The 144,179-nt window shown below is 38.0% G+C and overlaps 1 protein-coding gene across 6 annotated transcripts; it reads left to right on the top strand.

Moving 5' to 3' along the window:
* Window positions 1-81,264: 81,264 nt before the first annotated feature.
* On the top strand, window positions 81,265-138,775 carry FOXN2 (forkhead box N2). 6 transcript variants are annotated; one of them, XM_057558500.1, is made up of 7 exons: window positions 81,265-81,295; window positions 113,095-113,645; window positions 124,821-124,945; window positions 127,209-127,273; window positions 132,702-132,770; window positions 134,285-137,844; window positions 137,931-138,775. In XM_057558500.1, exons 2-6 carry the CDS (start codon window positions 113,109-113,111, stop codon window positions 134,806-134,808), a joined length of 1,320 nt encoding a protein of 439 aa, XP_057414483.1. In that variant the 5' UTR covers window positions 81,265-81,295; window positions 113,095-113,108; the 3' UTR covers window positions 134,809-137,844; window positions 137,931-138,775. The 6 variants fall into 6 exon arrangements, with proteins under 6 accessions (XP_057414483.1, XP_057414481.1, XP_057414486.1 ...); XM_057558498.1 differs by lacking the exon at window positions 81,265-81,295 and adding an exon at window positions 81,444-81,620; XM_057558502.1 differs by lacking the exon at window positions 81,265-81,295 and adding an exon at window positions 82,376-82,413.
* Window positions 138,776-144,179: the final 5,404 nt, after the last annotated feature.

Here is a 144,179-nt window from a genome sequence, read left to right as displayed (position 1 = left end):
GCTTGGCAACAAGAGAAGCCATGGCAATGAGAAACCCGCGTACTGCAACAAAGAGTAGCCCCCACTCGCTGCGACTAGAGAAAGCCCGCGTGCAGCAACTAAGACCCAACGCATGGGCTTCCCTGGCGGCACAGTGGTTAAGAATCCGCCTGCCAATGCAAGGGACACGGGTTTAAGCCCTGGTCCGGGAAGATCTCACATGCCGTGGAGCAACTAAGCCCGTGCGCCACAACTACTGATCCTGTGCTCTAAAGCCTGCGAGCCACAACTACTGAGCCCACATGCCACAACTACTGAAGCCCACGTGCCTAGAGCCCGTGCTCCGCAACAAGAGAAGCCACTGCAATGAGAAGCCCGTGTACCGCAAGGAAGACCCAACACAGCCAAAAAATGAATAAATTAAATAAATTTTTAAAAAAACACCAAAGACCCAGTGCAGCCAAAAATAAATAAATAAATAAATGAATAATAAATTTATTTTTAAAAAAACTTACTGGGCAATACAAATTATGACAAATTAGGGTTCAAGCTAGCCAGAGAGCAAATGTAAATCCCCAACCCAGAATCTGTGTTTACTAAATACCAACAGAACTGAATCGATAGACCGGAGTAGATGACTGAACCTTGAAGATAGAAAAGAGTTCCCACTTGATCCAATAGGCCAGTGGTTCTCAACCCTTAGCAGGAGTCAGAATCACCTGCGGGGCTTGTTAAGCCACAGATTGTGGGGCCCACCTTCAGAGTTTCTGATTCAGTATGCCTGAGGTTGGAACAAAGAATTTGCATTTCTAAGAAGTTCCCAGGTGATGTTGTTGCTGCTGTTTCAGGGGCCACACTCTGAAAACCACTGCAATAGGCAAGAGTTTCTGTTGTTTCCTGTTGGGAGGCAGTGACATGTGAATAGCCCTCCCAGACAACTCATAATGCATGAGAGAAAGAGTAAGGCTGAAGGGCACCAACTTGGAGCAACTGTGAGGCTCTTGCTGAGATAATAAGGTGCTGGTATTGGGGAGCAAGGAGCTTCACAGCCAAGGGAAATTAAAAAGGAAATATCGAAAGTGCTTGCTGACTTCAGTTCTCCTCCAAATACTGCAGTTTAATCAGTCACTGTAGCTACAGAGGGAGAAAATCATATTGCTGTCATTACTAATGAAAGTCACACAACCAGGTTCACCTGGCTTCCCATGAGAGCCATGAAGTACCATTCAGCGTGGCTCCTACGAATCAGGTGCTCTGAACTCTATTTACTGCTATAATTAACTCTACTCATTCTATTTACCTGATAGAACTGTCTTTGGGCTTCCAGATGGCCCTAGCTTCCTCTAGGGTCATCAGCTGGAGACCCTGAAAGCCATTCAAACCCTTCAGATTTGTGCCTTATCTGATTTACTCAGTTTCAGAACACAGGGTGCAATTTTCCCTATTGGCATCCGTCGTCTCTATTTCCAAGTTGAATACGATTCAAACAGCCAAAAGAGCACATGGTTGTATTTATTCATGGGCTGTTTTTGAAATGCATTTATTTCACTGATATTCTAGAGATAGTGGTGTTACCAGAGTGTTTTCCAAAACACACAGCCCATGGGGGTGCCAGTTTCCAGGTCTGTGGCATCTGTTAGCGGATATCATAAGCAGTGGTGGTGGGGTGGCAAAGAGGGCCTTCTTTGCATCTGTACCTTGGCACGTGCCCCTAAACACTTAGTTACCTTGCATTTTTTTATAATTCCTTGCAAAGGGTTCAAGAGTTATAGAGTGATGAGAATAATGTCTAAGTGACGATTTCAGATGCTGTCTTATTTTTGCTCTTTGGGAAATTGTCTACCTTCCAGCAATTTCTAATACCAAACAATGTCTCCAAAACTGGCAGCATCAAACACTGTCCAAAGATATCCATGGTTGATTTACAAGGAAAGGAAAAAGCAAAGCTTCTTGAGGGTTGAGACGGTGGAAATTTATCCCCAAGGAGCTTCCAGTCTAGCAAGCCAGCTGGTATAAATAAAATATCAGGGCCAAAATAAAGCATCTCAAATGGAAAAATCACACATTTTAAATATTTTTAAAATGCAATGAACAGAATTAATTTCCAGTATTATCAATAGGCGTTTCCAAACAGAAATGAGTAGAGGTCCCTGGACCTGAAAAGTGAGCAAAAACTGAAGGAATTCTTTTCTGCCTCCCCTTTCCATGATTTGTTTATTAAACTTATTTCTTGAGTAAACTTTTTAACAAGGAAGTGCCCTGGTTTCCCTCAGTCTCTTCTCTGCCCCACCTCCTTGGCACAGGGCTTGGCGCTAAACTTACATGCACATGTACTATGAGCAAAGCATCCACATAGATACATACAGCAATTACAATTGTTTTTGTTTTGTTTTGTTTTGATTTCACCTCTTTTAATAAAACCTCTATTTAAAGGTGCTAACTTTTAAGTTGAACTAAAGAAAATTCCTTTTTTTTTTTTTAATTGCAGTGATATCTCTTAGACCAAGATAACAGGGAATATTTACTGGCGGAATCACAGTACAGTAAAACAGGGTTCCCATCTCACTATGCAGGTAGGCTAATATTAATGTGTCTCCATTCTAATGGCAAGTTTCAGACTGAACCTTCTCTGTATTCAGTTTCTCTGAGGCCAACCTTCCCTGCAAGGTTTAAAGATTACAAAACGACCAGCCCCTTTCACAAGCATGGATTTCTCTGGTCTTTTAAATTCTTAAACTGTCCAATTGCTCACATTCATCAGACATTCACCTCATGGCAACCCAAACCCACAAGTACACTTACTCCTATCGGGTTGTTGACATCGCTTGGAAGGTCTTTTCAGTTAACCTTTTTCCTGACCACCCCACAATTTCCTCTGGTTTGTTATTTGACAGACCACCCAAACACTTTTACCTAAGTCATTTGCTTCCTTCCTACTGAAAGCTTTTTACTGCTGCCACCAGCCCCTTTCTTCCTGAGCAAAGATCATGTTTTCTTCAGTCCAGGCTCTGTGGCACACAGTCCCATTTCACAACTTTGAGTAAAATTCCACTTTTTGAACTGCTTGTTGGGGGACAGGGGCAGGTATGAATTATAAACTCAGTCACAGAGGTGTAACATAATTAATTGTGAGTGCCTAGAGTAACTACATTTAAAACTCATAAAACATTCCAAGGGAAGGGCCTTCTAGGTCCTTCCTATAATTAATTAACAGGTAAACAGCATTCGTTTTAATTAGTATATCAATTTTTTCTGCATGAAAAGAGTTCATTCTCTAACATGGTTTCATTATTTCCCTCTGAAAACTTTTCTTTCTAGTTAGTTGTTTAATAAATCTTATTCTCATAGACAGCACAAAGGCCGAGTCAAAAGAGCAAGAACTCTAAATTAGTGGTACTAAATCTCAGGGCTGGAGGCATCCTCTGACTTACTGGAGGCAGAGGTTGGTGTGTGCATATTTTAGCTCTCCTGAGAAGTACCAAAGGCTTCCCCCATCTCCTTCTCCTAAAGCAAACCTTAAGTAATCCTTTTACACTTTACCACTCCCTTCTCTGGGCCCTGGAGTCTAAGACATTACTTAATATTTGCCTGTTTCTCCCCTGGAAAATCCCCAATTTAACGCAGGCTACTTCATACCTAAAATACACTGGTTTCTCCACTCGACCTTGCTGAAGAGTTTCCCAGTGTAAAAACAGCACCAAGAAGTGTTTTTAGATTGCCAGATAAGTGGGACCTGGAAACATTACAATTGGTTCCCAAGCTAATGCTCCTAGTGACCAGGTATGAATTTGGAAGATGGCTGGATAGTCTGAGCTATAACCTGTGTTGACAAACTAGAGCTCTATGGTCTAAACATCCAAGCTAATCACTACACACATACTCTGAGCTTGAAAATAATAAAACTATAAATTAATAAAGCCACTTTTGAGCTCAATGACAATAGGGTTGGAATGCGGGCTAGATATCAGGAGACATGAATATAACCCTGTCCTCAGCACTAATTATAAGCTATATTACAGATCAATTCAGTGAAATGGTTTTATAGGCTAGTGGAACCTTCTGCTCAAAATCAGGTGGGAGTAGCACAGATTAATCCCATCATCTGTTATTCTATCAGTAAGGTTCTACTCTTTAATTTCTAAACTTTTTGATTTTGATGAATACTCTATTGAAATGCAAATATCTTTTGAAGGGGTCATACCAATCTTTTATCAGAGGACTTATTATAAACAGTTAATATTTTAGCAGAGCTTGGGACAAATGCAACACAGGCCAGGGAGAGAAGAAAAAGCTGAGGCTAATGAGGGAGGAAGGAGGGCACCAAAACAAATTTTATTACCCTCCAAAACTGCTCTTTGGGGACTACCTTAATTCTCCCCTGCTGACCATCTCTTCATTGAGGCTGGTGGTCTCCCTGAACACAAGGTCAGGCTTCACAATTGGATGATGAACAATGGCAACCTTGATACTTGCTAGCCTTCAATCTAAGTCATGTCCATCTTCCTTCTGTTGGTAAATGAATCCATTTTTCCTTAACTTTCTAAAACTAATCAGCTGTCAAACCGAGACTCTTATCTACACAGAAAGTGCAACACATGACCCTTGTTTGCTTTTCTCTTTTCATAGGAATCAATAATATCAAACTATCCCTGCAATGCCAGAAGGCTGAAGATTTGCATTTTGAAAATAACAAACAATAAGGGAGGACCCATCTAAAATTTTCTTGTTGGCAGTCCAAAATATCTAGCCCTGCCACCAATGGAATTAACAGACAAAATGAACCCAAATAACTGAACTGCTGGTAGAAGGGAAGGAGATTATAAATACCAAATGTGGCTTCGTGACCAGTTTCAGAAACAAGGACTGTAGCAACCTCCCCTATTTTCTTTCTAACAAATTATATTAATAGATAATAACTGGTACCCCTTCTTCCTTACTATTTCATATAGGTATGTTGGTGGTGGTTAATAACTTAGTTCTTAGGTGACAGATTGTTCCTAAACTAGAAGAATAAACATTACCCAGAGAGAGGTCCAAGGAAGGGGATTTAAAAATTTCCCCTTCAGAGAGATACTAAGCATGTTTTCATTTGCACAAAGGATCATAGCATTTTGTTAGGTGAAAACATGTCCAGATTGTTACTGTTGTTTAGAAATTAAAGCACAGGAAGAAGGGTATGTATAGATGTTGAAAGGTCAAAGGGTGAACCCTCACAGCTTTGGTGAGTCACTTTCAGCATCTATTCCAAACTCCTTATAGGGAGCCTTCCTCTACTGAAGAAGCTGGAGAATTAAAAAGCACATTTCTGATTTCCTGACTCCTGAGTTAAGATAGTTGATTGAATATACACATCTAACTTTGCTTCCTCTTGAAACCCTACAAAATGTACAAAAAAGAGATTTACTTTTTTAAAAAAAGACATAAACCCTCTGGAGCTGGGGAAAACAAGAGGCAAGAACAGTAATATTTTGGAAGCTGGATTGTGGCAGTGAGGAAGCAGAGAAACAAACCAATTTATACTGTAGGATTCTCAAAAGGTTCAAGAACTCATGGTACTGGGTAATACAGGAGCTGGGGTGAACAGGCATCATGCTGAAATAAGGAGGATTGGGTAAAAATGTCTGAGTAGCAGTTAGATCCTTAGAAACCCTTCCCTGTACCACAGTGCTAGGTAAGTGCCCTCCTTTATCCTAGCAGATCCCGGGGGGTTATTACCTTTGGAGGTAAAAGAGGGTGTTAGGACTGGGGTGGGGAATGCTAGGCTTCTCTGAGGGCTGGATCCTGTACCCACAAATGGTCCACCCAGATGTCCCAAAGGTAAACCTCTAGCTTGGCAAGTCCTATCCATTTGCTCAGAGCTTCCAGTGTTTTCATTCCTCACTTGGTTTTAGTTTTTTTTTTTAAATAGGAATTTTTGGGGGGAGGTATAATTTATACATAGTATTGAAATGCACAGATCTTAAATGTACTTGAGCAGTTTTGGTAAATGCACACATCTGTGTAACTCACACCCTTAACACAATATGGAACATTTCCAACTTCCCAGAAAATGAGTCCCTCACTTTAAATCATGAACAGACAACTAAGGATTACCAGACATCTGAGGAAAAACCCCAAAATGGAAGATAAAGACCAAAGCAAACAAATAGAGAAAAAGGAACTTAAGAGGAAAAAGCCCTTTTAGGAAAAATAAAACATTAAAAAAAATACTATATTAATATCCTTAGGGAGATGAGAAGAGTCTGCACACTGCATGCTATGAAAAAAATTCAAAGAACAAAAATAGAGCTCTTAGAAATTGAAAGCATGATAACAGTAATGAAAAAAAAAAAACCTCAGAAAAACTCAGTAGAAATTTTGGAAGATAAAGTTGGGAAAATTTCCCAGAAAATAGAGCAAAAAGACCAAAAGAAGGAAAATCAGAGAGAAATGATAAGAAAAGTGGAACCCAGTCAGGATATCCAACATCTAAATAACCGGGGAAGAAAGTAGCAATGAATAATTCAAGAGAATACCTAGGGTTTTCAGACTGAATGGGCCTACTGGATGCCCAAGAGAATGGATGGAAATTAGACTCACACAGAGGCATGTCATTATGAAATTTCACTGGAAACAAAGAAAGAATACTATTTAAAAAATTGGCCAGGAATCAGAAGAGCTTCAGATTTTTCAACAGCAGCACGTAAAACTAGAAGTCAACAGAGCAAAGCCTTCAAAACTGAAGAAAAAAAGATTCCTAATCTAGAATTCTATATCCAGTCACTTTATCAATCAAGCAGAAAGATAGAATAAAAACATTTTCAGACATCCAAGATCTCAAAAATATTTACCATCCACATACCCTTTTTCAGAAAACTGCTGGAAAATATGCTCCATTAAATGAAGGGAATAAAGTAAGAAAGAATATATGGACCACATGAAACAGGAGATTCACAGGGGGGAGGCAAAGGGAATCTGTCAGATGATGGAGATGATGGACCCCACATGCCTGCACTATACAAAGCACAGAAGATCTTCTTAGAAAATCTGAGGCCAAGGACTGTGGAGAGCCCAGATGCATAGCTGTCCTTGCCTCCAGAGTAACTACACAGGCATAGTGAAGCCCATGTGTGGACAGTAAAGATGAAGAGACAGTAATGAAGGATGTTTCTAACACAATGGTACACCGAAGCCTGGGGTCTCTCTATGTCTTGGTAAAACTCTCCTGACCCCCATAGACTATAATGCAGAAAATAATAAAAACCTGCCCAGAGAAATTCTGCATATTAATTGAAACTTTCAGGGACTTCCCTGGTGGTACAGTGGTTAAGAATCCGCCTGCCAATGCAGGGCACACGGGTTCGATCCCTGGTCCGGGAAGATCCCACATGCTGTGGAGCAACTAAGGCCATGTGTCACAACTACTGAAGCCCACGCACCTAGAGCCTGTGCTCTGCAACAGAGAAGCCACCGCAATGAGAAGCCCACGCACCGCAACGAAGAGTAGCCCCCTCTCACCACAACTAGAGAAAGCCCGTGCACAGCAACGAAGACCCAACACAGCCAAAAATAAATAAATAAATAAATGTTCATATGTTGGGTGTGGGTGTATATGTATATCTATGTGCTTGTATATACATAGACTATCTCTGGATGGATTGTGAAGGAAATTTACTTTCCACTACCTACATTTTTGCTCCTTTTTAATTTATCTTTTTACCCTGTGCATGTATTAACTATTCATAAAATGAACTAATGAATAAAACAAAATTTTCTTTTAAAAATTACAAGCAACATGTCCATTGACTGAGTAATTCTACACTTAGGAATTCTGTGAATACACTTGTCCACATGTGAAGTTACATAAATACAAGGCCGTTTACTGCAGCATTATTTGTGATAGTAAAGGACTGGATATTGCCTACATGTCCATTGAGAGGGGAATGGTAAGATAAATTACATACACCTATGTTGTAGAATGTTTTGCATTCATGAAAAAAGAATGTAAAAGCTCATTATGTATTGATATAGAATAATATCCAGGATATTCTATTAAATGAAAAGGCAAGGTATAGAAGAAAGTGTATAATTTGTTATAAAAATACAGCAGAAAAATGTCTCTGACCCCCACAACTTAAGTCAGATCACTCTGTTATATGTTATCATTATATTCTGTGCTTTGCCTTTGTGATACTTCTTTTTTTTGAGCCTTTATTTTATTTGTTTAATGTAAATTTAGTTATTTATTTATCTATGTTTGACTGCGTTGGGTCTTCGTTGCTGCATGCGGGCTTTCTCTAGTTGCGGCGAGCGGGGGCTACTCTTCGTTGCGGTGTGCGGGCTTCTCATTGCGGTGGCTTCTCTTGTTGCAGAGCATGGGCTCTAGGCGCGTGGGCTTCAGTAGTTGTGGCACGCAGGCTTCAGTAGTTGTGGCTCGCGGGCTCTAGGGTGTAGGCTCAGTAGTTGTGGTGCATGGGCTTAGTTGCTCCGCGGCATGTGGGATCTTCCTGGACCAGGGATCAAACCAGTGTCCCCTGCACTGGCAGGTGGATTCTTAACCACTGCACCACCAAGGATGTCCACCTTTGTGATACTTATGACAATAATAATTAATGATTATTTGTGCTAACAAAAAATCTCACACTCCTCCTACTCCTTGCAGCTGGTTCTGGGTGTGAAATTGATTGCATCAATTCAGTGCATTAAGCAATATTTGGAAAACAGAAAGGGCAGGCACTACCTTCTCATGTTCTTAGCTGTTGCTGCTGACAGTCATGGTCATTGCAACAGCATCCTAGTGTTCAGAGATTAGCTTCACAGATGTGAAGAGGCAATTGCAGTGGCAGCTTTCTGATCGCTAGGATCACAGTCTCGGTGGTGTGTTCTGTTCTTCAACTCAACACTTCCAGAGGGAGCTCCTGAATCCCCACCTTCCAACTGTGGTATTCCTCTGGCAGGACAGTTCAGTGGTGATGTTCTGGGGGTCACTGGAAAGGACCTAGCTTATTCCACTCTTATCAGCCTCCCCAACAATTCTGTAGGCACCCGATTCCCTGTATTAAATGCTCTTGTGGCAGTGGTTTGCTCCCTGCAGCTAAACTTTACTGATATAATTGATAATATGGACTTTTAACATAGAGAAACTGCAAATCTTATTTTAGAATCATAAAAGTAATTTTATTTACTTTATTTGATCTATCCTATATACTGTGTGCTACCAAAGTAAGTGTTAAAGGGTTTAAAAATTGAGGATCCTCTATGAGCTTCTCTTCCACATGTGCTAACAACTATTGGCACGTCAAAACATACACAGCAAACCAGGGGCAGCATGTTTAACTTTGTTTTTAAAGTTTATCCAGAACATAGAATGAGTGAATGAATAGGTATTGGGGATTATTTTCAATAACTAATATTGTTTTTTAACTGATGAAAGTGAACGTGCCTGGCAGGTGGGTGGTGGCTTATTCTACTCTCTAAGAAATGCCTGGTGACATCAATTACAAGATCTGACAGAAACAACTGGGAGATTCCATGTTTCACTCTCCTCAACTCAGTAACCTGAAATGATTCTCAACAGGCTGGGAAACCCATTAAAACATCTCCTGGCACATAACAATAACAGGATCATTACCTTTCAATCATGGTGATACTGTGGGAGATGACTATTCTGGCTTTTGTCTCTTTTTACATTGTTTGAAATGTGAATTTGACAGTGAGTGAGTGAAAGGGAACACCACACAAGCAATTATAGCCTTTGAGTACCACTGAGCACACACTTGATATAATATGTTTGTTTCTGAGGCAGCATTTTATATTTATTTAATCCAGTGACATTTTTGTGTGTGCTTTTAGAAAAGAAACATTTGGAGGCGGTGGTGGATAAGAGGGCAAATGACTGAGAAGTCACAGCTCTCTGCAAACACAGACACACAAATTTACAATTACATGGCAGACAACAAACAGCAACAAACATCTAATTCTGAGTTTTCAGAGATTTACTCAATATTAATGGGGTTGCCATTGAAGGCAGAATAAGGCAGAATTGCTTTGACTCTCAGGTCTATTAAAAACTGGTTGGAGCCTTCCAGTTCTTGACCATATGTGAATTATCCACTTGGTAGATTATTGTTTCCTTGAAATTCAGCCAGCATAGCCCCAAGTGACCTATTCTGCCTAAGTTATATTTAGGAAACACTAACTTATTTAAACATAGACTATGCAAAACCTTTACAGGGTGAATATACCCAAGATAAAATATATATATATATATATATATATATATATATATATATATATATATATATATATATATATATATATCTGTGTGTGTATAACATTTTTAAAACTAAAGGAAATGTTTATTGGATCATCAGAAGTTTTGGAATTAAAATTTTTTTGAGCTGCCAGGGCCCTTAAAGACTTCTTGTCCAAAAATTTCATTTCATAGCTGAGAAAACAGGCGTAGTGAGGTTTACTGACTTGCCCAGTGTAACAGTTAATTGTGAAATTAAAATGTTTAAATCATATCTTCCCTTCCATTAGCCTGCACATAAGTTTTTGGAAATATTTTTAGAATTCTCTGCAATATGGGGGAAATGATCCACACAGAAGCTCCCTAAGAACAGAGCTGGACTCCAGGGGTGATGGGTTAATGGAGTGTGTGGCTGGGGGAAAGGGCCCGCCACGTGTTCCTTCACTCAGCTTTGTTGCCAGTACGACAACAAGTCTTCAGAATCTGTCCTCACTCTCTTATTCTACAGATAGCTCAGATTGTTATTACTTTTGTGCTATCTCTTTCCTGCAAGTAACCCTTGTATAGCTCCCCTCAGTTGCCTTTTGTGAACTATGGAATCTTGGGAGACGCTGGACCTACAAGGAGTCTAGAGAGACAATGGCAGGCTAGCAGAGAGAATGCACTGCAGCTCCAGAAGGGGAGAGTAGAGTAAGGTTTGCAGTGTATATTTAATGCTGCTGAGCAGCTGGGTGCCAGGGATTGTGAGAATTTACACCACTAAAGCTGCTCAACAGTGGTTGGTTGGGCTCTCCTAGGAGTGAGCAGATGGAGAGAGAGGAATAACTGTCTATGCAGCTGGTGAATGAATTCCAGAAGCTCACCTCAGTACTGCTGGCTGCCTTTCAGACTAAAGACCCACAACTGGGGGCTTCAATGTATTTGCAGATGTACTTAGATTTTAAAAGGAAGTCTGCAGCACCTCACATCCAGTAGGATGACTACTATCCAAAAAAAGAAAAACAGAAAAAGAGAAAGGAAGGAAGAAAGAGAGAGAGAAAGAAAATAATAAGTGTGTTGGCGAGGATGTGGAGAACCTATAGCCCTTGTGCACAGCTGTGGGAGTATAAAATGACACATCCACATTGAAAACAGTGTGGTAGTTTCCCCAAAATTTTAAAATAAAATTAACACATGAGCCAGCAATTCCATTTCTGGGTGTATACCCAAAAGAAGTGAAAGCAAGGACTTGAACCTATGTTCATAGCAACATTACTCACAATAGCTAAAATGTGGAAACAATCCAAGTGTCCATCGACAGATGAATTGACAAACAAATGTGGTATATACATACAATGGAATATTATCCAGCCTTAAGAAGGAATTAAATTCTGACACATGCTATAACATGGATGAACCTTGAGGACATTAGGATAAGTAAAATACACCAGTCATAAAAGGACAAATACTGTGTGATTCCACTTATATGAGGTACCTAGAATACTCAAATCTTTAGAGACAGAAAGTAGAATGGTGATGGCCAAAAGGGCTAGGGTAAAGGGGAAATAGGGTGTTAGTGTTTAATAGGTACAGAGATTCAGTTTTACAATATGAAAACAGTTCTGAAGATGGTTGCACAAAAATGTGAATGTACTTAATGCCACTGAACTGTTAAGATGGTAAGTTTTTTGGTGCTATGTATTTTACAACAATTTTTTTAAAAAGGAAGTCTGCAGTATTCCTGCGTTGTGTAAACTGAATTTGTAAATAATTTTTTTTAATTAGAAATGAAAATTGCAGCTTATCTGTCATTCATTCTCTTCTTTATTCCTCCCTTCTTTCCCTTCTTTTTGATGTCTCCTTCCTTCCTTCCTGCAAACATCTGTAGGCTACTTAACATGTGCCAAACATTGTTTGAGGCCCTGGGGGGCTCAGACAAAAGATACCATGCCCTGATCACAGTGCAGCAGTGGGGAGGGGCCCCAGGTAAACAGACATTATCATGTGACCAAGGCTCGGATAGAGACATGCTCAGATTGCCATGGGAGCTCAGAGAAGGGACACCTAACACATCCTTGGAGATGAAGAGAAAGCTTGCTGGAATTTGGAATTCCTAAGTAGCATCTTGAAGGGTAAATAGAAGTAGCCAGCTAAAGAAGGAAAAATCTGATCTATCATGACAATATTAGTGATAGCATATGCTACAGTAAAAAAGCTACAATTCATGTATTATTAATCCAATTGGTGTTTATTAAATACTAGGTGCCAGGCACAGTTCTATGTGCTGGAAATATGGAGGTGAACAAGATTAAAGCCCTCTGTCACGAAGCTTAGGGGAGATAGTCAATGAATATATAGACAAGTAAATACATAGTATATCAGAGTATGGTAAATGTTCTGGAGAACAATAGGGCAGGGGAAAAAGAAAGGGAGGTTTGGGATGAGGGAAAGAATGTCACTAATTTTTATATGGTGGCTAGAGAAGCCGTCAGTAATAGATTGGCATTTGATCAGAGGACTAAAAGCAAGGGGGGAAGGAGCCCTGTGGGAAGATGTGGAGGCCAAGGGAATAGCAAGTGCTAAGTTCTTGAGGTGAGAACACGCCACATGTGTTAGGAGGACAGTGTGGCTGAAGTAGGAGGAGGGAGGGGAAGAGTACTGGGAGAGGAAAGGATGGGGGTTGGGAGGAGGACAGTGTTTCCATTATATAGGGCATTTGAAGCCATGATAAGGCTGTTGGCATGTACAGTATGTAAGATGGAATCCATTAGAGGGCTCTGAATAGAGGAATGACATGACCTTACTCAGGTCTTAAAGTGGTCATTTTGTCTGCTCTGTTGAGAAGACTGGAAGAGGCAAGGGTGGAAATGGTGTCACCAATTAGAAGACTATGGCAATAACCCAGGAGAAATTGACTGGCTTAGACTGGATAGCAGCAGGTGCAACTGTCATATTCTAGATATATTTTCTATATATATATATATCTTGAAATGGCCATATTCTAGATATATTCTATTCTAGATAGATTGGATATCAGGTGTGAAAGAAAGCAAAATAGTCATGAGTGACCCCCAAGTTGTTGGCCTGAACAACTAGAAGCATAGAGTTGCTATTTACTAAGGTTGGAAAACTGCTGGAGGAGCAGGTTTGGGGTGGGAGTAGGTGAGGAATCAGACATTTGGTTTTGGACACATCAAGTTCAAGTTTCTTGTTAGACATATGTGGAAATATCAACTACCTGTTACATATAAAGATCCAGAGTTCAGGGGAGAAATACAGCTAAAGATGTAAATTGGAACTTCTTGGCTTGTATTGGTTCAAAGCCATGATGCAGGATGACATTCCCCAGGGAGTTAGTGTAGATGTAGAAGATGCCTAATAACTGAGCTATGGGGTACTTAGGGGTATTCCAATAGTCAAAGATCAGGGAAATGAGGCAGAACCAGCAGAGAAGACTGAAAGAAACAGGCACAGAGATAAAAGGAGAACTGAGATACTCTTCGAAGTCTAGTGAAAAGATTTGTTTTGAGGAGGAGGGAGTGAGCAATTGTGTCATGCTGATGACAGGTCAAGATTGATGAGGGCTGAGATTGGATCATTGGACTTAGCAGCATGGAGGTCAGTAGTGACCTTTCCAAGAGCTGCTTTGGTGTAATGGTGGGGGTGAGTGCTTGGTTGGAGTGCAGCTGAGAGAAAACAGCTTTTAACTACTTGAATTTTCTATGCCTTGATTTCTTTATCTATAAAAAGTGTGTGTTAGTACTTTCCATATGGAGTTGTAAAAATTAAAGGAAATAACATATCTGAAGTACCTAGTAAAGGTCTAGCATATATAAGTACTTAATAAGTACAGTTGCCCCTTGGTTCCAGGACCCTCTGCAGCTTCCAAACTCCATGAATGTTGAAGTCCCTTATGTAAAATGGTGTAGTATTCACATATAATCTAGGCATATCCTCCCATATACTTTAAGTAATCTCTAGATTACTTATAATACCTAATACAATGTAAATGCTATGTAAATGGTTGCCAGCATGCAGCAAATTCAAGTTTTGTTTTTTTGGAACTTTCTGGAATTAAAAAAAAATTTTTTTTTCACCTATGGTTGGTTGAATCTGCAGATGCAGAACACGCAGATATGGAGGGGTGACTATATTAGCTATTTTTATTATTTGTATTATTATTTGTATTTATTTGATTTAATTTTTTAAAGATTTTTTGATATGGACTATATTTTTTTAAGAATTTATTGAGGGCTTCCCTGGTGGCGCAGTGGTTGAGAATCTGCCTGCCAATGCAGGGGACACAGGTTCGAGCCCTGGTCTGGGAAGATCCCACATGCTGCAGAGCAACTGGGCCCGTGAGCCACAACTACTGAGCCTGCGCGTCTGGAGCCTGTGCTCCGCAACAAGAGAGGCCGCGACAGTGAGAGGCCTGCGCACCGCGATGAAGAGTGGCCCCCGCTCGCCGCAACTAGAGAAAGCCCTCGCACAGAAACGAAGACCCAACACAGCCAAAAATAAATAAATAAAATAAATTAATTAATTTAAAAAAAAAAAAAAAGAATTTATTGAATTTGTTACACTATTGCTTCTGTTTTCTGTTTTGGTTTTTTGGCTACAAGGCATGTGGGATCTTAGTTCCCCGACCAGGGATCAAACCCGCACCCCCTGCATTGGAAGGCGAAGTCTCAACCACTGGACCACCAGGGAAGTCCCTATATTATTATTTTTAGATTTCAGCTATTCCAGGGGAAAAATAGACATTTACTTATCATCATGTTAAGTTAATCACCTTTTTAAAAAAACTTAGATAAGAATTGACATAGTTAACTGACCATTTTTCTCTTTTTCATATTTCTTTTCTTTAAATACAGAGATAAAATGAGGGTATATAGGCAAATTCAAGAAAAGGGTGGAGGAGAAGGAGAGGAATTGCAGAAAGATACAAATAAAGGAGAGAGAAACATCTAAATGTTAATGGTGGGGTTTTTTGTTTTAGATTGTTTTTTAAGATGAGAGAAATAACTATGCATGGCAGAGTAAATTATCCAGTCGAGAGGGAAAAATTAATGATACAAGAAGGGGAGGGGATGTCTTTCAGAGGATAAGAGGAATGGGATCTGGCGCCCAAGTACAGAACTTGGCCTTAGGAATGTAGCCAATTGATCCATAATCAAAGGAGAGGCAGGGTCTACAGGTATAGATGAAGGTGACTGAATAGATGTAGACAGTGGGAGTATGTGGAATTTTTCTTCTTATGGCTTCTTTCTGCTTTTCTAGTAAGACATGAAGCAAGATCCTCAGCTGAGAGTGAGGAGGGGCAAAGGTACTGGAAGTTTGGGAAGAAATGTGAAATGTAAGATAGTCATCTAAGAGATGAAGAAAATGAATATAATAAGGAAGGGTTAAGAGGGGTTAACTGGCAGTACTGAGGGTCTAATTAAGGTTGATGGTGAAAAATTTAAAGTGAAACCAGTCAGCATATTTCCCTGTTGTGTTTATGTGTGGATGGTGGTTCAGAGAAGGTGGGAAGTTGACATTATCAGGGTTAGGGTTTTGTCAGGTGAATCTAACAGAAGGAGAGAGGAGTAAGAGACTAGATGGATATGCAAAGGGTGATTGTAGGGTGGAACCATGTAACAAGGATGGGAGAGCAGGGAAGTGAGGCCATGAGGAGGTGAGGGATCAGGAAATGGTGGTAGAATCCTGACAGAGTACTAGAGGGAGGGCATGGGAAAGTTGGCAGGTGGGCTCAGAGAGTAGGTTTCTTGAAATAGAGATGATAGAGAGGTTGTGGTTATTGGTAGCAACAAGGCATGCTCGTGGAGGGGATGACTCAGGAAGTGTGGAGGACTAGACCACTGGAGGAAAAGAGAAGCAGAGATAAAAGGTTTGGAGAGGATCACCTGCATGTCTTTGAAATTACCCAGAATTAAGACAGGATTATCTTTGGAGAAAGTGTCAGTAAGACAGGAGATAAACTTTTTTATTTTTAACATCTTTATTGGAGTATAATTGCTTTACAATGGTGTGTTAGTTACTGCTGTATAACAAAGTGAATCAGCTATACATATACATATATCCCCATATCTCTTCCCTCTTGCGTCTCCCTCCCACCCTCCCTATCCCACCCCTCTAGGTGGTCACAAAGCACTGAGCTGATCTCCCTGTGCTATGTGGCTGCTTCTCACTAGCTAGCTATTTTACATTTGGTAGTGTATATATGTCCATGCCACTCTCTCACTTCATCCCAGCTTACCCTTCCCACTCCCGTGTCCTCAAGTCCATTCTCTACGTCTGCATCTTTATTCCTGTCCTGCCCCTAGGTTCTTCAGAACCAATTTTTTTTTTTTTAGATTCCATATATATGTGTTAGCATACGGTATTTGTTTTTCTCTTTCTGACTTACTTCACTCTGTATGACAGACTCGAGGTCCATCCACCTCACTACAAATAACTCAATTTCGTTTCCTTTTATGGCTGAGTAATATTCCATTGTACACAAGTGCCACATCTTCTTTATCCATTCATCTGTCGATGGACACTTAGGTTGCTTCCATGTCCTGGCTATTGTAAATAGTGCTGCAATGAACATCGTGGTACATGACTCTTTTTGAATGATGGTTTTCTCAGGGCATATGCCCAGTAGTGGGATTGCTGGGTCGTATGGTAGTTCTATTTTTAGTTTTTTAAGGAACCTCCATACTGTTCTGACAGGAGCTAAAATTTTTGAAGAATTAGGGTGAGCGACCTGTAAAGAGATGCAAACTTTGGGAGGGGGAGGGTTTAGGAAGGGGGAGAGTTTAGGAAGCGGGAGGAACAATGGTCTTAAATCAACAATAAAGAGCTTGAAGATTGCTGATCCTACCTCTAGGCCCAGCAGAACACTGGGATGTGGCAAAAAAAAGCAGCCGTCTGGGAACAAACTAGTTTTCATTCAGGCCAAGAAGGTGAAGGGAATATAAAGAATTTTGCTGATGATGGACCAGGAGTTCCAGGGGACACAGTGAAAGTTTTCTTGTGTTGTAGAGGGGGAGCAGACAGGATCATATTTTAAAATATACAGAGTAGTATGGGCATGCAAGCTGGAAGATACAGTTCTGTCCTGTGGCAATCTGGATAAAGATGAGATTTGTGCTGATGGCCTTCCAGGTAGACTGTGGTAGTGAGGCTCTGACTCTGGTGTGGGAAGAGGAGATTATGGTCTTGACAGGAGCACAAAGGCTCTGAGCTCTGTTGTGGATGGTGAGGAAGAGGATGGGGGAGGTGTAGTGCTACCAGAAGCATGGGGCTATTACAGGAACCCAGACAAGGGATGATCATGGCTTGGGTTGTGGTAGTGGTTTTGGTAGTAAGAAGTAGCTAAAAAGAAATGTATTTTTGAGACAGAGTTCAGGGGAGTAGCTAATGGATTGGATTGATGGGGTAGGGGTGGGGGAGGAGACTGAGAGAAAGAGAAACAAGGATGGTTCCTATGTTTTGATCTGAAAGAGGTGGTATCATCTACTAAAATGTGGAAGACTTGGAAGAAGGAATGACATTAGGTGAATAAAGAAATCACTTTTCGATATGTTAAGTTTGAGTTGCCTATTTGACATTCAGATAGAGATGGTGAGTAAGCTATTGGATATATGTCTGAAGATGTGGGCAGTGGAGCTGGGTGACCTTGAACAAGTTATTTAATTTCTCTAAGCCTGTTTCTCAACTGGAAAAGAGAAGTATCTATTATTATTATCTATGTGATGTGAGGGTTAAATATGGTAATACCATAAAGTGCTTAGGCTAGAGTTCAGCATTCGCAGCAATGCTCAGGAAATGTTTGATTATCCCCATTGAGAGAAAATGGAGGTCCTCTGAACGTAAAGTAAATTTTCCAAAGCTGCTGAGTAGTGAGCCTTAGAGCTTGGACTTGAGTACCAGTCCACGCTCTTCCTATTCCACCAGTGACTCAATTAGATGTAATACTCGTTGTCAAGCCTCTGCAGCCAGGGGTTAGAAGAATTTAGCATAGTATTGAGGCAGGAGATAGATGGGCCCCAGGCTGAACAGTTTCTCCCCTGTGGACAGAAACTCCAAAATAGCAGAAATGCCATAAAAGCAGGATGATGGAGGAGGCTGGGCCCTGCCCAGATCAGAGATAAAAGACCACATATTCCTCATTCTTGAAGTCAAGGAGACCTTCCCAACTACACATGTGCAGAAAGCCTCCTTGGAGGTCAAAAAGGGAGGGGGCGCCCCCTCATAGTAAGTGATGTCAACTACCCATAGCCCTCTTCACTAGAATCCATCTTGGCTAAGAGATGCGCATGCATGCAGGGGAGGACCCTGAGATAAACCAAATACAGACTCAGAACCAGGCAAAGCAACATGATTGGTCAAAGGAAACCTGAAAGAAATGCCCCATAAAAGTGATTCAAACTACCACAAGGGCACGACTCTACCATTCTTACACTGCTTTCATATAAGGTGTCCCACTTTTTTCTCCATAGAGTTATGATATAGGGAGGGGAAAGCACAGACTGTGGAATCAGACAGACCTGGTTCAATCTCACATTATAAAATCAACTATACTCCAATAATTACAAAAAAAATCTCACATTAGAATTTTGCTCTTAGATTATTCAACACGACGGCAGATTTGGGGGGGGGTTCATTTTTTTAAAAAAGAGGAAAATTATTAAGTGTTTATTCCTTAGCTTTCAGTAGCACCAAATTCCATCTGCATCAGTACATGCAGATGTGTAAGTATAAACTACTCTTTTTTAAAATGTTCTTAAGTAACTTAAGTATCTACTTTTCCAGTTAGATAATTACCTCCCTGGTAATTACCATTTTCTAATACTAGTTCTAGACTATTCGCCTTTATATGTCAACTTTAGACATCCTAGAGTCTTGATAATTTTCTCTACCAAAGAGGAGAAGGAAAACAATCCTCTCAATGAGATTCACCACCACTACTCAACCAACCATCAGAGAGAATCTGCCTCATTTTCCTGTGAAATAAGGCTTAGATCTCGGAAGATGACAGAGTTTACTCAGAACAGGAAATGAGCTCTTAGAGACCTTTGGGAATACTAATTGCAATGGATGAATAATTTACCTCTAACAGTCTTCAACAAATATTCATTGAGGGAAATCTTATCAAAATACTATAAATTCTTGCTTCTGGTTAATCCTGCCTACAGCTTGTTTAATAAATGGATTCAGCTTTAATAACTTCAGGAAAAGGAAGCTTATTTATTTAACCACTATCTCTTGACTCTAGGATGCAAAGATGCAGGGATCTTGCTCTCAAGGCATACTCTGTCTAGTGGGGGATACAGCCAAGAAAACAAAAAGATACAGTAGAGACTGATACATGGCATAACAGATGCTTAAGATGGAATAGGGGCAAGGCACAGAAGTGGGACCAGCCTCTGTGGGGATGAGGTTGCTGTCAGGGATCAATGAAGGCTTTCGGAGAATGGCATACCTATGTTGTAAAGGAAAGGCCTTAAAAACCTAACCTGACAAAACTTCCATTTTTAAACTCTTTTATTTAATAGAAATGTCTTTTTATAACTTTATTCACTACTCAACATTTACTGGGGACCTACTCTGTGCCAGGCAGTGGCCTAGGTCCTGAGAATACAGCAGTGAACTGGGCAGAACTTTGCTCAGTCTGGCAGAGACTGACACTAAGGAAATAACTGTAAGTGTGAAGAATGTTGTGAGAGAGAAAGAGCAAGATCTGTGGCAGAGCGGACCTGCCCCAACCCGGGTGAGAGACATGAGTACACAGCTGAGCACCTGGGTGTTTGCCTAGCTGGTGTGAGTCCTGTCTTCTCTTCAAAAGTAGAGTCATTCTCATGGTTTTTCTGAATCCCCTGCAGGACCTAGCCCAGGGCCAGGGGGTTGTAGTTAGCAGCTCAAAACCCACTGCCTGACTAATTGGGTCTTTTTTATTCTTGGGAAGGCACTTCTGGATCTTCACCATTCTGAAAATAATCTATAGTTTTGTATTTAAGTGCCAGAGAGAGTTCTGATTAAATTCTACCAAATAGTTTTTACTAAGTGTTTATTAAAGTCTTGTCTGGTTAAGAAGAACATGAGACTATAGGTCCTGAGATGACTTAATTTCACATTGAGAAAAGTTCTGTGTTTGAAACTCTAACTCTAGCCAGCAGTCTTACAAATACCCATCACTGGTCAGGACACAATAATTATTCAGTGGAATTTTTAAGGAAGGTGGGTAAGAGGTGCCATCACCAGATGTCAAGGATGGTATTGATATATTACAGAAGCTCTCCAACTTACCAACTTCCACCTTACAAATCAGACAGATAATAATCAAAGCCTGAGCCAGAGTATAAGCTGGTTAACTCTGCCCCTAGAAGAGATGGCATTAATAGTAGCTAATATACGGTGGGCCTTTCAGGGCCTGCTACAGTTGTACACTTAGTAAGTGTTTGTGAAATTCATTGAAAACAAAGTTAGCTTTCCAAACCCCAGAAACAAAGATATAACATCAGAGCTGGAAGAGATCTCAAAGGTCATCTCGTGCAGGCTTTGCCAACCAGTAGATCATAAAGCTTTGTCTGGTATCTTTAACCAAGATATTACCAAGATGAACTTTCACACTTTGTCAATGTCTCTGATTTTCCTGGAACCTCCATCAAGGAGGGTAGCTGTGTTGATGGCCCCACACCCACATCCCACTCTTACTCATCCCTACACTCATGATATGGCTTCATTGTCGGCCCCCCAGTCCCTTCGGGACTTTAGGGTTACAAAGACACTAAAAAGTGGCAGAATAATGAGGGAACATTCTGGGGTGATGATAATGTTCTATACACTGAAAAGAGAGTGGGTTTTACATTTGCATATGTAAAGGCGTATGGTTTTGTCAAAACTCTGGAATGGTACACTATAGATTTGTGAATTCCATTGTATGCAGATTTTATCCAAAAGAACTGTAAAAAAAAAAAAAAACTCTAGTAAATGATATACATGCTGCTGAAGTGTTTCGAGATGAAGTATATGGATGTCTGTCAGTTTATCAAAAATATCAGATGGATTGATGGATGGACAGAGGGATAGGTAGACAGATAATTATGCAAGGAGGCAAATACAGTAAAAATGTTAATTGTAGAATCTAGGTAGTTACATGGATGGTCAATGTATAATTTGATTTTTCTGAAAATTTTTCATAGTAAATTTAAATAATTTATAATTATTTAATGATATGTAATAAATACTGATAAAATAAATAAAAAATTTAAATTACTAACTAATAAAACATTTGAAATTTTTCCTACTAAAATGTTGAGGGAGGAAAAAGTGGCAGAATAGTTCATCCTAGGCCAACCCAGTCTAGGAAACTAATGCTCAGAGAGTATGTCTGATCTATTATTCCATTATTTAAGATCCCCAAGGGCTCTCCATTCCCTGTACAATAAAATTGGAGCTCTTTGGCTTTGCACACAAGGCATTTCATAACCTGTCCGCTGACCAGCTCTCTGACCACATTTTCAAGCCTCCAAGCATAAGAGCAGAGCTGTAATGACACATGTAGGCAACTGAGCCAGCTAATAATTTGGTGCTCCTTCAGTATGATATTTTTAAGCTAATTTTTACTTATCAAAGCAATATAAGTGCTTAATTTAAAAGGTCAAGTAGCACCAAAACACTTATTAAAAAAAACAACACAGCAGTATTTTCAAACAGCTCTGTCCCTCCCCACCATCCTATTATTCAGAGACAATTTTTTTCCAGCTTTTATATTGTTTCTATTTGCCTCCAAGTTTCTGGGTATGTGATTCTCTCTATTAATCAAGTTAGAGATTATCTATCGATTTCCTTTTTTCTTTCCACGTAATTTTTTTTCTTTTTTCTTTTTCTTTTTTTAATATTTATTTACTTGTCTGTGCCAGGTCTTAGTTGTGGCATGCAGGATCTAGTTCCCTGACCAGGGATCGAACCCAGGTCCCCTGCATCGGGAGTGCGGAGTCTTAACCGCTGGACCACAAGGGAAGTCCCTTGATTTCCTTTCACTGTGCGATTAGCACTCTTACTCTTCCCCTACCCCTTCCTCCATCCTCCCAACACAATTGTATCATACTTTTTGGTTAAACTCATATTCGGTGTTAATTAATATGACTGTAAGTATTGTTTTCTAATGAGTCAAGAAGTGTATGATGATTGAATTTTCTTTCTTGTGTATCTTTCAGTTTCTCTTGAAGTTGATAACTGCCTCTGTTTTTTCATTTGCCTAGATTTCATTTGGTGGAACATATCATCCAGTAATTTCTTGAGAAAGGATATGTGAAAGGAACATCTTTTTGAGATTTCGCATGTATGAAAATGCATATATATTATCCTCGCACATAATCAATGGTTTGCTTGGGTGGCTGGATGTAGAATTCTAGGTTTGAAAATAACTTTTATTCAGACTTTTAATGGTATTACTCCATTAGCTTCTAGCTGTCAATGTTGTTGTTGAGAAGTCCAGTGTTATTCTTTTCCCCAATCCTTTGGAATGATTTTTTTTTCTCTCTCTCTGAAAAGATTTTTCCCCTCTATTATTGTTCTGGTTTCTAACTTCCATATTGGAGGTTCTCCTCAGATCTCCAGTGATCTTTGTCTATCTATTTGTAACTTAAATGAGATACTTTAAAGCTGTTTGGAACTGTTCATACGAGGGTAGGCTTATCCTCTGGTGAACTGTAAAATGAGAAGATGGCTAGCCAACTTTTTCATTTGGTATCCCTAAATTTTAGCATAGGTAGGTCTCTTTTTGGATGGTACTCAGTTTCTCCCATGGGAGGAGAGAAGAGTGGGAATGCTGCTAGAACCTGGTAGTAGGTCCTTCCCTCTTTTCAGATTCTAGCGTCTCACTGCCAGCTCTCCTCTGTACCTGGCTTCCTGAGACTAGCTAAGCTTCTCGAGAGACCCTACTCTCATTTTTGAGGGTGGGGGAAACATAGCCCCTGTAGAGTGCGTGGGAACTTAGAGGTCTAGCCATTCCTCATACACTCTTTTTTTTAAAGATTTTTTTTTTTGTATGGACCATTTTAAAAGTTTTTATTGACTCTGTTACAATATTGCTTCTGTTTTATGTTTTTTGGTTTTTCGGCTGCGAGGCATGTGGGATCTTAGCTCCCCAACCAGGGATCGAATCCACACCCCTGCGTTTGAAGGCGAAGTCTTAACCACCGGATCGCCAGGGAAGTCCCTCCTCACATACTCTTAAACAGTCCCTGCTCCACTCCTTTGCCTCACCTCTGCCTCACAGGCACCTGGTGCCAGCATCCCTGAGCCTTCCTGAAGTTGTGGGGAGTGAATCAGCTCCTTCTGGTTAACATGAACTTCAGTTTGACCTGCTTCCTCTTTGGTTCAGAGTCACAGTTGTGTGACTGTGATAATAAACAAAGATAAACTCTATGTTCCTTATTCTTGTTTTTCTTATTGTTTTAGGGGAATTTTTGAGAGAAAGGTGTGGGGGGCAGAACCATCTTTATTCTGTCATCTTAAAACTAGAAGTTTTCCAACTGGATAGTTAGTGGGGAAAAAAGCAAGTTTTTCCTTTACTCTCACACTGCTACCACACTCACACTTCTGATGCCAGGTGTGTGGGGTTCCCCTCACTCCACACACCAAGCAATTCTGTGATACTAGCTGGGTGTCCTACAATTTAACTCAATTCCGACACTATCTACCTGGGATAGTATCAAATCCCACAGGTTAAGGGCTCAGTCCCACGGGACTGCCCCCCCCCCCCACTTCAGATGCTAATCACAAGTAGTAAGTACCCATGATACCCATAATTTCTGTCCAACTTGGCTACAAATTGGAGATTCCCATGACTTCCTCTCCCTTGGATTCCATTATTTGCTAGAGTGGCTTACAGAACTCAGAGAAACACTAACTTATGTTTAACATTTTATTAAAGGATATGATAAAAAGATACAGATGAAGAGACATTCAATACATAGGGTCTGGGAGCGTCCCGAGAGCAGGAGCTTCTGTCTCCGTGGACTTGGGGTGTGCCACCTTCCTGGTACATGGATGTGTTCACTGACCTGGAAGTTCTCAGAACCCCATACTTTTGGGATTTTTATGGAGACTTCATCACATAGGTATGACCAGTCATTAACTCCATTTCTAGCCCCTCTCCTCTCTGGAGAACGGGAGGTAGGGCTGAAAATTCCAAGCTTCTAATCATGGTTCGGTCTTTCTGGTGACCAGTCCCTACCCAGGAGCCCATCAAGAGTTACTGTTATTACCCAGAAAATTCCAAGGGATATAGGAACTCTCTGTCAGGAACCAGGGTCAGAGACCAAATATTAGAACAAAAGATGCTCCTAGTACTATTATCACCTAGGAAATTACTAGGGTTTTACGAGCTCTGTGCCAGAAACTGGAGGCAGAGACTAATATACATATTTTCTATTGCCTCACAGATATTCTTTATTATTTATTCAAGAAATTATTAGAGGAGAGGCTGGGGGGCTGCATGGGAAAAGAGGACCAACAGTGGAAGAGATGCTGAGCTCTGCCTCTGTTATTAAGTCTTACAACTGGAACTAATTTAGGCCAAAGGGGAATGTACTGACTTATATAAGTAACCAAACCACTGAAAGGACAATGATGGCTGGATCTTACTAGAACTAGGCACTTGATCTTTCAGGACTCTCTCTAGAGATGGCTACATTCAACAAGTGGTGGTGAGTGACTTGTGCTCATACCTTGATATTAGCACCCTCAGAGAGGAAAGAACTGCTATCTATCACTCAGCTATTGGAAGAAAATATCTAGAGAAATTCTTTGACTGTCCCTGCCTGCATCATGAACTTGCCCCACAGTGGCCTGGGAAGCTCCATTTGGGAGAAATGAGGAGAAAAGTGGCAAGGGTCTAAAAGAAGGGGAAGCAACACCAATGTTCCCTGGGGGCATCATTGGTGTCCTGTATATTCACTGAACTGTTGACCTACAGCTCACCACTGCCCCTAAATGGGCTACTCCTTTGACAAGGTACCTAGAAAACACAAGATCCATTTATTATCTCACTTCCTTCCCAAACGTCTATGAGCACCTACTATATGCCAGTGGATACTGGGAATAAAAAGATGAATAAGATCCAGTTGCTGACCTCAAAGAGCTCAGAGTCTAATTGTAAAGAGACTTATGTAAACAAACAATTGCAGGACAGTGCTGTGACTGCAGCAATCCGGATGCTTAGAAGACGTAGAGAGAAAGGAGGCTGTAACTTCCTCTGCAGGAGCAGTATTTTGGATTGGTGATACAAATTGGGTTTTGAAAAAACATAAATATGAGATCACCAGCAAAATAGGAAGAGGGAAGACATTCTAAGCAGAGAAAAAAGAATCATTTATTCATTTGTTCCAAAATATTTTTTGATTACTACTAGATATCTTGTACTAGGTAGGCACTGGGGACACATTTCTGAACAAAATGGTTCTTGAAGTTTGTCCCTGCTCTTGAAGTTTGCAGTATGATTAAGTCAGACAATCAAATTATCAAATGAATAAATATCTAATTACAAACTGTGTTAATTACCATGGAAGAAAAGTATAAGGTGCCATGAGAACCCAACAGGGTTAAGAGTGGGACAGGAATGTGGGGGGAGGGGTCACAGGATGGAGTATCAAGGACCCATAACCACTTCCATGTGGCTGGATAGAAACGGAAGGTCTAGCTGTCTTGGACAAGGCAACAAGTCCATTGCTCCCATTTTGCCCTTAGGCTGTTCCATACTCATAAATAGTTCTTCAAAACTCATGGAAAGAGAATTAGGAATTCTAGAGTTTTTCTCTTCTTTCACCAAATTTATCTTATCTGAGAATTTCAAACTTCCATTTGAAAATTATGGATATTCAAGTCAGACCTAAGCTGTCATATTGCTGCCTGCTGCCTCCATCAACATGTCTGAGTCCATCTGGAGTTTCTCAAAATCCTTCAGTGGGTTTTCTTTTGTAGTTTTTTTTTGTTTTTTGTTCTTTACTTTCTCCAAACAATTGTGTCATCAGCTGCCTTCTCCAATGTATGTTTTTTTTTAAATTTAAGATTAATTTTTTATTTAAATATACATATCATACAAAAGTTTTATCTCATAAAAAATATACCCGATATTAAATAACTTTAAAGATACATAAGTATTTATACATAATGCTTTCAATTTAGTTTATCCACTATTGTGAATCCTTTTGGTCCCTGAACTTAACTTTGGGTTTTTCTTTAGTTTTTTTGTTTTGTTTTGTTTTGGTTTGGTTTTGGTTTGGTTTTGGATGCACAGCTTGTGGGATCAATCCCCAACCAGGGATTGAATCCAGGTCCTCAGCAGTGAAAGCACAGTGTTCTAATCACTGGACCACCAGGGAATTCCCCTGGAATTTACCTTTGTTTCCTCTCCTAAGGCTGGATGCAGCATATAACTGCCCTCATGGGGAGGAGCAAGAAATCAAGGGTACTAAGGAGACCAGTCTGAGTTATCATTGATGATGTCAAGTGGCACTCAGCAGAACTCATTTATGTTATTCAAACGTAAATGAGAAAATAAGCAATATGAGCAACCTTCAATAGGTTGTTCACATGAAGTATATTTCATATCATGAAAGATTTAAATACACCTAAGTTACTTAACTACTTCTGAGTCTTTTGAAGTAACGTCAATATTCCAATTTCCACATTTTGTTAAACTTTCTGTTGAATGTGTTAAGCACTCAACCATTGGAGATATTTTTAAAGAGTTAACTTTGGATGCACTCTCTCTTCTACTATAAAAAATAATTAGTATTTTTTATTTCCATTTAGCAAATCAAAGCTGCCCATTTTTGTCCTTGTATGTGATATTATCAAGTTGTGGTGAGTCACTGGTCTATTCTGCAGAGCACTGGCTTCCTGGTTACACCAGGTTGAATTCCTCTGATTCATACTCTTTAACATCTGCAGTGTCCAGACTCACATTTAAAAGAGAACACTCAGAACAGCCTATCAAATGCTTCCCCTACAGATGATGTCCTAGGAGTACCCAGATCAGCTACCAAGGGTCCTCAGCAAAGTTGCTATGGTATGTCTTTGGTGCCTTCCCAAAGCCTACAGCTTTGCCTCTCCCCATGTCCCTTCTCCTCATTTGCAGTTTTCATGCTCTTAGTTCTAGTGAAGAACTCCTGAGGTGGCATGAAGGAGTCATTGAGAGAAATGAAGAGAAGCATCTTGGAGTGACACTGACAGTAAATGATTCTTTGGCTCAGGGAGTACTTGTAAGTCTACATGTCCACATCCAACTGTACTTACACATCTTGAAAGACAGGCCCTCAGGGAAGGAAGGGTGGGTCTGTGGAAAAAGATAAGGGAGGGAAGAGGTCCAGAAAGGAGGAGCTCAGATGAGAGCTCCACCCTCAGGAGCAGAAGGGGAGCCATCAACACTTCTGAGTAGCAGATAAGGGTAAAGTTGGACAACGTGTAAGGTTTTTGGAGACTTCATAACTTCCTCATGTTGTTAATTTTTTTCTCCTTCTGTTTCCCCACGGTGACCCCAAGAAAACCCTTAAAACTGAAAGGGTCTGTGTACTTATTTTGGTGCACAGCAACACAGGGATACACCCCACTCCACATCCACTCTTGGAGAAAAATGAGAACCAAGAAATAGAGTAGTTGCTAACAGCTCAGAACAGAAAAGCAAGCAAGCTGAATTTCTCAGATCTATGGGAAGGAGAAAAGAGGTTCAAGGGGTTGGGTCATAGAGTCTAACTGGGAAGAGAGCCGTAGAGTCCCCAGTAACCCTCCTCCTCCCAGTGCCTGTCCCCCTCTAGTACTCTATGTTTTCAAATGTCCTTTCCTTCCTCATCCTTAATCCAAACTCCCATTTGGGCAAAAGAGGAAAAAGGAGTGCCTGGACCACCATGGCAAAATCGAGGAAGGCTTTGCAGAAGAGGAAGCCATATATGAGCTTCTTAATTTGGCATCATCTCTAACAGAATTCTTGTATGATTGCACTCTTCTGGGTCAGCATCCATGGGATATCCAGGGAAAATATCATTTTTCAAAAGGAATAGCTACTTTCTATTTAGAACTTAAAAGGAGAAGGTAGGGTAGAGCCAGTCCCAAGAGAAATATCCAGTGGAAGAATTCTTAGCGTCTCCTAGCTGCACTTCAGAAACCATGATTTCCTTGAATGTATTCCTGAATGTGATTATATTAGCTAGACACAGATGGCAAACATTTCTTGTTAATGACTGTAATTTGTGTTCCTTTTACCTTGCCACTTATATATGTTATTAGAAAATGAAGACCTCAATCAGCCCATTATAAGCAGGAGATCCTTTTCTTCAGCCCTCTAAATCCATCTCCAGACATGGGTGTTCTTCTGTTCTAACTGCACATGTTCCTTCCAATCTTCTAGGATGCCCTGTCATATGCATCCTCAAGGGAATCTTGAGTAGCACTCTGGCTGCATGCCATTTCCTAGCTCCTCTTCTCCTTGAATTTGGGCTGATGGCTAAAAGGACCTACCCTCTGAGGGTAGGTCTTTATGGAGTTCTGGCTATGAAGGTGGTCTCTGCAGTCTGACAGCCTGCATTAGAACCCTTGCCCCCTTGACTAATAGTATTACCTTGAGCAAGTGTCTCAATTCCCAAAGCCTATAAAATGGGGATCACAAACTTTTGACATGGCCAGCTGACAGTGGTACAGACTTGACTTCTGCTAAAATAACAACTGATACAATAATCCCTAGTTGGTATCTCATTTACACAGCAAAGACAACTGACAGTCCTCATCCTGAGTGGTCACTTCACCTAAGTGGGCAGAGAGCACTTCCAGCCAGCCCAGCACTTATACAACACCTAATTGTTAAAGCCAGACAGTGCCCGCCAACCAGAGACACTTCAAGGCTTTGTTTTCTTCATATGGAAGAAAGCTAGTTTGCGGTGTTTAGTTTTAAAAGATGTGGTAGTCAACCCCAAAATGGCCCCCCAATGATCCACACCTCCAGGTATTCATGCCCTTGTGTAATTCTTTCCTACTTTGCATCAGAGTTGGTCTATGTGATGAATTGACAGCAGAAGTGATGGAATGTCACTCTTGAGGCTAGGTTATAAAAAACATTGTGGCTTTTGCCTTGCTCTCTCTTGGATCAGTGGATGCCAGCCACCATGGCTTGAGGCGGCCATGTGAAGAGACTGATGAGGCAAGGAACTGAGGCTTCTTGCCAAGAGCCATGTATGTCAGCCATCTTGGAAGTGGATCCTCCAATCCTGGTCAAGCCTTCAGATGACTGCAGCCCCAGCCAACATCTAGACTGCAACCTCATGAGAGACCCTAATCAGAACCATCACTCGAAGCTGCCCAGATTCCTGACCCTCAGAAAGTATGAGATAATAAATGTTTATTGTTTTCAGCTGCTAAGTTTGAGGTAACTTGGGGGGTGTGGTATATAGCAATACATAACTAATACCATACGCTTTCTCTCTCTTGAACCTGAGCCCCCATAGTCAAAACTCTGTGCTATATTCCTGCCTAGCAGTAAAAAGAAACGTCCACTTAGAGCTTACTCTGTGGTATTAACAGTACCTATATGATCAGGTTGGGAGGATTGAGCAGGGTAATACATGTAAAGTGCTTAGTGTGAGCCTAGCATGTGGTAAGCACTCAACCAATCTAGTTATCACTATTCTGCAGAAACATAGGGTAGTTGCTGTAGATCTTGGTGTCTGGGACACTTAGGGCTTAGCATAATGAATGAAGACTTAAAGTTAAGGGTGCAGGGAAGGAACCCCTGAGGCACCTTTTCCCACTCCTAGTAGCTCTTAGGGGTCAGTCCTTAAACTGCTGCAGCCAGGGTTCCTTCTGTGAGAGCAGGAGGGACAGATCAGAGGAGAGACATTCTTTTTGGCTGGCTCCTAAAGTGACTAAAGCAGTATGTTAAAAGATAGAAAAAGTTTACTAAGTGGAAAAAGGGAAAGAAAACAGGAGTGTAGGGGAGTGGATTCATCTTTTTCTGCTTCTTAATTTTGCCCGGGTACTACCTTGTTTATTTTCAGTTTCCACTGGGTTAAGTAGAAGCGCTGCTCAGAAATATTCCTTACTGTGCACAACTATGCACTCTGTAATTTAGAACAAAACACAGGTCCATTGTCTAGCATCCGCTCATGGCCCAGGCCATCTCTGATATGAGCTGTACACAAATGTGATGGGCTCTGGGAGTTGCACACCAGGAGGCTTATCACTGGGTCATTTGTTCTCAGGGGAGACACATCAGAAGGGAAAGACAGTTTTTGAAAGACTAAGAACAAAGTGAAGAATATGAAGGACAAAGTGGAAGTTTGTCAATCAATGTGCCAAACTAAAGTGATTAGGCAGAAAAGAAACTGAAGAACAATTGAGAGCCAAGAGTGGTCAGAGGGGCTTCCCTGGTGGCGCAGTGGTTGAGAATCTGCCTGCCAATGCAGGGGACACGGGTTCGAGCCCTGGTCTGGGAGGATCCCACATGCTGCAGAGCAACTAGGCCCGTGAGCCACAATTACTGAGCCTGTGCGTCTGGAGCCTGTGCTCCGCAACAAGAGAGGCCACGATAATGAGAGGCCCGCGCACTGCAATGAAGAGTGGCCCTCACTTGCCGCAACTAGAGGAAGCCCTCGCACAGAAACGAAGACCCAACACAGCCATAAATTAAATAAATAAATAAATAAATAAATAAATAAACAAACAAACCAAAAAAAAAACAAAGAGTGGTCAGAGACAGACTAAAATAAAACAGGTCAGTTGGAGCAATCTTGGAACTAATTCTGTAAATGTGGCTCATACACTGAATCATTATCCTGAAATACCCTAGAGTATAAGCTTCACGGTTTTTATCTGTTTCAATTACTATGATGTTCCTAGTGCCTACATCAGAGCTCAGCACATAGAAGGAACTTGATAAATATTTGTTAAATAAATGAATGAATATGACTAAACACAGCTCAACAAGTAGGGGTAAATATAGAGAAACCTATTATTTAAGTATACACACAGATTTATTTCTAAAGTTAAACACTTTTGATTTACACAGTTTTTCACTGATCTGCCTGATATTTCAGTCGTCAATGTGCATTATGCAGCTCACCAGCCTACAAATTCTTCTTGTCCCCAAACTTTGAGCTCCACTCACTTGTTAGACAAATTAGAAAGAATATTCTAGCTTTGTGGGTTATGGAAATAGGCAAGCTGGCTGTTTCAAATATGTTATATAAGAAAATTATAGCTTGAGTTCATAGGTCAGTAACAACATATTAACATAGAATTAATTGTCCTATACTTAATTCGAGGATTGCAAGCTATATCTTTCAGGGGTAGAAATACACTCCCCTGCTCCCAGTGACCTACTGTTAGAGAAACTGCTTTGATAAGACAAACTGCTTCACTCAGCCTAAGTCTCTACAAGGTCACTGCATTACTGTCATTCCATTTGTACAAATAAAGAGGAAACCTAAAGAATTTTGATATCTTTTCTGTCACTTCTGGTATGAAAAAGGGACACAAACTGTACTTATTTGACTAGAATCCTTTAGTCCTTCAGGACTTTGAATCATTTCAAAAGTCTCTTGAGAGGTAAACAAATCTCTCTACACAGAGATACTGGCAGCATAAAGTTCAGGTCAGAGTACATGAAGGAAAGACTCTCCACAGTTACCCACAAGTTTCATTGATTGTCTGTCCACAGCCAAATTGGTCTGAGCTTCCTCAGTGCTCAACTTGGGAACAGTACAGTCATCTGGAGCCATTCTGTGCCAATGACAACCATCTGCTTCCCACGTGCCCTTTCTACTTGGACAAATAAAAACAATCACCCCACATGAAAACCCATTAATTCATATTTCTTCAAAGACACTTAGCCCCACCTCGGAACAGTAACACATCTGACAGCAATTCTTTGGGTATCAAGAATGGATCACCTAAAGCAAACCTTGGAAGTATTTAGAATGTCTGTGCATTTTCACAAGAAAAATACTCCTGGTTCCTTTTTTGGAGACATTTATCTTCCCATCTGTCTGTAATTGGATTACTCAAATGATGTACAAAGAGTGGGTAAACAATTATTTACATGAGCCCTGGCTTACAGCACTAAGTTTTGACCCTAGAGATACTGGTTTAAAAGGACACAGGATTTGTTATAATCCTATTATTATTTATATTCATAACAGGTTTCCTTATCCTCATAGATAATCCATTCTTTAAGTATTAGGGATCTGAGAGTGGTAGATAAAAGTGAACTGAATTCACTCATTCAACAAGTATTATTGTGCTTACTATATGTTGGTCTGGTAGCAGCACTGGGATACAGGGGTGATTTTATATTTATTGAAGTTAGACACTGTGACTTTTTCACTTTTTCCTTCCTTCAGAAAGTACTTGTATCTATGTATCTATCAATTAATTAATTTTTACCATTATCTGCAGCATGGTACCAATTTGCCCTATAATTATTTTTTAAGGGCAGAGTTTTATCATTTTTATGCTTTATGCATTATAAAGCTTGGACAGTTGGCCTGAGGCAAATGTATTTAGTTCTCTTTTCAGTCCAAGATTATTTCATCAAAACAAATAAAGCCAGGAAAACACCTTCTTTGAGAATCAATGTTACTGTTGTCACAGTACTATAAAATTTGCCACTTTAACACTATTGATGAAATAAATAACAATGGTTAAGTAGTAGTCAAATTCCCAGAATTATAGAAGCCTGGGAATTGCTTAGACAAAAAGAGCAGGTGGTGAGAAAGCTCCAACATCAAAAAGAGAACCACAAAGGCAAGGCAAAGGTTTACAGCTTTGGCACTGCCCTGCCTTTGAGAAATCACTCTAGAGGGCAAAGGGCACTAGGGTGATTACTACTTTAAAATTAAAAGTCTCTCTAGAGAAGGGGGGATGAGAGACAAACCTTATTATGCACATACAAACACACGTGTACATACATATATACACATACACATGTGTATATGCCTGCATATGTACATAAATATATTATATAAAATAGTGTATATCTGAGGGAAAGTAATGGGGAAAAGTACAGGAGTCAAAGAGAAACTATGTGAAACCCCTTCCACCCCAGGATTTTGAAAGGTTCTACTTGGCTTTTGAAGAATGCACCTCAGTGAAGGGGAGAGCAATCAGAAAGAACTCACACATGCTGAACCTGCTTTGTTTTTTCCTTTCTTTTAGTTTGCCTACCACTAAGCAGCAGAATGGGCTGGGAATTCTTTTTGGACAAATGGCAGTTTAACCCCTGCTACTGCTGGAAAGTTAGTCATTTTAGAGTCCAAAGTCTGGGAGGGAAAAAAGTACCTGGGGTTTTCCTTATGCCAACTATTAAAATGGAAGTTTCATAAGAGCACAAACTTGCTCATAGCTATAAACCTGGCAGAAAGGACAGCACATAGTTGGCCCTCAAAAAATATTGTTAATTGAATAAATGGATGAATTAGAGGATCAGTGAATGAGATCAATGAGTATTGAGTGTTTTCTATATGCAGTGGAGAATACAGGAAATTATAAGACATAATTGCTGCCTTTAGGAAGCCTTGTAACCAGATAAGGACACAAAATTAACAATCATAAAGTAGTTGGAGGACAATACGCAATCGTAGCAATAAAACCACTATTGTTTTGACAAAATAATCTTGAAAGTTACGTTATGAGTGGTTCAGTCTATAATGCTCTTAAATGGCTTGGAAAACAGAGAGACGATGCTGAGCTGGGCCTCAAATAATTGACAGGATTTAAATAACTGCCTGCTTACTAACCCCCCCAAGTCCACTGGCATCTTGGGGGGTTTTGAGGCACATCCTCAGAACCTCTTGGGCTGGTTCGTTTATTTATTCATTCATTCATTCATTCATTTAATTTGCCACGCTGCGCAGCTTGTGGCATCCTAGTTCCCCAAGCAGGGATCGAACCCATGCCCCCTGCAGTAGAAGCATGGAGTCTTAACCACTGGACCACCAGGGAACTCCCTTGGGCTGGTTAAAATAACTTAAATTTGTAAGAATGTGTTAAATTCATCTGTCAGGTCTACTTGCAAGTACAGCCCTGTTTTCATTAAGATTAGAGGAAAGAAGACAAAGGACGATTTTGTAAAATAAGTATGGTGACCATATATTTGGAGCTCCAACCCCGTATGTGAAACTGAGACTCCATAGAAAAACCTGTGCTCAATACATACTTGCACACTGTCTGATACAGATATCATGGCCCTCTTCTCACTCGTCACAGGGAATGTGTTATTGGTTACACAGTGGACTCTCGTTCTTTGCTTTAATTAGTACTTCAGGAAAGTTAGCTTTCAGAGATCTTTGCTGACAACTTAAAGACTGATTTGTCTTTAAGGCCTGTAAACTTGTCTCCTTTGTAGCTTAAAGTCAAAAGATCAATGGATCAAATGGATAAAAGCCATTTTGTTTGTCTAATCGAATGGAGTGAAGCTGTAAACTTGAACAATATGGGATTCTACAGCTTCTCGGGGAGATTTTATGATACCACCTTACTAATGCTGCCATACCTATACCTACCTATGCTTTCCCAATTTTGCTTAATATTACTTTTTGCAGAAATATGGTTGGATGGTAAAACATGTTTCTTTTTTACTTTGCTGGCCTCTCACTGCTTTCTTTCTATCCTATTCTTAAATCAGGTTGTAGATGGAAATGTATGTTTGTCTATTAAGCCAAGAACAGGCTTTGCTGAATTTAATGGGAAAATGTGGACACACTAGTTTTTTTGGAAGACACTGAGAAGTGTCCTGAAATGAAATCAGCATACAGCACAAGTCTCTACTAAAGCTCTTTATGTTTTGCACTGCTCTTAAAACAAAACAAAACAAAAACAAAAAGACAAACTTTTTATTAAAAAAACAAAACAGGTACAGAAAAACACACAAAACAAATATATAGCTTAATGAGTTATTAGAAAGCAAACACTTTTGTAATCACCATCCAAGCCAAGAAATAGAGCTCTGCCAACCCTCACCCCCACCCAAAAGCCCCTCCATGTTCTCATTCCAATGATAACCTCCTCTCTCCACAAAAGTAGCCACCATTCTGAGCATTATAGCAATCGTGGCTTTCTTTACAGTATTATCACCCAAATGTAATAAGACATCCAAGTGTACATTCCTGGACTATTATTTAGTCTTATCTGCTAAGCAATGTTTTCTTTTAAGTCTCTTTTAATCTATAGGTTCCTCTTCCAATCCTTTTCTTTACACCCTGTTAAAGAACACAGATCACTTAAACTGTACACTCTCCTACACTCCAAATGCTGCTGACTGTACACCCATGGTTCAACAAGTTTCTCTGTCTTCATTTCCTTTATATTGGTTGCTGGATCCAGAGGCATGATTAGACTCAAGTCTTCCTCTGGGAAGACTAGGTGCTGTGGTCTGAATGTTGGTGTCCCCCCTAAATTCATATGTTGAAATCCTAACCCTCCAAAATGATGGTATTAATAGGTGGGGCCTTAGGGAGGTGATTAGGTCATGAGGGAGGAGCCTTCATGAATGGGATTAGAACTCTTATCAAAGAGATCCCACAGAGCTCCCTAGGGCCTTCCACCATGTGAGGATACAATGATAAGCCTGCAACCCAGAAGAGGGTTCTCACCCGACCATGCTGGCAGCCTCCAGAATTGTAAGCACTAAATTTATGCTGTTTATAAGCCACCCAGTCTGTGGAATTTTGTTATATTAGCGCCAGTGGACTAAGACAATAGCTGATGACGCTTTCTTTCACTGGGAGGCACACATCTGGTTGTCTCTCCTGTTGTGATGTCAGCAGCATGTTGATGCTCAGTGACTATACCCATTAATTTGTTGAGGGTTGAAAAATGGTGATACTCTAAATCTGTTATTTCTTTTAAAATTATTAGCCAGAATGCTTTTATAAAAAGATGCTTCCCCTCATTTACTATTAAGAGACACAATGGCACTGTTCATATAGGAAAAGTAGGATAAATAGTTGATACTTTTGCACTGTCAGTTTTCAAGACAGTGAATTAGCTCTCTATCGACCTCTACTTTAAGGAGGTTGACTACTTTAATAGATATTAAAAATTGTAATTTTATTGTAAATTTGTAATTGTCTTCAAATTGTAACTGTCCTGTGTTTTCTTTAGGTTGGCTCCTAGGCCTTTGGCTATGACCCCAGTAAATCTTAATAACTTCCTCACTATCTAGTATAACAAGGCATTTGAAGTTTATCTTGTATATTTACTGCCTACTATAGGTTGAATTGTACTGCACCCCCTCCCCCATTTTTTATGTTGAAGTCCAAACCCCCAGTACCTCAGAATGTGACTTTATTTGGAGATATGGTCTTTACAGAGGTGATTAAGCTAAAGTGAGGTCATTAGAGTGGGCCTTAATCTAATCTAACTAGTGTCCTTATGAAAAAAGGGGGAAATTTGGACAGAGAGACACATGTAGAGAGAAGACAATGTGAAGAAACATAGGGAAAAGATGGCCATCCACAAGCCAAGAGGGGAGGCCTGGAATAGATCCTTCCCTCATGACCCTCAGAAGGAACCAACCCTGCCAATACCATGATTTTGGATTTCTAGCCTCCAGAACTGTGAGACAATAAATTTCTCTTGTTTAAGTCACTCAATTGTGGTATTTTGTTACAGCAGCCCTAGCAAACTAATACACTACCCAAGAGCTGAAAGCAGCCATTTCCCCGAGAAGCACAGGTTTCTTTTAGGGAGAAATGATATTTTCAAGATCACAATCTGGCTGCTAGGTATGCTCAGGACTACAGGATTTGTCACTGTTTCTAGGCCTCTTCAGTGGACGGAGACATGAAAAACCTATTATAAAACAACACACAGCTACAGAAAAACATACATTTTAAACATAAAACACCTCTAAGTTAATATTGATATTTTCAATTCAAATTCAGGACAGTAGGTTTTTCTATGTAACCCCTCCTATATTTAGTCTTCCACACTGGAAATGCTGGTACTCAAAGGCAGAGGGTAAAATAGAATTTGAATATTCCATAACTGCTATTTACATTACCCTGCATTATATACATCACAGGCTCAGAAAAATACAAATAGAATTACTGAGAACAGATAAAAATTTTTCCCATATTCCTCTCCCCATTCTCCTCTCAGTTTTAATAGTTGTACTGTATCTACATTGTCAGAGAGCCATTACATACCATACTGTCCCTTTTAATCCTTATTTAATCCTAGTCGTACATGTAATTATTTGTTTAATGCTCATTAGCAGGCCTAATAGCAATGTCTCTTTAGTCAGTTTTTTTTTTTTTTAACTTTGGGTTTGTTTATTTATTATTTATTTATGGCTGTGTTGGGTCTTCATTTCTGTGCGAGGGCTTTCTCTAGTTGCGGCAAGTGGGGGCCACTCTTCATCACGGTGCGTGGGCCTCTCATTATCGCGGCTTCTCTTGTTGCGGAGCACAGGCTCCAGATGCGCAGGCCCAGTAATTGTGGCTCACGGGCCTAGTTGCTCCGCGGCATGTGGGATCTTCCCAGACCAGGGCTCGAACCCGTGTCCCCTGCATTGGCAGGCTGCTCAACCACTGCGCCACCAGGGAAGCCCTCTTTATTCAGTTTGATTGTCCAAAGCTTGTTGTCTAATAGACTCCTCAGTGAGAAAATAAGAGTGATATCCTCAGAGTTCTTGCATGTTGATAAACACTTGTCTGTGCTTCTTATACTTGATGGTCAGCTTTGCAGTTTATCCTTGATTCTCATTTGGTTTCTTTGAGTGCCTTAAATATGTTACTCCATTTCTGTCTGGCATAAAGTGTTGACAAGTCTGATGATAATCTCATTGTGTTTGTCATATAAATCACATGTTCCTTTTGCCTATATACCTAAAGGATTTTTTCCTTTTTTCTTTAAAGTCCAATAATTTTACTAAATTATGTCTTGGGGTTGTCCTGGTGAATACTCTCAGATACATGGTGTACTCTTTCAACATGTAATTTAAGTTCTTTTTTCTTTATTATTTCAGCAAAGTTTTCTTGAATTATGTTTTTTAGTATTTGACTTGTTCCTTCACTTGATTTCTTTTTTGAGGACTTCCTTTTATCTATATGTTGGATCTTTGTTGCCTTTAATTTGTCACTTTCTCTTGAATTGTTTCCAAATCTTTTAACTTCTTTTTCATTTGAAAAATTCTTACTCTTTTCATCTTTTATTTCCCTTAAGATATTATTTATATGTTCTCTTGTGTTCTTTTTAGTTAAGACTTCATTTCTAAAATGATTTTTCTTTTCTTTTTTACTTTTAAAATAAAATGTGATTTTTTTTTCATGTCAATATCATTTAGATTATTTTTCTTAATACCTTTTAGATTATTGTGAAATTAAAGGTTATGGTCTCAATGTATTCTGTGGACACATGTTTCTGATGTCCTTTCACTGTTTGAAGTGATGTCATTCTGCTCCTTATTTTCCCCTCCCCCTTTTTTGATATAGTAACTAATTTATTGTCGATTTTTATGTGAAAAGAGATTTCTGAATTTTTAGAAGGAGACATGGTTCAGGGTAGCTTTGCTAACCTCACAGAGCTCCCCCTTTTGTTTCCATGAAGGGTTAAAAAGTGTTAACTGCTTGCTTCCTGAGATTTCCTGCCTGTGGTTCTTCTCTTTCCTTTGTCTATATTGCCTTTATCTTGATTAATTTTGATTCTACTCTCAGAAGTCTGGGTCAGGCTCTATTCTGGAAGGGAGCCCTAGCTGGTAATTTCATAAGTTTATTGAGACCAATCTGTTCTAGTCCCTTCCATCCTCCCTGTAGGCCTCTCACATTCATCTGCCATTGGAGTAGGGGAAACACCTCCCAATTTCAGCTGCTATTCACAAATTGGTCTTTGCCTTTCCAGTAAATATCTATTGGCTATTTTTTCTACTCTGTTTTCAGGTGCATCAGAGGCCCTATTGCTTTCCTCTGCTTTCTCCCACACAAATGGAAGGTCTTGTGGATTTTGGTGGCTTGTTCTCATTTGCTTATAGTTTGGGTTTTCTGGGGATACCTTGTCACCTAATTTTATGGCAAATGTTTTTGGTTTTGCTATCTAGTGGCTCTAGGTATTGTAATATGGGGATTTGGAAAGATTCAAAAACTATGTCACTGCTGCCATCATCCCAGAATCTTCTCACTCTTAAAACATTTTTAAATGTATATTTAAAGCACAACAATATTGTCCAGCACACAGCCCATAATAAGATGGTGTCCTGACCCAGCAGGTTGCCTCAGAGATCTTAGAGCTAGACAGAGCTTCAAGGAATCATCTGGTCCAGCACCCTGTGGTCAGGCAAGAAAAGCATCATCCTATATTCAGAATAGGTAGCAGTAGCACTCCGAAATTAAGCACAAAGTGGAACCTACTATTTAGTAGTTTTAAATTTTGATGTTTTCTTATAGTGTTCATATAAAAATCTAAACATATAAATATCTACCACAGAATATTATTCATTCAAACTAAAATAAACTTCAACATACAAACAATTCAACAGTGCAAACATCAGGTTTATGTTACATTGGGTATGGATGAGTGTTAAAATGTCTGTATTGGTTATAGTCGTGAATTGGAAATATTAATTTAAAATAGCTATTTAAACCAAATCTGAAAATCAGCTAAGAGTAACATCCAATTCAATCAGTTCATGAACAGCTTTTTGAGTGATCCAGAATATTTTAATGCAAATTCTTGTGAATTAACTGGGGAATAAAATCTCTGGTGATGGTAAAATAATGAACTAATGATAGAAGGATCTTTTTTTAAAAAGAAAGACAGCTCTTCATAATAACAAAAAGAAGTAACTATAATACAAGATGAAAATAACCGAAAAGCAAACAGAACATGTCATTAATAGAGTCCTTCATTATCTAGCATAGCCTGTAATGGAGAAAATGGCAAGTATAATTCTGTTATCTTACCATAGGCAGTACACACACACACTGTAAAATCCATCTCTTCATTTTCTGGTTGAAAAGATCAGTGTAGAAAAGGAGGACCAGGGAGTGGAGGTCATGCTGATTTATTGGCAATTAAACCTGCAGGATTTCTGCACTCCCTTCAAAACAAAGTATCTGAGCCTATGCAGCCAGGATGATTATATAGTGGGCTATCTACTAAAACCCAGGAGTCTTTCTGTTAGCACACAACAAATACAATTGACTTGTCTGTACTTAGAAGATTACTGCTATTTTCTGTGCAGATTCATGTTGTATCTTCCTCAAATAGCCTAGGCCCAAAGAATTACCTTGTTCATCAGTTTAATAAGCAGACTCTTACCAAGTGGTATATAATTCTGCTTGGGTGTATAAGAACTTTGGTACAAATAAAAATATGGACTCATTTAAAGCAAGGGAATGCATTACTGAATCCATATAATCTCTCTATGGTGCCTCAGCCCCAGCTTAATGAAATATTTGAGATAATATTTTGAGGGTTTGATGCTTATTATGGACTGAATGTTTGTGTCCCCCCAAAATTCATGTTGAAATTCTAACTCCTAAAGTGACAACATTAGCCAGTGGGACCTTTGGGAGATAATTAGGTCATGAGGGTGGAGCTTTCATGAATGGGATCAGTGCCCTTATAAAAGGGACCCCAAAGAGCTCCCTTGCCCTTTCTGCTGTATGAAGACACAATAAGAAGTCAGCAGTCTGCAATCCAGAAGAGGGCTCTCACCAGAACCTGTCCATGCTGGCACCCTGATCTTGGAGTTCCAGCCTCCAAAACTGTGAGAAATAAATTTCTGTTGTTTATAAGCCACCCAATCCTTGATACTTTGTTATAGCAGCCCAAACTAAGACAATACTAGTGCAAATTAACTGGCTTTTATCCATTCCATGTCTAGATACAACCCAGGTTACCTAGACTAGCTGTTTAGACCATGGATGCCATTTATATACAAACATTCCCACTTGTCCTACAGATGGTGATAGGTAGGCTTAGGTGCTAGGAATGAATCTCAGCAACACAGGTAGGTGAGAAAGAGAAGGAAGGTAGGAATAGTTAGTTGAGAGTGGGGAAAAGTGATCAGGTTAACATTTCTGCCTCTGTCCAACCTCATTATACCTGAATTGCTTCTACTCCTTAGGAATAGGAATATGGCCACTGTACGTTGTACCATATAGGATCTGCCTCAGGCACTTGCCTGCCTCCACCATTCCTACTTTCTCTTCCTCCCTACTGGCCTGTATTGCTAAGGTCTCAATTATTCATCCATTCATTTCATTCATTCATTCATTCAGTAAATATTTATTGAGACTTTAATATACACCAGTTACTATTCTAGGCCCTTGCAAAACAGCATGGCTCTGTAATGCACTCTGTTTTTAAAAGTTGTTTTCATTTATACAACTTTAAATAAAAATGATATATTTATTTTAAAAAATATAGAAAATGAAGAAGAAAATTTAATCTGCATTATAATCTCAACAAATACTATTAAGCATTTCACTGTGTATCTTTTTAGTCTTCTTTTTACCTCTTCTAATGTTTTTAAGTTGAAACATTACAAGCATACACAATGTTAGAGATCAACAAAATAAGCACCCATGGACCTATTACACTGTTTAAAAAATAAATTATTACACAAATTGTTGAAGGCCCTTTCCCAGTTGTATTAAACTTTGTCACTGTCAGGGGTTACCACTATCACGAAGGTTATTTTTATTTTTTACCACACTGACAGGTAGTATTGTAGTATATTTTTACTACATATATGTGACATATAGGACTGTTTTGCACGTTTTTAAAACTTTATATGAATATCATTCTGAATATACTCTGCAATTTGCTTTTATCCCTTATCATTGTTTTTGAGTTTTATTCATGTTTGTGTATATAGCTCCATTTACTGATTTTAACTGTTGTATCACAGATATTCCAGTGGATGAATATGCTGCATTTTTTTTACTCATTTTCCTATAAACTGACGTGTAAGTTGGCTCTAATATCTTGTTGTTAAAAACATGCAATGACCATTCTATTCATATCCCCTTGAGCACATAAGGGGGAATTTCTCTGGGATATATACCTGGGAATAAAATTGTTGGAACAAAGGCTGCAAATTATCTGGATATTACCAAATGGCTCTTCAGAGTGGTTGTATTAACTTATACCTACCACTAATATAACTGTAATGTACTCTTAAAGTGTAAAGAAATATAGTCATACTCACACTCATGCACATATTGTATATATATGGGTGTGGATGTCATATGTATGTATCAGGACTCAGAAGATCCAAGCCTGGATATTCCCACCTGGCTCTCTTTCCTTCTCTTCTTTGCCCTGACCCAATTTCTCTCACCTCCCTGGCCTTCAAGGCCCTGCTCCAGTCCCTCAGGAGGCCTTCCTTATCAACACCCCTCTCCAACCCCTGACTTCCCGAGGCAGACCCTCACATATACTCAGCATCTATGATGGGTATTTAGTGTTTCAGATGGGTATGATGGGTATTTAGTGTTTCAGAGGTCTATGCTCTAGCTCCACATCATATAATCAGCTCCTCAAAGGCAGGAGCCATTCTGAAGATTTATCGGCACCTTCCAGAATCCAGTGCCACATTCATAATGGGTTCTTGAAGAGATTGGTGAATTGTTGTTAGACTGAAGTCAGTTTCCTTTTGAAACCAAGCAGGATCCTGTGGGGCCCTCCCTGGTACAAAAGACTTTCCATGTCCAACATTTCTTGTTTGTGGGAAAAAGGCTTCCAGCCTCCTAGACCTTCCCTGAGTTCCAAAGGGCAGATTCAAATGGTTACTAATTAGGAAAGTGAGGGAATGCAGAAACAAAAGAAAGGCAGTCAAGAGACAATAGTGCAGCTATGGGGCAGGGTTCTGGTTCCTCCTAGTGGGATGTGTATAGCAATCTGATATTTATCTCTGAGTTCCTATAGGAACTAAGGCCCGCAGGTGGAGGATGGTAACTTCAGGCTGAGCATAAGCACAGGGAATCCAGACTGGTTGGAATCAGAAGGCTGATGATTGAGATTCCTGGAACACCACCCTGTTAACTTACCACCAACCAATCAGAGGAAGGTCATACACCCTGTAGCCCTCCCTGCAAATTTTACCTATAAAAACTCTCCCCCAAAGACCATCACGGAGTTTGGGCTTTTTGAGCACAAGCAGCGCGTTCCCCTTGCAATAAACCTTTCTCTGCTCCAAACTTCGATGTTTTGGTTGGTTTGGCCTCACCATATGAACTTGGGTTGAATAACACTTTTCCTCCCCTAGAGAGGTCAGATTATATTCTTGGAGTGACTTTCTAGGAACAGCTATCCTCCCCAACTTTGGTAATATCCAGTTAAGATGCAGATCCACACACCTATGGCTCCAATAATTTCATTCCCCTGTGTATATCTTAGAGAAATGCCCTCATTTTTCTTACATTCCTCCTCTTACTAAATTCTCAATGACAGCAACAAATACAGGCTAATCTTCTTGAATCCACTACAAGTGATAAACTATTCTTTGAAAACCATAGCTACATAGAGGTAAGCATATACAGGTTCACAGTTCATCTTTGTTCAACTTAGAAGAAATCTATACTGAGAGTTTTTAGCCTGGTCACTTACCCAAGCACATTCGATTCTTAGTCCTGGGTGCTTGAAAAGTCTTCACTCTCCTTCTGTTCTCTATTTCTAGCTATCTTCTAGTCTTCTCCTCCTATGTCCTGAGCAATATGCCTTTTTTTGCCATATCTACTCCCAAAACTTGTTGTGTTTCCCTCCACAGGGTATCAAATTTTTAGATTTGTTTTTTTATCAGAATTTACTGAAACTTCCTTGTTTTTTTTGTTTTTGTTTTGTTTTTACTTTTTTTGGCCGCATCACACAGCATGTGGGATCTTAGTTCCCCTACCAGCAGTCGAACCTGTGCCCCCTGTGGTGGAAGTGAAGAGTCTTAACTGCTGGACTGCCAGGAGAGTCCCTGAACCTTCTTTCATTCTGACAGCAGCATGATGTAGTGAAAAGAAAGCAGACTTTGAAATGGATAGAACTCTTCAAATTCTTTGTACAAGTGAATCTCCACTCTATTACTTTATTGTGTTCAGCAAGTTACTAAACCTCCACCATTTTTCAGGTGGGGAAGTTGGTACCTCTGTCTCACAGTTGCTGAGAGGATGAAATAGGACAACATAGGTTAAGTGTGTTTACCATAGTGTCTTGCATATAGTAGGTGCTTGGTAACTCTTAGTGTCATTCTTCTTATTCTCCTTCCTCCCTCTTGTCTGCATTCCAGAAATTCTATCACTACTAATTAATTATTTTAGACTCCTAACTGACAGATATTTTAAGTCCCTTGTCCACTGTAAAGGAGTGTATTAGGCACTTTGTCCCAGAAGAGAGAAATCTGATGCAAACCTGTTACCCAGGTATATAGTGGGGCACTGAAATGGACACCCTTTCATCTAACCAAGACAATCTTACCAGCTGGGCTAAGGGACCTAATGAATATTTGCTTGTCTCCTAAAAGGAAAGAAATGTTTCTCTCCATGTATATTTTATACATATGTATTATATATATAATATATATAATTTCCAATAAATATATACAATTGTCCAATAAATACACATATATATATCTATACCTACATCTATATATCTATATCTATATCTGTATCTATATCTATATCTATATCTATCTCCTTACACTGGTTTTCTTGTACACATACTGTCTTAGTCCATTCAAGCAGCTATAACAGAATACCACAGACTGGGTAGCTTGAACAACAGAAATTTATTTCTCATGGTTCTGAAGGCTGGGAGTTCCAAAATCTAGGTGCTAGCAGATTCAGTGTCTGGTAAGAGCCCACTTCCTGTCTCATAGACCACCATATTATTATTGCTGTGTCCTCACATGGCTAAAGAGGGTAGGCAGTCCTCTGGAGGTCTCTTTTATAAGGGCACTAATCCCATTAATGAGGGCTTCACCCTCATGACCTAATTACCTCCCTGAGTCCCCACCTCCAAAATACCATCATACTGGAGATTAAGTTTCAGTGTATGAATTTTCAGGGGACACAAACATTCAGTCTTCAGCACATACAAAAAGTAATGACATCATTACACCAGAGATATCCTGCCTCTCTCTATAGTTAATGTGCTTTTTACTACAGGCCTTCTAAAATATTTTTAGACTATTTTAGAATAACATGTTATTACTTAGAATATTTAATTACTTTTTTTAATAATAAAAATCTCGAGGGACTTCCCTGGTGGCGCAGTGGTTAAGAATCCACCTGCCAATACGGGGGACACGGGTTTGAGCCCTGGTCTGGAAAGATCCCACAGGCCATGGAGCAACTAAGCCCGTGCACCACGACTGAGCCTCCGCTCTAGAGCCCGTGAGCCACAACTACCGAGCCCACATGCTGCAACTACTGAAGCCGGCACTCCTAGAGCTCATGTTCCACAACAAGAGAAGCCCATGCACCACAGTGAAGAGTAGCCCCCGCTCACCTCAACTAGAGAAAGCCCACGTGCAGCAATGAAGACCCAACGCAGCCAAAAGTAAATAAATAAATAATAAATAAATTTATTAAAAATAAAAATCTCAATACCAGTAAGATTGCCTCAACACAGTGCAGTTAATTTCCTTCCTATGTGTATCCACAAAGTAAATTCTTTGAAGGGTAAGCAGCTAGAAAAGAGCTAGTTCCTTCTGAATTAATTACCTGAAAAAGCTATTGGAAAGTCTCAGCCACACTTTTACTTATCAAAGTAAAAGAGCTATCCTAGATCACCGAAGCACTAGATAACTTGAGACTAAGAAAAAAAGAATCATTCATTAGGAAGTGTGAGAAATGTCTTAGGGTAGATTTTGTTTAAATGCCAATGTGAATTGATCATTAGCATTAGCGAGAGCCGTGCAAATAACACCACCTAAGAGGCTAAACCAACATGGAATTGTTTCAGAGCAATTAATTCACTTCCAAGCTTCTTGTATTAACACCACCTTATTTCCCTAGTGTAGATAGACAATTTGCTTTAAAAGTCAACCAAAAACTGTGATATTCTGCCAACAAGATTACAAGAGTGAAAAAACAACCCCCTAGTCAAATGCAAATTGTAGTCATATTAGTATGCTAATGAGCTAAGTGATAAACTGTGGGTCAAATTTCCTCCTCTTCAGCTTAAATAGCACTTGAAAAGGCTTATTTTCTAAATGTTTGGGAAACCTAGGAGAAGCAACAATTAAGGTTTATTACATGAATATTATCTGTTCAGCGATATGAAAAACTAATAGATGGGACTAAATTAAAATGAGACATAATTCTTTCTAGTGATTTACAGGTTATTGAGAAGTATGGCTTAAAGGCAGCATATGTAACTATTCTAAATTTGGAGTGAAGTCTTTTCGAAATTTCTTATTTAACAATTAAAATAAAAAGGTCTGTTTTGTTTGTTTTGAAAGGAGATATGTTATCATGAGAAGGAATGTCTAGAGATGTAAACTTCTCTTTCTTGACCACTTATCAAAGAAGACTTTCTGGATTGAACCTACTCCCATCACCAGATTTCACAAACCAGATTTCCTTAAAATCCACAGCCAAGTCTGATTGTATTCTGCAGCATCCAACCCAGCTCCTTGTCTGAAGACCACGCTCGGGAAAGCCAGGTGAAGACCCAAGAGGGCCAGAAGGTGAGGTGGTAAGAGCCTGAAAATGGGGTCACATGGATGCCGCTTCTTTTCTGTGTACCCATGTCCATCTACCCTCTCTTCCACTTTTGCAAGCTGGGCAAGTTACAAAATCTCCCTGGGCCTCAACTTTTACGATTCTAAGAGGGAGATGATAAAGCTTTATGTCCAAGGCAGTGGTCTGAACCTTGGCTGCACAATGGAATCACCTGGAGAACTTTAAAAATACTGATGACAGGGTCCGATCCCCAGAGCTTTTAACTTCATCCGTGTGGTTTTTGCCAGGGTATAGGGAGTTTTAAAACTCCCTAGGTGATTGTAATGTACAGATGAGGTCAAGAACCACTGCTCCAAGTGTGTTAAAAGAATTAAATAAAACAAAGAAAAATAGTACCTGATAAGTAATAGATCAAAAATCATTTGTTTTCTTTTTTTTTCCGTTGGTTTTTCTGTTTGTACTGGTAATTGTATTTGATCCTGGCTGGAAGCTAAGGGACAGAGGGAGAATTTCTTTCAAAGATTTGTTTTATTTTTTTAAACTTTTTATTTTGAAATAATTTTAAATTTACAAAAGAGTTGCAAGAACAGTACAAAGAATTCTCATGTGCCCTTCACCAGATTCACCAATTGTTAACAATTAATTACATTTGCTTTCATTTTTTATTTATTTATTTATTTATTTTTGGCTGCGTTGGGTGTTCATTGCTGCCACGGGCTTTCTCTAGTTGCGGCAAGTGGAGGCTACTCTTTGTTGTGGTGAGCGGGCTTCTCATCGCGGTGGCTTCCCTTGTTGTGGAGCACGGGATCTTGGCGCGCGGGCTTCAGTAGTTGTGGCTCGTGGGCTTTAGAGTGCAGGTTCAGTCGTTGTGGTGCACGGGTTTAGTTGCTCCGCGGCATGTGGGATCTTCCCGGACCAGGGATCTAACCCGTGTCCCCTGCATTGGCAGGCAGATTCTTAACCACTGCCCCACCAGGGAAGCCCCTGCTCTCACTCTTCCACATTCTCTTTATACATACAATTTTTTTTCCTGAACCAGTTGAGACGTAGTTGCAGAAAACATGCAACTTCACCCTAAAGAGCATATATTTATTAAGAACAAGGGCATTCTCCTACGTAACCACAGGACAATTATTTGGAACGTTTAATATTGATACAATACTCTTATCTAATCTACAGGCCATATGTAATTTCTCCAATTTTCCTTATGTCCTTATGGCAACTCTCCCATGCCCTCCACTGCCACATTCAGGATCCAATCCAGGATCATGTATTACAGTTAGTTGTCATGCCTTTTTAGTTTCTTTTAATCTGACATAATACCTTCTGCCTTTCATGATATTGACATTTTTGGAAATGTACAGGCTAGTTGTTTTGTATCCCATGCCATCTTTTTTGTAAGTATTTATTTAATGATTTTTAGTAAATATATAGAGTTGTGTAGCCATCACTACAATCCATTTTTATAACATGTCCATCACCCACCAAAAATTCCCTTTTCCCCACCCCCACAGCCTTAAGTAACCACTAACCTACTTTCTGTTTCTATAATTTTGTGTTTTCAGAATGTCAAATAATAGAAACATACAGAACGTGGTCTTTTATGCCTGACTTCTTATACTTAGCCTAAAGTTTTTGAGGTTCATCCATTTGTAGCATATCCCTGTAGTTTGTTCCTTTTTATTACTGAATAGTACCATTATATGGATGTACCACATTGGTTGCAGCTTCTAAGATGGCCCTCAATGATCTCTGCCTCCTGGTTTTCATGCCCCTGTGTAATTCTTTCCCATTGAGTATGGGCTGGACCTAGTGACTCACTCCTAATGAACAGAATGTAGTGGGCTGTCACTCCTGAGATTAGGTTAAAATCTAATTAGGTTAGAATTTAAAATAAAAAGACTATGGTTTCCATCTTGGGGGCTCTCATTCTCTCTCTCTTTCTTGAATCCCTCATTCTGAGCTGCCATGTTGTGAGCAGCCCTATAGAGAGGTCCACATAGCAAGGAACTGATGTTTCTGGCCAATAGCTAATAAGAATCTGCAGCCTGATAACACCACATGAGTGAGCATGGAAGCAGATACCCCTCCTCTGCAGTTGAGTCTTCAGATGAGACTGCAGCCCTGGCCAGCACCTTGACTGCAACCTTAGGAGAGACTAAGCTAGAGTTACCAACAAAGCAAGATCCAGATTCCTGACCCTTTGATTTCTCACAAGAATGGTGAGAAAATAAACATTTGTTGTTTTTAGCCACTACGTCTTGGGGTGATTTGGTCATAGCAATAGATAACCAATATATCACATTTTGTTTATCCATTCACCAGTTGATGGACATTTGGATTGTTTCTAGGTTTTGGCTCTTATGAATAATATTGCCATGAACATTCACATGCATGTTTCAAAGGACTTTTCTTAGGGACTTCCCTGGCGGTCCAGCGGTGAAGAGTTTGCACTTCCACTGCAGGGGGCACAGGTTCGATCCCTAGTCAGGGAACTAAGATCCTGCATGCCATACGGCACAGCCAAAAAATTTAAAAAATAAAAATAATAAATAAAAAGGACTTTTCTTATGGCACCAAGTTCACCTGGCTTGTACTATTCCTACAGTTCCAAATACAACTTTGGTTTTTTAAAAATTTCATTGCTTAAAGCAGTTTCTTATCTTATCAAATAAAATTGTGCAATTTTTCACCTATGCCTTTCAGTAATATTTTAAGTCAGAACACATGTTGGAGAAATGAATTGACTTAATTTTAAAAACCATTAGGGTCCAATCTATACTAACTACCTCTTGATAATCAGAGAATTAATGTTTCAGGAATTAAAATATAACTTAGGGATAGCAGTGACTATTTGTTTACTTTTATTTTATGCTAGATATGTGTACAGGGTAAAGGACAGTTTTGTGTCCTGGAAGAATTAGGGTCATACTTTCTTTTGCCACTTACTTGCTCTCCAAAGCACATGTCTCTTAAAAAAAATTTTTTTTAATCTACTACACCTGCACAGTGGTACCTGAACTCCTTTAATTCTTAACTAAAGATACAGTTACCATGACAATGTGTTCAGTATTTTCTTTGCACAGCCAAGATGTGGACCATTTTCTAATAGTTAGTACCTAATGAATCCTTACCATGTGCTGGCACTGTTCTAAACCCTTCATATGCATTCCACTTCTTTTAATCCTCACAATGATCTTAATCATCACAACTCCATGAGGTAAGTACTCCTAACAGGATGACCCCTTTGCACAATTCTAGGTGATGCTATTCATGTTGTAGTCTATATGAATGGGATTCCTGGAATTGTATAGTGCTAGGCTGTCTATTGGTATTATTTATTAGACTATCTACTTTACAGATGAAGAGGCAGAGAAAGGTTAAGTACCTTGCCCAAGTTTACCCACTTTGTAAGTGGCAGAGCCAGGATTTGCATCTAGGTTATCTGGCTTCATCCAGGGTATGAACTCATAACTATTGCACTCTTCTGAAGAATATTAATTTTTGGTTTAAAAAAAAAAGTCATGTTAGCTATGGTCATCTTAGATGATTATTTCTAGGGCATTGTTTCTCAAGGAGTGGTCCTTGGACCAGGAATATCAGCATCATCTGGGAGCTTGTTAGAAATGTGAATTATAATGCCCCACCCCCATCCCAGATATATTGAATCAGAAATTCTGGGATGGGACCCAGCAATCTGTGCTTTAACAAGCCTCCAGCTGATTCTGATGCACGCTCAAATTTGAGAACTACTGTTTTAGGAAATAACTTGGTTTTTTTAAAAGGAAAAAGTATTTTAAATTTTTTTCTATTTATTTTAGAACAAGTTTTATTTCAAGTAACCTACTCAAATTAGTTCAAGTGTTTATTATACTCTTGATCTGTGATTTAAGAAATACTGATCTTACAGAATTCAAGGAGAAAGCAAGGGTGGGAACAGGGCAGTCACCTTTTCCAGCTCCCTATGAAAATGATGCAGCTAACCACTCCCTAGGTTTCTGTGTCTCCTCTCTCAAATGTTCAAAAAGGAGGATTTGATTGGTTTAGCTACAAAATAGGGTGCATCTCCTTGGGCCAGCCAAGTGTCTGCCCTTTGCTTACTTGCCTAAGTCCAGGGGAGGGGTGGGATCACGTTGTACAAACAGGCCAGCAAGGGCCTCCTCTATTGTGATGGAGGCAAGAGTCAGAATCTTTTAGAAATAGAGGATGGGTAGAATCAATGATCTGCATCCCTAATACACAATTTATGTTTAAAATTATGTGGTAAAAAGAAAAGAATGCATTTAATTCCATCACATTTGTTATTGAACAAGTGGCATTTGATATTCTTAATTGGTTTGGGAAAAGAAGAAGATATGGGCCTGGCTAGAGAGCACAAGCCCAATGCAGAGCAGCAGTGGGTGAGATTCAATGAATTTCTCCATTAAGGGGCAACACAGACACCCAAGAAACATCTAGTAATAATTAAATAAAATAATAAAAGGGAAAATTATTTCCTATGCCCAATGAACGGAATTAAGGTTAGCATTTTTTTCTCTTAGAGATCTGAAGATATTTTATAACAGAATGTGAAATACAGTATTTATTGATGAGAAAATAAAGCCAATGGTAGTTCAGACTTGTTTAAAGTGACATCGGGACTTCCCTGGTGGTACAGTGGTCAAGAATCTGCCTGCCAATGCAGGGGACACAAGTTCAATCCCCGGTCCAGGAAGACCCCACGGGCCGCAGAGCAATTAAGCCCGTGTGCCACAGCTACTGAGCCTTCGCTCTAGAGCTCGCGAGCCACAACTACTGAAGCCCACACGCCCTACAGCCCACGCACTGCAACTACTGAGCCTGTATGCTGCGACTACTGACGCCTGTGCGCCTAGAGCCTGTGCTCCGCAACAAGAGGAGCCACTGCAATGAGAAGCCCACGCACTGCAAAGAAGAGTAGCCTCCGCTTGCTGCAACTAGAGAAAGCCCGCGCACAGCAATGAAGACCCAACACAGGCAAAAAATAAATAATAAATAAATAAATAAAGTGACATCATCATTGACTGAATTATTCATTGTATCTAGCTATTTCCTGAACAGTGTATATAACCTTTGAATAAATGAGTGGGACTATCGTGGCTGCCCTTTTTCTACTATGTTGCCGTCTCCCAGCCACAGTTGATTGGATCAGAGGTAGACATCTGACTAAGGAGAAAAAAGCCATTTCAGCCAATAAGATTTTCTATCTCAATACTTTAATAGCGGAGGCACATTAATTGGTAGAGCACTAGAACAAAGGTCTCTAAATCTTGATACTGAGAGTGCCAAAATGTATTGATTCCTGTCCTTCCTATGGCTTAGTTGTTCCTGGTTTCTTTAGGAACTGCAAAATGTTATTTTTATAATACAACTCTTTTAAAAATAACATATGATTTAACAACACCTATATAGATGGTAAAATCTGTAAAGAATAACAAGAGAATGGTTTTCTCAAAAAAGCAGTATAACAGTTACCTCTGCAGGAGAGGGAGAGAGATGTGTTCAGAGAGGTGCAAACAAGGGACTTCTAAGGTATGGCAGTTTTCTATTTCTTAGTCTGGGTGGTGGTTACTTTATAGTTATTTCTAGTATGTATTCATACATGTGTATTTTTTTTAATTAATTAATTAATTTATTTTTGGCTGTGTTGGGTCTTCGTTTCTGTGCGAGGGCTTTCTCTAGTTGTGGCAAGTGGGGGCCACTCTTCATCGCGGTGCGCGGGCCTCTCACTATCGCGGCCTCTTTTGTTGTGGAGCACAGGCTCCAGACGCGCAGGCTCAGTAATTGCGGCTCACGGGCCCAGCTGCTCCACGGCATGTGGGATCTTCCCAGACCAGGGCTCAAACCCGTGTCCCCTGCATTAGCAGGCAGACTCTCAACCACTGCGCCACCAGGGAAGCCCATACATGTGTATTTTTTACATTCTTGTTCTACATGACACAACTTCTCAAAAAGAAAAAAGAATTTTTACTTGAGTAAATTCAGTACGTTTCTATTCATTTCATGCAAATATGCTCCAAGACCCATAGTTATTAAAAATAGTTTAATAGTAGTAGTATTCATTCAAATAAATAAAGTGTGTGTGTGTGTGTTTGTATGTGTGTGTTTAAAGCATGCTATTCAAACTTCACTGGATTCCAGGGTGGAAGAAACCTGAGAAATTTTCTAGTTACTTGAAGGTCTTTATTTAACAAAGATAAAACTAAGAACCAGAAAAGTTAAATAACTTGTCCATTTTCTTCTTCTATCTCAGAATCCTGGGTTCTTTCTACTAAGCTATACCACTTCCCTAACAAAAGAAGAGACAGCAAATGCATATTTCAAAGATTCAATTTTTTTTTTTTTCCACTGCATTGGGTCTGTTGCTGCACGTGGACTTTCTCCAGTTGCAGCAAGCAGGGGCTACTCTTTGTTCTGGTGCGTGGGCTTCTTATTGTGGTGGCTTCTCTTGTTGCAGAGCATGGGCTCTAGCGCGCGGGCTTCAGTAGTTGTGGTGCACAGACTCAGTAGTTGTGACTCGTGGCCTTAGTTGCTCCACATCATGTGGGATCCTCCCGGACCAGGGATAGAACCTGTGTCCCCTGCATTGGCAAGCAGACTCCTAACCACTGCTCCACCAGGGAAGTCCCCTCAATTATTTTTAATGCTTATTTTATTCTTAGAAGACTTGTATGCCTCAGAACTGAAAATAAATTCTGCTATGTAATATAATATCTATACAGAAGCAACATTTTATATCATGGTTGCTGGATATCAAGAACATCCAGAAAAGAAATTACTGCAATTTACAATGAAATATTACTGACAACTACTAAACTTTCTTCCCTGCTTATTAATTTTAAATCATATGATAAAGTGAATTTAACGATACAGCGATTCTTATGGGTATGGGAAAAACTGATTCCCCTTCGCTAAACCCATCAAAGGTAACTGAAGATTAATAATATGTGTTGTAAAAATTGGCTTATTTTCACTAATGAAAGACACATCACCATGTCTGATGTTATAACCTGTTACTTAGAAAGGAAAAGAAGTGTAATGCATACAGACAGCACTGGCCACATTATCTGCAGGGCCCAGTAAAAAATGAAAATATAGTGCTTTGTTCAAAAAGCAGAAAAATTGCCAAAGTACTGTAATATTAAAGATACCAAAATATAAAACATTCTTCTTTCTTATTCTCTCTCAACTCATCACGGTGTTTTGTATTTGCTACTTAATGTCCTGTTTCCTTGCACGGGGATACTTTCAAGGTGCCTCTCAAAGGCACCCTGGGGCACCATTCCACAAATGTGTGCACTCACCATCCACCAGCTGCCAAGTTCACCTCTTTTTTTTTATTTTAACATCTTTATTGGAGTATAATTGCTTTACAATGGTGTGTTAGCTTCTGCTTTAAAACAAAGTGAATCAGCTATACATATACATATATCCCCATATCTCTTCCCTCTTGTGTCTCCCTCCCTCCCACCCTCCCTATCCCACCTCTCTAGGTGGTCACAAAGCACCAAGCTGATCTCCCTGTGCTATGCAGCTGCTTCCTACTAGCTATCTATTTTACATTTGGTAGTGTATATATGTCCATGCCACTCTCTCACTTTGTCCCAGCTTACCCTTCCCCCTCCCCGAGTCTTCAAGTCCATTCTCTAGTAGGTCTTTGTCTTTATTCCCGTCTTGCCCCTAGGTTCTTCATGACCATTTTTTTTTATGTGTTAGCATACGGTATTTGTTTTTCTCTTTCTGACTTACTTCACTCTGTATGACAGACTCTAGGTCCATCCACCTCACTACAAATAACTCAATTTTGTTTCTCTTTATGGCTGAGTAATATCCCATTGTATCTATGTGCCACATCTTCTTTATCCATTCATCTGCCGATGGACACTTAGGTTGCTTCCATGTCCTGGCTATTGTAAATAGTGCTGCAATGAACATTGTGGTACATGACTTTTTTTTTTTTTTTTAAATTATTTATTTATTTATTTTATTTTTGGCTGTGTTGGGTCTTCGTTTCTGTGCGAGGGCTTTCTCTAGTTGCAGCAAGCCGGGGCCACTCTTCATCGCGGTGCGTGGGCCTCTCACTGTCGTGGCCTCTCTTGTTGCGGAGCACAGGCTCCAGACACGCAGGCTCAGTAATTGTGGCTCACGGGCCTAGTCGCTCTGCAGCATGTGGGATCCTCCCAGACCAGGGCTCGAACCCATGTCCCCTGCATTGGCAGGCAGATTCTCAACCACTGCGCCACCAGGGAAGCCCCACATGACTCTTTTTGAATTATGGTTTTCTCAGGGTGTATGCCCAGTAGTGGGATTGCTGGGTTGTATGGTAGTTCTATTTTTAGTTTTTTAAGGAACCTCCATACTGTTCTCCATAGTGGCTGTATCAATTTACATTCCCGCCAACAGTGCAAGAGGGTTCCCTTTTCTCCACACCCTCTCCAGCATTTATTGTTTGTAGATTTTTTGATGATGGCCATTCTGACAGGTGTGAGGTGATACCTCATTGTAGTTTTGATTTGCATTTCTCTAATGATTAATGATGCTGAGCATTCTTTCATGTGTTTGTTGGCAATCTGTATATCTTCTTTGGAGAAATGTCTATTTTTCTGCCCATTTTTGGATTGGGTTGTTTGTTTTTTTGATATTGAGCTGCATGAGCTGCTTGTAAATTTTGGAGATTAATCCTTTGTCAGTTGCTTCATTTGCAAATATTTTCTCCCATTCTGAGGGTTGTCTTTTTGTCTTATATATGTTTTCCTTTGCTGTGCAAAAGATTTTAAGTTTTATTAGGTCTCATTTGTTTATTTTTGTTTTTATTTCCATTTCTCTAGGAGGTGGGTCAAAAAGGATCTTGCTGTGATTTATGTCAAAGAGTGTTCTGCCTATGTTTTTCTCTAAGAGCAAGTTCACCTCTTGCCAGTTGCAGGACCTATGCACTGTGCCCTGGACAGGGGCAAGAAGTCAACCTCCCTTCCCATGGCCCACCACCTTAACCCGTGGCAGACGGTCAATCCCCAAAGAATTGCAACCTCCACTCCAAAAGGCACTTGGTACCTTGATGGGGGTACTGAGAGCTTGCCCCTGCCAACACACCCACCAAATGCACTGTGGTGCTGCCAGCCTGGAGCAGGGGTGGCCACTGTTATGCCTGCCCCAAGATGCTGCAGGTGCGTGCTGGTAGAATGCAACCTCCATCATTTCCCCATGACCCAGTGGCCACTCTAGGTAAGGGCAAAGAGGAGGGCAGGTCATCATAACTATAAATACTTTCCTTTTGCCTTTTCTTTCAAGGATCTGTTCACTTTTTATCAAAGGAGCTAATTAACCTCAACAAGTGTGTTAATGAAAAATGGGATGGACCCTACCAAAATCTCCCTGCCTAGGCAACATTTAGACATTTATAACAGATATTTTGGGGAGACAGACTCCTAAACCAAAAGGAGGGCTCTAATTGTATGAATTTTTGCCATTTTTATGGTTCTTTTCCTAACACTTCTCTTAGTTACTTGAATAGGTCTTTATTAGTTCTGCTAATCCTACACCTAAAAGTTTCCTTATGTAGCCCTGCCATGGAAGCCTCCATTTTGGCCCCATGTCAACCTTGAAGTAGGAATCAGAACATATTCAAGTCCCTTCCAAGGAAAACCCACACTTCAAATACTTATAAGCAAGGTAGATTCTACTGAAAATTTTCTAACGGTGCCAAGGGAGGGCTTTATAAACCACAGCGTATAGCACACAATTTTATTAATGTCCCCATTCCAATTTGTCTTCTTTCCCTTGTCCCACGGGGAAAGGGGTAACAGAGAGTCAACCTTTTCACATGAAGGGCCAACCCCCAGATCTTCTTCTATGCACCATTGCTCCTATTCTCTCCATTCTTTACAGCAATAATCCCAACCCAGACTACTGGCCTCAGGGTGAGTGTCTCTCAGCCAATACACAAGACTAGGCAGCCCTAAAAATAATGAAGTTTTGGACATACACGTCTGTTCTGTGCATAGATAGGGTATGGCTGAGTACTAGAAAGGAAATGGAAATGGCATAGATATATATTAAATGACATGAGGAACATGGGTTCTTAGGTGAGGAAATATGAATGTCAGCTTAAAATAGAGTTGTATTGAGATATTTGGGGATTTTATCGTAGCATGAAGAAGAAATTGAAAACAAGGAGAAGTAAAAAGAAAACGGGAAACCTGCAACTCATGCAATTAGATTTATTAAATTATTGTCAATTTAGTTTAGTCTTTGTCCAAATAAGACAGTGCAACAAACACACACAAAACTAGTAACCACAAAACAAATTAATTCAACAAATATTTGTTGAGTGTGTACTATATGCCAAGCAGTGTTCTAGATGCTTAGAATACATCAGTGAACAAAACAGAGGCTGCTGCCCCTCTGAAGCTTACATTCTGGTATGTGTGGGGGTGGGGGGGTGCAGACTTAAGCAAAATAAAATAAATAAGCTATCTAGTGTGTTGTAAAATAAAGTACAAGGGAAAGAGGATTGGGATTCCTGGGATATGGTTGGGGGAATTTTCAGTATAAGATTAGGAGGTCAAGGCAAGCCTCACTGAGAAAGTAAAATTTAAGCAAAAACTTAAAGGAGGTGGGAGACTTAGCTGAGCAGATATGTGGGAGAAGAACATTCCAGGCAAAGAGCAATGGTCATAGGGCAGGGGTGTACCTGGCATTGTAAAGAAAGAGCAGGGAGGCCAATGGTGGTGGTAGTGGTAGGGTTAGATTATGAAAGACTTTGTGGGCTATATGGACTTCAGCATTATTCTGAGTGAAATGGGGAAGCCAGTGAATAGTTTTGAGCTGAGGAGTAACATGAACTGACAGATTTTAAGAGGATCACTCTGACTGCTGTGGTAAGAAAATACTGCATGGGGGCAAGAGTAGATGCAGGGAGTTGGGAGGCTATTAAAGTCATTCGGTGAGAGATGACTGAGGTCTTGATCAAGGTGGTGGCAGTAGAGGTAGGGAGAAGGGGTCAGATTCTAGACATATTTTGAAGTTATGAGAGAAACAGAGGCGCCAAGGATGACTCCAAGGTTTGGGAGTTGCACAATCAGAAAGATAGAGTGAGGCAATGGACCATAGTTACTAAAAATGCCTGACTCCAAATGCAACACTGCCGTGGATCAAAAAGTTGCATTTGCTATAATATAATTTGGAATCTCTTTAATACTCTCTGCCTTCCTTAAACATTTGCCTCATTTATCAAGAACCATTTTCACAACTGCAGTATTTAATTTTGAAGAAACTATTTACTAGATAGCCTGTTGCTGCAGATAGATTTGTTTTACTCTTCTAGCAGTAGAAAAGAAAACAGTTTTCTCTAGCTTTACACGTGCAGTCCTTTTAGGCAATTTCTAAAATTGAAGTAGGTTGACTTTTCAGTTGTTTATTTAAAAATAATATTAGACATGAAGAGGTTTAGAAAATGTTGAACTATTTTGCGTGGGTTGGGAAGTAGCAGAGCCAGGATTCAAACCTGAGCCTGTCTAAATCTAGGGCTTTTAAAAACTGCACACACTGTCTCTCCACTTCACTGCTAAATAAAAAGGAAAATGGCATTTTAGCACTTTCTTGTTCCTGAGAATTACTGAAGCTTCAGATCTGCCTCTGTCTTAGTTCATTTCAGCTGCAACAACAAAATATGATAGACTGGGTGGCTTACAAAACAACATGTATTTCTCACGGTTCTGGAGTCTGGGAAGTCACACAGTTCGGTGTCTGGTGAGAATCCTGGTTCACAGACTACCATCTTCTCACTGTAATCTGACATGGCAGAAAGGGCAAGGGAGCTCTGAGGGGTCTTTTATAAGGGTACTTAATCCCATTCCTTAGGGTTCTACTCTCATGACCTAATCACGTGTCAAATTTCTCACCTCCTAAAACCATCACATTGGGCATTAGAGGTCAAATAGATGAATTAGGGGGGACACAGACATCAGCCCATAGCAGCCTCTTTTGTTAGCAATCAGTGTAGTTTTAAATGTGGCCATATTTTAATGGAGTTTCATTGGTCACATTCTGAGCCTGAGTTTCCCCATCTTTAAGCTGAGAGAAGGGATCTAGATCAGTGATTTTCAAGTCTTTAAAAGTTCCAGCTCTCTCAAGGCAGGACATATCCTATAACTAACAGGGATTCATTGTAGTAGACGTTCTCAGTGAGGTGGAAGTGGAAGAGGGCCTGGGAGTTTGACAGAGTCTGGCCCTGAAGATTCTAATTTTACTTCCACTCATTCTGTTAAATCAGTGGTTTTCAAACTGTGTTCTGGAGGAACATTGGATGGAAATGCCTGGGCTTTTCCAGTGCTTCTCTGCCTGTCAGTATCCACCCATCTTCAACCAGCGAAGGTCCACTTTGATTGATAGAGTTGAGTTCCATATAAGATTTCACTAAAATAAAAGAAAACCACAACTGTTCTACTTAGAATGGTCTGAAAACTACTGTTCTAATTCAGTGCTTCTCATACTTTAATGTGTGGATGAATCATCTGTGCAATCTTTAAAAATGCAGATTCTTAATCAGTGGGTCTGGGGTGGGGCCTGAGAGTCTGAATTTCTAATAAACTCCCTGGTGATGCCAGTGCTGCTGAGTGAGCTCAGCTCACACTTTGAGTAGCAAGGCCTAGAATGAACTCTAAGATTGCTTAAACTTTAATAGTTTTTCTACTCAACCCAAAAGACTGCTTATGAAAGATCTTCCCCACAGTGATCTGTCTCATTCTCTCAGTGCCTCTTCTCTCTCTCCCTCTTTTGAAAGGTAAATGTTTAACCTTCTGGACACGCATTTAAAAATCTGTTTGTACAGTGAACATTGTGCCTCAGCCAGTTCATCTCAGCAACAGCTAACTATGGAGGGTCAGGGAAATTTGCCACAAGCGAGTTATTTATAGGTAGTTTCTGTGACATGCTCTCCTAAATTTAGCATCTTAATGAACTTCTCCAGATTAAGGAGTAACTGTCTTGCACTCTCCCACCCTTTGTGTAAAAAATTTAGCGCATACTTAGACTGATTATCTTCTTTCCTGTGTTAGAACATTCAAACAGTTATTTTCTCAAAATACTTCCTAGGCTGCCTTTGCTCCACATTATCCTTTTTCCACAGTGGGGCAGGGCATGGTTATCCCCTCTCAGAACTTTGTTACCAGAGCTGACCCTCCGCCCTGCCCTTCGCAAGCCTCTGCACAGCCCTATGACTCCACATCCAACTGTCTGATGCAGGGGTCAGCAAACTTTTTCTTGAAAGATCTAGATAGTACATGTTTTGGAATTTGTGGTCCATAGGTTCTCAGCTGCAACTACTCAACTCTGTGCTTGTAAATGCCAAAGCAGCCATAGACAATATGTAAATGAATGTGTTTGGCTGTGTTCTGTTATAACTTTATTTATAAAAGCGGAAGTCAGGCCAGATTCCCCCTACACCACTCTGCCCCCAGGCTGTAGTTTGCTTACCCCTGATCTACATGCTTGTTGAAATAATACCAGTCAGATTACAACCCCTGGGAATTTAGAATTTCGACCCTGAGGCTGAGTTAAGTAATAACTGTGGGTTGCTAAGCAGGAAGGTTGGGCAAACTGGGTGGGAGCCAGTGGTGGATAGCTGGGATCACTATTTGGGACAGTCATAGGCCACATGCAAGCAAAAAACAAGCAGAAAAGCCAATCTGCAGAGAGAATGAAGCAGGCATATGAAGAAACACCATGACTAGAGACCATAAGATGAGAGAGAGAAGGGGGGAAGGGGAGTTCTTGTAAAGTTGGCTGTGCTTCCCACAGTTGTGTCTCACGTAATCCCTGCCTATTTTTACATTCGTTCCTCCTTCCCTTTAGCCAGCAGGCATGAATTCTGTTTCTTGCAACTAGATAACCCTGTCGATCAACCTTTTATACTCTAGGCATTTCAAATAACTGGCAATTCTCGGACTTCAACAGTCACCTCTCACACAACCAGGCTTTGCTAGGTGCAGTGCCACTGCCCACCCCCACACTGCCACTTCTATTCTATAGTCTTTTCTTTTGTCATATTTTGCTCAGGCATCATCTGTGGCTGAGTTAGGACTCAGTTCCCACTACTCCTTATGTAAAGCTCTATCACTGCACTTACAATACCACATTATATTTTCTGATTTGCTGGTCTATAATTTTTTTTTTTTTGGCCATCCTCACAAAATGTATTTATTCATTTTTTTTCTTATTAGTCATCCATTTTATACACATCAGTGTATACATGTCAATCCCAATCGCCCAATTCAGCACACCACCACCTCCACCCCTCCACCACTTTCCCCCCTTGGTGTCCATACGTTTGTTCTCTACTTCTGTGTCTCAATTTCTGCTCTGCAAACCGGTTCATCTGTACCATTTTCTAGGTTCCACATATATGCATTAATATACGATATTTGGTTTTCTCTTTCTGACTTATTTCACTCTGTATGACAGTCTCTACATCAATCCACATCTCTACATATGACCCAATTTCGTTCCTTTTTATGGCCGAGTAATATTCCATTGTATATATGTACCACAACTTCTTTATCCATTCGTCTGTCGATGGGCATTTAGGTTGCTTCCATGACCTGGCTATTGTAAATAGTGCTCCAATGAACATTGTGGTACATGACTCTTTTTGAATTATGGTTTTCTCAGGGTATATGCCCAGTAGTGGGATTGCTGGGTCATATGGTAATTCTATTTTTAGTTTTTTAGGAAACCTCCATACTGTCCTCCATAGTGGCTGTATCAATTTACATTCCCACCAACAGTGCAAGAGGGTTCCCTTTTCCCCACACCCTCTCCAGCATTTGTTGTTTGTAGATGTTCTGATGATGCCCATTCTAACTGGTGTGAGGTGATACCTCATTGTAGTTTTGATTTGCATTTCTCTAATAATTAGTGATTTTGAGCAGCTTTTCATGTGCTTCTTGGCCATCTGTATGTCCTCTTTGGAGAAATGTCTATTTAGGTCTTCTGCCCATTTTTTTTTTTTTTTTTTTTAAATTTTATTTATTTATTTATTTATTTATTTTTGGCTGTGCTGGGTCTTCGGTTCGTGCGAGGGCTTTCTCCAGTTGCAGCAAGTGGGGGCCACTCTTCATCGCGGTGCGGGGACCGCTCTTCATCGCGGTGCGCGGGCCTCTCACTATCGCGGCCCCTCCCGTTGCGGGGCACAGGCTCCAGACGCGCAGGCTCAGCAGCTGTGGCTCACGGGCCCAGCTGCTCCGTGGCATGTGGGATCTTCCCAGACCAGGGCTCGAACCCGTGTCTCCTGCATTAGCAGGCAGATTCTCAACCACTGCGCCACCAGGGAAGCCCTTCTGCCCATTTTTTGATTGGGTTGTTTGTTTTTAAAATATTGAGCTGCATGAGCTGTTTACATATTTTGGAGATTAATCCTTTGTCCGTTGATTCATTTGCAAATATTTTCTCCCATTCTGACGGTTGTCTTTTCGTCCTATTTGTAGTTTACTTTGCTTTGCAAAAGATTTTAAGTTTCATTAGGTCCCATTTGTTTATTTTTGTTTTTATTTCCATTACTCTAGGAGCTGGATCAAAAAAGATCTTGCTGTAATTTATGTCAAAGAGTGTTCTGCCTATGTTTTCCTCTAAGAGTTTTACGGTATCTGGACTTACATTTAGGTCTCTAATCAATTTTGAGTTTATATTTGTGTATAGTGTTAGGGAGTGTTCTAATTTCATTCTTTTACATTTGCTGTCCAGTTTTCCCAGCACCACTTATTGAAGAAACTGTCTTTTCTCCATTGTATATCCTTGCCTCCTTTGTCATAGATTAGTTGACCATATGTGTGTGGGTTTATTTCTGGGCTTTCTATCCTGTTCCATTGATCTATATTTCTGTTTTTGTGTCAGTACCATATTGTCTTGATTACTGCAGCTTTGTAGTATAGTCTGAAGTCAGGGAGCCTGATTCCTCCAGCTTCGTTTTTTTCCCTCAAGACTGCTTTGGCTATTCGGGGTCTTTTGTGTTTCCAAACAAATTTTAAAATTTTTGGTTCTAGTTCTGTAAAAAATGCCATTGGTAATTTGATAGGGACTGCATTGAATCTGTAGATTGCTTTGGGCAGTATAGTCATTTTCACAATATTGATTCTTCCACTCCAAGAACATGGTATATCTCTCCATCTGTTGGTATCATCTTTGATTTCTTTCATCAGTGTCTTATAGTTTTCTGCATACAGGTCTTTTGATCCCCAGGTAGGTTTATTCCTAGGTATTTTATTCTTTTTGTTGCAATGGTAAATGGGAGTGTTTCCTTAATTTCTCTTTCAGATTTTTCATCATTAGTATATAGGAATGCAAGAGATTTCTGTGCATTAATTTTGTATCCTGCAACTTTATCAAATTCATTGATTAGCTCTAGTAGTTTTCTGGTGGCATCTTTAGCATTCTCTATGTATAGTATCATGTCATCTGCAAACAATGACAGTTTTACTTCTTCTTTTCCAATTTGTACTCCTTTTATTTCTTTTTCTTCTCTGGTTGCTGTGGCTAGGACTTCCAAAACTATGTTGAATAACAGTGGCGAGAGTGGACATCCTTGTCTTGTTCATGATCTTAGAGGAAATGCTTTCAGTTTTTCACCATTGAGAATGATGTTTGCTGTGGGTTTGTTGTATATGGCCTTTATTATGTTGAAGTAGTTTCCCTCTATGCCCACTTTCTGGAGAGTTTTTATCATAAGTGGGTATTGAATTTTGTTAAAAGATTGTTCTGCATCTATGGAGATGATCATACGGTTTTTATTCTTCAGTTTGTTAATATGGTGTATCACATTGATTGACTTGCATATACTGAAGAATCCTTGCATCCCTGGGATAAATCCCACTTGATCATGGTGTATGATCCTTTTAATGTGTTGTTGGATTCTGTTTGCTAGTATTTTGTTGAGGATTTTTGCATCTATATTCATCAGTGACACTGGTCTGTAATTTTCTTTTTCTGTAGTATCTTTGTCTGGTTTGGGTATCAGGGTGATGGTGGCCTCATAGAATGAGTTTGGGAGTGTCCTTCCTCTGCAATTTTTTGGAAGAGTTTGAGAAGGATGGATGTTAGCTCTTCTCTAAATGTTTGATAGAATTCACGTGTGAAGCCATCTGGTCCTGGGCTTTTGTTTGTTGGAAGATTTTTAATCACAGTTTCAATTTCATTACTTGTGATTGGTCTGTTCATATTTTCTATTTCTTCCTGGTTCAGTCTTGGAAGGTTACACCTTTCTAAGAATTTGTCCATTTCTTCCAGGTTGTCCATTTTATTGGCGTAGAGTTGCTTGTAGTAGTCTCTTAGGATGCTTTGTATTTCTGCTGTGTCTGTTGTAACTTCTCCTTTTTCATTTCTAATTTTATTGATTTGAGTTCTCTCCCTCTTTTTCTTGATGAGTCTGACTAATGGTTTATCGAATTTGTTTACCTTCTCAATGAACCAGCTTTTAGTTTTATTGATCTTTGCTATTGTTTTCTTTATTTCTATTTCATTTATTTCTGCTCTAATATTTATGATTTCTTTCCTTCTGCTAACTTTGGGTTTTGTTTGTTCTTTTAGGTGTAAGGTTAGATTGTTTACTTGAGATTTTTCTTGTTTCTTGAGGCAGGCTTGTATAGCTATAAACTTCCCTCTTAGAACTGCTTTTCTGCATCCCATAGGTTTTGGATCGTCGTGTTTTCATTGTCATTTGTCTCTAGGTATTGTTTGATTTCCTCTTTGATTTCTTCAGTGATCTCTTGGTTATTTAGTAACGTATTGTTTAGCCTCCATGTGTTTCTGTTTTTTACGTTTTTTTCCCTGTAATTAATTTCTAATCTCATAGCGTTGTGGTCAGAAAAGATGCTTGATATGATTTCAATTTTCTTAAATTTACCATAGCTTGATTTGTGACCCAAGATGTGATCTTTCCTGGAGAATGTTCCATGCGCACTTGAGAAGAAAGTGTAATCTGCTGTTTTTGGATGGAATGTCCTATAAATATCAATTAAATCTATCTGGTCTGTTGTATCATTTAAAGCTTCTGTTTCCTTATTTATTTTCATTTTGGATGATCTGTCCATTGGTGTAAGTGAGGTGTTAAAGTCCCCCACTATTATTGTGTTACTGTCGATTTCCTCTTTCAGAGCTGGTAGCAGTTGCCTTATGTATTGAGGTGCTCCTATGTTGGGTGCATATATATTTATAATTGTTATATCTTCTTCTTGGATTGATCCCTTGATCGTTATGTAGTGTCCTTCTTTGTCTCTTGTAATAGTCTTTGTTTTAAAGTCTATTTTGTCTGATATGAGAATTGCTACTCCAGCTTTCTTTTGATTTCCATTTGCATGGAATATCTTTTTCCATCCCCTCACTTTCAGTCTGTATGTGTCCCTAGGTCTGAAGTGGGTCTCTTGTAGACAGCATATATATGGGTCTTGTTTTTGTATCCATTCAGCCAGTCTATGTCTTTTGGTTGGAGCACTTAATCCATTCACGTTTAAGGTAATTATTGATATGTATGTTCCTATTACCATTTTCTTAATTGTTTTGGGTTTGTTTTTGTAGGTCCTTTTCTTCTCTTGTGTTTCCCACTTAGAGAAGTTCCTTTAGCATTTGTTGTAGAGCTGGTTTGGTGGTGCTGAATTCTCTTAGCTTTTGCTTGTCTGTAAAGCTTTTGATTTCTCCATCGGATCTGAATGAGATCCTTGCTGGGTAGAGTAATCTTGGTTGTAGGTTCTTCCGTTTCATCACTTGAAGTATATCATGCCACTCCCTTCTGGCTTGTAGAGTTTCTGCTGAGAAATCACCTGTTAACCTTATGGGAGTTCCCTTGTATGTTACTTCTCGTTTTTCCCTTGCTGCTTTCAATAATATTTCTTTGTCTTTAATTTTTGCCAGTTTGATTACTATGTGTCTCGGCATGTTTCTCCTTGGGTTTATCCTGTATGGGATTCTCTGCACTTCCTGGACTTGGGTGGCTATTTCCTTTCCCATGTTAGGGAAGTTTTTGACTATAATCTCTTCAAATAATTTCTCTTGTCCTTTCTCTCTCTCTTCTCCTTCTGGGACCCCTATAATGCGAATGTTGTTGCGTTTAATGTTGTCCCAGAGGTCTCTTAGGCTGTCTTCATTTCTTTTCATTCTTTTTTCTTTACTCTGTTCCGCAGCAGTGAATTCCACCACTTTGTCTTCCAGGTCACTTATCCGTTCTTCTGCCTCAGTTATTCTGCTATTGATTCCTTCTAGTGTAGTTTTCATTTCAGTTATTGTATTGTTCATCTCTGTTTGTTTGTTCTTTAATTCTTCTAGGTCTTTGTTAAACATTTCTTGCATCTTCTCGATCTTTGCCTCCATTCTTATTCCGAGGTCCTGGATCATCTTCACTATCATTATTCTGAATTCTTTTTCTGGAAGATTGCCTATCTCCATTTCATTCAGTTGTTCTTCTGGGGTTTTATAGTGTTCCTTCATCTGGTACATAGCCCTCTGCCTTTTCATCTTGTCTATCTTTCTGTGAACGTGGTTTTTGTTCCACAGCCTGCTGGATTGTAGTTCTTCTTGCTTCTGCTGTCTGCCCTCTCTGGTCTGTAATTTTAACTATAGCTTTCATCTCTGTGCTACGTACAGTGCCTGGCACATAGTAGGAACTGAATATGCTTACTTAATGAATGAGGTAAAGGTACACATTGGTAAACAGATCTGTAAAATACAGATATGTTCCAAACAGGTGATATGTTCCCAAAGGGATACTTGGATGTCTCTCCCAGCTTCATGAGCCCAAACAGAAATGAAATAAGTGATGAATTTTTTCATATGTAAAGGATTATAGAAATGGACTCAATATGCCGTTATACTCAACTTCGCTAAAAGTGTTGTTCAAACCTATATTCTTACTGAAATTTTTGTCTGCCTATTTTATCAGTAACTGAATATGTTAACATCTCCCACTAAAATTGTCAATTTTTATTCTTCCTTGTCATTCTGTAATTTTTGCTTTATGTACCATGAGGTTATGTTATTAGAATAATACAAATTTAGAATTTAAAAAATCTTCCTGGCCAATTAAATCTTTACCATTATGAAGAGTCTCCCTTTATCTCTAGCACTACTTTTTGTTTTAGAGTCTGCTTAATCTATTCCAGCTTTCTTTAGTATTTAAGTAGTATTGCATGGTTTAGTTTTTTCCATCCCTTTTCTTTTGAACTTTTTGCATTTTTATAGTTTAGATATATCCCTTGTAAACAGCATGTAGTTGGATTTTGAATTTTTGTCCAGTCTGACAGTCTGTGCTAGCTGGCTACATGGACCAGTGGCCCCAGGTTCATCACTCCTCCAAATATTTATGTCCTTAAATAGTTTCCTCCCCTTGACTCTGGGATGGACCTGTAATTTGCTATCCAGTAGAATGTGGCAGCAGTGACAATGTGCTAGTTCCAAGCCTAACCCTTTTGGAAGCCCTGAGTTTGTATATAAGAGGTCTGCTTATCTCCCTGGAGAGACTACATGCAGAGGCACATGGAAAGGAAGAAGTCATGAAACTATTTGTACAAAAATCAAAGAATCCAATCAACAGTGAGAACCAATGCCCTACACATATGATCTCAGTCAAGCTGGTCCAGCTAACACTCACCATTGGAGCCATGCTAACTGAGGTGCCAGACATGAGAGTAAAGCTATCAGGGATGCTTTAGCCCCAGCAGAAAATCACCCAGAGATGAGATAAGCCATTCCCTTTGTGTCCTATCCAAGTTCCTGACCCATAGAATCATGAAATATTGGTAAAATGGTGGTAAAGTTACTAAATTTGGGGGTAGTTTGTTGCACAGCAATAGGTAACCAAGGGAGACCTTCAAGATGGTGGAGGAGTAATACGTGGAGATCACCTTCCTCCCCACAAATACATCAGAAAAACATCTACATGTGGAATAACTCCTACAAAACACCTACTGAATTTTGGCAGAAGACCTGAGACTTCCCAAAAGGCAAGAACCTCCCCACGTACCTGGGTAGGGCAAAAGAAAAAACAGAGACAAAAGAATAGGGACGGGACCCGCACATCTGGGAGGGAGCTGTGAAGGAGGAAAAGTTTCCACACACTAGGAAGCCCCTTCACTGGCGGAGATGAGGGGTGGCGGCGGGGAAGCTTCGGAGCCATGGAGGAGAGCACAGCAATAAAGGTGCAGAGGGCAAAGCAGAGAGATTCCTGCACAGAGGACTGGTGCCAACCAGCACTCACCAGCCTGAGAGGCTTGTCTGCTCACCCGCCAGGACGGGTGGTGGCTGGGAGCTGAGGCTCCAGCTTCAGAGGTCAGATCCCAGAGAGAGGACTGGGGTTGGCTGCATCAACACAGCCTGAGGGGGGCTGGTGCGCCACAGCTAGCGGGAAGGGACTCCGGGAAAAAGTCTGGACCTGCCTACGAGGCAAGAGACCATTGTTTCGGGGTGCACGAGGAGATGGGATTCAGAGCACCACCTAAATGAGCTCTAGAGACGGGCACGAGCGACAGCTATCAGCACAGACCCCAGAGACGGGAATGAAACGCTAAGGCTGCTGGTGCAGCCACCAAGAAGCCTGTGTGCAAGCACAGGTCACTCTCCACACCTCCCCTCCCAGGAGCCTGTGCAGCCCACCACTGCCAGGGTCCTGTTATCCAGGGACAACTTCCCCGGGAGAACACACGGCGCGCCTCAGGCTGTTGCAATGTCATGTCTGCCTCTGCCGTCGCAGGCTCACCCCGCATTCCGTATCCCTCCCTCCCCCCAGACTGAGTGAGCCAGAGCCCCCTAATCAGCTGCTCCTTTAACCCTGTCCTGTCTGAGCGAAGAACAGATGCCCTCAGGAGACCTACATGCAGAGGAGGGGCCAAATCCAAAGCTGAACCCCAGGAGCTGTGCGAACAAAGAAGAGAAAGGGAAATGTCTCCCAGCAGCCTCAGGAGCAGTGGATTAAATCCCCACAATCAACTTGATGTAACCTGCATCTCTGGAATACCTGAATAGACAATGAATCATCCCAAAATTGAGGTGGTGGACTTTAGGAGCAGCTGTAGACATGGGGTTTGCTTTCTGCGACTAATTTGTTTTTGGTTTTATGTTTATCTTACTTTAGTATTTAGAGTTTACTATCATTGGTAGATTTGTTTATTGATTTGGTAGCTCTCTTTTTTTCTTTATGTATAGATATATGTATATTTTCCTTTTTCTCTTTTTGTGAGTGTGTATGTGTATGTTTCTTTGTGTGATTTTGTCTGTAGAACTTTGCTTTTACCATTTCTCCTAGGGTTCTGTCTGTCCGTTTTTTTTTTTTGTTTTTTTGTTTGTTTCTTTGTTTTAGTACAGTTTTTAGTGCTGTTTATCATTGGTGGATTTCTTTTTTGGTTTGGCTGCTCTCTTCTTTCTTTCTTTCTTTTCTTTTTATTACTTTTTAATTTTTTTTATTTTTAAATATTTTTAAAAATAACTTTATTTTATTTTTTGCTTTCTCTCTTTCTTTTTTTATGCCTTTTCTTATGAGCCATGTGGCTGACAGGGTCTTGGTGCGCCAGCTGGGTGTCAGGCCTGTGCCTCTGAGGTGGGAGAGCCGAGTTCAGGACACTGGTCCACCAAAGACCACTGGGCCCCACCAGTTCAGGTCACTAGTCCACCAAAGACCTCAAATGGCAAAAGCTCTCCCAGGGATCTCCATCTCAATGCTAAGACCCAGCTCCACTCAACGACCAGCAAGCTACTGTGCTGGACACCCTATGCCAAACAACTAGCAAGACAGGAACACAACCCCACCCATTAGCAGACAGGCTGCGTAAAATCATAATAAGGTCACAGACGCCCCAAAACACACCACTGGACGCAGTCTTGCCCATCAGAAAGAACAGATCCAGCCTCATCCCCCAGAACACAGGCACCAGTCCCCTCCACCAGGAAGCCTACACAACCCACTGAACCAACCTTAGCCACTGGGGCAGAGAGAAAAAACAACGGGAACAACGAACCTGCAGCCTGCAAAAAGGAGACCCCAAACACAGTAAGTTAAGCAAAATGAAAAGACAGAGAAGCACACAGCAGATGAAGGACCAAGGTAAAAACTCACCAGACCAAACAAATGAAGAAAAAATAGGCAGTCTACCTGAAAAAGAATTCAGAGTAATGATAGTAAAGATGATCCAAAGTCTTAGAAACAGAATGAAGAAAATACAGGAAACGTTTAACAAGGACCTAGAAGAACTCAAGAGCAAATAAACAATGATGAACAACACAATAAATGAAATTAAAAATTCTTTAGAAGGAATCAGGAGCAGAATAACTGAGGCAGAAGAATGGTTGAGTGGCCTGGAAGATAAAATAGTGGAAATAACTACTGCAGAGCAGAATAAAGAAAAAAGAATGAAAAGAATTGAGGACAGTCTCAGAGACCTCTGGGACATTGAACACACCAACATTCGAATTATAGGGGTCCCAGAAGAAGAAGAGAAAAAGAAAGGGACTGAGAAAATATTTGAAGAGATTATAGTTGAAACCTTCCCTAATATGGGAAAGGAAATAGTCAATCAGGTCCAGGAAGCGCAGAGAGTCCCATACAGGATAAATCCAAGGAGAAACACGCCAAGACACATATTAATCAAACTATCAAAAATTAAATACAAAGAAAAAATATCAAAAGCAGCAAGGGAAAAACAACAAATAACATACAAGGGAATTCCCATAAGGTTAACAGCTGATTTTTCAGCAGAAAGTCTGCAAGCCAGAAGGGGGTGGCAGGACATATTTAAAGTGATGAAAGGGAAAAACCTACAGCCAAGATTACTCTACTCAGCAAGGATCTCATTCAGATTCGATGGAGAGATTAAAACCTTTAGAGAAAAGCAAAAGCTAAGAGAATTCAGCACCACCAAACCAGCTTTAAAACAAATGCTAAAGGAACTTCTCTAGGCAGGAAACACAAAAGAAGGAAAAGACTTACAATAACAAACCCAAAACAATTAAGAAAATGGTTATACGAATATACATATCAATAATTACCTTAAATGTAAATGGATTAAATGCTTCAACCAAATGACGTAGACTGGCTGAATGGATACAAAAACAAGAACCGGATATATGCTGTCTACAAGAGACCCACTTCAGACCTAGGGACACATACAGACTGAAAGTGAGGGGATGGAAAAAGACATTCCATGCAAATGGAAATCAAAAGAAAGCTGGAGTAGCAATTCTCATATCAGACAAAATAGACATTAAAATAAAGACTATTATAAGAGACAAAGAAGGACACTACATAATGATCAAGGGATCAATCCAAGAAGAAGATATAACAAGTATAAATATTTATGCACCCAACATAGGAGCACCTCAATACATAAGGCAAATGCTAACAGCCATAAAAGGGGAAATCGACAGTAACACAATCATAGTAGTGGACTATAACACCCCACTTTCACCAATGGACAGATCATCCAAAATGAAAATAAATAAGGAAACACAAGCTTTAAATGATACATCAAACAAGATGGAATTAATTGATATTTATAGGACATTCCATCCAAAAACCACAGAATACACTTTCTTTTCAAGTGTTCATGGAACATTTTCCAGGATAGATCATATCTTGGGTCACAAATCAAGCCTTGGTAAATTTAAGAAAATTGAAATTGTACCAAGTATCTTTTCTGACCACAACGCTATGAGACTAGATATCAATTACAGGAAAAAATCTGTAAAAAACACAAACACATGGAGGCTAAACAATACATTACTAAATAACCAAGAGATCATTGAAGAAATCAAAGAGGAAATCAAAAAATACCTAGAAACAAATGACAATGAAAACACGATGACCCAAAACCTATGGGATGCAGCAAAAGCATTTCTAAGAGGGAAGTTTATAGCAATACAATCCTACCTCAAGAAACAAGAAACATCTCAAATAAACAACCTAACCTTACACTTAAAGCAATCAGAAAAAGAAGAACAAAAACCCCCCAAAGTTAGAGGAAGGAAAGAAATCATAAAGATCAAATCAGAAATAAAGGAACAAGAATTGAAGGAAACAATAGCAAAGATCAATAAAACTAAAAGCTGGTTCTTTGAGAAGATAAACAAAATTGATAAACCATTAGCCAGACTCATGAAGAAAAAAAGGGAGAAGACTCTAATCAATAGAATTAGAAATGAAAAAGGAGAAGTAATAACTGACACTGCAGAAATACAAAGGATCATGAGAGATTACTACAAGCAACTATATGCCAATAAAATAGACAACCTGGAAGAAATGGCCAAATTCTTAGAAAAGCACAAGCTTCCAAGACTGAACCAGGAAGAAATAGAAAATATAAACAGACCAATCACACGCACTGAAATTGAGACTGTGATTAAAAATCTTCCAACAAACAAAAGCCCAGGACCAGATGGCTTCACAGGTGAATTCTATCAAACATTTAGAGAAGAGCTAACACCCATCCTTCTCAAACTCTTCCAAAAAATTGCAGAGGAAGGACACTCCCAAACTCATTCTATGAGGCCACCATCACCCTGATACCCAAACCAGACAAAGATACTACAGAAAAAGAAAATTACAGACCAGTGTCACTGATGAACATGGATGCAAAAATCCTCAACAAAATACTAGCAAACAGAATCCAACAGCACATTAAAAGGATCATACACCATGATCAAGTGGGGTTTATCCCAGGAATGCAAGGATTCTTCAATATACACAAATCAATCAATGTGATAAACCTTATTAACAAACTGAAGGAGAAAAACCATATGATCATCTCAATAGATGCAGAAAAAGCTTTTGACAAAATTCAACACCCATTTATGATAAAAACCCTTCAGAAAGTAGGCATAGATGGAACTTACCTCAAAATAATAAAGCCCGTATATGACAAACCCACAGCCAACATCATTCTCAATGGTGAAAAACTGAAAGCATTTCCTCTAAGATCAGGAACAAGACAAGTTTGTCCACTCTCACCACTATTATTCAACAGTTTTGGAAGTTTTAGCCACAGCAATCAGAGAAGAAAAAGAAATAAAAGGAATGCAAATCGGAAAAGAAGAAGAAAGCTGTCATTGTTTGCAGATGACATGATACTATACATAGAGATTCCTAAAGATGCCACCAGAAAACTACTAGAGCTAATCAATGAATTTGGTAAAGTAGCAGGGTACAAAATTAATGCACAGAAATCTCTTCCCTTCCTATACACTAATGATGAAAAATCTGAAAGAGAAATTAGGGAAACACTCCCATTTACCATTGCAACAAAAAGAATAAAATACCTAGGAATAAACCTACCTAAGGAGACATGCAGAAAACTATAAGACACTGATGAAAGAAATTAAAGATGATATAAACAGATGGAGAGATATACCATGTTCTTGGAGTGGAAGAATCAACTTTGTGAAAATGACTATACTACTCAAAGCAATCTACAGATTCAATGCAATCCCTATCAAACTACCAATGGCATTTTTCACAGGAGTAGAACAAAAAATTTCACAATTTGTATGGGAACACAGAAGACCCTAAAGTGCCAAAGCAATCTTGAGAAAGAAAAATGTAGCTGGAGGAAACAGGCTCCCTGACTTCAGACTATACTACAAAGCTACAGTAATCAAGACAGTATGGTATTGGCACAAAAACAGAAGTATAGATCAATGGAACAGGATAGAAAGCCCAGAGATAAACTCACGCACATATGGTCACGTTATTTTTGATAAAGAGGCAAGAATATACAATGGAGAAAAGACAGGCTCTTCAATAAGTGGTGCTGGGAAAAGTGGACAGCTACATGTAAAAGAATGAAATTAGAACACTCCCTAACACCATACACAAAAATAAACTCAAGGGCTTCCCTGGTGGCGCAGTGGTTGAGAATCTGCCTGCCAATGCAGGGGACACGGGTTCGAGCCCTGGTCTGGGAGGATCCCACATGCCGCGGAGCGGCTGGGCCCGTGAGCCACAATTACTGAGCCTGCGCATTTGGAGCCTGTGCTCCGCAGCAAGAGAGGCTGCGATAGTGAGAGGCCCGCGCACCGCGATGAAGAGTGGCCCCCGCTTGCCACAACTGGAGAAAGCCCTCGCACAGAAACGAAGACCCAACACAGCCATAAATAAATAAATAAATAAATTAAAAAAAAAAAAAAAAGGACTGGCTGTAGCATGAGGCTCACTGTGCGTCAGATTCTTCTGGGCTTCTATTTAAAAAAAAAAAAAAAAAAAAAACTCAAAATGGATTACAGACCTAAGTGTAAGGCCAGACACTATCAAACTCTTAGAGGAAAACATAGGCAGAACACTCTATGACATAAATCACAGCAAGATCCTTTTTGGCCCACCTCCTAGAGAAATGGAAATAAAACAAAAATAAACAAATGGGACCTAATGAAACTTAAACGCTTTTGCACAGCAAAGGAAAACATAAACAAGACAAAAATACAGCCCTCAGAATGGGAGAAAATATTTGCAAATGAAGCAAGTGACAAAGGATTCATCTCCAAAATTTACAAGCAGCTCATGCAGCTCAATATCAAAGAAACAAACAACCCAATCCAAAAATGGGCAGAAGACCTAAATAGACATTTCTCCAAAGAAGATATACAGATTGCCAACAAACACATTAAAGGATGCTCAACATCACTAAGCATTAGAGAAACGCAAATCAAAACTACAATGAGGTATCACCTCACACCAGTCAGAATGGCCATCCTCAAAAACTCTACAAACAATTAATGTTGATGAGGGTGTGGAGAAAAGGGAACCCTCTTGCACTGTTGGCGGGAATGTAAATTGATACAGCCACTATGGAGAACAGTATGGAGGTTCCTTAAAAACCTAAAAATAGAACTACCATACGACCCAACAATCCCACTACTGTGCATATACCGTGAGAAAACCATAATTCAAAAAGACACATGCACCCCAATGTTCATTGCAGCACTATTTACAATAGCCAGGACATGGAAGCAACCTAAGTGTCCATCGACAGATGAATGAATAAAGAAGATGTGGCACATATATACAATGGAATATTACTCAGCCATAAAAAGAAATGAAATTGAGTTATTTGTAGTGAGGTGGATGGATAGAGTCTGTCCTGCAGAGTGAAGTAAGTCAGAAAGAGAAAAACAAATACCATATGCTAACACATATATATGGAGTCTAAAAAAAAAAATGGTTCTGAAGAACCTAGGGGCAGGACAGGAATAAAGATGCAGACATAGAGAGTGGACTTGAGGACACGGGGTGGGGGAAGGGTAAGCTGGGACGAAGTGAGAGAATGGCATGGACATATATACACTACCAAATGTAAAATAGATAGCTAGTGGGAAGCAGCCACATAGCACAGGGAGATCAGCTTGGTGCTTTGTGACCACCTAGAGGGGTGGGATAGGGAGGGTGGGAGGGAGAAGCAAGAGGGAGGAGATATGTGTATATATGTATATGTATAGCTGATTCACTTTGTTATAAAGCAGAAACTAACACACCATTGTAAAGCAATTATACTCCAATAAAGATGTTAAAAAAAAATAGGTAACCAAAAAAATCTTTTTCATTAAATTAAGGTCTGTTTTCACTTAATATAATTAGCGATATATTTGGATTTAAATCTACCATCTTATTAAGTACTTCCTATTTGTCTTGCCTGTTATATAGTTAGTTTTGTCCTATCTTACACTTAGATTGATTACCTTTTATTACTCCATTACTTCTCTCCTTTTAGATTGCAAATTGTATGATGCGATGGTTAATTTTATATGTCATTTGGCTGTGCTACAGTGCCCAAATATTTAGTCAAACATTATTCTAGATGTTTCTGTGAAAATGTTTATTGGATGAGATCAACATTAAAATTAGTGCACTTTGAGTAAAGCAGATTACCCTCCACTACATGGCTGAGTTTCATCCATTCAGTTGAAGGCCTTAATAAAACAAAGACTGATCTCCCCTGAGCAAGAAGGAATTCTGCCAGCCAACTGATTTTGGACTCAAACTGCAATTCTTCTTTGGGCTTCCAGCTTGTCAGACTACCCTGTAGATTTTGGACTTCCAAGCCCCTCCGTAATCACTTGAGCCAATTCCTTAAAATAAGTGTCTCTCTCTCTCTCTCTCTCTCTCTCTCTCTCTCTCGCTCTTGCTCTCACTCTACACACACACACACACACACACACACACACACATGTATACACACACGCTGTTAGCTCTTTATCTCTGGAGAGCCTTGACTAATACACATAGTCTTATATCATTCCTTTAGTGATTTTTGTAGAGATTACAAAATGTATTCTTGACTTAGAGTCTATTATTAATTGTAACTTTTTCCGTTCTCCTAGACAATGCAGATTTCAGAACACTTGATTCCTTTTCCCCTCTCCTGACATATATACAGTTGTTGTGTATTTCTAAATACAGAAGACATTACTACTATTGACTTAAATATTTAATATCAATATTCATGTAGAATTATCCACATATTTATTATTTTGATTGATCTTTATTTCCTGTCTTTTTAAAAAATAAATTTATTTATTTATGGCTGCGTTGGGTCTTCATTGCTGCGTGCGGGCTTTCTCTAGCTGCAGAGAGCATGGGCTTCTCGTTGCGGTGGCTTCTCTTGTTGCGGAGCATGGGCTCTAGGCGCGCAGGCTTCAGTAGTTGTGGCATGCGGGCTCAGCAGTTGTGGCTCATGGGCTCTAGAGTGCAGGCTCAGTAGTTGTGGCTCACGGGCTCTTGAGCACAGGCTCAGTAGTTGTGGTGCATGGGCTTAGTGACTCCGCAACATGTGGGATCTTCCCGGACTAGAGCTCGAACCTGTGTCCCCTGCATTGGCAGGCGGATTCTTAACCACTGCACAACCAGGGAAGCCCTCCTCATGTATCTCTGATTTAACAATTAGGATTCCTTCTGCCTAAAGAATGCCACTATCAATCTGCTGGTGACAAATACTCTATTTTGAAAATTTCACCTTCATTCTTAAAATATTTGCTTTTAGTCCTTTGAAGTTATCATTCTATCATTTTCTGGCTTAAGATAGTTCTGTTATTAAGTAAGTTGTGGGACTTCCCTGGTGGTCCAGTGATTAAGACTCCACACTCCCAAAGCAGGGGGCCCAAGTTCAATCTCTGGTCAGGGAACTAGAGCCCACATGCTGCAACTAAAAGATCCTGCATGCCGCAACAAAGATCCTGCATGCTGCAACAAGGATCCCACAACTAAGACTCAGCGCAGCCAATAAATAAATAAATAAATATTTTTTAAAAAAATTAGTTGTAAGTCTAAGTTTTGTTTCTTTAAAGATCAATTCTTATTTTCTCTAGCTGCTCTTAAGATTTTTCTTTGTCTTTGGATTTTAGCAGTTTTTTCATGATGTGTTTATGTGTCAATTGTGTTGATTAAAAAATTTTTTTTTATCCTGCTAGGAATTCATTCATTCAAATATTATTTCTGCCCAATACTGTCTTTTCTTTCCTTCTGGAATTCCATTCATGTGCATATTAAACTTTACCACTGTATCTTCTACATGCTTTCCCTGTGTTCTGTATTTTCCATCCTTTTTATTCTTTGTGCTTCATTCTGAGTATTTTTTTCTGACTTATCTTCTAGTTCCCTAATTTTATATCTGTGTCTAATATGTTATTATACCCATCACTGAGTTATTTTCAGTTAGTGAACTTTTTGGTTCTAAAATTTTCATCTGTTTCTTTTTTCAAGTTTCTAGTTATCTGCCTAAATTATTAATCTTGTGTTTTATTTATTTATATATAGTAAGCATTGTTATTTTTAAATCTATGTTTGATAATTTCACTCTCTGAACTCCTTTTGGGTCTGTTTTTGTTCTCTGTTGTTTCTGCTGATTTTCTTTCCTTGTATGACTTACTTTTAATTGTACACTAGACTTTGTATTTGCAAAATTGTTAGTAGAAATGACTTCAGGCCTAACATGATATTACTTTACTCCAGGAAGGATTTTAGTTTGCCTCCACCAAGGGCTTGTGGGTATTAGCTCAAGGGAATTATCCTAATCCACTCTCAGGGTTGAGATGTTTTGAAAATGAGATGTCACCCATTTACTTCTAGGATGTAGCCATTTGGATTCCTAGTACAAAGCAAGGGAGTTTCAACAGAGCTCTCCTCCTGCCTCTTTAGCACACCCTGAATTCCAATCACTGTCCCTCATCCCTGCTCATCGTCTCAGCAACCTTCTATGGAATGGATAAATGGACATCCCTGGGCCTCCATCATTCCTCAGATCCATGGCCTGGTAATTCCTATCATGTTAGCTCTCTGATGCCTTTGAATTGATTTTTAAATATTTTGTTGAGTTTTTCTAGTCTCCTCAATAGGAGGATTGGTCCAAATTAATCCCAATACCAGGGCTTATACAAATGTAGCTATGATTAAACATAGGTAGTTGTTTTTAAGAAGGACTTTGAAAAAGATCCTTAAAGGAAAAAAGAATTAAGACTTTCATTCACAATCTTTTGAGTCCAAGTGGCAGCTCAGTATTTAGGAATGTTGTATCCTAGTTCTGATATCATTTGAGGAAAGTTACTTCTTTTATTGACAAATACTATTGAACATCATTTTTGTTCTGAAACTATTCTAAGAAATTACATTATAAGGATGAAAAAGACATGATCACTGACCTCAAGGGGCTTGAAGTCTAGATTCCGTGTTGGTAAACTGGTTATTTTTGGACGCATCAATTCATGATCAAAAAGTCTTTTGTTAAATACACATGATACAATGATAAATACATTTAAAATTTAAACACGTATATTTGAGTTCCTATCACTTTTCAACCTAAACATGAGGGCATTTTAAACAATATATTTTCTAATGCATTTGTCTTCGAGTAAAGTTTACTAATGAGTACGTTCTTTTAAAGTATTTTGGAGAAAGAAGAATACAAGCTTCGGGACTTCCCTGGTGGTGCAGTGGTTAAGAATCCACCTGCCAATGCAGGGCACACAGGTTCCAGCCTTGGTCCGGGAAGATCCCACATGCTGTGGAGCAACTAAGCCCATGTGCCACAACTACTGAGCCCGTGCTCTAGAGCCCGCAAGCCACAACTACTAAGCCCGCATGCCTCAACTACTGAAGCCCACGTGCCTAGAGCCCATGCTTGGCAAAAAGAGAAGCCACTGCAATGAGAAGCCCACGCACCACAACGAAGAGTAGCCCCCGCTCGCCACAACTAGAGAAAGCCTGTGCGCAGCAACGAAGACCCAACGCAGCCAAAAACAAATAATAAATAAATTTATTTAAAAAAAAAAGAATACAAGCTTTGCAGGAGATCTTAAACGCCAGGATCCTTTTTTTCCTAAAGATTTAGGCTGTTTCCTAGACTTTTTACTCTGTAAACTCCTGGGAAAAAGCTACTCACTCTGAAACGTCATTATTTTTAATCAGAGCTTTTCCTTTGTAGGTATTCAAAGCCCTCTAAAATAGCCTCTAAGTATAAACGCGTCCCTGGACTCTGAACTGTGTGACAGATTTCCTAAGAGACCTGAGCCTTACCCGCAGAGATTATTTAAATGTGCCAGCCTCTCTGGGGTGAATCAGTCAGTAGAGAGGACCAGCAGAGAAAGCTTAGTGGATGCAGATGCAGTAGATTCATTATTTGACCATGGACAAGTTACGTCACTTTTCTGGATTTGTTTTCCCATCCATGATAGATTGGGCTCCTAGATGATATATCTCTAAAGTATATATAACTTCCAGTTCTCAAATTCTGCAATTCTTCTGGAATTGAGGAGGATTGTTTTGTCACCTGAGCTGAAAATAGATTAGAAGGAAAAACAGAAACTAAAGTTCCATATATCAAGTAAGACACTAGTGCAATAATCTATAAGGAGATGAAGACCTATGTTAGTGGCCACCATGACAATGACCAGCAGAGATAAAACAAGACTGAGGTCTGAGGAGACTATCGCTCTCCAGAAGCCACCTTCTCTCAAACTTTCTTCCTTCTTACCTCTTCTCCCTTTCTGCTACACTGCTCCTCTAGAAACTTCCTTGACTTTGTCCACATGAGGGGGTAACAGTGATTGAGCTTAAGGGAGAAAGTGAAGCAACTCTTGCTTCAAATGAAGCACACTGTACATTTGCCTTGTGGTCTCTTACTCTGAATGCAGCTACGAGGCCCTCCAGGACAGTGTAATGAAAAACAAATGGAACTAGTAGATGACTGGACAAATCGTATAAACAGTGTTTTCATCTGTGGAATGAGGGGATGAAACTTCCATTTTTGTTATTATATATTGTGATTCCTATAATTCTTCTGGATCTCTGTCACCCCCACAGTTTGACTTGTTTAATTGTCAGTAGGCAGCTTGTTTCATATTCTGCCCACTTTATACTTAGAGCCTGGCACATATACAGTTAACATTCATTTTTCAGGAAGGAAATGAACTTCTGTTAGCACCTACTATGCCTCAGCCACAGTCCAGGTCTCTTTCATATACTCTTTTAAAAAAAAAATCCATTCAACACATTTGTGAGATAGGTATCACTACTCTAGTTTTTGAAGATGTAGATATAGGAACTCAGAGATTTAATTATCAGGATCAAAATGATAGCAGTAAAATGGAGCCTTAATTTTGTCACTTACCCTCTATTTGACAGGTTATTTTTCTATGCCTGTTTCCTTATCTGTAAAGTTGGAATTAGTAAGAGTTAGGATAGGGTTGGCAGATTTAACAACAAAAAAACCCCATAACAAACTAGGAAGTATTTCCCAAATGGAACATTCTTATGCTGAAATTCAGATTTAGCTGGGCACACCTGTATTTTATCTGGCAATGCTATTTTAGCACTATGGTTACGACAATGCATGTAAAGAACTTTGCCCAGCCCATATCACTTAGTGAGCGCTCAGTAAATGCTTATTAAATTTTGGATCTGATTCCTAAGTCTTTTTTTTTTTCTTTTTACCTCAGACACGTTGAGCTTAGTTTCCACATAAAATTTCAGTCAAGCGAGGGTGATACTACTTTAAGTTTCTATTAGTGCTTTACCGTTCCTAAAGCTCTTTCAAAGCCTGGCCAATGGCGGAAAGCTCCTGAGGAAACCCACAACAGATCGGGCTTTTGAGGGCCGTCGCTGCAGTCCCAGCACAGGCTCCACGGACGGACCAGACGGGCGGCCACCCGTCGCTCCGCCCAGCCGCGCTCCGCCTCCGCCCCATCTCCGCCACTCAGCGGCCGCGCCGCGCCCCGCCGCATTCCTATAGGTCCTTCCAGGGGCAAGCGAGGCCTTTCCATTTTCCCGCCTTCCCCAGCCCCTCCTCAGCCCGAAACCCGACTGGCCCACAACGTCTCCGCCCTGCCTTCCGTGCGAGCCCCGCCCTTCCGGACACAACATCCCCCTTCCTCCCCCACCTGCCGCCTGGGCAGCCTGCCGGGTCCCAGGCCTGGCCCCCCGGTAGGAGGTGGGAGGGGACAGGGAGGGACGGGCGGAGCCCCCCTCCCAAGGGGTCGCTGGAGGCGGGGACCGGAGGGAGGGGCGGGGCTCATCTCCTTGGCGCCGCGTTGCCATGGCAGCGGGGGAGGGCGGAGGGAGGGGAGGAAGAGAGCCGGAGGGGGATGTGGTACTGCCGCGGCCGCCACCGCAGCTGCCGCTGCCTGCTCGTTGCCGCGTCTTCCCGGAGGCGGCTACTGGAAGCCGCCGGGAGCAGCTGCGGTGCTCTGCCATATTGTGTCTTCCCCTGCTCGTTCCTCACCCCTCCGCTGCGGCGGCCGAGCTGACGGTGAGTCCCGGGAGGAGCGGCGCCCTCCTCAGCCGGCGCCGCCCGGCGTCCGCGCTCCGGGCAGCGCGTGCGGCGGCCGCCGGGCGTGAGGCGCGGAGGCGGCTGTCCCCGGACGGGCCCGGACATTTTTGTCCCGTGAGGGATTGGCGCTGGCGCGGGGGTCTCCCCTGCGCGCGCGCCTTGGGTGGCGTGTGGGCTCCCGGGGGGGTGGCGAACTGAGGGTAGTGTGGCCCCGTGAGGAGTTAGGAGTTTTTCCTGAGGGGTGTAATGACCGCCCGGGAGCGGGTGTCGTGCGGCGGAAACCGCGGCGAGGGGTGCCGGCTCTTCAGAAAGGCTCGGAGGTGGCCCCGAGGACGCTTAGCGCTCGACTCGGGACGAATCTGCTGTTGGGGGAAGCGCCCCAAGCCCGTCGGGAGTCTTTGCAGCACACACCCACCCCTCCCCCCGCCCCCGGCATGAAGTGCTGCGAGACGTGCCGGGCGTGGAGTCCTCGCCCGGCCCTGGGCGGACTGGCTGGGCCCGGCCAAATAGTGCCCGGGGAGGCTCCGGGCGCGGCCGGCAGTGAACTTCGAGCAGCGGGGCGGCTGGGCGTTGGGGGTGGGCAGGGGCGGGTCCCGGATGTGGGGGTGGCCGACCCCGGCACCCTCTGGCCCCTCCTCCAGCGGGCGCCCGGGGGGCCTCCGAGGGTGGCTGTCTTGGTGGGATGGGAGTTAGTGTTTCAGCGATGCAATATGGACACTTCCTGTTCGCCGCTTCTCTTGGGCCCTTGGTTACCTCTGTCCTTACCGGGAAGGTGAGAGGTCGTGTGGGCGTGTGCGAGGCCTTTCAGCCTTCTGAGTTCGCCCCATCGCAACAGCAGCGAGGCTGGAACCCGGGAGGACGGTGGGAGTCAGGGGAAAGCGGCCCATGTGCGTAGTGCTGCATCTTACTCAACTCCACCCCATTGCCCCTTTGCAGAATGCCTCTGTTCCCATCGCAGCTCATGGGAGTTGGCGTGTCTTAATTCACTGGGGGCACACTCTCGGGATCTTCCTGGACCTGATTTCTGCTTTAAAGCCTCTTTAAAGCAGCCTCTGTACTTGGTTTTCTCCTTACAGAAAAAAGTCTTAGCGTGCAAAGAAATGACACATACTTTATTTCTTCTACCCCAACTCCGAGGTTGTGGGAGGAGGTTATTATTTCTAGGTTAGTTTACGCTGTTAATCTTGTCTTCTGCTTGTGACAGCCACGTGGCCGGTTGAGTGTAACTGAGCGCCCTAGCGCAGCTAGGGCTGAGGCTTCACTGGTAGCCAGGGGGCTTTGTAACCATGCAGTAGCTTTGCCTCCACGTTTATTTTGGTGTTTTCTGAGATGGGGAAGTGGAAAAAGCTGAACCGTTCATGTCTATCTCTGTTCCAACCGAATGGAAGACTTTGTTTTCTAGCAGTCCTTGTAAGGTATATATTGACATTTTTGCCTTCTGCTGTTTTGATGATTTATCTTTAAAATCTAAGCAGCAGTGTTAGGTACCATTAAGGAGTGATGGGGAATAGAAGAGTACATTATGGAGTTTCTCAACTTTGGGAAAAAATCGTTTGAATTTCAGAGTCATTAATGAGAGTTTCTAATGTAAACAGAAATAATCACATTCTGCAGGATTTCTTTTTGATAGTTTCATAAAAATCTCAGTTTTTCTCTTTTTACATAAAAATTGTGAACTGAAAAGATATAAATATATTACCAGTGAAAATACTTGCTTAGGGATAAAATAAATACTTGTTTGATTTGTGCATGGGCACTTTCTTAAGCCTTTTTAAGGAAAAGTATTAACAGTTCATATAAATGTTAATGTCAACAGATATTAAGGGTATGAAACTAAAGTTTTAGAATATATAAAAGTAAAAGATCAAGGGCTGAAGATCAAAAAATTAATAAAAAGTAAAATAAAATGAAATAATTTTAAATAAATTATTCTATAGTAAGATAAAGGTTGAAGATAAACTTTTGGAGAGTTTGGAATTTTTAGAATTTAAGAATTACATACAATCCTTGGTTACTAGTGCATCATGTTTCATTTTGTAAATGTTTTGGTGAATTTGAATTATTTCTGTAACATGTTTTTATTTGAATCAGTTTTACTTGAAGAGTGCTAAACCATAGAAAACATTTAGCATGTTTAAAAGAACTGTGCGGAGAAGTTACAGTAGCACCATTTATTAGAATTTTAATTATGCCGTAATAGTGGTTTTCAGTCAGTGAAGCTAATAGTTAAAAAGATTGGAGAGGCTTAGGTGTGCAAAAGATAATGCAATTGAGAAATGAATATGTGTGCTGACAACTGAGAGCAGTGCATAGTTGAGAAAGAAAACTAAATGAGGTGAAGAAATACTTATATAAAGCAGGAAGCACTGAAAACATATGCTGGGAGATAGCTACATTATTAGTTATGGGATCCGGCTATCAAATAAAACTTTAAAAAGTGCCATCCAAACAAGGATTAATCTTGTTCTTATGGCAGCTTGTATGTGTGTGCCTTGCTTTTAGATTGTTGTCATTTTAGTAAGTGGGTTTTGCATAAATGCAAAAAGGTCCTCCAAAAACAAAGTTTTGAGGGCCCAATTCTTTGCTGATTTTTTTTTTTTAATTTTTAATTTTTGGCTGTGTGGGGTCTTCGTTGCGGCCCGCAGGCTTCTCTCTAGTTGTGGTGTTCGGGTTTTCTCTCTCTAGTTGTGGCGCACTGGCTTAGTTACCCCACGGCATGTGGGATCTTAGTTCCCTGACCAGGGATCAAACCTGGGTCCCCTGCATTGGAAGGCGGATTTTTTACCACTGGACCACCAGGGAAGTCCCTTTGCTGATTTCTTAGGGAAGAAAAAGTGCTCTAATATTTGATTCCTATTCTTGGGTTGAAGAGACATGATTAATATATGTGAAAAAAAGTTTACAATGTGAGATGATATAATTCGGAGTTAAATTGTGTGATGCAGGCAGGTGCTGTAACAGTTGAGAACGAAACTAGAGGGTTTGCGTAGATAGGGGAGGCTTCTTGAAGAAAGTAAGGCTTTTGTTTTCAAAAGTCTAACCTTCATGTTACTCGCATTAGATTAATTTTCCTAAAGGTTGTATCACTCTAACAACCAAAACACTTTATTTCAAGCATAATACCAAATTTCTTCTCAAGATTTTTCAAAACTTTGGTCCCACTCTTCTCTCTTCTTATCTATCACTAACCTACAGGAACTGTTCATTATTCACTACTTCAACATGGTATAACAATTTACTACTTTTTACGTTTGCTGATACAACATTTTTCTGTTGGAAATGCACCTGCACACATCCTCTTAACTGTTGAAGGTCTTCTCAAACTTGAGGCTTGGTTAAAATCTTGATTGTCCTGTGAGCCTTAGAATCATAGAATTTTAGACCTGTCTTCCACCTCTCCAACTGAAATTCTTTTCTCTAATAGCATATTATTCTGTTGGGTTGTAGCATTCTATACTGCCTTGTTTTTATTTAATAAATATTTTTTGAGCACCTACCATGTGCCAGGCACTGTTATAGTAACTGAGGCTACAGCCTTGAATAAGACAAATTCCCATATTCTTTGTTATCTTTTTAGGTTTTATCACCCCAAGAAAATTATAGTCTTTGACCACCCAGAGGAGTCTTTCCGCCCCCCCCCTCAGGTATATGTTATATGCTTAGTGAGTATTTGATTATTTTCTGAGTAAAGAAAAGGCAGCACTTATGAGGTGGAGAGATGGATGGAAAGGTCTTTCTTTATAAGTGAAGGGTACAAAGGAATAACCAATTATGGATGGGCTTGAAAACATCACTTTTGAATTTAAACATGGTTTAATGCCAAAAAAAAAAAGGTGGCATTTAAGCTTGGGAATGATAGGATAAAATCCTTATTTGAGGAAGGTTCATTTGACAGCAGTGTGCAGGACTAATTATTGACTATGGGAAGGAAAGAGATCTATTAAAGGACAAATTAATAACTTTGAGGAGGAGGTTTGGAAGGGGAGCATAATCAAGAAGATGGTAAGTTTAGTTGGAATGTTAGGTGAGTGGGAGATATCAAGGTGAATATAACCTTTAATGACTAGAGATTAGAGCTGTGAGATAATCCATTCAATATAGAGGTGACAGCTAATGTTAACAATTTTTTGTTATAGAGTTAGTAATTGAAGTGTTGAGGCCTAAGAATGATGCTTTGGGAAACAAGAATAAGGGGCATCTGCTTTGGTCATATGTGACTTCATAATTAATACTGTAGACTTGTTCAATAACTTAATTTCCACTCTATGAGAATGCTACCAAATATATAGGAACCAAAAGAATGTTTATCATCATCCACTTCCAAAGGATTTTGATTCATATATTTCTTATTCCCCTTACCCTAACTTTTTAAATTTAAATAAACGTTTAATTTTAGAATAGTTTTGCAGTTACAGAAAAGTAGCAAGATAGTAGAGTATATCTCACCCAGTTTACCCTATGGTTGACATCTTATATTACAGTGGTACAGTTGTCACAACTAAGGAAACAAAATTGCTACTTTACTGTTAACTAAATTGCATACTTTATTCAGATTTCATTAGTTTTTCCCTAGTGTCCTTTTTCTGTTCCAGAATTCTAGTTTCTCAAATTTTTCTTATTTCTGATAATTGTGACAGTTTTTAGGAGTACTAGTCAGAAATCTTATAGAACGTCCCTCAGCTGAGATTTATCTAACATTTTCCTCATGATTAGACTGGGGTTAGAGTCTTAGGGAGGAAGAGAACAGAGGTGAAGCGCCATTTTCTTCACAGCCTATTAAGGGTATATACTAAGAACATAAAATTGATATAATGTTAACAAACATTGATCACCTGTTTGAGGTCTTTGTCGGGTTTCACTCCCCACCCAATCATACTCTTTGGAATCAAGTTACCAAGCACAGCTCATGCTCAAGGCCTTGACCTAATTTTAATTCATGTATTTCTTTATTTCCCTCGACCTAATTTTCTTGTCCATAAATAAACATTAAAGTTGGACAAATATTCATTGAGCATCTTCTGTATTTAAGTGCTAAGGGTATAGTGGTGAGCAAGAGACATCATTTCTACTCTTTTGGAGTCTGCCTGATGTGAACATAAAATAAATAGAATTTATCCCCTCACCTACATAGGTCTTATTTCACTGACAGTTGTAAGCATAGTATTACTGTAAGCCTAAAAGGCTAAATAAAGTTCTTAAGTAGCCATTTAGAAAATATGCTGTTATCACAAAGATTAAATATATATACCATTACAATAACCATCTTTTTGCTACCAGCATGGATAAGGGAAAATTACTTTGATTCTCTCCAAGTAGATGTATTACTGTTTAATTAGCAGAGTAGTTTAATTATTGTTAATTATCTTCATATCTTATAAAGTTTGCAGGTTGTATAAGAAAATTCTTGGCTTCTTGATTTTATTTCAGAGGCATTTGGTGCTTTTGCTACTTAGAGGTTTTTTCCTAAGAAGTGGTTTGAAAGACGTGTTGAATAAGAATTTCAGTTAATTTTTTCTACTTAACTGGGTTAACTAAAAGCACTGTTACTTTGGACTCTTATTGAAATTCTCCCTAAAATGTATTATTAATACATTTACACTTTTCACATTTTATGGTGTTCAGCCCTCTGAGCATAATTTAATATTTAAATTAGAATTTTGACACAGAGAACAGTTATTTTGAGTTTTTATATAACCTTGGAGGTAGAGAATTGAGGAAATTGATAAACTTATATCCTTGTGGTTTGTTTATCTTAAAAGAGGAAATACAGGAAAAAAGGAAGAGATTTCTTGTAAATTGAGATTTTACTATTCCTTCTGCCTGCCCTATGCCTCTGTCCAACTCCTCCATCCTTAAAAGTTCAATTTAAATTCTACCTCTATGCTGATTGAGCAACATTTATTAATAATCATGGCAACAATTACTACCTTTTATCAGGTGCCTACTATGTTTTGGCATGGCATTATACTAGACACATGAGTATATAATTTAATTCTCCAAAACAACTATGCAGGACATATTTTATTATAAAGAAACAGAAGTTATGTAAATGCAGACCTGGGTGTTTGAGCCCAGGTCTGTCAGATTTTAAAATTTCATATTCTTTGTGCTGTGACCTGAAGTCTTTGAAAAATAGATATTTGCCAGGATGAGATACTTCTTTCCCAGGAAAAAGTAAGGAAGAATACAGGGTAAAGAGAGCAAACTAATATTTATAGAATGCCTATTCTGTGACATGAATGCCACTACTTTATTGTCATAGTGAATTAAGTAAGTGGTGTTATTCCTTGGGATGTAAGGGGGTTAAGTCATTTGTCAGAGATTGCATAAGAAAGTTGGTAGGTGATGGGTCTGCTTGACTTCAAAGCCTTATTAGTCTTTTACTTTTCTAGTACAGGATGCTGCTATTTTTATTCATTCATTTAAACATTTGCTTACTAATTGTTATGGTCTGCGGTAGAGCATAAAAGTGAATGTATTTTTGTTCTGCCTACAAGGATTTATATTCTAGTACAATATTTCTTAAATGTATGCTAGAGAATCAATATAGTAAATTGTGACCAACATCTCTTAAATACAATCAAATAGAAAATTTCAGTGTGTTGTATGTGGTAAGGGTAAAAGTGCTATTTCATTTTGTTTCCATTACATATGTAAGTGTATCATGGATCTCTTATAAAAATATACTTCTTATTGTGGGATAGCATCAAAAGTTTGAAAACTACTGGTCTAGTGGCTGAGTTGGAAAGGTAAGCAAATAATTATGAATAATCAGAAATAGCAAGTAAGTTCTATAATAGGGCTCTAAATAGTATGCTAAGGAAGCATGATTGGAAAAAATTGTATAATTCAAGGAAGGTTCCTAGAGAGATGACTTTGAGTCTCTCTGAAACATGGGGTGGAGAGCCTAAAATACATCTAAAAGCATGAAGAAGTTAAAGAGCATTGTATACTCAGGAAGCTTGGGGTGGTGTGAAATAGGTGCAAACAGGAGCCAGATTTTTTGTGGAAGTTGTAGGCCACTGTACTAAAGATTGTAGATTTTATTAGGCCCATAGTTTTTCTGGAGTCTCATGGCATTCTTTTGCTAAAGAACAGATACATTTGTATATTTGATTCTATCATACAATCTAGAAACAATTTTAGGCATAGAAAATTTGACCACATAACACATTACGTAGTATAAAATGGTGGGTATGAGCACAACTTTTGATAAAAACAATCACAACCAAAAAAAGATTAAGCCGTTTTGAGGCGACGATCAAATGTTCCTTTTCTACTTTTTCTTGCATTTTTGCTATTGCTAGCAGACTAATGGTAGCAGGTGCTAAAGTTTGAAGAAAACTTTATAAGAGAAAATTGTTCGTTTTTTTCCTTTGAATTGGAAGACAGCCATTATTCAATTTTGAGGCCAGTAGGGACCCTCTATTGGAATATTAATATCAGACCCATTTCTGTAAGCCACAGTTTGCAGCCTTTACCTACAGTTGTGTTTTGTTTGGCCTGGAATATTTTTAAAAAATTTTTTGCATATTTGCCAACATTTAAATATTGGTACATTTCACACAAAAATCTAGAGTTCTTTTGTCCCTTGAAAAATTGAACATCGTGGCAGCATTGGTTTCATAGGTTGATGAAGCTTATAAGCAGCTGCCCTCTTTTGGCAGTTTCCATCATTCTCTGTTGTCTTACAGCAGACCAGCTTCACTTGTTTGTTGCCTGCCTGGTTCTTGTAAGGCTTTTGAATTGCCTGCTGTGTACTGTTATTTTGTGAAGTGTTTTAAAAGGGGGATTTGGGGTCTTTGAAAGATCATTCTGCCAGTATTGTAGAAGATGGATTGGAGGAATATGAGATGCGTCTGGTTAGAATTTTAATGTAGGTGGGATGCCCTTTTCTTCTTCTGAACCCATATTACTTTGTACCTTTCTCAAAGCACTTACTATATATAGCTTCCTCTTATATGTGTTACATATCTCTTCAACTAAATTGTAAACACCTCATACATAACATGTGCTGAGTGAATGCTTGTTGAATTTAATTATATTTATTTTTAAGAACACCATGTTTGTCTCAAAGGTGAGTTTTCTTGGCAGTTTTAGAGTACCTCTTAACTGAAAAAATCTTTTACAAATTTTAAGTATTAGTTGCAATTTATTCTAAGAATGAGTAAATGTCAAACACTTTAAAACCATCTGTTACATGTGAAAAACAGAACAGGTAGGTTCTGTATAATAAGACGGTGGACTTTTAATTCATTGTCCTGTTTGCCAAACATCAGGATGAAACGCTGTGGGAAACTTGTCTCTTGGTTTGCCGTGTAATTTTTTTAAGTCATTTTGAAGATTATTCCAAGAGCTTTTTGTTACTGTGTTTTCTACTGATAGCTAGAAGTAGTTTTAAATTAATACCATTTATGGTTTTTTATTTTCTAAATTTTTTAAATGCTTTTTACTATAAAATAAAATGTAGATGCAGAAAACCACACAAGAAATGTGCAGCAGTGAATTATTCTAAGGCCAACCCTCATGTAACCATCTTCCAGGTTAAGGAATAGAATTTTGCCAGCCACCTTAGAAGCCCTTTCGAGTGCCTCTTCCAAAGCATAACTCCCTTCCTTCAAAAACTAACCACTATTCTAACTTTTTTGAAAATCCCTTAAGTTTCTTTTTGGTTTTATTACCCAAGTATGTGTCCTTAGACAGTGTGGTTAGCCTGCTTGCACCCTTCCTCTCTCCCTTCCTCTTTATTTCTTTCTGATTAAGTTTTCTTCCTTTTTACCCTTGTTTCTTTTAAGGCTTTATCTTATATGTTTATTTTTTCTCATATTCCTTTAACTTAAGTCTTCATTTCTGAAATGGTTTTTTTTTCCTTTTATTTCAGATTCTTTCTTGAGCTCTGTCACTTTATTTCTGAGCTTTTCGGGTTTTTTTAATTTTTAAATTTTATTTATTTTTTTATACAGCAGGTTCTTATTAGTTATCTATTTTATACATATTAGTGTATACATGTCAATCCCAATCACCCAATTCATCACACCACCACCACCACCACCCCCACCCCGCCACTTTCCTGAGCTTTTCTAATTCTGATTTTTTTTTCATGTCGTACATAATTTTTTTAAGCTCTTTTTGAAATAGAAGCTCATTTTTATCTCTCCTGTGAGCATCTCTTTCTGGCATGCTTTCATTGTAGGATATCATTTTATTCCCTGTTTTTTCTTTTATATCTTTATTTTATTTACTTATTTATTTTTACTGTGGTAAGAACATTTAACACGAGATCTACCCTCTTAAAATTTTAAGTGTACAATACAGTATTGTTAACTATAGGAAATGTGTTGTACAGCAGATCTCTAAAACATATTCACCTCGTGAAATGGAAACTTGTACCCATGGAACAACTCCCATTTCCCCCTCTGCCCTGCTTCTCTGAGTTTAACTATTTTTCTTTTTTTTTTTAAATATTTATTTTATTTAGGCTGTGCTGGGTCTTAGCTGTAGCACGCGGGATCCTTGTTGCAACATGCAGGCTTCTTTAGTTGCGGCATGCGAACTTCTTAGTTGCGGCATGCGGGCTTCTTAGTTGAAGCATGAGAACTCTTAGTTGCAGCATTCATGCGGGATCTAGTTCCCTGGCCAGGGATCGAACCCAGGCCCCCTGCATTGGGAGCGCGTGGTCTCATCCACTGGACCACCGGGGAAGTCCCGAGTTTAACTATTTTTCTGTTTCTCTTTCCTTATTGTAACTTTGTATGATATTCAACCCTCAACACTCTTCATCATTTCTTTATATGAAACTAGTTTTCTTGAACTTGTAAGAGGAGGCTTGGTTCCGATAGCTCTTTTAACTTCACAGTCCTCTGTTTTTTGTTTTTATCCATCGTTTAAAAAATGGTGGATGGCTTTCTGAGATTTTCTGGCTCTTTCTACTCTGGCACTTCTGTGTGGACCCTCTTTCCTTAATCTTGTTTTTCCCTATCCTGCTCAATTTTGTTTCTATTCCCAGTACTTCCTCTTAAGTCTAGGGTCTGTCTTGGAAGAGAGCCCCAAAGGTCAAGTTTTGAGAGCTCAAAGGGACTAGATTGTTCCATTCCTGTAGGCTTTACTGTAGACCCCTTGCACTTACCCACTTTTGGAATAGCTTCAGCTTCTGTTCACAAACTGTCTCTCAGTACTTTCCAGGGACTACCTTTTGGCTGTTTTGTGCTTCTTAAGTCCCTCAGACACCTCATTGCTTCCCTCTATTTTCTCTCACTTAGACACTGATAGAAAATAAGTCTGGGCTGTTGGTGGTTTGTTTACGTCCTTGTATTTTGAGGTTTGCGGGGAGACTTTGTTAAATAGTTTTATTGTAGTTATTACCCATGGGTTTGGGGTTTGCTCTATAGCTGCTCTGCCTGTTTTTATGTGAAGATTTGCAAGGAATCAAAAATTTGCTGCCACGACAGCTGCCATCTTCCCAAAATCATCTTCCTGATAATTTTAATTCAGGGAGTGGTCATGTCTTTTTTTCCTAAAATCTTGACAAAAAACTTTCATTTCTTCTGAAATTATTGCCACTTAATGCCGTCCACTGATTGTATATAGATGTCACAAAATTCTGAACCTGTTGTTTTGCCCTGATTATTTCTTCATAGTTAAGAGAGCCTTTAAGAATCTATTAAAGATCCTTTGGGAAATTGTGAAAGAGTCATGGGATTGTCTTTCTGTTGCACATATACAAGTGTTAGTGCTTTGACTTTTAATGCTTTAGCTTTTTCCAATATTCAAAAGCTAACCTACATTGTGTACACCTAGGACCATTCTTAAATTACGGAGAAAAAATTGGGTTTAGTAACAAGAATCAGATGCATGAAAGTAAATAATTGCAGTGTGAGACATACCCTTCTAGACATGGATTCTAGTACTGCGGGAACACAGAGTAGGAACTTTCCCCAATGAGTGGGATTGAGTAAGGTGGATTTTATAGTCATAATGGAGGCTTATTAATGGTGTGTCAGTACCTTTAACAACTCATTATCTCTGTTTTTTTCAAACTTTTCCTTTAGTAGTTCTTAATACACATGGATTAGCATTAGGCTTTCTTTAATTGCAACTTCAAAAGAACATGTTGTTCAGATGGAATTAAAATAATTGATGTTTAAAAGTTTCCTTTTGTGATAAAACTGTTTTCCAAATATTTCTTAAGTAGCGAACTGAAATTTAGGAAGTGAAAAGATCACAGAGCAGAATGGAACATAGTATCTAACATAATATTCTTTACTTGAAAGTTAATTGCTCAGTAAATATTTTTTTAATGAATATCATATTTCACCCTTCAACTTTTTGTTCCATATAGTTTGATTAAAATGTCTCCTTTGTTTAATTGAAAAAAACTTATCATGCAGTATAATTTGAGTGTAATTTTACCTTTGTGTTTCTCCTCTAGTTGGCAGCAAGTTAGAGCCAGGTTGTACTTGCTTGCAGTATTCTGCTTAGGTGTGTTGAACCCATTGTTTCCTAGTCTCCTCTGGTTTTTTATTTAGTCTGGATTAAATACTTTATAATATAGAACTTTAGTGTTTATAAAGTGATTTCATGTTAATTGTTTCTTTTGAGCTGTTGACACAAATAACTACTGTAAAAAGAGGACATATAAATGCAATTGGAACATTGTGAGAGAGATTGAAAATCCCTCAGAGAAGTTCAGGTGGGAATTACATGGAGGAGTTGTCATTAAATGAGGACTTAAATATTAGGGTTTTGACTGATTGGTGGTAGGGAGGGTAGGCAATCCTGATGTTTAGAATAGTAGGAGCAAGCATATAGAGAAATGTACAGTAAGTATTTGAACAAGTTTGTCTAGTTTGGACTACATATGGAAGAGCATTAGGTTGAGGATGTATTGATAGATACTGAGTCAGATATATTGATGATAGTATGTAGCTTTTTTTGTTGTTGTTCTTATGAAGCAATCTAGATAGGATGACAGCCAGTATACTAGTGAAGAGCATGAGCTCTGGAGTCACATTATTCCCTGAGCTTATATCCCAGTTGTGCCATGTCAAGATTTGTGATGTGGGCACACTATTTAATCTCTCTGCATCTGTTTCCACATAAAATGGACACTGATAATAGCAGTTGCCTGGTCAAGTTGTTACAAAGATTAAAAGAGTTAATACTAGTAAAACACCTGGTATCAATAAGCATTCAATGAATTTTTTTATGTAAGAAACTACTAGCTCTCATTTACATAAATTATATGTACATAATTTATACACACACTCACACATGTTGGAAATGTACATACAAGTAGGAAAGGTAGGTCTTACCATGTATATATCTACAGGAAAGCTAGTAATATTTGAATTTCAGTTTTTAATAGCACTTAGATTATTGTAGAACAAAAGTTCAACCATCTCATTTTATAGATGTCACAGTTATGTAGTAGCAGAGCTGGAAGCAAGATCTGTCAGACAATAAATATTTGAGCAGTAAACAAAACAGACAACTGTTTTGTCTGCCATTATGGAGCTTTCAGTCAGTTAGGAAAGATGCGTATTGAGCCATCTCAGGTGTGCCAAATGTTATTAAAAAGTATAGGCAATTATGGAAGAAAAGAACTTGGGGCCCTCTGTAGTCTGGGATGTTAGAGAAAGTCTCTCTTAAGATTTTTAAGCTGAAATATGAATGATAGTCATTAGCCAGAGCTAGGTGAAATGTACATTCAAGTAAGAATGAAATGAAGAGTATTTTAGGCAAAGATAGTAGCATTTGTAAAGACCCTGAGGGAGGAGAAAGCATGGCCTATTCAGACATCTCAAGTGGGGAGAACAAGGAAGAGTGGCAAAAGATAAGGCCAGAGATGTTAGACAGGGGCTAAGTTAGGCAGAGTCTCGTACACCATGTTAAGGCCTTTGGACTTTGACCTAAGGGTCCCTTTGATAGATTAAGCAAGATAGGGACATTTTCAGTTTTGCATTTTATAAGATTATGCTATATTATAGAGAACAAATTAGGAGCATCAGGCATAGATGCAGGGGAACTAATTTAGAAAGATATTATCAGAGCCACTGTGTATGTTTGTGCAGAACACAAACCGTAGGGGGTACCATTCATGTAGACTACCATCGTAGTGGTCTAGATGAGAGATGATGTTGACCTGGACTATAGTTGTGACTGTGAAGTGGAGAAAGATGGGCAGATTTCAGGTTTAACGACTCCAAAATCTATCTCCAGACCAAACCTCTCTCCTGAACTTTAGATCACATATATCCCAAATGCCCACTCTACTTAAGTATCTCACAAGTATCTCAAACTCAACAGGTCAAAACAAAAAATACACACACACACACACACACACACACACACAAATCACCACAAACATTGATCTACCTCCAAGAAGAAAAACAGCCATATTCTCTTTCAGTATTCTCTATATAGTATTATCAAACGGAACTAACATCCACTCAGTTGCTGATTCTATCTACTAGTAGTGACAACTAGCTGTAAATAGCTGCAGTTGATATGGCTACTTAGAATTCAGGTTTTATATTCCATGTAAGTTTATTTAGAAACTTGAATGATTATTACAGTTAAGTATTACTACTTTCTAAAATGCTCTGGAGATAGTCTATTTAATAACATATACTTTAAAAAAAATAAGTTTATTTTTTTATTTATTTTTGGCTGTGTTGGGTCTTCTTTGCTGCGGGTGGGCTTTCTCTAGTTACGGCGAGCAGGGACTTCTCTTGTTTCTGTGGCTTCTCTTGTTGCGGAGCACGGGCTGTAGGCTCACGGGCTTCAGTAGTTGTGGCGCGTGGGCTCAGTAGTTGTGGCTTGCAGGCTCTAGAGTGCAGGCTCAGTAGTTGTGGCACATGGGCTTAGTTGCTCTGCGCCATGTGGGATCTTCCTAGACCAGGGCTCGAACCCATGTTCCCTGCATTGGCAGGCAGATTCTTAACCACTGTGCCACCAGGGAAATACCAATAATATATACCTTTAATAATTTTTAGCATAAATATATTTTACTTAAGTAAGTGTTCATATAGGGTTAGTTTAGTCCTATTTTAAGGAGGACTTAATTCTGTGTTAAGTTAATCATGCTTTTGTATTGTTTTTAGAATTACATATAAAATCAGTATATTAAGTCAACCAGTATACAGTCTTAAGTTTTAACCTTGGTTTCCAAATTTGATATGGGGGTTATTAGTAAGGTAAGATATCATTGTCTGCCTTTATTAAATTTATTTTAATCATGAATGTGCTTTTAAAAGATGCTTATTTTCAGTGGAACAATTCACTGTAGATTTACTGCATGGCTAATTATAGCTTATATTCAAGGCACTGAAAACCATATTACACATAAATAAATTTTGGTGATAAAGAATACCACCTGGGGCTTCCCTGGTGGCGCAGTGGTTGAGAATCTGCCTGCTAATGCAGGGGACACGGGTTCGAGCCCTGGTCTGGGAAGATCCCACATGCCACGGAGCAGCTGGGCCCGTGAGCCACAATTGCTGAGCCTGCGCGTCTGGAGCCTGTGCCCCGCGACGGGAGGGGCCGCGATAGAGAAAGGCCCGCGCACCGCGATGAAGAGCGGTCCCCGCACCGCGATGAAGAGTGGCCCCCGCTTGCCGCAACTGGAGAAAGCCCTCGCACGAACCGAAGACCCAACACAGCCAAAAATAAATAAATAAATAAATAAATAAATAAATAAATAAGAAAATCCTTTAAAAAAAAAAAAAAAAAAAGAATACCACCTGTTTGTATTCACATGCCAACCAAATTTATCTTTGTATTTCAGAACATTAGATCTGTTGATTTTCAGGTTTCTGTAACTTTGTTCCTTTCAAAATAACTTTTCAAGTACAGTTACAAGGCTATCAAAAAACCAAAGTGCTGGTTGGCTAACTGGTCACTATATGGTTTGTAGCACAGGTGACATTACTTCTAATTCTAGATGGTAAGGATATTTCTCTCCATTTGTGGTTTGTTTGTTTGTTTGTTTTTCTGTACTGTCAGTTTTTTTCAGCCTTTAACACATTTTGGTTCAGATATGGCATTGATAGCAATCCCAAAGATTGAGAAGATGGGTTTTCTCAGCTAGATTTACTCTGAAAGCTAGTAGTGCTTTTTTTCTATCATTATGTTTAATAACATGTAAGGTAAACTAGTGCTATGTTTTAGATACTAATAGAAGTTTACAAATTATTTTGTCATCAACTTTTTAAAAACATTTATTAGAAATAGCTATTTTTGGGCTTCCCTGGTGGCGCAGTGGTTGAGAATCTGCCTGCTAAGTAATGCAGGGGACACGGGTTCGAGCCCTGGTCTGGGAAGATCCCACATGCCACGGAGCAGCTGGGCCCGTGAGCCACAATTGCTGAGCCTGCGCGTCTGGAGCCTGTGCCCCGTGACCGGGAGGGGCCGCGATAGAGAAAGGCCCGCGCACCGCGATGAAGAGCGGTCCCCGCACCGCGATGAAGAGTGGCCCCCGCTTGCCGCAACTGGAGAAAGCCCTCGCACGAACCGAAGACCCAACACAGCCAAAAATAAATAAATAAATAAATAAATAAATAAGAAAATCCTTTAAAAAAAAAAATAGCTATTTTTCTCGACAGAGAAAACAATTTTCACTCAATTTAGATCTCTTGTGGTACTATTTTTTGAAACCAGTATTTCTCTGTGTGAAAGGCAGGGTTATGTGCTAGGGATTCATTGTTAAAAAAAAAAAAAGTATTTGGTCTTTATATGGAAAATATCATGTTTGTTTACTGGTTAGAAGCAATTTTTTTTTTTTTTAACTTATAAAGCTATTGCTTCATTTTAACTTCTCCAAGAAACAAATGAACAACTGAGACTTTTTTGGGGGGTGGGGGGAGACAAGTGCTGTAACAATGTGTAGGGAAACTCTATATACTGTATACAAGTAGCACAAAATTGTTTAGGTAGACATGGCATTTGAACCATGGTTTACACAAGGTATTTGGGCAAGTTAACTTAGGAGAAAAGTGGATTCAGTGGAAGATTACCACAACAGATCCCACTCCCCTCCCCAATTTTAGTGTTTTCTGCTTTTAGCACGAGTTGGGGAAAGGTTTTTTTCCCTACTCAATTTTATTTCATTTTTTACCCCTATTTGACAAACTGTTTCTCTATGAGACAAATCTTTGACCCTTTTGTATTCTGCGTCCTTCCCTCCCTTTCCCTTTCTTGACTGGAAAATGCAGCTGCACACATTTTTTGTTTAGAGACAATGGATCACATGCTGTGTCACCTAAATCTATGACCAAGAGGCAGTTTTATCCCTAAGAGACCATAATGCTTCAGTTGTCCTGGATACATGACATCATGTAGCATTATAATCAAACATACGTCTTTTTGCAGTAGTACTTTTGGGATTTGAATCTGCCCTCTAATCTCAATATTGGATTTTATGCGATGGACAGTATTTATAATAGAGAACCTTAAAACAAAGAATGTATTGTAGGAAAGGTTGTGAGTTCCTTTTATATGGCTTAATTTTCTTACCTGAGGGTTACCAAAGTTATCAGATAATTTGAGTTAATAGAGTATCTTTAAAGTTCTAGCATTAAATTTGTTACACAAAGCCTTGCAAATAGTATGTGCTCAATAAGTGTTACACTATTATTGCTACCAATGTGATAAATTAACAAGAAAATTGTTTTCCTTATTTAAAAATGAGGAACTCTTAAGATTTTGAAAATAATTAGTATCTGTAAACTGCTAAAATATTTTATGTTGAGCTTATTATAAGCTTATTATACTGCTGAATAAATCTAGGAAATATAGTACTGTGGCTTCCAGTCTTGAGTTATGGTACGTTTTATAATTAATTAATAAAAATGGTTTATTCCTAAGGAGGTGAAGGTGAGGAAAGGAGGGGGAAATTGAACGGAAATTCCTTTTATTATATAGTAAATCTTAATCAGAGACAAAGCTTAAATTACAGTAAAGAATTGAAGTAATTGCCAGGTAGTTCTGATAAAATTCACAAACATTTTGGATTTCTATGTATGCCTTAACTCTGTAGTAGATTTTTTTTTCTTATGGAAAACATTGTTTAGTCATGTGAGCTAAGTGAATGACAGCCTGTTTCCCCTTGCGAGGGTTGTCTTAGCCTGTCAAATGGTTTTTTGTATTGGTTACTTTAAAGTGATTGGATGGGAAAGCCACAAATCTGAGAAGGGGCCTACTCTCTGGTTACTCTTTTGACACTGCTAAGATTGGTTAATTTACTGATGACATTAAGTTCTTGGTGAGAGGTAGAATAGCAAGTCAATAGAAATAAAGTTTCCAGATGTCTTAAGACCATGTAAAAAAGCATAATTAGAAATTGTAAATATATATAATTAAATACAACCAAATATCATACTCATTTGTCACATGCTTCAGGAATTTAGATGTTTAAAGTATTTATAATGAGACTGATTTTAAATAGGAAGCTAGACTAGTAGGGTGAAGATGGTGAGAAACAACTGTATCTGTAGGTCAGATGCTGCCATATAGTTCCAGATTAATCATCCCGTGCTTTAAGTCTTCTTCGGGGCTTCTCAGTACGATTGCTCAAGAGCTGGTTTCAACTTCTTTCCAGTTCTAGTAGAACATAACAGATGGTATGCTTCCTTTTTAGTCCAGTGTAGTAAAATTTTTTTAGAAACAGCAAAATTGATTTTCCTCATTTATCCTTTCTGTGTAATGAGGACAGAAATATTCAATGATTGGCTCAAGGGTGCAGGGAAGAAATAAATTGGAATAAATTTCTTTTGGGATATCAAAAATTAACTATTATTTTATTTTGATGTCTTTTTTCAGTGCTATTTTTCATTTCCTAAAAGGAATTCTTAAATAATATTATGGATTAAATCTAAATTTGTAACAATTAAAAAATTATCTTGCAAACAATAACTTATGGATTTAGGGTTCTAAGAACTATGATATAGGTAAGATAAAAAATTAAAGTTGAAAAATGTAACATGAAGAAATTCAGTAATATAATTTGAAAAGCACTTTTTACAAGTATTAAACACATTAGTAGAACTGAATTAATTGCAATTATTTCTTATTTGCTATGGATTTATATTACTAAGGTACACATTTAAAAACTTTTATGTTCATGAGAATTGCTGGACTGAGAGCCTGATTTTTTTGGGTTGTTAAATTTTATATACATGAGTCTATTTTTAAGGTACTGTAGATGTTATCCTGAAATTTATAGTATAAGTAATATAAGTAATATCTTAAAGAAATTATTTTGTATATTTTAACTTGGTAAGAATTATGTAGATTTATGATAGATTCTGAACTAGTCAGATACAAATAAATATAACTATATGTGTAGATATTTATATTCCTGTCCTGTTTTGATTATAGCATTATATTTGCCACTGTATCTTTTTGTTATTGAGAATGTCATTACTAGTGAAAACTCAACATATTTTATTTCAGAGGTAATGTAGTTTTTTTTTAATATATAAATTCTTTTGTTAGAATGTTAGCATTAGGCAGCTGTTAATAAAGGAACTTAAAATCTTTTGGGGCCATTAATAACAAAAAACTAAAAAAAGTTGGGAAAGTTTGTATGGTTTAAATGCTTTTAGATTATTAAACTAGAAAGATTTGAAGAAAGGATCTCTCATGTGGTATGATTGGTAAAAGACTGACATACATAAAGTTCATGGAAACAGAATAAGGAAGTGAAAGTCGCATCATAATGAAAATGATGAAACTGTTATTGCAGCACTCTTCTGAGAAGTCCTAATTTCTGCCTCACCAGAGGGTGTCATTGGTCGTAAAGGAGGCCCATCCTTAATACTAGAATTTTTTTTTAAATTTCTTCAAAACACAAAGTATAGTTACTGATTTTATACCCTAATTTTTTTGTATTCGAGAGATATAACATTTATAAATCTACTACTTTAGGAAGAAAACTAATAATAATTTAAAAATTAATAACAGTAATAATAATTACCATCTCTATAGCTAGTATTTATTGTGTACTTACTCTCTACCTTTGTTCTAAGTCCTTTATATTTATTCTCATTTAATTTGTACTAACAATCTTATGAAAGTAGGTACTGTTAGAATTCTTCGTTGATAGGTCTTATAGCCCGTTGAATGGCAGACCTGGGATTTGAAACCAGGCAATATCTCTTCACAGCTCATGCTCTTTAACCCTCTGCTTCACTGCCACCAGATGTGATTCTAATGTTAATAATAATGATTTAGATTGCACTTTTATGACTTTATAATATGAAATTGCCTTATCTTTCACAATTTTAACTTCAAATGTACTGCCTCCCCAACTTTCTGTTTAGTACCTTCTAGTATTACATATATATATTCCTTTCTCAAGGAAGAAGCCTTTCATTTTATAGTTGTACACTGTTTTACCATAGAATCTAACACCTATGACAACGGAGCCATGAGTGTAGTAAGAGTAAAAGGTTTCTTCTTGAAGCGTCTTAGAAAAGGACCAGGAGAGATTATTCTGAATAGTGTATCTCTTATACTTCGCTTTCTCTGTCTTTTATCCACATTACCAGATGTAGAGATATTATAATCATAATCCAATATAGCTTATATGTTAGCTTTGGAATATATTTTAAATTCCTATATACATTTAGATATTTCTGACATTTTAGAATTCATAATATAATACATTTCCTGGTTATCAGGAGATTGCTTATTCTGTATCCTCAACTGTTAAACTACAAGTAGACAAAAAGGGGTTCCTAAGTATTTGGGGAAAAAAATTACAAAGTTGATGCATTAAATTCATGCACGTTAAGGTGAACTCTTTACCATTATCAGATCTTACATGAAATTCTAATGAAATTTATCTGGCTTTCCAGTCTATAGCAGATAATGCTTCTATAATTGTATTTCCATGTTTTAGAAATCCAGAATGCTCCGAAAGCCAAAAGTTTTCTCTTAACCCATGTAGTGTTAAAACATGATCTGAACTGATATAAGACTATTGATGGTCTTTATTTACTCCCTTCTTACTGTGAATATCCATTTTTCTGCAGAAACATTAACATTTTTATTATGGGGTCCTGCCTCAGACCTCACTGACACATTGTATAACATATCACATGTGCATTGTAGTCCCTTTCTAACATCCAAAATATTCTGAATTCTGAAATATATCTGCCCTCAAGGATTTTAAGTAAGGGATCATATACCGTATAATCAGGTACAGTGACTACAGTACAACTGAGGACTAGGATATAGAACTAGGAAGATTAATCCAGTAACTCAAGCATAGCAAATGTGAGACCTTTGAGTGTGAAGCAGTATTTGTAACTGGAATAATATATGGATCCCTTTTAAAGAAAATAATTATATATCCCATTTGTAGAATCACTGACTTTAGTTTCTGAAGTAAGTTAATTTTTAAGTCTTTCGTTTTTTTCTTTATATTGTTATTGAAATGAAAACACAAAATGAAAATTTGCAAAACTTGTGGCCCCCAGAGTTTATCCATGGCACACACTTACTGAGAAACACTGAGAAAGTGGCAAATAGTCCTATATACTTGAGCAATCCCTGTAAGTATTATTCTTTACCAAATCTTTGTTTATAATAGCCTGAATCATAGTTAAGGGGTTAAAATACCTTTCCTATATTTAAAGTATGATTTTTTAAAGGGATAAGAAGTACCCTCTTGAAAAAAAAAATGTACACACAATTTTTGATTACCACCTTTCACCTCCAAGGAAATGTCTTCTACCTACTGCCAGTTGGGAATCACTGTCATAACAAGCAACTCTTAGTGATAGGAGTAAGTGAAATTCCTCAAGTGTGTGGAGGCAGAAGAAACTTAAGAACCAGTGCTCTAAAATATGGGATAATGTACGTTAGAGAAGAACCAGTGCTCTAAAATATGGGATAATGTACGTTAGAGATATTGCCATCAGAAACTAATGTAAACATCCGTTTCCAGCAGCATGGGGAACTAAGTACCTGGACTAGCCTTTCTGCTGAAAACAATCTAAAATGCTGGACAAAATGCATCAGTGCTCTGGCACAAAAGTAAAGAATATTTAGACTGAACACTAATTGGAAACCCAGTGAAGTAAGCCGAGTACTGAAGCTGGCTATTGCCTTGAGGGCATTTACCAAATCAAGTGAGCTTCTGTTTTCCTGGCCTTTTGGGGGCTCAGGGATCAGGAAGCAAAGCCCAGACCCACCAAAGTAAAACATTTAGCAGTCTTCTCCAGTAATAGCCCTTTTCCATAGGGGTATATACCTTCTAGGTGTAAGAGTGATCTAGAAATTCTTTCCCAACAAAGAAAATTATCTTACTATAATATTGCTGCTAACAGGAAAAATAAAAAATCTCTACTGAAAATTTGTTACCACAAACCAGCCCTCACACTGGTTTGCAGCCTGAATTCACACTAGACCTCAAGCTAAGAATTTTATTTTATTTTTTGTTTGTTTTGTTTTAATATTTATTTATTTATTTTTGGCTGCTTTGGGTCTTAGTTGTAGCATGGGGGATCCTTCGTTGCGGTGAGTAGGCTTCTCTCTAATTGTGGCACGTGGGTTCCAGAGCATGTGGACTCTGTAGTTGCAGCACACAGGCTCACCAGTTGTGGCACACAGGCTTAGTTGGCCCACGGTATATGGGATCTTAGTTCCCTGACCAGGGATTGAACCCGCATCCCCTGCATTGGAAGGCGGATTCTTAACTACTGGACTACCAGCGAAGTCCCCTCTGCCCTATTCTTTTCTCTCTTTGCTTTTCTTACCTTTTCCTCACCTTTTATACTTTCCATTTGAATTCTGTTCTAAGAATTTTAAATGATCCTGGATTGTTACTACTCCCAGGGGCCTGACAGAAGCAGCACAAATCATCATTGTCAAAGAATTCCTGTTGGTAAAGTTATAATGAAATTGAGTTGCTTAAAATAAAAATTTACAAGCCATCTAAGGAAACGGGGCACAATGTAAGAGAATCAGTAGAATCAGACCTACAAATGGTTCACATCTTGGAATTATCAGATGTAAAATATAAAATAATTATATTTAATATGTTCAATGAAAGCTTAAAAATGAGGAAAAGAGCAAACAAACATTTTGTAGAAGAATGAGAAGTTCTAGATATGAAAATATACAGTAACTGAAATTAGAATTCAAGGAATAGGTAAAAGCAAATAGATCCCATTGAAGAAAAAATCATACAATAAAAGATAAACCCGGGACTTCCCTGGTGACGCAGTAGTTAAGAATACACCTGCCAATGCAGGGGACATGGGTTTGAGCCCTGGTCTGGGAAGATCCCACATGCTGCAGAGCAACTAAGCTCATGCACCACAACTGGTGAGCCTGCACTCTAGAGCCCGCGAGCCACAGCTACTGAAGCCTGCGTGCCTAGAGCCTGTGTTCCACAAGAGAAGCCACTGCAATGAGAAGCCTGTGCACCGCAATGAAGAGTAGCCCCTGCTCGCCGCAACAAGAGAAAGCCTGTGCAGCAACGAGGACCCAACACAGCCAAAAATAAATAAAATAAATAAATAAACAAATATAAATAAATAAATAAATTTAAATAAACAAACAAATTTAAATAAATAAATATTCCGATTACATCATTTAAAAAAAAAGATAAACCTGAAGAAATCCAGAATGCAGTACAGAGAGACAATAAAGTGGAAAATATAAAAGAGGTTAATAAAGGGGAAATTTTTAAGAGAAAACAAAACACTTTCAGAGGATTATCAGGTTTCAATAACAATAATGGAAATAGAGACCATGAAATGATATACTAAGTGAAAATAAATCTAGAAGCTGTGACCTACTCTAGTTCAACCCAGAATTCTATAGCTAGCAAAAAATAACTTTCAAGAACAAGGGCAAAATAAAGACATGCTCAGAGAAATGTGAAAGTTCACTAGCAGACCGCCTTTTTTTTTTCTAACTGAAGTATAGTTGATTTACAGTGTTGTGTTAATTTCTACTTTTTAGCAAAGTGATTCAGTTACATGTATTCTTTTTCATATTCTTTTCCATTATGGTTTATCACAGGATATTGAATATAGTTCCCTGTGCTATATAGTAGGACCTTGTTGTTTATCCATTCTATATATAATACTTTGCATCTGCTAACCCCAAACTCCCACTCCATCACTCCCCCATCCCCCTAGCAGACCATTTTAAGTAGAAGGAAAATGGTCATTGAAAGTCTGAGATTCAAAAAGGAATGATGATCAAAGACAGTGATAAGTGTATGTTAATAAAGTGTAAGTTAATTTTTTTAAAACTGTATAAACAATAATAATAGTGTCTTATGGGGTTAAAAGAAAAGAAAAAGCTGAAACTGAAATAGCAGTTGTTTTAGTTATTTACTAATTGTCAGTTTATTTTATAAACTGGGGGGAGGTGATTGGAGCTAGTATCCAAAAGATCTTTTTATTACTCAGGAGAAGATTAAAAGTAACTTTGGATTTTGATGAGTATGTGTGATAAAAATGTTATGGTAACACTTTAGTAATAGAAATAAATATATAACTTCCAAACTAGTAGACGATAAAAAATGGAACCAGAAAAATACAATCCCAAAGGAGGCAAGAAAAGAGAGAAAGACACAGTGTGGAACGACAAATAAGATGATAGAAGTAAATCCAAATATACCTATGCCTTATATTTTAAAATGTTCAGCTATATGGGGTTTAGTCCAGACTACAAAGAAACAAAAGGAAAACATGTTGTAAGTAAAATGATGGCAAAAGATATACCAGGCAAATGTTAATGGAATGAAAGCTGCGATATCATTTGAAATAGATTTTAAGACAAGTAGAATTACTAGAGATAAAAAAGAATTGATACGTAATGGTAAATGTTTCATTTCGCCACGAATGTTTAGAAGTTTTAATTGTATGCAACTAATAACCAAAACCACAAATAAAGCAAAAATTAATAGACCTACCAGGAAAAATTGATAAATTTCACCAGTATAGTGGGAGATTGTAATATATCTTCCTCATTAATTGGTAAAGAGAGCAGACCAAAAAAAAAAAAAATCAGGAATATAGAAAACTTAATGTAACTAACAAGAGTGATCCAACGGACATAATATTGCATCCAGTCACTGTGGAAACATGTGCTGAATCATCATGAAAATCTACCACATACTGGACCATCTAGTAAGTTTCAACAGATTTCAAAGGATTAGTATCCTATAGATCAATTCATTTAAGTTAGAAATCAGTAAGAAGAAAAATCTCATGGAAATTAAGATATATTCTTCTAAATAACTCGTATGAAAGAAGAAATGTTAATGGAGCTTGGACTGCCCTTTGTCTGGGAGATGTTAGGTCATCCCTCAATTTTGTTTGTGGCAAACACAACCCTGAGAAATGGCCCACATAAAGGCCTTTCAGTCTTGGCATACCTGGTGAGAATGTTATAGATGCTAAGGACCAATGATGAATTGGTTCTCCCAGCAGGAAAGAGAAAATTTTTAACAAATAATGCTGGAACAGTTGTGTATCCATATGTAAAAAAATGAAATTGAGTAAAAAATACATGCATAACTTTTTTTTCTGAATTGAAGACCTAATGTGAAAGGTAAAAACTATAATACATTTAGAAGACAGTATGGGATAAAAGCTCTATGAATTTGGTGTACAGAAGGAATTCTTTTTTTAATAAATTTTATTTATTTATTTTTGGCTGTGTTGGGTCTTCGTTGCTGCGCGTGGCCTTTCTCTAGTTGCGGTGAGCAGGGGCTACTATTCGTTGCAGTGTGCGGGCTTCTCATTGCGGTGGCTTCTCTTGTTGTGGAGCATGGGCTCTAGGCATGCAGGCTTCAGTAGTTGTGGCACGCGGGCTCAGTAGTTATGGCTCGTGGGCTCTAGAGCGCAGGCTCAGTAGTTGTGGTGCACGGGCTTAGTTGCTCCGTGGCATGTGGGATCTTCCTGGACTAGGGCTCGAACCCGTGTCCCCTGCACTGGCAGGCGGATTCTTAACCACTGCGCCACCAGGGAAGTCCCCAGAAGGAATTCTTAAATGAGAAACAAACTATGGTAACCATAAAGAAAAGGGTTAATCCACCCTATTAAAGTTAAGAACTTTTTCATTAATAGGCAACTAATAAAAAGACAAGCCACCTAAATAGGGAAAGATATTTGCATCACATATAAGGATTGGTATCCAAACAATACAAATGACTTCAATAGACACTTAATAGAAGAGGGAATCTAAATGGCAAATACATATATATATATATATATATATATATATATATATATATATATATGTTTGCCATATATATATACTTTTAGGTTTCTTTTGTATATGAAAAGGTATTCAACCCCATTACTTATATGGGAGATGCAAATTAAACCACAAGGAGTTACAATTTCATAGTCATCAGGTTGGCCAAAAAAATTTTTTTGATGAGTACATGGAGCAAACAAAATACACATACATTCCTGGTAGCAATTTGTCATTATCAGTTAAAATTGAAGAAAAGAATACTCTGTTACCCAATAAGTCCACTCCTTCACATATATTCTGCTTCTAGAATTTCAGAAAACTTATTTACAGTTGTGTTCCAAGGGATATGAACAAGGATGTCCATAACAATACTACTTGTAATAGCCCCAAACATAAACATAAATAAATGTTCTTAAGAGTATAATAAATTGTGGTATGTTCATAAAGTAGAATATAAGTCATCTATAAAAATGAATGAATTACTGCTGCAATAATGTTAATGAATTTGGTGGGGGGAAAAACAAGTTTCAGTACAACTCAATTTTACATGATGTGTGAAAAACTTAGAGGGCTAAATAATATAATATTTAAGGATTCTAACTATAAAGGAAAAATTTGCTTAATCTTTGATACAATCAATTAAAAATGTGGATAAATTAAGTCATAAAATCTATGTGGTTTTAACCAACATTTTGTGTTTAGGAGGTTCCTTAGTTATTTCGGGTAAAAAAAGCTATCACTGTGACACCTCTAATACCTTGTAATTTGGCACCTTGTACCTTAGATGACACTGAAAATTCTCTGCCTTAGTTTCCCTTCTCTTACTTAATCTCTGTCAAGCATTTCCTCTCAGACCAGTGTTAATACAAACCTAAGCAAAAGTGCTCTCCTCTAACCTTTTGAGAAGTGATCTGAGAATTCCAATATGGAATCTTATTATATTTTTCTTGCCCTGGAGTTGAGTGTCATTGTAGCATTGAACATAATATGCAGGCATGCAGTTCTCTGTTAGACAGCTTTGGAGATGCATGAGCTGCATAGCTGTGGGAAAAAATGGTGCATTTTAATCCTGAACTGTCTTCTCAAGATGCTGCCATGGCCGTCATACAGTGAAGCTCTAGACAGGGGCTCCAGAGTGATTGTACTGGGTTTATTTGAACTCTCCACTTTGAAAATTCTCCTTGTGAGAGGAAATTCTGTCCTTTCCTGAAATGTAGATTTGGAGTCTTAACACAAATGTGTACTTTGCTAAATCATCTTGTACATTTACATGCCTTTTTTTTGTAGCAATGTCTTGGTTTTGGAAATCTATTTGTAGTGGATATGTTCATTATTTGGGTTATGTTATTTATACACCTAAGAAATTAGGATACATTTTCATATTCCACATTTTATTTTCTAGGCCTTAAGTGCCTATTTTGAGTGACATTTATTATGTGTAACGGTTATATTTGGTTGAAGTATTGTTCTTAAAAGATTACTAAAAGGAAATGTTATCAATACATCAGTAGCCCAGATTTCCTTTTATTTCTTTACTTATTTTGCTTTATGAAGCAAACTTCCATGCACATTATTAATTATCTGCTATTGAATGCTTTCAGTTCATTTTAAGAAGTAGTTTCATAAAAATTTAAAACTAAAAGTTTTCTTGATTTTGGTGTAAAATACACAGACCTTTCTGTTGTAATGTTACATATTATGTATTTCTGAAAACACTGAAATTGTGCACAGCTGATGGGTCGCACCCAAAACATGCAGAGCTTTGTAATCAGAACACTAATAAAAATAAATCTTAATAAGAATACTAGAATATTTTAAAAGATATATTAACTCAGTTACATATAAAGAAATACTACAGTCGACTTAAGGTTAAAAAAAAAAGAGATGAAGGTAGCCTGGTGGAAGGGTGTGCAAGGAGGGGTTGAAGCTACAGGGTTATGGAGGCCAGAGTAAAATGCATAAAGATTTGCAGAGAAGAGTTCATTAAGTATTTTCAAGACAATGTGTGTGACCAGGCTGTGCCAAGAGGAAGAACATGGGTTGAATGAGAATTGTGTACAGTACTGTATTTTCAGCAGCTTGCTGCTTTCCACTATGTTAGCTTGTTTGGGGTTCAGCTCTTATTATTTAGTAGTGCAAAGACATAGGCTGGGAAAAATCATGTACAGACCAGTGTGACTTTCACATTGTACTAAAATCTTTCCCCTACTTACCAGTGAACTAATTTGTGTTACAGAAAAGCTTAATAACAAAATAAACTGTACTAAGAATGAGAGGTGGCTTCTGTTTTTGATTAGAGGTCTTTGATCAGTCTGTGACCTTTCTGTGATTTTGTTTCTTGTGAAATGGAAATACTACAACTAAAAAATAGTCTAACACAGTCTTTTCCCCCTTGAGTATATTGTTTTAACTTTAAACTATAAAAATAATAAACACCTTAAAGAAAAACCAGAAAATATAACAAAGAAAAAAATTACCAAGTTACTAATATAAGGCACTGTTAGCTTTTTGCATATTTTCTACTTTTTCACCAGTTTTTAATAAGCTTTTTTGTTTACTTCACAATCTTCAAGACAGTCATTTTTAACGACTACTAAATATTAAATAGATGTGCTTTTACTTAGCTATTTCTCTATAATAAAATATGTAAGCTATTTATAGTTTTACTATTATCGTTCATAATTCTTGGATGAACAGGTGTGTGTGTGTGTGTGTGTGTGTGTGTGTGTGTGTGTGTAAAAGAGAGAAAAAGGAGAGAGGGAGAGAATCTTTTCCCCTACATAGGATTATTTCACTGAATTATTGGGTCAAAGAATATGACATTTTTAATGATTCTTGGTGCATGTTGCCAGCTTGCTTTCCAAAATGGCCCTAGGTCCTTGCCCAAAATTGTGTATTACATATTTTTTAAACTGTTGATAATGGGCAACAATAGATACTATTATTTGTATTACTAGTATCTGTGCTTATCAGACACTATGCTAAGTACATTATAGTATTTAATGTCACATTTTTGTTTTGGTTTGCATTTCTTTAATCATCAATGAAGTTGAATATTTTCTAATATATTTGTTTGCTATTTATATACTTATTTGTAAGAAAAGATCATTTGCCTATTTATTATGGTGGACTTAGTGTTCTAAGTGGACGGTGTTCTAAAGTATTCTACAAGAATAGTTTAGAAACAGCTTTTTTTCTTCCGCTGAAAATACAGTAACCATTAAAACCTTACTAAGAAAATGTCAGCCTTTCATCGTCAGTATTTGATTTTTTAAACTTTGCTTGGCTATACGCTTTGTGTAATCTTTGGCACATTTGCTGCCATAGTATTGTCTTACATCTGAAAGTAATGGGATTTTATTCTAAACTTGTAATTCAGAGGAATAGTATATTTGCAACCATTTGAATTAGTTTCTGATGAGACTGTCTGTCAACAGTATCTGTTTTAAGTAGTATTGCTAAAAATATATGTTCCTTAAGAAATAGAGTGTATTCTAAATGGACAAAAAAGCTTGAATCTTGAATTCAGCCTGGCTTGTAATTTTGGCTCCACTTTTTATTAGCTTTAGAATGGTAGGCAAATTACTTACTGTACTTCCATTTCCTCATTCATAACAGTGATTTCAGTTTTCCAGTTGTTACTAGTGAGGATGTTTCCTAGCATTAATGATTCGTTTCTAAAATAAAATAGCTCTTAAAAGTAGGTAGCGGGGGCTTCCCTGGTGGCGCAGTGGTTGAGAATCTGCCTGCCAATGCAGGGGACACGGGTTCGAGCCCTGGTCTGGGAAGATCCCACATGCCGCGGAGCAGCTGGGCCCGTGAGTCACAGCTGCTGAGCCTGCGCGTCTGGAGCCTGTGCTCCGCAGCGGGAGAGGCCGCGAGAGTGAGAGGCCCGCGCACCGCGATGAAGAGTGGCCCCCACTCGCCGCAACTAGAGAAAGCCCTCGCACAGAAACGAAGACCCAACACAGCCAAAAATAAATAAATAAATAAATTTAAAAAAAAAAAGTAGGTAGCACAGCACTTGGTATTTGTTAATTATAAGTTCATTTCAGTTTGAAATAATTATAATTTGAGTCCCTGCTCATGCCCAACATTTTGTTACGATGTATTAGGAATACAAAAGTAAAAGACTCTTACCTCTTAAGGGATTCACAGTCAAGAAAGGACCATACATAGAACTAAGTAGTAGTGTAAGTAGAGATGATGCATTTTAAAGCCCATAACATAGTGCCTGTAATATAATAAAATCTCAGTAAATGTTAGCCACTGCTATTTGGTTACTCTCTAATTTCTATATGTAATTGAAGATAAATGAATATAGGTGAAAAGGCAGAAGTGGACCATTAGAAATTAGTTATTCCTCTTTGAACACTGAGTGCTGAGAGTGTTTTCTGTTTGTTTGTTTTTTGTTGTTTAAAGGAAGCAAGACTTTCTTTTTTTTTTTTTTTTTTTTAGCAAGACTTTCTTTAACCAATGAATTCTCATCCACTACATTTAAAAAATTCTCTATGGGCAGAGAGACTATGATGGAATAAATGAATAAGTTGGTCAGTTACATAGGACAGAATATCATCTCTGAAATATGTTGTGTACACATATGTGCACATGTGCATATGTTTATGTGTGGTTTTCTTAATTGATTAAAATAGAAACCAAATTTATTGTAATTTGAACTTTTCCTTTTCACAGTGTCTTAGCATGTCAAGTTATAGGTATAGGTGAGAGTAGGAACTGGATAGGGAGAGAACAGTGAAAAGATTTTAAATGGATAGGATTGGGTCATTGGTATTCATAGGTGATATGTATACATATACTGTTACCAGGATAATATAGTGGCTAGAGTTTTGTCTCTGAGGTTAGTCTGACTGGGCTTAAGTTCTGGTGCTTCCAGTTACCAACCAGGCAGTCTCAAACAGGATGCTTAACCTCTCTGCATCATTTTCCCAAGCAAGAGACTATTGGGTTAATAGTAGTGTCTACTTTATAGGGTTTAATTGATAGTTAATTGAGATACAGTATGTAGTATTTAGTACAGTGGCTTACTCCCAAAATATTAACTGATGGATGCTATTGATAATTGTGTGTTCTGAGACTACATCTAATAGCTAACAGAATCCAGATAGACTGTTCTGCATCCAAAATTGACCAGTTTTCATAATTCTTAGAGTAACCTGCCAGCTATGTTTTAAATAAAATAAAATCCTGGGGGCACTTCTGTTATTTCACTTATGTAAGCATAAGAAGTTTGAATAGAATAATAGAAGATATAGAGGGCTTTTCACAGAATTCGGAAATGGAGGAAATGAGGTACCTTGAGGAACCATTGAAAATGAATTAAATGGCACATTAGTTCTGTCACTTTCCTTTTTGGTCAGTTATTCTCCCATAATAAGATTTTGAATTGAAGTACATGTCAAAAGCAAAACAAAAGTCATTGAGAAAATGGAAATAAAAAAGGATAGTTTAGAAACAGCTTTTTTTCTCCCCTTCAAAATACAGTGACAGTTCAGACTTTACTAAGAGAATGTCAACCTGTCACTGTCAGTACTTGATGAGATAATATAGAAGGAAGAGTTAAAAATACTGGAATTTACAAATAAATAATAAATTTACAGTAAATATAATTTTGCTAGTAATGAATTTAGTGATTAAGGAATGTTATATTTTTAGTATGATATACTATAAAAATATTAGAAATTATTTATAGTAAGTATTTCAGATTTGAGGAAAGGGTTTATTTGGAATTATTATTTGAGCTTTATTTTAAATTTGGTTATTGTTTGTATTGAGCCATATGTATGACTGTTAATTACAGTGAAGTCATAGATCCATAAGATGAATAGATTATAGAGTTTTATAATTCAAAGAAACAATCTGTTCATTTTTAGTAACAGCAAACATTACTTATTAGGCAGTTACTATGGCCTAGGGACTTTCATAAGTATTCAAAATCCATTATTTAATTTTGTTAATATCACCTGTACATATTGTGCTATAGTGCTGCATTTTATTTGCAGTCATTTCAAATAACATGAAATAAGTTCTGTTCCTTGTATAGTAACCTTTAGCATCTTTGTTATACAAATATTGTGCTTAAATATTATGTGGGATATTGATTGCAAAATTTCTCTGATTTGGGGATGTTTAAATATGTATTTCCTTCTTCCATGAGTTTGCGAATCTTAAGTATTACATTGATTGATAATTGTTTCTTTTGTTGCAGAACTGTAAGAGTAAATGGGTCCAATAATTGGAATGACTCCAGAAAAGAGAGCTGAAACTCCAGGAGCTGAAAAGGTTGCAGGATTAAGCCAGATTTACAAAATGGGAAGCTTGCCTGAAGCTGTTGATGCTGCCAGGCCAAAGGCCACTCTAGTGAACAGTGAGTCAGCAGATGATGAACTCACAAACTTGAACTGGCTTCACGAAAGTACTAATCTCCTAACAAACTTCAGCTTTGGAAGTGAGGGTCTTCCAATTGTTAGTCCATTGTATGACATAGAGGGAGATGATGTGCCATCCTTGGGACCGTCGTGCTATCCGAACCCAGAAAAAAAATCAGCAACTTCAAAACCCCCATACTCCTTTAGTCTTCTCATTTATATGGCTATTGAACACTCTCCAAATAAATGTTTGCCTGTGAAAGAAATTTATAGCTGGATACTGAACCGCTTCCCATATTTTGCAACCGCACCAACAGGCTGGAAGAATTCTGTTCGACATAATCTGTCCCTGAATAAATGTTTTCAGAAAGTGGAAAGAAGCCATGGCAAGGTCAGTGTTTATGAACATTGCTATATTTAGGGAGGTGGGGGAGAACTAACATGGAGATCTTAACGTATGAGGAAGTCAAAGGAAGACAAAAAATAGTCAATCAGATTACTTCAGCTTGAGGTTAATTATATTCACCGTTTGCTTTCATTTGAGAAGTTTTAAAATTTCTTCAGTATTGATATAAACCTAGCAGAATTATTTTCAGTCTACTATAGGTACATAAATTAGGGTTTATTTATTATTCTCTTTTTTTTTAAACTTTTAAAAATTGAAGTATAGTTCATTTGCAGTGTTGTGTTAGTTTCAGGTGTACAGCAAAGTGATTCAGTTATAATTAGTTTTTTTAATGTTCTAACTTTCTATGTTTAGTTTCTGTAATGTTCTTGTCACTATATTTATTTATTATTCTTATTTATTCAACGTGACCATCTCTGCCTTATAATTGGAGTGTGGATCATTTACATTAATGTAATTGATACGGTTGGATTTAAATCTGTCATTACATTATTTTTTTTCTATTTGCTGTATCTGTTCCTTTTTCCTTTTCTCCACTTTTCCTGCCTTTTTGTCAATTGAGTATTTTTTTTTTTTTTTTTTATAGAATTTACTCTTTTTTTTTTTTTTTTTTTTTAATTTATTTATTTTTGGCTGTGCTGGGTCTTCGGTTCGTGCGAGGGCTTTCTCTAGTTGCGGCAAGTGGGGGCCACTCTTCATCGCGGTGCGGGGACCGCTCTTCATCGCGGTGCGCGGGCCTTTCACTATCGCGGCCCCTCCCGTTGCGGGGCACAGGCTCCAGACGCGCAGGCTCAGCAGCTGTGGCTCACGGGCCCAGCTGCTCCGTGGCATGTGGGATCTTCCCAGACCAGGGCTCGAACCCGTGTCTCCTGCATTAGCAGGCAGATTCTCAACCACTGCGCCACCAGGGAAGCCCCTTGAGTATTTTTTTATGATTCAATTTTATCTCTTCTATTGGCTTACTAGCTACTCTTTTTTTTTTTAAAACTCGTTGCTATACAGTTTTCAGTATATATTTTTAATTTATCACAGTCTACCTTCAAATAATTTTAATTCACTTATTATCTGGCCTTTTACAGAAAAAGTTGACTAATCCTGATGCCCTATCTGGATCAATTCCTTTTTCCCAAGAAGTTGATTTAACATTTCTTATAGTTTGGGTCTACTAGCAATGAAATATTTTTTTAACCTTTTTGTGGAGGATGGGTATGGAATTCTAGGTTGACAGGGTTTTTTTTTAAGTACTTTAAAGACATTACTCTCTTTTGGCTTGCATAGTTTCTGAAGATAGGTCTGTTACGATTCTTATCTTTGTTGTTCTGTTTGTAATTTCTTTTTCTTACTATCTGTCTTCAAGATTTTTCTCTTTATCACTACTTTTTAGCAGTTTGACTATGATGTGCCTAGGTGTGTTTTTCTTTATTTTTATCCTGCATTGGTTTTTCAGAGGTTCTTGGATCTGTGGTTTGTTGTCATTCATTAAACTTAGAAATTTTTTTCCTCATTATCTCTTCAAATATTTCTTGTGGTTCACCACCTACTTCTGGGCTCCAAGTAAAAATATATTAGACCATTTTCTATTGTCTCACCTCTTAGTTGCTCGTCCCTCTTCCTACTCTTTTCTTTCTTTGTTTCAGTTTGGATAATTTCTATTGATCTTTCTATAGTTTGTGTGGGTATTTTGAATATTTGAATTTTATTTTATTTATTTTTTATACAGCAGGTTATTAGTTATCTATTTTATACATATTAGTGTATATTTGTCAATCCCAATCTCCCGATCTTTCTGTAGTTTTATTCTTTCCTCTATTGTGTTCATTCTGCTGATTAGCCTGATAAAGTTGTCTTCATATTTTTTAAGTATTTTCATTTGCCTTTTAAAAAATAGTCGCCATCTTTTTGTTAAAATTTCCCACTAGATCTTTAAGCATATTAATCATAGTTATAGTGTCTGTCTGATAACTTCAATATCTGGTCCATCTCTGGGTCTGATTTTGTTGATTGTTTTATCTCCTGCTTTTGTGTGTTGCATAATTTTGGATTAAGTGGCAGCCATTGCTTGTTAAAGAATGGTAGAGACTGAGGTAAATAATATTTCTATCCAGAAATAGATATTCCTCTACTTATGTCACGTTGTTAGTATGAACAGGTATTGGTCAATCTAGTAGATAATTGAGCTGGGTTTGGGTTTTGTGGTTGTCATAGTTACCTTCAGTGTACCATAGTCTTCACATTCCTACAGAGATGGACTGTTGATACTTTGTACTTAGTGTGCGGCCTGGAATGTCAGGTGATTTTTCTCAGCATTTCTGCTCCAACTCCATCTTTCAGTTTGTGACACATTTAGAGGTGAGAGGGGTTGAATATTTCTCTCTGTACTCTTGCCCCTTCCTGAGCAATAGATTGCTCTTGCTTGTTACTTGGTGCAAAGTTCTTAGTGTGAACAGGGTGGGTTTCTCGGTTCTTCTGCTCCAGTTTTAGTCTCAAGCAGACTCTGTACGCCTGTGCCTCAAGAGTGGGACTTTCCTTGTCTCCTCCACGAGCGGACAGTCTCTCCCGTTTACTCAGAGTGGAGTCTAGAGCTGCACTCATCAGTAGCCAATCACCTACATATGGCTAGTGGTTGGCATATTGGATAGCACAAAATAGGATATTTCTGTCATTGTATAAATTCCTACTGGACAGCACTGTTCCAGCACTCAGGCCAATTTCTTGCTCATTCCCATCATGGTGAGTAGATGTTGCCTAATATCAGTGGGAAGTTCTAGGTACAAGTGAGAGACCATTTCCCAGCAGCAGCAGATCTCTGCTTTGTATCTTTGAAGGATTTGGGCATCAACAGATTTCCTGCCCTTCTAATGGCATGTAGTATTGAATACATTGCCTAGTGTCAGTGAAATGTGAGGATAGCTGGGTTTTGTACTTTTCTCCCAACAGCAGCCATCCTTTCCCGGGGACTGGGGTGAGGAGTGTATTTTGCCTGTTTCTCAGTGGCAGACTGCTTTTGCTTCTTATGGAGCTTTGTCCAGGGTTTAGGCAGGTTTTGTGCCTCTGCCACAGTGACATCTGATCTCACCTTATGCTCATTCAGGACCTGGAGCATGAATGGGCTTTGCCTGATATTTGCTCCAGCCTCAGACCGTGGTGGGTTCTGCACATCTATCTCCGTCTCCAAGGGTTTCTTCCTTAGGTCTCCTGCCTGCCTACAGTTTTGAGTATTTTTTTTTCTTGCCTTTTATTGTGACTGCCACTTCTTCCATGCTCTACCAAATGTGAAACTGTTCATATGTTTCGTCTCTCCTCACAGGACCTGTCATACTTCAAAATTCAATTATTTCTGTTGTCTTGCAGCCTTAGATCTCAAATAGGCTCATAAAAAATTATGGTTATGTAGGCTATTTTGTTTTTTAATTTTTTTTAAAAAAATTAATTTTTTTAAAATTTATTTTTGGCTGTGTTGGGTCTTCGTTGCTACACACAGTCTTTCTGTAGTTGCGGCAGGCGGGGGCTACTCTTTGTTGCAGTGCGCAGGCTTCTCATTGCGGTGGATTCTCTTGTTGCGGAGCATGGGCTCTAGGCGTGCGGACTTCAGTAGTTGTGGCACACCGGCTCAGTAGCTGTGGCTCGCGGACTCTAGAGCACAGGCTCAGTAGTTGTGGCACACGGGCTTAGTTGCTCCACAGCATGGGGATCTTCCTGGTCCAGGCTCGAACCCATGTCCCCTGCATTGGCAGGCGTATTCTTAACCACTGTGCCACCAGGGAAGTCCTGTTTTTTTCTTGTTAGGCTGGGAATGATGTTCTTTTATGGCTTTCTATACCCCAAGTGGTAGCAGAAATCTCCTATTCTTATTTGGAATAAAAGTTAAAAGGACAAGTACTTATATTTTTTGGTAACTGAAGGATTTTATAGGACAGTGCTGTTCAAACTTGAATGTGCCTATTGATCATCTGGGAATCTTGTTAAAATACTGATTCTGCTTCAGCAAATCTAGGATGGGGACTGAGGCTTTTTCATTTCTAACAGGCTCCCAGGTGATCCTGATGCCTCTAATCCATGGACACACCCTGGGTAGCAAGACATTTGGACACATCATCATCTTATAACTAACTTAGGAGCTTATTAGTTATCTATTGCTATGTAATAAATTGCTGTGTAACACATTCTTTACTACACATGGAATATTTATGAAGGCCAACTATGTGGTTAGGCCATTAAACAAAGCCTTAGCAATTTCAAAGGATCAGTCTCTGTTATAGCCAACCTCCAAGATGACCCCCAAATGAGCCCCACCTTCCGGTATTCGTGCCCTTGTGGAGTCCCCTCCAATACTGCATAGGGCTGACTCGTGTAACCAAGAGGATATTGTGGAAACGATGGAGTGTGCCTTTTGAGTCCAGGTTATAAAAGACATTATGGTTTCCATCTTGGATTCTTGGCTGATTAGCTCTGTGGGAACTCAGCTGCTATATCATACAGACACTTAAATAGCCCTGTGGAGAGGCCCCTGTGGCGTGGAAATGAGGCCTCCTTCCAATAGCCATATGAGTGAGCCATTTTGGAAGCAGATCCCCCCCGCCCCAGTCAAACTTTCCTTTCAGATGACTGAAAGCATTGGAAATTTTGGATTTATCCTTTCTACCGTGCATTACTAGATTTTATTTTTTGAACTGTATCCTTAATTCTTTTCTAGTTTTAGACCTATTATGTTTATGCTTATGATGGGATGTAAAAGGGGAACTGTCTACTAGATATTTAGAAATATGATACAGGAATGGTAGTGATGTTATGGTATTAAAGCTCTAAGTTTAAAGCCCTCAGCATTGATTTTCAGTAGAAGAGTCTAGGAAAAGTATGGTATAGTGGAAGCCAGGGAGAGTCAGTTTAAGTGTGAATGAGCAACAGTGTCAAATGCTGCAAAAAAAAAAAAAAAAAAACAAACTTGAAAATGATTAGCTAAGAAGAGATTGAGACAAGTAGCACCCAAAAGATTAGAACTAAAAATATATGAACAGTGGTTATTTCTATTGTGGCCACTTTCGAGCTACCAACATTATGTCATTAAATGCGAAGTGGATAGGCGATGTTTACAGTCAGCAGCACACCACTGTATGTAAGGAACACATACAATCCAATAAGAAAAAGAAAACCTGATAGGAAAATTGACAAGAATATGAACAGGGGGTTCACAGAGGAGGAAATACACATGGCCATAAACATATGCAGAGATGTTCATCCTCTCTAGCAATCAGGGACATACAAATGAAAAGAACAAAAAAACAGTTTTTACCCATTAGATTGCAAAATTTTTTAATGTTTTATTAGTTGAGGATATGGGGAAATAAATCAATATCAATAGTTTCTCACCGTTAATAGGAGTGTAAATTAGTATGACCATTCATGAGGGCAACTTGGCAGTAGTTATTAGAATTAGAAACGTGCGTATCCTTTGATCTAGTGGATCAGATTCTGATTTCTCCCCTTAAGTAAAACTCATACTTGCACACAAAGAGATGCATTCAATATATAAGAATATTCATTGTGGTAAAGTTCTAGAACAATATGTCTAGTGTGGTATAATTTGTGTTAGTGATCAAAAGGGATTTGTTCTTGTCCCTAATTTTTAATTGTATGCATTATTTATATAATTAACCTGAGCATTTTTGAATCTTTAGAGAAACAAAGCAATTAAGGAAGTGAAAGCTAGTGAATGGGAAAACATACAGTCCAGATTTCAGGGAGAGTGTGATAAAGAGAAAGAAATTATCTTATGAGCTAATAAAGAATATGAGAATAAATACAGAAATTGTAATACATTGGCACAAAAATTAGCCAGCTATTGCCACAAGTCGGGGTGGGAGGGAAGTAACTGGTAGGTGATGGTCTTCACGAAAATCAATGGATCACTTTACTTAAATGTCTGAAATTTGGACAGAAAGTGATACATTCAAGTGGGATTGGGAATGCTTGTGAATTCTTTTTTTTTTTAATTTATAAAATACTTCTTGAATCAACGCCTCAAAATGACAGTATTTCTCTTCCAATCGGCAAACGGCAAGCAAGCTATACTTACTTCCATTAGATGCTGGAACTGAATTTGGCAACCTTGAAAGCACTTTTCTGATGAAAGCTGTTATCTAGAGATGGTAATCTCAAAAAAGAAGACAAGATTGACAAAGGTCCAGGTCAAACTGCAAATTGATATTGATACCCAGCCAGCTGGTATAGCTGTTGATTAGTTTCCTACCCTCATCCATACCATAGTTACCACTCTCAAAAGATGGGTCTAAAAATCTTGGCTTGGCATATATCTGTCTCAGAATTTTAAAATTACAAAAGCTAGACATAGTGTTTTTTTGTTTTGATTTGTTTTTATGTTTCAGATGTTAACACTGAAGTCTTAAATCTGCTTTTCTAACTTTTTGTAAAAGCCAAACTAAAACAGTTAATGGAGATTTTAACTGGGAAACATGAAATTAGAAGTTTTGCCTGGTTTAGTACAATATTAGTCTGTACGTTTTCATAGTCATGATTTGCTTCAATAGCTAAATCCCAAGAAAGGAAGTCATGCAAGCCACCATAAAAGTTCATACTATAAGCAAGAGTTATGAATGCCCTTTTAAATTTAGTGATTCTAAAAACCACTGAAAAAGGTAGTCAAGGAGGGAAACTATTAAAATGTACAGGGCAGGTACATAAAAACATTTCAGGAATAGGGAACATTGTTTCTTCTCCCAGTTTTCTTTACAACTTCCATTAAGATAAATCTTTTTAAAGTTCAATTCTTAATATATTCCTCATTTCTTCAAAAGCTTCTGTGGTTCTTTACCAAATAAGTCCAGAAGCCTTAGAGTTCCAAAATGCAAAATAGTACATGAGAGAATGCACATTTCCTGTTTCCATTGCACAAAAAATGTGTCTTGTAATAGGCAAATTTATTTTAAAACAATACTTAACTTCTAATACTCTTTATTACTTGTGTTCCATCATCTAAGCACAACTTAATAAAGAAGCAAAGTTTTTAAGTGAGACTTAGATTACAAATAAGTTTTTTGCTCTAGATTCTAAAACATAGATTAGCAAATATATACTTTTATCTTGTTACTGATAGTTTGTGAACAGACCCAGTGAACGGAAGTGCTGCCATGGTAACATAAACCAGACTGTTATTTGGAGAACTTACTCAAGACACTTAACTGCCCTGAACTACAAGTTTTCAGTACCAGTTCTTCCAATTTGCTGTTTCAAAGAAATAGCAGTTCTTCTAAGATCAAAATAATTTGCAGTTCTCTCACAAGAGAATTTTAAAAGTAGATTTGAACTAAACAGCTTCTAGGAGTATAATCTCAGGAATACCAAGATAGAACATGGTTAGAATTATTAAAATAATTGTCTTAGTCAATATATGAAAAATAATCATGCATATCTTTTCTATATGAAACTGAAGTGGTTTTGGGTCAAAGGATGTTGTGGGTGCTAACATTTTAAAGTTTTATTTCCCAATCTTCAAAACACATTTACCACTTAGGCCAAGTGACTGAAAATATATCTAGTTTAAGATGTTCCATCACTTAATGCAAAACTACATTTGTAAAATTTGACTTCCTTTGGAAAAAAATTAAAATTTCAAATACTTGTTTAGTGTACTTCATGTGATATCTTGTTGCTGTAGGCCAAAAAAAGTTTCACCTGATAGTATGGTATGTTTCTTACTATATTACAGTGTGATTTGACACCCATGGTTTTTCTTTTCCAATATGTTTAAGTCGCTAGGATGTTAAAAACTGCCTTATACTCAATTACCATACTTTTCCTCAGACAAAAACATTTTTTCTTTATCAATTTAATTCATCTCTTTTTTTTCTAACTTTTGTCTCTTCAGAATTAATTGATTTTTGTTCTTACTGTTGATGTTTTTAAAAACTCCCTCATCTCTTAGAAGAGAAGGAGTAGGAATATATTATTATTAAGCCATATAAACTTACTATTGATACATGCCAATTTCAGTATAATCTCTTAGTATTCACTTAGTTTGCAGCTCTATGTCGCTTACATATAAATTACCTTATTTGACTCTCATCACAACTCAGTGAAGTGGCCTGTTTTTTTAATTTTACGGATAAAATATGAGAGGACAGACTCTAAGAGATGAAGTGATTTGTCCACTATGAAGTAGCCAATCAATAAGCAATGATTAGCACCTCCGTTTGAAAATGTGTGAAACAGTATTCTTTCATTATGCCATTCTGCTATAATAGTTACGACATGATATTTAGAGATAAAAAAGCCTCAGTAATAGACTAATGTTACCTTGAAAAAGAGTTCAGGAAATGGAAGCACCCTGGAATTTATCACATTAAATCTTCAGCAATGATAATAGCTTACATCATGTAGGATTTTATACAAGCAAAAAGGCGCAGGGGAATAGGACACAGGTCAGTTTTATTGTTGTCTATATAATTGTTAATGTTGTGAAGTGTAATTCAAATTTTAAGAAAAGGTTTGTTTGTTTTTTTTAAAGAAATTCACGTTCTTTTATTTATTTATTTATGACTGTGTTGAGTCTTCGTTTCTGTGCGAGGGCTTTCTCTAGTTGCGGCAAGTGGGGACCACTCTTCATCGCGGTGCGCGGGCCTCTCACCATCGCGGCCTCTCTTGTTGCGGAGCACAGGCTCCAGACGCGCAGGCTCAGTAATTGTGGCTCACGGGCCCAGTTGCTCCGTGGCATGTGGGATTTTCCCAGACCAGGGCTCAAACCCGTGTCCCCTGCATTGGCAGGCAGATTCTCAACCACTGCGCCACCAGGGAAGCCCAAGAAAAGGTTTTTGAAATAGAAAAGGTGTAATATAAAAACAAAAATTAGTAACAGTTTGAATCTCACTAATCTTGTGAGTTAGTTCTGAGGAAGCTTTGTACATCATGGTGGGAGGGGGTCAGGTTATACCTTATATTTATTTTTTGACATTTGTATCTTCAAAAGATTAAATATCTTCAAAAATATTTATTAAAATTTAGTCTCAATAACTAGCAGAATAGAAACAGAAAAACAAATTTGCATGCTATTAGACTGGAAGAAACGAACAATTTTTAAAACTACAAAGAAAATGAACATAAAATATAACAGTAGTAGCCAATGCTTGAGTGCTTTTGTGTCTGGTAGGTACTGTTTTATATATATTTTGAGCATACTAATACACAGAGAACATAGACGTTTTTCTAAAGGTTACACAGCTGTTAAGTGACAGAGCCAGGATTCCAAAATAGGTATTCTTCCTCCAAGGCTTGTACTCTTAACTTCTGTACAAGTAGTGTTTAGCTCTGGGGCAGTGTGGGATGAATTTGCAGTTGGACCTCCTCTGCATGGCTATAGGGTTTTCTATGTAAGCTGTAGGTAGATGTGGTACATTTGTAGGGATGTGCATCTAGTCAGACTGTTCAGGATGTGTAGGTAGGGATGGATGTTCAGCTAAAGAAGTAGGAAAGATACATCCTGAAGGAAGAGTTTGCAGGTGATCTTACAGCTCCTGAAGCCCTTCAGTTATTTAGTTTGACTAGCTCTACTAGTGTGTGTGGCATTTGACCACACCCACTTAGTTTTTATATAACTGTGTTTCTTATACCTTTTATTTACTAGATAATCTGTAATTGTAGTTTGGCTATCTTTTTACAAGAGTGTTTATAAATTTCCAAGTGGTCAGAGAATTTTGTTGTTGGGATATTTTTTTTTCTTTTTGCGCTACAGTGATCTTTAAAGGGGAATTTATTTTTCTTCGTGGTCTAATCAATGTTTAGTTTTTTCTGTTAATATTTGGAAAGTATACTCTCCAAGAATTCTTTAATTACATCAGTGTTTTTCATAGGTGTTCCACAGAACACTAGCTTCCTCAGATGTTTCCTGGGAGAAAGAGGTTCTGTGTCAAATAACTTTGGGAAACTTCTTAAAACAGGTTTAATTAAAGCAGGACTGTTTAGGACCCTTAATCTGCTAATATGTAATGTAACCTTCTAAGAAGGAAAGAGGTAAAATACTCAGCATTTTTCAAACCTATTTGAAGGAATTCTCTCATAGCCTGGCCTTTCCCCTTGCACATTAGATCATTTTCGTGAGATTCTTCAGGTATGTTGTCCACTTACCTTCCTGGTAAGCTGTTCCTTCATATTAGGGGAATTGTGGAGCGGGCAAGCCAGTCTTTCAGGCACCTCCCATTTGCAATTTAGCGGGCATTTCTGTTATATTTTCTCTAGTTTCCAGAAATCATACAAATTGTATTATTTTTAGATTCTAATGACTATTTCCATGAAATCTGGGCTTGTGTGCCCATTACCATATTATCCAGAAGTTCCTCGAATGTTGTAACTTAACCATCTTGAGGGAAGAGTTGATACTTCTTCCTCTTTTTTATCTTTAACAGGAGTCTTTTCCATGCCTCAGTTTTTGACTTAACTACTCTTTGAGACTTTTGCCATCTTTTCATTAAATTGTTTGCCTCGAATTTAAACAGTTTAAATGGGAAACGAAACACTAGTGTTAATGCCATAAAAAATAAAGTTATTTTTATATGCATCACCTAATATATTGTTTAACACTTTTGGGAGAATGACACTACCTAATTTTTTCTTTTTGTTTTTTCTTTAACAGTAATGATAAGGGGTAACATTTGTTGACATCTTAGCATGTGGAGGGCCACCTTGTACAGCCCTTCATGCTGTTCTCTGCACAGCTTGGTGGTGTAACATTCTCACAGAATGTGATGTGAATGCCATGTCCTAGAGTTGTGCAGTCCTGTGGCCCTATGTGCCATGCAGTGTGCAGAGTACTTTATGCATAATGTAATCCATAGAACAAGCCTATGAGGTAGGTACTGTTATTATCCATACCTTACAAATAAGGGAATAATGGCCCAGAGAAATAGAGATTAGTTAACCTTCCTAAAATTACACAGCGGGTCAATGGCAGGGCAGGGGATAGGAACCCCGGCAGTCTGCCTCTGGGACTTTTAGTCACATAGTCCATTCCTAGCAAATTTACTTCAACTTTTGCATTGTATTCAAAAGGTACTATTGGGGTTTTTTCCCCACACACATTTACTAAAAACATTCAGACACTGATTTTGTGTGTCTTAAGTTCCAGGTTACTAATTCTTATATATTTTATTCTAGGTTAATGGAAAAGGTTCCTTATGGTGTGTTGATCCAGAATATAAACCCAACCTTATGCAAGCACTGAAGAAGCAGCCTTTTCCCTCAAGATCAACATTTTACACCCCTCCTGCATCACCACAAAGGTACAGGATCTAACATGTAAATGTCAGTGGTGATATATAAGATTTCATTATATGAGATGGAGAAACTTAGAGTTGTAGTTTTTTTTGTTTTTTAATTATATAGAGATTTATGGATAAGACATTAGCGTAAGGCATTTTTACTTATAGTCTAACTTATTAGGAAACAGGATGTTGGATAAGTGAGAACATAAATTCTGGAAAATGTAGTTAATATTCTAACTAAACTCTACACAGTGATAATATGATTTCAGGTATAACCTGAAACCTTTTTGTAAAGGTTAAATCATTTAAATTGTCTGCAGTGCTAATGCTGACCTGAAGACATGGGAAAGTAAAAGTATATTTAAAAATTTTTAAATAAGGTGATTAAATTTGTCATTGCAGCATTTTTATATACATATTTATATTTCTTTTTCTATTTTAAGTCTTTTTCCTTCACAACGTGTTTAATATTTGAAAATTATGTTCAAGTCTCAAATTTTTAAATGTTGTCAAGTAAAATAATGCTTTGGAGTTTTTTATTTGTTTTGTTTCTGCTAGTAAATATAATTATGATTTTCCTTGGCTTTTGTTTTCTAACTCAGTGATCAATAAATTGATCTTATAGCTTTCCAATTTTAATTTAAATCTGAAAATGATATGATGTCCCTTAAATCTGATTGTTTCCTTTTCTTAAAGAAACCTTCAGAATCTTTTTTTTAAATTCTATTACATATATTCATTTGAGTTAAAAATGACAGATTTTGTCAAGATACTTTTAAGGGTAGTCTATAAAAAGTTTTTTAAGCTTTTTAATAAAATAATACATGGAAATTTTGAAACATACACAAAAGTAGGGAGAAAGAGTGAACTCCCATTTGCAACAGTTATCAACATTTCATGTGTTTAATTTCTTTAAGTATTATTAGATGACTTTTAGAGGAGTGGTTATAGCTGAGATACAGTTAAAAAAATTAGTAAGATTAAGTTGAAATGTCAGCAATATATATACATATATACTCATTGAGATTTAAGCTTATTTACCATATTAGTAGATTAGAAGGATCATTGTAACAAGAACTGGTTTATCCTTATGAAATGAAACCTAGAAAAGACGTTATCAGAGTTTATATTCTCATTGTTTGGGAGTTGATACCTTCTTTAATGTTGGTGCTTATGAGATGTCCTAGTTAAAAAAAATAATAGTTTAGAAACTAATGGTAAGTTCTGCTGATGGTCCTTTCATGTTTTATTTAGCAATGTTATTTTTTACTAAAAATTAAATGGGAGAATTGGCACTCTTTTTTGTATACCATCAAAAATACACTTTCCTGTGCCTTTGATATGATGCATTTTCATGTTTATATTTTTAACTTTATCATATGTTTATATGTTAAATAAAGTTGATTTTGTGGTTTAAAAACAGGTAGATAAAACAACAGCATAAAGATTATAATCTCTGACCTTAAAACATTACCTTAATATTTTTAGAAACATTTTCTCTTTATCATTGTTTGGCAAAATGACAGTTCCATCTGACACGACTTTGTGTAGCCCTTTCATGTCATAATTGGTAAGTCTGAGGAAGAGAATGATCTATAGAGTATGTAAAACTGTGACTAAGAAATAGACTTTAATTTGGTTAGCAAAACAGATTTTTTTAAAATACTATCACAAATTCCAAAGAAGAGAAATAGTTTGTCCCAAAAATGTCTTAATTTTTGGAACTAAAAAAAAAACTACGGGTCTCTTTTCATGAATATAGAAAGTTTAATTTGATACCGATATTTATTGATTAAATCAGGAATTTATCTGTTTTTTGTCATCATCATACAGTCTTCCTTAAACATTGTTTTGATAAACACTTTATTTCTATAGTAACACCTGTATTAATATCATATCAAACTTAGGCATCCAATACAAAATCAAACAGTAACTATTATGTATTGTCTATTGTTCCAGGCATTTTAAATTCATTATTCTTATTTAATTATCACAGCAACCCTATGTGGGAGGTTTAATTATTCCTGTTTTACAGATGAAGAAACTAAAAGATTAATTATTTTGCCTAAGAACACCCAGATAGTTGTCATTTAAACTTGGATCTTATGCTCTTTCTGCTTTGGCAGACTCTTCCTAAACTGAATAGTATTAGCAAAGAAAACAAGGTAAAAATAGTTTGTGTTTTTTATTGTACAAATTAGTTGTATTTGTAACTAAGTTCTATAAAATGTGAAATAAAGATCTTTTATAAGTATGCTTGTCTTATCTCTTTATTTTTCAGTGGTTCTTTATCACCTCACTACTTAAGCTCTGTACTCAAGCAGAACCAGGTGCGAACTCTCAAAGGTATGTGAAAGATCAGTATTTTAAATCATAAAAACTCAGATCAAAAATCAAAATTTTTGTTTAATTATTTTTTAATTATAAAAATATTAAATGTTCATTGTAGAAATTTTGGAAAATAAAAACATTTATAAAAAAGAAACTAAAACGTACCTTTTATTCTGCTGCTAGCTTTTTAATTGGGGTATACTTGATGGTATACTTGATATTATATGTTTCAGGTGTACAACATAGTGATTCACAATTTTTTAAGGTTATACTCCATTGATAGTTATTATAAAATATTGACTCTATTCCCTGTGTTGTACAATATATCCTTAAAGCTTATTTCTTTTATGCATAGTAGTTTGTACCTCTTAATCCCCTACCCCTATCTATCTTGCACCTCTGCTGTTCACATTTTAATACAATTGCTTTGGTCCTTTTTATGCCTTTCACATGAGTAGATATGTTTGTGTGCATGCACATACACCCCCCACCTCCCACACACACTTTTTCTCCACTGGGATTAATTATACTGTGTATACTGTTTTATATCCCTGTTTTCATTTCCTTTTTTGTATACTTTTCCTTGAAAATAGGGAAATATTTCTTAGTAATGCCCGCAATGGAGAATTATCTTTTTAAGTCTGTCAGACTAGTATAGAGGTTGACAAACTATGTCCCATGGGCCAAATCTGGCCTGCCACCTGTTTTTGTACGGCCTTTGAGTTAGGGATGGTTTTACATATTTCTTTTATAGGTTAAGTGTAAAGAACTATAATTTAGGAAGAAAGCAATAAGTTAACTTTTAGATTTTGTAGACTTTTAAAAAGTAGGTCAAAATTCTGAAATTGCAGTTTCCCCCTGCTACTCATAGTATTACAGGTTAGTGATATATTAACATAAGTTTTCCTAGCATTGTTGCTTTGGAGCCTACAGATGTTTCTATGACCTTTAAAAATAGAAATTCCCAGACTAAAAGCCTTTCTGTGTATCAGAGATATTTAGGCTCTTTAGAACTACACTAAGCCAAGCCTAGGAAACAATATGATGGTGGTCTGTAAAAATAAGGGAGGGAAAGAGTGTGAAAAAGCTTAAGAGGACTCTGCAAAGAAGTTAAGCGGATTGGGAGTCTGCTTCAGATATGTTGTAACTTAACATAAGGCAAGTATCCATTTTCCTGTTACCTGCATGAGTAAATGTGCTCTCTTTACATTTAGGTATTGCTGAAACTTCCTTTATCTTTTTATTACCTCAGTGAGTTCTGACCCTTAGTCTTTTAAGCTTAGTTCATATACGCATTTTGAGAACATTTTCTCTTTTGAATTCTGGGGTTTATTTAGAATCTCTTCTTGCTCTTGTTCAATTCCATCCAAATTCTTCTTCTTCCTTTGGGGAGCAGCTTCCACAACTAGAGCATAGGTACTTCTCCTTCATATAATGAGTTTACATCTCTCCATGACTGCTAACACCTTACGTCCCTCCATCTCTATCATTGTGAGTCTTAGGCCTATTCCCCTTCTAGTAATTAACTTGGTGGGGAGGATGGTTGGCATTCTGTCAACCAATGCAAGTCTGTCCTGGAATAGAATACACAATTCTCATGAGTTTTAACAGGAAAACGTAATACCACACAAAAACTTAAGAGAATTTATAATTAAGTCAGGTTGCTCTAGCACATATTCATAGACTTCTGAGGAAATTTGCTTTTTCATAACTCTTGATATTATTTCTAGGGTAAAGTTTGAAAAATACAACGATAAATCAATTAAACATTCAACTGTTTATTCTACAAGTACTTGTTGAATTCCTCCATTGTGCCAAGCATTGAACTGGGTGCTTTGGGATATGCAGAGATGAAAGAGACCCAGGCCCTACTCTCAGAAAACATACAGTTTAATTGAAGAAGATTGACTAGAATTATGCAGAGTACATTGGGAGAAAAGGAAGTGGGTGGCAAATTAAGCTTAGAGGTGGGTCAGGAAAGGCCTCTTAGAGGAGAAACTGTGATGCTTGAGCTCTGGGCCTCAGAAGTTGGGAGGATATTTTTGGGTAGAGGTTTGGTGGAGGACAGTTGCTGGGTCGGTAAGTATGGCTGAAACCTAAGAGCATAGAAGAGGACCAGGTAGCCTCGGTCCAGTAGCTGTAGATGTGATCGTTTAGTGTGAGCAAGGCAAATGAAGACGTTTAAGCAGGCATTAGCCAAATCAAGGAGAGCTTATTTAGCATAATGAGTTTGAACTTCTTCCTGTAACTATAACATAAGTTCGCATTGAGTTCCTGACTGTGGTGTTTCGCACGCATTACAGCAACTCTTTGAGGTATTGTTACCCTCTCTTACAAATAAGGAAACTGAACTTTGGAGAGATTAAGTAACTTTCTCAAAGTCACACAACTAGTAAATGGTATAGAAGGAACTCTGATTTCAGAGCCTGCACTCCTACCAGATATGAGGCGTTGGAGGAACTGCTGAAGGTCTTTAAAGAATGAGATGACATTGTCAGTTTTGTGTTTTGTAAAGATCACTGAAGTTTCATTGTTGGCTCCAGTATTAGAATCCAATATAAGATTCATCTGTCACTTCACAGAATCATCTTTTTTAAAGTCTAATTTTTTTTGCTCATCTTGCCAATAGCTATTTTACAGTATTGTATAGCGGGCAGCAGGAGGCACAGGAATCTCATACTGAGATAGCAAAACAAAACCTGTTTTTGTCAATATTTGGTGTGGGTTTGGAGTAAATTCATCTGTTTAAAAATATTTATCGAGCGCAGTTGTGTGCTAGGCACTGTTCTAGGCACCAAGGATATGTCAGTGAACAAAGAAGACAAAAACGGAGCTATATTCTAGTTAGTAAATTTTAGTATTTATACTTAAGCACTAACATACTACAAGGAAATATGAAACTTAGACAGTTAATGAAGTTAGGGGCTAAGTGCATATCTAAGTTCAAATTTAAGGTTACAAATTAGCATAATTTTTATCTTAATTGAAATGAAAGTAAACTGGTGGTCCAAGCAGCTAAAGTCTTAGTAATTTTTTGAAATCACTCTCCTACTTCTTTAAAGAATCACGAGAAACAGCTTCTCTGTTTGGATGCTCTGTAAATGTGTATATTGGTTTTGATAAAGGCAGTAAATCCTATTATAGTTATTACTTAGCTTACAACCATTTAAATTCTGCCTCTGGTTCTCATATCATTCGTTAAGCAAATGGACTGAGAATCAGATGATAGAAACTTATTTGTCTTATTATAACCCTTACTTTCACATAGTTAAGACTGATGTCTTTTAAATTTTTTTCTCAATTATTGTTAATAATTTCTTAGCATAATAATTTCTTAGTTTATACCAGGAGGCATAAATTAACACTTATTACAGAGATTTATTTGAACCAGTTATTAAATCAGTAGCATATTTTGAACTCCAGTCAGAACTATGAAGGATAAAAAGGGAAATAATATGGCTTTTAACTAAGTTGTTGTTGTTGTTATTGTTTAACTCACTGTTTTGATGGCTCTCATGGCTCTAATGACAAATGACTGTAAACTGGAAGTGAATTATAGGATTAAACTAAATAGTGTCAGAGAAAATATATACAAAAGACTTTATAAAAGAACCAAATTTTCATTCTTCATGAACTGAATATGTTAAATAATATAGCTAATAGTATGTTTATTAAAACCACAGCACCATCTTTAAAACAGCATGAAGTACTTACTAATGTAAAAAGCATTATGAAGTGTGTTCAGTTGTGACAATAAACAAATAAGTCTTAAGTTTAATTTTAATACCAAAACTGATTTGGTACTATAAATAAAAATTGTTTGTAAAATCTACACAGTTTTTGTTCCAAGAAGTTCAAGATTATATTGATAATCAGGTGTTCTTGATGACCGAGACAAATCATTGATAATCAGGTGTTCTTGATTACCGAGTGTCTGGGATCATTTCTCTGGTGCTTATTTTAACACTGAAGTTAAACTTTTTTTTAGTTAATTGGCAAGGCATTGTGGGAAGCATACTTAGCAAATGTTCTAAACCAAACAAATCAGATGTAGATAAAATCCTTTTGCAAAGAAGTAATTTCATGTGGGAAAATTCAAATTAATTTGCCTGTAACAAATTCCTACAAGAAATAAGGGTATTTAAGGAATACTTTTCCTATCATTCTACTGTTATAGAAACAGTACCTAATTTTGTTATTATTTTAAGAAAGGAAGTGGTATTCATGCAGCTTTCTTATTTTGTCAGGATAAGTCTCTTAGTCAATTTTCTTTAGTTTTAGGTATTGTATTTCAGAAATTAAGAATATTTTATAGGTGCTTCATTTATAAGATTAATAAATTTCCTGAAATTGTTTCCTCATTATAATGCATTTCAGTATTAGATTCTCTCCCTCACTACCACTCCCTTTTTTTTTTTAATAAAGTTGGAAACAAGGTAAATATTTAATTATTTCATGGAGCAGGAGTCTCTCTGTTAGTATAATGCCATGCAAGTTGTGCCCTGTACAAGGACACCTGGCTGAGGCGGTGAATGAGCTTTGAAATCAGCCCACACTCCAGTCCCCAAGCTGTGCGCCTTGGTATAGGGAAACATTCACCTGGAGGCGAGTTGTTTTTTTTTTTTTCCAGTTCACACAGAGATACAATATGGGCTATAGCTGTACCTTTTTTTCTTCAAAGACATGTTAGAATACTGAACTCTATCATATTGTAGTCAGGTCTCATTTTGAAAGATAGGAATTGGAGAGGTCTTTGTTTTGCTAGCCTCTGTGGCTGTGGCATGTGGGAATCACTGATTCAGATTCTTTTTAACTTGCTGTTTTTTTCTGCCTGAAATGCTTTTCCTTTGGATGTCTTCATGGTTTCATTCTCTCACCTCCCTGAGGTTTTTGCTCAACTGTTAACCTCTCCTTGAGGCCTTCCCTAACCTCTACTTAAAATTGCAACCACCTTTCCCCACATTCTGTCTCCCTTCCGCCTTAATTCTTCTCTTAATTATACCATTTTACTTTTATTCAATCACGATTATTCAGACTAACAGAGATGGCCAAGATGGAGAGGGGTGAACTTTTAGTACAGAAGTAGGTATGAGAGCATAATGACCTCTGGAATAGAACCTGCTGATTTTACCAGCCTTTTAAAACCCATTTTTCTTACGGAATATCCATAATTATGTTTGAGCTCTTGAGTATTATATAAATCTGTAGTACTTGTAGGCTTGTATATAATTATGACTAAAGACAGTATTAATATTTTTGTGTTTTCTTGGCTAATTTAATCTGTTTAAGGGCAATCCTTATTGAAATGCAGGTCAGGTTCTTATTTTCATTGTGAATAATTAAAGAAGAGAACTTTCATTATCTCTAGTACCTCTTAATTCTCCTTTATAATAGACTCTCTTTTATAAAGAACATGGATATTATCACTCTTTTCCTTTTTCAGAATCTGATATTGACGCTGCCACTGCAATGATGCTTTTAAATACTTCTATAGAACAAGGAATTTTGGAATGTAAGCAATCATGCTTTCCTTTTTAAAATACATTTTTTGTGAGTGCCTTTCAAATGTCTTTTTTTTTTTTTTAATATTTATTTATTTGGCTGCTCCAGGTCTTAGTTGCGGCACACGGGATCTTCACTGTGGCATGCAGGCTCTTTTAGTTGCAGCGTGTGGGCTCTTTAGTTGTGGCATGCGGCGTCTTTTAGTTGCGGCATGTGGGATCTAGTTCCCTGACCAGAGATAGAACCCGGGCCCCCTGCATTGGGAGCACGGAGTCTTAACCACTGGACCACCAGGGAAGTCCCTCAAATGTCATTTAGAATGCAAAATATTTCAGTGTTACAGGCAAAATTACTTCTTTCTAACTAGATTGTGTTTTCATCTGAATAACTTAGTTTCTGTTTTATTGTATTTCTTTTAATTTATGTGAGAAATTGAGAGATCGAGGTTAATGCTGTGATAGATCTTGTTACATTGACCAAGAAATGAAGAAATAAATAGCATACTTAGAAATTAAGCTTGAAGATTTAAAAGTAAAAATGAAAGCTATGAATAAGAAAACATAGAAAAGTATGTTTATAACCTTGAAATGGAAAAAGCCTTTTTTGAGATGAGATGCAAAATGCAAAATCCATAAAAGCTGTGTAAATTTAATTAAACATCAAAATTTTAGAGTTCTGACAACAGCAGATATCTTTAAGCATAACACTGGGACAACATACTTCTTCACTTTATATAATAGACAAAGGAATAATATTGAGTATATATGTGTATATAAAAAAGATTTTATAAGTAAGAAATAAGGAAACAGTTCAACAGAAAAGTCAGCAAAATATATGAATAGGTGGGCCTCAGAGAAGGAAATATATAGATGGACAACACACGTTTGAAAAGATGCAGCTTCTCTAGAAATCAGTGAGATGCAAAATGAAACAATATTGAGATACTATCTTTTTATCCATGAGATTATGAAAAATTAAAATGATTGATAATATTAGGGGTTAAGTATAGGAAGTGGGTATTGTCATACACTGTAGAATATAAATTGGTACAACCATTTTGGAAGGCAGTTTGGAAATACCAATTAAAACTTAAAATGTGTGTATTCTTTTACTTATTAATTGTATTTCTTGTTATCTCTCCTAGAAAAATATTGCATATGTGTAAGAAAAGGCATGTGGATGGATTTTCGTTGCAGTATTATTTGTAATAGTGGAAAACTGGCAACAACCTAAACACGAATAAGTAAATGGTTAGCTAACCAGTGGTACATTGATATTGAGGCATTCTGTGCAAGCAGCTCAAAGTAATTATATTGTCCATGGAAGGGTCAAGACATACCATTAAGTGGTTTAAAAATGTTTCACATTAATACCTACAGGATGATATGGTCTGCATAAAATTTAAAAATCCACAAAACATTACCAATCTAAAGCACTTATTCAGGAGTGATATAGTAGTTTTAAATGGCCTGTTTCTGCAATCAAATGCATTTGATTTATTGATGGAAACTTTATTTTCCACAGGTGAGAAGCCTCTTCCTCTTAAAACAGCAGTGCAAAAAAAAAGGAGTTATAGCAATGCATTTAATCATTCCAGTGCTATGCGATTACACGAGAGTGATTCTTTAGCCACCAGCATTGATCCAAAAGAAGACCACAATTACAGTGCAAGTAGCATGACAGCACAGCGTTGTGCATCCAGGTCTAGTGTGTCTTCCCTGTCTTCTGTGGATGAGGTATATGAATTTATCCCAAAGAGTAGCCATGTAGGAAGTGATGGCAGTGAAGGATTTCACAGTGAAGAAGATACAGACGTTGATTATGAAGATGATCCTCTTGGAGACAGTGGCTATGCATCACAGGCTTGTGCAGATACCTCTGAAAAAGGGCAGCCAGACAAAAAGATGCGAAAACAGTCATGTCAAGAAATTGATGAGGAGCTCAAAGAGGCAGCTGGATCTCTGCTCCACCTTGCTGGAATTCGTACATGTCTAGGTTCCCTAATAAGTACTGCAAAGACACAAAATCAAAAGCAGCGGAAAAAATAGAAATACTTATTAGTGTGAAATTATTTTTAAATGTGGCAATACTCTTCTACTTAATTCTTTACAAGGGATATCAAAGCCATAATGGACTTCTTTTGTTTTAGGGTGAGGGAGGGGTGCTAATTACCTGTTTATTTCTAAACATTTTTGTTTTTTAAATTTTTATTAAATAATTGCTGTTAGGATCATGCGCAATCATAAATATGATGTGAAGTCCTAAAAGCATAATTTCTGTGATAAGTGTGATAAGATTTGGAAATATTATGTAAAAAAAAATCCCCAGCCTCTGTCTTAAAGTTGTAGGGAAAATCTTTTATTCTATTGTGTCCAAATGTAAGAATTGGCAACTCTGTAACATATTTTTTTCATTTTCTCTTCCAATCTGTAATTAATTATAGTTGCTGATCCAGCTAAAAATTTTGCTGCTTTCTTTCTCACATACTCCTCTCTTGACACATGCAGTTCAGTAGGATGAGATTTCAATTTTTTATTTTGTCTTAATTTTTGTTTTTAATTATTTTTTGTTGACACATGAACAAAGTTGAATATAAATTGGAAAAGATCCTAGATGTCTAGAAAGTTCCTTTTGGATACATAGGCAGTATAGCAAAAATTCTAGGATTTAGAAAAGGCAATTTTGTGATGTAATTTCATTTAAGAACACTCTAATTCCTATTACAATATTATCTTTCAAATTTTTTAACTTCCCAGATATTGCATAGCATTTATTGGAGCCATTTGTTCTTTCCCAAAGTGCTTTGCAACCATTGTTTAAATTTTAGCCACTAACTGTCTTTGTTGAGGAGAAACTATCCAATGAAAGGATATAGCCATAGAGTGTATTAGGAAGTTAACACCCATTTTGGCACACTTCTGCAATAAGAGGATCTTTCATTTGCTTGTTAAATGTGCTGCATTCTGAGAATCTTGTAGTACGAATGGAGTGTAATCTAATATAAACATTTTGAATACGTATTACTTATGTTATCGTAAATAAAGGTAGATCATTTAGGAAAAAACTTCTGCCCAAACTTTGTATGAATTAAATTTGTATGTGCACCCAGTTAAGTTAAAGGATTTAACAAAACTATAGAGACAAAATGCCTTCGTGGATTTCAAAATTCATATAAAATTTAATCTTACATGATACATCCTTTTGAGGAGGCAGTGTAATACCTATTATGTGCCATTAAATCCATGCTAAAAGATTTTGTTACTGTTCGAAATGTGTTTTGACAAAGGCCTTTTTCAGTATTTGAACAAATCTGCTTGTATGATACATTTTTTCATATCATTTATATAATGTGACTATATCATTCAAAAGGAACAAGGGATACTAATAAAACTAAACTTATTCACTATATATTTTTTTTACAATGGCAGAAGCAACTTTCCAAAAGTTCAGTCTTATCTCATGCTACATCCTGTTTCATAGACAATGACCTTGTTTTCATTTTCTGATAATTTCATATATACATATACATACATACACACATAAGCTCACGATTTTGGTTTGTTACTTTCAGCTACTTCTATGACAATAAAGCATTTTCTTGGATTTTTTTTTAAACAAACAAATATTTTTAACTTGTAGAGTTTATTTGGGCAAAACTGAAATGAGAAGCATAATGAAAACGTCTTTTTCAGTTGGCAAGACTTTAAGCCAGGGATAACAACATTAATATTATCTGTCCTGTTCCCATGTTAATTGTAATTGAACCTGGATAGCCACATTAATAGAATCAGTGCTGTTGAAAAATAGTAATCTTTCAGTTTGTTGATAATGAATAAGTGTGCAGGATGAGGTATTGGATTTTTTTGTTCTTCATATATGTCACATCTGCTACAGAAAATGGCTAACCCAAGTTAACATCTTTTACTGTAGACAGTGACTATAACACCAAAAATCGTTTTTACCACAGTATAAGTAGTACACAGATTATAAAAATCATTTTAATAACAAAACGTTTTTAAGCTATTTACTGTGGCCCTCTGGATAGACCTTATTAACAGTGTTTTAATGATCTGGTTCCAATTTATCTTGTTCAACTGAAATTCTGTACCACAAATGTTCTGTCTGGTTCCTGTCCATTAGATAATTAGCATTTGTGAAGTAAAGGAAAATAAGATAAGGAGGGGGAAAGTCCTTCCCAGTTCAAATAGAGATCTTCAAAGTTATTTTTGTCTTAATATAAATAACAATAACTTTAAACTTGATTTTCTCTCCCTCTTCATTGTACTCTTCGCACAAATTTAAAAGTTAAAAGTTCTATTCATCACTAGCAAGGTCAATAAACTTTCACACTAAAACCTAACAGGAAGAAGTTATAGGATATTATATATTGAATTCTTATATAGAATTCAGTGCATCACTTTCCATGTGCTGATTTACCAAGGCAGTTATTTTTAAGGTGAAGAACCTTTTTAATTATGGTCCCCCATTAGTACTTCCATAGACATCCCATTCCTCAGGTTTGTTGAGATAAAAATATGGCTAATAACCACCCAGTTAAGGAAGGTCATTTCAAGTCCTATGGACTGGAAATTGTATTTCTAAGAATATATTACTAGCAAATTTTACTATAATAAAAACAAGTTGGCAATCCTGGAGAGATTTTATATTTTAAAACTGTGACTTAAACTAACATATAATTTACCTTGCATCAATATAAATTGTTACAACCAATTCCAGTTTATAATAGATCCCTAGTAGAAGTTTTAACAGTTAATCTTCATCTTTCACATCCCAAATAGAATCAGTGTTTCATGAATATGTATTTTTGAAATTTATTTGTGCAATATATTACTAAGTTAGTTCATGTTTTATTTTACTTTTCAAATTCAGAGAAAGAAAGTATTACATGGAGAAGCTAATTATTGGTGGATCACCTCCTTTTTTCCACCTTTGAGCCTTTCATGTCCTCCTTGTAACCAATGTGACTTCTCTTAACTAAGATTCCTTTGTATATAGTAAAGTTTAGAATATATATATTTTTTCTTTTGCTACTTTCTGAGGCATTATGTAAAGGGTCATACTAGGTCATCCTTTGTATATAGTAAAGTTTAGAATATATATATTTTTTCTTTTGCTACTTTCTGAGGCATTATGTAAAGGGTCATACTAGGTCATCAGTTAAATATATGTTAGCACGAATTCAAAACTAGAGAAAAGTTTTAAGGGGGGAATGTGTGTGTCTTGGTAGACCAGGAGGCCTTTCCCAGCAATTTAAGCAACAGATGTGAATACTTCACGAAGCTGTGAAGAGTATTGTCTTAAATACTACAGTAACTTAACAGCCTTTTGTGAAGACCATAGCATTTAATTAAGAAACTTTGAGGCTTTCTAGTTGACATATATTTTATAGTTTTTTGTTAGTTTGAAATGTTATATAAGCTTTGATTTAAACAAAGTTTGCTTTAGTATGTTAATGATGTAGTCAAAATATTTATTAAAAGACAAAGTAGAGTATTTTAATGTTATACCTGCCATTTTTTTTAAAGCACATTTTTTGCATCTAACTGCCAGTGCCATTGTCAAAACTTGTTTTTAAAATTGTTGTACATTTCTTATTAAACCAAGTGCTTAATTTTAAAGTATTATGTTGCCATTATATAGTGTATAAAAATGTATAACTGCCAATTCATTGTAACTATTATTTATTTTTAAGTGAAAGTGTAAGAATGCTTTCTGATTCAAGAAATTTGGGTTATTAAACTGTCCTTATCCTCTTTTCTAAAGTAGCATAAAAATTACCCTGAGTTTGAGTTATAATTGCCAGTAAGTAAATGACCAGTCCAAGTGAACCACTTCTCAGTTGCCAGTCTTTGCTCATATTAAAAACAACTTAACAAATGTTTAATTTTTGTATCTAATCTCTGATTATTAAATTGTTTATAAAGTTTATTTTTACCAAAGAGATGCAATTCATTATGATAAAGTATTACAGAATAAACCTTGTTTTATAACATACTTGTACTTTCTCTGTCCTTTGGGGGTTGGTAGTGTAGATGTAGGTGGTTCATACTCCTACACACACACACACACACACACACACACACACACACACACTCTTTCTATTCCAGTGTTACAAAGTTGGAGTCATGCAGATGAAGAATAAAAGTTTTAATTTCAGAATTTTTTAAAGGCTATTTTTTGAAAGTATTCTTTTTCCTGGTTTTTATATGTCATCTTAATCATTGAAAGCTAAAATAGTGTGAATTACATTATTCTCTTCCTGAAGTTGAACTTTTCCTGTTCGTATATATAATGAGATATTTTGAAATATAACTAAGAAATTGATTAGAATATGTAATTATTAAAGCTATTTCTGAGAATTCCCTGGTGGTCCAGTGGTTAGGACTGTGCACTCTCACTGCTGAGGGCCTGGGTTCAATGCCTGCTCAGGGAACTAAGATCCCACAAGCCACACGGCACGGCCAAAAAAAAGACTATTTCTAAATACAGTTGACCCTTGAACAACGTGGAGGTTAATTCACGTATAACTTATAGTCAGCCCTCTGTATCTTCAGTTCCTCCGCAAAGGCAGATTCAACCAACCGTGGACTGTGTAGTATTGTAGTACTTACCTTTGGAAAATATCCAAGTATGAGTAGACCCTCGAAGTTCAAACCCACTTTACTCAAGGGTCAACTGTACAGTAGTTTTACTTCAAAAATACCCATAATAACCACCTGTTAAAAATTGGGCATCCATTGTAAAATGGAATAATCTACAACCAATACTTTGATTTTAATTCCCCCTGTCACTTCTTTGAAGTTCTGTACTGGTCATTTAAATGGTAGTATCTACCTAGAGTTGTGTATTCAAAATGAGTTGGTGAGACAGCCATATTGATTTTAAACTCCCTTTGAAATCCAGATTCATTTAAAAATAGCCATTTGGGATTCATGTATTTGTCCCTTTAAAGAGAGAACCTTATTCTCACTATTAGATTCACCACTTTCTCACTCATACAAGTTCTGAGCTAGTATAATTTTTATACACCATTTTTAGAAAAATATTAAAATATAGGTTAAAACATGTTTAGTCTTTTCCTTGAGAATTTCAGGACATGGATTTTTTTTTTTTTTGGAAATGAAGCTAGCAAAAAGTACAAAAATTTAGATATAAAAGTGTTGAGAATCTTTAAGAATGAAAATAATTACTAATCTTAGAAATAGCCATATTGGGGCTTCCCTGGTGGCGCAGTGGTTGAGAATCTACCTGCCAATGCAGGGGACACGGGTTCGAGCCCTGGTCTGAGAAGATCCCACATGCCGCGGAGCAACTGGGCCCGTGAGCCACAACTACTGAGCCTGCGCGTCTGGAGCCTGTGCTCCGCAATAAGAGAGGCCGCGATAGTGAGAGGCCCGCGCACCGCGATGAAGAGTGGCCCCCGCTTGCTGCAACTAGAGAAAGCCCTTGCACAGAAACGAAGACCCAACACAGCCAAAAATAAATAATTAATTAATTAAAAAGAAAAATATTCCTTTAAAAAAAAAAAAGAAATAGCCATATTAGTATGCTCCATGAAATTTTAAGTAGAGGAATGTTTAGACGCTGTTATCCTCTAAATAAAAATAGCCATGTGCTACACAGAGAATATAACATATTTAAGGATAGTTTGTGTTCAAAAAGATTGTTGGAAAACTAGAAACACTCTTCAGTGAACTTCAGGGCAAGTTATGTACCTCGTAATATAGTGGATAAACAACAATCCCTCCTTAACTGAAAGTGATTCTTACACAGAAATTTTGTTTAGGTGGATTTTCTTCCATTATAGATTTTCCTTAACCATGAGGTTTTGGTTCAAGTAAATACTTAACAAATCCACCTTGTTGGGAAATTTTAATAATAGAGGAAACTAGGAGTTGTGCAGGAAAGAAAGATTGTAAAAATTATTAATTTAGGGGAGATTTAAGAACCTGAAGCAAAATTGCTATCTGCTGGTTGAGAATTTGAAATAGAGACTGCAGCCAGATTAAAGTACTCTGCAGTCGGGAATTCCCTGGCGGTCCAGTAGTTAGGACTTGGTGTTTTAAGCGAGGCTAAATAAATAAAGTGCTCTGCCGTGGAACTAAATTCATATGATAATCCTGTATATTGAGACGAATTGACAAAAAGTTGCACACCCTTTGTGAACTGAACATCTTTTCACTGAAGTATTTCAGTGCTTAATCCCAAACACTGGGTTTTAAGTGTTGGACACACAATACACACTAAGAAGAAAAATAGACAATCCCTCTCTTAAAAATGTAAACACAATTGTGAATTGTGGTGATTGCCATGAAAGAAGAAAATAAAGAGCTCTCAAAATATATAACATTTAATCTGGGGTTTCAGGGGAGGTTACCCTGAGGAATGTAATTTAAACTGAAATCTGAAAGAAGCAGGTAATTTGGGAATGAAAGCATGGCAAATTCTTCTGGGCAAGGATAACAGCATTCACTAAGAGCCCTGTGATTGGAGAAAACATGAGATTTTCAGTGAACTAACAGGCTAGTCTTACAAAGCAAAAGAGCTGGGGCCAAACTTTGCAAAGCCATGTGAGTCAAATTAAAGATTTGGGCTTTTAAGTACCTAGGGAAGCCGATGAAGGTGTATGCGGTTTAAGAAATCACCCTAACACTTTGTTTTTGGGTTTTTTCCCCCAATTTTATTCCATGACTTGGTTTTCTCCCCCCCCCCCTTTTTTTTTTTGTATTGGAATATAGTTGATTTACAATGTTTCAGGTGTATAGCAAAGAGATTCAATTATATGTATATAACTGAATATATATATATATACACTTTACAGATTCTTTTCCATTATCGGTTATTACAATTTTTTTAAATTAATTAATTAGCTTATTTATGGCTGTGTTGGGTCTTCGCCTCTGTTCAAGGGCTCTCTCCAGTTGTGGCAAGCGGGGACCACTCTTCACCGCGGTGCGCGGACCTCTCACCGTCGCGGCCTCTCCTGCCGCGGAGCACAGGCTCCAGACGCGCAGGCTCAGCAACCGTGGCCCACGGGCCCAGCCGCTCCGCGGCATGCGGGATCCCCCCAGACCAGGGCCCGAACCCGTGTCCCCTGCATTGGCAGGCAGACTCTCAACCACTGCGCCACCAGGGAAGCCCGGTTATTACAATATTTTGAATACAGTTCCCTGTGCTATACAGTAGGTCCTCGTTGTTTCACCCTGACACTTTGACTTGCAGCCATAATGAAGTAACAGGGTCAGATTTAAGCTCCTCTGTAAACAACCAGAAAACTGGGCAAAATATATGAAATATTTTTGACGTGATCAATAAGAGTGATATAATTCTAGCCAGATTAATTAATGGGGAAAAAAAAGAGGACACAAATTAGCAAAATCAGAAATGAAATGAGACATAAGGACAGATCCTACAGGTATTAAAAGGATAATAAAAGAGTACTATTAAGACCGTTAAGCCAATACATTCAACTTAGATGAAATGAACAAATTTTTCTGAAGTATAATTGACTTACAATATTATATTAGTTTCAAGTGTACAGCATAGCATAGTGATTCAATATTTTTATACATTACAAAATGATTACCATGATGTCTAGTTACCATCTGTCACCATACAAAGTTATTACGATGTTGCTGTATTCCCTATGCTGTATATTATATCCCTGTAACTTATTTTACAACTAAAGTTTGTACCTCTTAATCTCCCTCACGTATTTCACTCTTTTCTCCCATCCCACCTCCCCTCTGGCAACAACCAGTTTGTTCTATATATGTATCTATGAAACTGTTTCTGTTTTGTTACATTTGTTTTGATTTTTAGATTCCACATATAAGTGAAATCATACTGTATTTGTCTTATTTCATTTAACATAATACACTTTAGGTCCACCCATATTGTTACAGGCTGCAAGATTTCATTTTTTATGGCATATATATATATAGATAGATAGATAGATATGTGTGTGTGTATGTATGTATATATTCCACATCTTTATTCATCTATCAGTGGACACTTAGGTTGCTTCCATATCTTGGCTATTTTAAATGCTGCAATGAAAATAGAGATTAATATATGTTTTTGAATTCATGTTTTTGTTTTCTTCAGATAAATACCCAGAAGTGAAAATGCTGGATCATGGTAGTTCTAGTTTTAATATTTTGAGGAATCTCCATACTGTTTTCCATATTGGCTGTACCAATTTACATGCCCACAAATAGCACAAGGGTTCCCTTTCATCTACATCCTTCCCAACACCTGTCATTTATTGTCTTTTTTTTTTTTTTTGGAGTTTATTTATTTATTTATTTATTTTTTTTATTATTATTATTTTTTTGGCTGTGTTGGGTCTTCGTTTCTGTGCGAGGGCTTTCTCTAGTTGTGGCAAGTGGGGGCCACTCTTCATCGCGGTGCGCGGGCCTCTCACTATCGTGGCCTCTCTTGTTACGGAGCACAGGCTCCAGACGCGCAGGCTCAGTAGTTGTGGCTCACGGGCCTAGTTGCTCTGCGGCATGTGGGATCTTCTCAGACCAGGGCTCGAACCCATGTCCCCTGCATCGGCAGGCGGATTCTCAACCACTGTGCCACCAGGGAAGCCCTATTGTCTTTTTGATAGTAGCTTTTCTGACAGGTGTAAGGTGGTATCTCTCTGTGGTTTTGATTTGCATTTCCATTATGATATTGATGTTGAGCACCTTTTCATGTGTCTGTTGCCATCTGTATGTCTTCTTTGGGAAAATGTCTATTCAGGTCCTCTACCCATTTTTCAATCAGGTTGTTTGTTTTTTTGATGTTGACTTGTATGAGTCCTCTACATTTTGGATAGTAACCCCTTATCAGTTATATCATTTGCAAATATTTTCTTCTATTCAGAAGGCTGTTTTCTCATTTGTTAATAGTTTCTTCACTGTGCAAAAGCTTTTTAGTTTGATGTAGTCCCTTTTGTTTATTTTTGTGCTTATTTCCCTTGCCTGAGGGGAAAAATATTGCTAAGACAAATGTCAAAGAGCATACTACTAAGCTTTCTTCTAAGAATTTTATGGCTTCAGGTCTTACATTTAAGTCTTTAATCCATTTTGAGTTTATCTTTGTATATCATGTGAGAAAGTAGTCCAGTCTGATTCTTTTGCATGTAGCTGCCCAGTTTTCCCAACACCATTTATTGAAGAGGCTGTCTTTTCCCCATTGTGTGTTCTTGATTCTTTGTCATAGATTAATTGATATTATAAGCATGGGTTTATTTCTGGGCTCTCTGTTCTCTTCCACTGATGTATATGTCTGTTTTTGTGCCTGTACTATACTGTTTTGTTTACTGTAACTTTGTAGTATACCTTGAAATCAAATAGCATAATACTGCCAGCTTTGTTCTTCTTTCTCAAGATTATTTTGGTAATACAGG

The sequence above is a fragment of the Balaenoptera acutorostrata genome, chromosome 12 (genome assembly GCF_949987535.1).
Source record: "Balaenoptera acutorostrata chromosome 12, mBalAcu1.1, whole genome shotgun sequence".
Classification (NCBI taxonomy): domain Eukaryota; kingdom Metazoa; phylum Chordata; class Mammalia; order Artiodactyla; family Balaenopteridae; genus Balaenoptera; species Balaenoptera acutorostrata.
The sequence above is the reverse complement of the archived record's forward strand: the minus strand, read 5'-3'. Positions and strand labels throughout refer to the sequence as shown.

What these genes read in the sequence shown, in the direction of transcription:
- FOXN2 (XM_057558500.1), top strand. Translation starts at nt 113,109, where the DNA reads ATGGGTCCAATAATTGGAATGACTCCAGAAAAGAGAGCTGAAACTCCA. An exon ending in CCTCCTGCATCACCACAAAG is followed by an intron (nt 124,946 to 127,208) that starts GTACAGGATCTA and finishes TTTATTTTTCAG; the next exon opens with TGGTTCTTTATCACCTCACT. An exon ending in AGAACAAGGAATTTTGGAAT is followed by an intron (nt 132,771 to 134,284) that starts GTAAGCAATCAT and finishes TATTTTCCACAG; the next exon opens with GTGAGAAGCCTCTTCCTCTT.